At 34.8% G+C, this 144,179-nt stretch overlaps 1 pseudogene; it reads right to left on the reverse strand.

The window, feature by feature from the left end:
* Nucleotides 1–10,671: 10,671 nt before the first annotated feature.
* LOC101698665 (hydroxymethylglutaryl-CoA synthase, cytoplasmic pseudogene) lies at nt 10,672–115,142 on the reverse strand (annotated as a pseudogene).
* Between the last annotated feature and the right edge of the window lie 29,037 nt (nt 115,143–144,179).

Below are 144,179 nucleotides of genomic sequence, written 5' to 3' on the forward strand. Positions count from 1 at the left end.
CTTTCTTTCTTTCTTTCTTTCTTTCTTTCTTTCTTCCTCCCTTCCTTCCCTCCCTCCCTCCCTCCCTTCTTTCTTTCTTTCTTTCTTTCTTTCTTTCTTTCTTTCTTTCTTTCTTTCTTTCTTTCTTTCTTTCTTTCTTTCTTTCTTTCTTTTGTCTCTTACTACTTTCAGCCAAAAACCAGTTGTTCTGATGGTCATACTATAAAAATCTGATGACTAGAGTGATGAGCTTCCCTGTTCCTAGAGAGTAAGACTTCTTCCAGCAACTTCAAAGGAAAAGAATGTGATTTGCTTGGAAAGTCTGTTAATCATAGCCAGGAATATGTCCCATTTATATCCCTCCCTGAGAGCTTGGATTGGAGTCAACTTTTCCAAAGTACATGTAGAGTTCTACAGAAAGAAGAGTGAATAAACAATCAAAGTCTGAAATCAACTCAGAAGTGGCAAGGAAGGAAGAATTTTAAGTGATCAACTAACACAGGTCTAGTACAATTGATGTAGCAAGGTGCCAACAACTGAATTTCCTTATTATTCATAGAAAGGAATTCTCAAAATTAATTCTCTACCACTGTTAGAATTTTTATATGCCAATTTTTTGACAAGTTTAATATTTTTAGTTATCAAGGAGAGAAACCTAGGGATACTTGGAATCAATAATTGCATAAATTCTGAAAAAATTATTGAGTCTTAGCCACAGTGAATTTGTTGTTCTTTGTTTCATTACACCCATGCATGGACATTTTTAGGATTGTGTGTCACAGGAGAAACATTAGAGATGTCCTGGGAACATGTAACCAAAATACAGATTCCTGGGCCCAATCAGCACTACTGCATTAAAAATTCTAAACACAAGAGCCAAGTAATATTTTAAATAATCAACCCCTTGAGATTCTTTTTATACTACAACTTTGGAATTACTGATTTGGAGATTTAAATAACAGTAAACTCTACTAATTTGCTCAGAAAATTAGGGAATATATTAAGCTGATTGAGAAGACCTCATTCCTTTCTACTGTAGGTGTAATATACCTATTTCAGCTCATTAAAAGGTTTTCCCCCTCCCACGCTTCTTTAAAAATATTGGTAAGAAAACATTTTTATATAACATAGCCTTGTCATTTTTTTCTTACTTCATAATGCTTTTTTATGGCCATGGAGAACAATTATAGTAAAATTGTCCTTCCATTGCAAATCATCTATGAAACCTGCTTAAGTACTGCCAAGTGTGGATTTATGGATCGCTTAGTCATTTGCTGTGGTTTCTGTAAAGCAGCATAGATTTGACCATATCTGATTGCTACAATATCTCAAACCACAAACTGCTTTATATATTTTGCAATGGGATATCTTCATGATTTGTCAAACAGCTTAAGAGTTTTGTTAGTTTTATAACATCTTCATATATTTATTATGTCACTCATTACAGTTCTGAATAAATCTGCCCATAACAATAAGGGAAGATATTTTGCACTTACCAGGTATTTGAGGGCATAATATTACCTTTTATAAATATTTCAATTACATACAAGTATGCACAGATTCAGAGATGTACATATACTACTTTGAGAAGTTCTCACATGGACACGTTTTGAGAAAAATGTGCCTGAGCAATAGATTTTGACCACGTGTCCTACTAGAACATGAGTCCTCCCCTTCCTTTTTTTTCAAGTACCATAACACATTCACTACAATGTGAGAATCATTTTCAGAATTATTGGAACTTTCCTCACAGCCTTACAAATTTTATAAAATAATCTTCATTTTGTTGATTGAAAAATAAACTAAGCAAGGCAGTAACTTTTCTAGGACTATAGAGCCATTTATTGACAGCTGCAGATTATAACTAACTATTCTAATTCAGAAATGTTTTAGGTTTACAGAAAATAGCAAGAGCATCAGCCCTGTGTACCTCATATGCCATATCCCCTTGGTTAACTTTGCTATAGTTCATTTAATACAACTAATATACCATTAAGCTAATTATTACCAACTAGTACCTGTAAGTTGTGTTTTCTTAGTTTTATTTCACGTATTTTATGTGTTCCAGAATCTAGCCCTTGCAATCAATACAATTTTACAAGGACAGTTCTTGGTTTATCTAGATTTATGTACCTTACTCAGGTAACTTCCTTGTTATTTATGTAACTTTCCTTATTATCGATGACCTTCATAGATTTGAGAGTTATTCTCAAATATTTTGAATAACTAGTTAGGATTATAATTATTTATTCCATAATTGGGATTTTTCTGATGGTTTTATCATGATTAGTAGGACTGCATATTATTGGAAGACCAAGGACCATTCTAATCATACTGTATCAAGAGAAAGAGAGAGAGAGAGAAAGAGAGAGAGAGAAAGAGAGAGAGAGGAGAGAGGTAGTAAAGGCATACATATATATGCTAATAATTTGGCTCCACATTTTGTCTAGAATTTTTACTTCATTCTAGCTTGCTCCATTTGCTTATGTCTAATGCCCCATCCAAAAGGAAGAAATCTGCCCCTTGCTATCTGCACGTGCTTGTTTGTTCAAATGTAATATACATTTCCAAATTTTAACCTGTACCGTTATGAGTATCAGCACTGACCCTTACAATGCTTAAATGCAGTCCTTTTCTATGGTCTTACATTTTCTAATTCTTTCCAAATTTACTTAGGTTGGCTGCTTTTCTCTCAGCATCTTTAGTTAGATGTGTCATATGTTTATAGCAGAGATAGACTCTGTTATCAAGATCTGGATTTCTTTCCAAGATCCTCCAATTTCTTACTCATTTAAAAAACTGACTTCATACACTATGATCTACTATTTATTACACAAGATCCTCACAAATTTGACAAATGTGTAGGGTCATGTATCTACTGGGTTAGCATCATAGAAAATTGGTTTACAGCCCTAAAATATCTCCAGTGTCTTACCTCTTCAATTATCTCCCTAGCTCTGGACCATCGATCTGTTTTTCATCTCTCAAATATTCCCCTTGCTATACATTATATAAAAGACACACACTGCATTTTCCACTTGACTTCTTTCATTTAGCAGGGTGTGTTCATGTTTCATTCATATTTTTGCATGAGTGATAGGTCATTTGTTTTATTTCTGAATACTTTTCCATTGTATAGATGCAACCCAATCTGTTTTTCTATTTATCTATTGAAAGATTTCTTGGTTTTCTACAGATTTTTACTATTATAACTGAAGCTACCAAAAATTCTTGTGGACAGTTTTGTGTGGACCTAAGCTTCCACATCATTTGGTTAAAATACAGTATTATGATTGCTGGATTGCTCTGTGAAGTAATGTTTATAAAAATCACTGCAGATCCATCATTGAAAGTCACTGTATATTTTATTCTACCAGAATAAATGAGAGTTATGATTGTTTGGCATCCTTGCTAATAATTGGTATTATGACTTTTGGTTTGCTTCTTTTAATTGTTTTTTAGTCATAGTAGAATATGTGAAGTGAAATCTCAGTGTCGATTTATTTGTATTTTATAATGTTCAGAGAATTTTGAGCAGCTTTTCATATGTTCCATTACCATTTATACATTTCTTTTGTGATGTGTTTTTTCTTCAATCTCTTGCTCATCTTTAAATTGTTTTGTTTTTCTGCAGTTGAGTTTAAAGAATTCAATGACTATTCCAAATGGCCGTCCTTTGTTAGGTTATAATTTACATATATTTTCTTCAGATGTATAAATTGTCTTATCCTCTTAGCAGAAACTTTTGCTGATGTAAATATTCACTTTTAACTAAAGACACTCTCTGTCATGGATTTTCTTTCATTATTACAAATAAAAATTTGCCAGTAACAACAAAGTTACAGAAATTTTCTAATATGTTCCTACAGCAATCATAGTTTTCAGTTATACATTCAAGTCTGTGATCCATTTTAGTTACTTTTTTTGTAAATCATGAAGTGTGGATCTAGATCTTCCTTCATTTTTTCCTTCCTTCCATCCTTTCATTACTGTATACTTCTCCAGCATCATTTGCTGGAAGACTATTTTTCCTTCATTGGTTTCCCTTGGTGCCTCTGTAAAACATCAGTAGCTTCTTTCTTTCTCCATTTATGAACATGTATATATTGTGACAACACCACAAGTGTTTGACAATACCATAGGGTTGCTTTATATTAGCTCTAATATCAGGTCACATGAATGTTCTTGAATTTTCCCTTCTTTTTTATGAACTATGTTGACTTTCTATGTCCTTTGCCTTTCCATATAAATTTTAGATGCAATTTGTCAATGTCAGGAAAAATCTTGCTGAGATCTTGATAAAAACTGTGTTGCATCTTTATCTAAAACTACAAAGTATTAGCATTTGAACAAAATTGTTTTATAGTGCATGAATGTGGAAGATCTCTCAATTAATTTACCTCTTGTTAGGCTTTCATAAGTGCTTTATTTTTCTGTATAAGTCTAAAATACATGTATTTCTACCATCTTTAATTTTTACATGTGATGCTAGTTTAAACTGTATATATATTTTAGGTCCATGGCTTGAATAAAAGAAAGCAATTAAGTTTTGCTTGTGTCTTTGAGTTATAGGATTTTGTTACAATAACTTATTATTTAAGTTTAGGTTCTATATATGTTTTATGTCATTTGTAAATAAAACCTTAACTTCTTCCCTTCTAATCTGTATGTCTGTAATTTTAAAAATATATTTTACTAATCCACTGAGAGAGGAGACCACCCCTCCATATGAAATTGCACTACTATGGGTTAACAATGTTATTAGGCAACTATGGGTTAACTATGTAACTGTGCTCCTTGTGGAATGTACCTGTGTAGCCATGACAATTTCTGAAATCTGCCACCAAAGGAGAGTAATGGGCTACGAAAGTCCTGCCAGAGCTCTTTGCTCTCCCCCACACTTGCTGTTCTGCCTTGTGTAAATCCTGCTTTCTATATTTCCAGGGAAACTCCAATGAATGTAAGTTTCATAACTAAAAGAGGTATATAAAAAACAAACTTCTATTCAGCACTCTCAATACTGACAGGGATCATTCACTGAACCACCAGCATTAAAAGCCACTTTTACTTCTATCTTCATGTTAAGAATGGTCTGTCTGGGGTCCTCACAGTTTCCTGCTTCATTTGTTACATTGGCCAGGAACCTCTGGGGCCTGGCACAGTCACTCATGGCTGATTGCCTTCCCTATGGGAAGAGGGGAGCTTAGCTGGGACAATGAGCTCCTGCTGAGCACATGCCAGCAGAATATTTGCTGTCAGGTGGGGGTTTCCTGGTATACCTCAGCTGGCAGGGTTTCCCTGCTGAGATACCTCAGCTGGCAGCCTGAGGAGTGCTCACACAGAGAGAACCAAATGGCATTTGGCAGATGTCTGAATCATGGTAAGGTTGAAGGGCTAGTTCTGAGGAGGAGATCCAAGGAGAAGTCTCAAAAGAGACTTCTGATCACCCTCTGTGTTCCTGTACTAGCTACCCAAGTGCAGTAAAATTGGAACACTTTAGGCTGCCAGAAGGCAGGTTTGACTACTGCCGTTGGCAAGTGGGAGTATTGTTTGGTTGAATCTGTGAGTGCTTATGTGTGATGGACATCGCATTACTGACTTCAGTCAGAGTGCACAGGGCCAAAGCAAGTGTGGAGTCCACAACCATGGTTCCAGGGCCATCCTCATATGGCTTAGAGCAGCCCTGCACACTGTGATGACAGCCAGGATCACTGGTCTACCAATGCTGAGGGGCCTGAAATATCTCTGAGAGGACACTTGTCAGTGACTGACAAAGTGGTTGATGTTTCGTTTGTTGTCCATTTCTGTGGGAGCAAAAATACTCCATTAGAGATCATGATCAAAAACTTTAAGAAGAGATTTACTGGAGGTTATGATCAAAAACTTACTCCAGGGAAACTCAAATCCCTTTATGAAGCAGAAAGGCCATTCTTTCAGGTTGGATGGGCCCCACAAGGCTCATTAAAAAAAAAAAAAACAAACCTTAGTCCAGAAAGTGTGACATTATCAGGTTGTGACAAAAAGTCCTAGACACACAGATCCATTTCTTTATGGGGACTTAGTGTTATAGCTAGCATATTGTCCACTTCTTTGGCTGAGGGAACTCCTTTCCTGAGTTCTGGTCACCATAATGGCCCATCCAAAACTCCTATAAAACTCTGCCCATTTTTGAGGGAGATCCAGATGATTGGGCCTTAGATGTATTGAGCCTCCTGCTCCTGGACCAGCCTCCACCTAATGGGCAACAGATGCCAGCCCCAGGTCCAGGACCCTCAACATATCCAGAATCAGGCTCCTCTGGCTCTCAAATCACCCATGCACCAGCCAAAGCCTCAGATGCCCCCATTCTGACTCCACCATATACCTGGTCTGACCTCTGATTTGGCCCCAATTTCTAGTGCCTACTGTATCCCCTGCTTCTTCTGTGAGGCCTCATTGGACTTAAACTCCCCAGACCTAATTAATACTGGAACAGCTATAAGACTGTTGACATCAAGGGTGCCACAGGACAACCTAAGGCATAAGCCTTTTTCCAGCTGTGGATTTGTAAAATAGGGGAACACTCTACAGAGAAAAAGGATTACTTACAATGCTTGACAAAGAGATTAAGTACCTCCAAAATGCACTAAGGCTCTTGAAAACTGTGTGGACTCCAAGGAGATCACAGTTGTCCATGGCAGGAGACATTAAAAAATGTAACAAATACATAGATAATGAGAGAGCCAATCAAGAGGTAAAGGCCACAAGTTCAGGGTACTAGTGTACTATATAAAATATTTTGTCTAAATGGACTATAGAATATGTAGTCCTGTGTTTTGCTTCTTTCACTTAGCTTCATGATTGCAAGTTCTATCAATGAATTCACTCTCAAGTTACATATATTTTGAGGAAGGTAGCTTATGCACTTCTTTCAACAAGTCTGTGTTGTTTTGACTACCCAAAAATATTGATTAAAATGTACTTCATACCATTAGTGGTTAGATGTTGTTAATAAATCACAGGGACGTCCAGGAAACATAAATGACATTCACATCAAAAATTTAGTGGTTTTGCACAAAATTAGATGCTTATTTTTCAAAGGAGAATCGGGAGAAAGAAACAATACTTTTGACATTTGTTTTGAATAAGAGTATATATGAAACACTGGTGAGTTTTATTCTAATTATATGCTGTTTTATTAATGGTGTCTCATTTAGGGAAACACAGTTAAGTTCAGAAGGATGGGAGAAAAAATGAAAAGCCTTTTGACCAAAAAGAAAAAAAAATTAATATGTAATCAAACCTTCTGTGTACTGGTCAAATTAAGCATATTATTAATGTCTCCCATGGTGATATAGAAGTATTATAAAATGATTTAGAATACTGGATTCTCTCTTGCAAAGAGAACAAAACTCTGTGAGAGTGAAATGTAAATTATATCATTTTTGTTCTACTGTGATTACAAATTGTTCGCTAAGAATCTTCTGAAAACTCTACTAGATATACTGTAACATTTTAGCATTTATAAAAATATAAATAGATAAATAGTTTTATAAAATATTAATTTTAAGCATATTAATGACAATTCTATGAAAGCAGAACTTAGTTCTACAAAAATCTCAGGCTCAATAATTTAAAAATATATCTATATGTGGAAACAATCTGTATCTAGAGATTAGAGTTTTCATCTTATTCATTAATAAAACATGATTACATGCTAACTGAGTTTTCTTACACTGACCAAAGACTGTGTTCTACATCACATGTTTAAGTTCATTTCCACATAGTAAAGATTTTATTAGATTTTCCTATCCTTCTGTGTCCTGGGTGCATCTCAATTGCTGAAAACAAGTGCTTGTGTTTTTGTTGACAACTTCAGTGCATTAGCATAAAAACTCATGATGACTCCAGACAATCCTGATGCCCAATAGTTTCAGAAAGTACAAATGAAAGTTGTTAATTAAGCTTCTTCTGAAAACTGAACAAGACTGCTCCTCCTCCAGTTGATCTGTATGCCTTCTTTATATCGATTTAAAAAGAATTTGAGAAAGATGTTATTTAAAGTGAATATTACTTTGGCTTCACCAACAGTTCACAATGAATGGTACAACTCAGACTGGTGATGTTTGAGATTCCCACATTGTTAAGGTCTAAAATCTCTGACTCTCCCTGTTTTTACCTCTACCACTTCATTTAAACTAATTCAGAAAAGTGAAAAATAACTTTAAAAATGTCAAATGAAAAATTTCTATTAGGTCTGTGTATTTCAGAAACTTAAAAATATTCAACACAGCCAACTACTTTCTACTTCATAAATACAGGGAATTTTGTGTTTCAATTTCATAAAAATTTTTTAGTCTTCTATATTCACTGGATAATCTTTCCCTGTTTAATTCAATTATACTTTCTGCACAATTTTTTGAATAATTCATTAGGGTTGTTCTATAGTATTGTTATATAAGTATAATATAACCTATATATTAGTGAACATTCAGGTTTTGTCTATCATGAATGGCATATCCTTGTAGATTGAGGGGAGGAAACAGGTGCAGGAATTTCTGTTACATACACACATACTTATAGCTTTGCATATTAGAAATTGAAGCAGGGATTTCCATATATTTACTTAAGTAAATACTATCAAATAATTTTCCATAATGATTGGGCAAATATATACCATCAACATTGCATAAGAATTCTAGTTCTCAGGCTGAGGGTGTTGCTCAGTGGTGAATTACTTGTCTAGCTTGCATAAGAACCCAAAACTGCAAAGACAAAATGAAGGAATTCACTTTCTCCACATCTTTGCCAAAATTTGTTATCAGTTTACATAATTTTAGCTACTGTGTTGCATAAGAAATAGTTTCTCATTGTGATTTCATTTACCTGTCTCTCAGAGGATGTATAAAGACAAGCATTTTTTGTATGGTTTTTGTCGTTGTTGTTACTTAAGCCTTTTCTGAAAACTGAATAAGACTAGTTCTCCAGTTGATCGGTATGCCTTCTTGACATTGATTTAAAAAGTCTATAAGAATTATGTTATTTAAAGTGAAAAAAAATAAAGAAGAATAAAAAATAAAGTGAATGTTACTTTGCTTCATATTGTCTAAGAGTGATTATATCATCTCAAATTTATTTCCTATACAAAATTTTGGGTCAGTATATCGCTGGTGTCAGCTAAGCCTAGAATTGATTTGGGATGATGATTAATTAGGGATTTGATTTCATTGAAAACCCTGATTATTCAAATGTTCTGTAACTGTTTTGTTAATTGTTTGTCAATCTTCTCTTTGAAGGGAGTCATGCTTCCATTTAAATGTTTGTATTGTTCAATATTATCTTCAATAGACATATGATATATACTTGTTTATTTTACCCCTACATTGTATATCTATGCCTAACCTCTTTTTCATTCTTTAGACATGTCAAAGATGTACTTATTTTCTTTGATCTTTTGAGAATAAAATCTTATTACAGTCAACACATTTATTTTTAGTTTTCTACTTTAATATTCCTCTTATCTTTGTTGTTAAAACCAACTTATTTTCTTAGAAATTAAATGACTAGTAATTTTCTATGTAAAGGTTTCCTTAGTTTTGATCTGATATTTTTTGTTTTGTTTTAGAAACCTGTTTTTTATTTCTCTAAAACTTTATTTCAAAGTTATTCACCTTACTGATGATAAAGTGTATAGTTAATATTCTGTGCCAGTATTACCAGCTTGCCCATTGTCAGCAATGGACTTTGAGAAAACCATTTCTTGGCATCCAAACATTAAATTACTTTTTTCAAAACATACTGAACTCCCAACACTTGCAAAAGTATTACATGCACCATTTTCCCACCATTCTTCTTACATTAATCTACATCAGTGGATGTTAAAATGAAGTCATTTTAACAAATGACTATACATATCAAAATACTACAATTAATATTAGATGAGTATCTTACAAACACTACATTACATATAAACTTGCAATCTGAAACATTACATTTCATACTTGTGAATGATTATTTGAGATAACTGAAACTTCACAGAATTTAACAGCAAAGTTTTAAAACATTTAGTTCTGTACATTAGTTTCAACTCTCTCTATTTTACAATCTATAAGGCTCGTGTCATAGTTCGGCACCAAAAACATCTATAAAACTTCCCAACCAATCTTCTTATTCATTCCATATGACAGTTATTTTATTTTTTGTTTTTTAAGGTTGAAAGTCTAAGAAACGCTTTATAAATCCTACTTCCAGACCTTGAAGTGGAATACTCTTTTTGGCTAGTCAGATTATGTAAAAACTTGAGTTGTTCTTTCTTAGTTTCATTGGACACACACATACAAACAAAAACCATAAAACAATAAACAAAAGAAAAGAACTGTTACAGCATGAATTTAAGTTGTCAGTCTAAAAATTATTTAACACTGAAGCAAAAGTAACCTAATAATCCCCTGCCCCATCCTTGCTTTTTATATTTTTTAAAGGGAGTCAAAAAATGTTTCCAGTATCTTTAAAATAAGGTGCAAAGAAGGACAGCAACAACAAGCTTCTCCATACCTCCAATAACATCACGGCTGTAAGCATGGCAATCCACTATGAACTGATCAGGAGCAATCAATTCCTACACCTATATCCACAGCTCTCAAACGAATCACGTTTTCTATTCAGAAGCCTGCTCAATGCTAGCATCTCTCTGTTTGGAGGTCAGTACAGTAACTTGTCACTGCCAGCCAGGACATTAAGCAGTATTCCACAGTCCAGACCCATTGTTACTGTCCTATTTTTGCTTTTTCAGATGTATAATCTTAGAAAAACCGTATGTTTGTCTTACCATTTTCAAACAAGGATTGTTCATAACACATTTTAAGACCCCATTTCCTAACCGAGCAAAGTTTTTCAAAAACCACATGTACTTTCATTAATCTTGTTTGTTCAAAGTATAAAATTCTTATATCTTTAAAAAAGAAATTTAAATTGAAGACTAGTACCTCTGCTTTCTTCTGACAGAAGCACATGATTTGCATCATATTTAAAAACTAGACTTCATGCTTATGAATGTCCATAGAGGTATAAAGTTTAGCACTGGCTAGACCACAAAAGGAAGCATGTTAGCAAATTGAGCAAAGACTTTTCCAAGAACAGAAATAATTTCATAGGTTCTTTGTCAGTCACATAAAATTTAAGCAACATGTAATCCTTTAAAATTGTCCCCAGGCATCCCATTCCTCCAAAACTTCCAATACCCCCATCCCTACCCCACTGTGAAGTCTTGCACCTCACAAAGTATTTTAATGTTCCACATTACTAATGACAGCTGTTTCGGGTTCTGTTCCTGTTGCGGGAAGTCTTGGCACTTTCTTAGCAGGGCTTGGGATATGCTCAGTTGCTGTGTTTGAATGAACAAGTCCTTCTCCCTCATCCAAAGTGTCATCACTTGGATAGGGGTGTTGAGCATAAGTTCTTCTGTGCTTTTCATCCACTCTAACTAGGTACCATGTCCCTTCAAACAGTGAATCTACTGAATTCTGGGGAATATAGTTGACCAAGTGATGAGTGGCCTCTCTGAGCTTCATGCTTTCAGCAAAGACATCAGGTGCCACACAAGTTCTCAAGTCAAGCCGTGATTTCAGATCACATAAACTAGCTGTTATTTTATCAAGAGCAGACCTTGGTATGGCATTTTGCATGACTCTAAGAGAATACAGGGTGGCAGCCCAACCAGAACCATAAGAGAATACTCCAGTCCTCTTTCTTGCCAATTGCTGAGGTGAGTACTGTGCCAAAACAGAAGCAAGGGAACCATATACTGAAGATGTATACATATTTCCATTTTGATTTGATACAAGCAAAGAAGCCTTTGTTTTCCAATTAAAGAGTTCAGAACTGGCCTTCATAAATGCCTTTTCCACGTCTCTGTCAAAGTAAGTATCTTCTAATTTAACATCCCCAAAGGCTTCCAGTCCACTATAGATAGTATTTTTATCTCTGTTCTGGTCATTAAGGAAGTCATTCAGCATCATCCAAGCTAGAGATTTCTGAACCAGTTTACAATGAAGCCAAAAATCATTCAAGGTAAAATCTTTATCATTTCCCTCATTCTGCAGGGGTCTAACGCACTGAGGTAGCACTGTATAGAGAGTTTTCCATCTACTATAGGATATTCAGAGAGCATATCAGGCTTGTAAAAGTCATAGGCATGCTGCATATGTTTTCCACAAAGCCCTTGGTCAAAAATTAAAGGAGCATTTGGCCCAATTAGCAGAGCCACAGCTCGAGCTCCACCAGTAGGTCTAGCATTTCCTGTGGCATATATAGCAATATCTCCTGCAACTACCAGAGCATACCGTCCATTCCAAGAGCTAGACTCAATTCAGTTAACAGCATTGAAGACAGTAGCCATGCCTCCATAGCATGCGTTACTCTTATCTGTTCCTTCTATGTCTGTATTCCCAGATTCCTCGATCAGCTGCATCAAATTACTCTTCACAGACTTTGATTTGTTGATGATTGTCTCTATTCCAACCTCAAGCCACCCAATGCAGTCATAGGAAAGATTATGTCTTTCCATCAGATTCTGAACCACAGTCAGGCAAAGAGAGTTGATGTCCTCTGGATCTGAGCAGAAGCCCATCTTCGCCTGGCCCAAGCCAATGGTATATTTTCCAGCATCAATACCATCATATTTTTCCAACTGCATTTGATCAACATATTGAGAAGGAAAATAGATCTCAAGGGCAACAATTCCCACATCTTTTGGCCAAAAAGCTTCTGCATTCAAAGGAAGTGTCCCAGGGATGGTGAAAGAGCTGCAGGAAGGGCAGGGAAATGCAGTCTCCAGGTCTGTCACTGCTTCCTCCTTCTGGAACCAGACATTACTGGGAAGTGACCAAGGGAAAAGAGCAAGCTTCAAAAAGACAGGGTGCTGAGCCTTCCCTCCCAGGGCAGCATTATAGCCACCGGTCCACCTGACTCCGGGGCCTCCGGGAGCCGGTGGGAGACTAGAAACTTGTTTTTAACCCTGCACATTTTTTTTCTACACATCACTTAAACTGCATTCATCATAGTTTTCTTTATTGTATATTCTTTCTCATTCAGTTATAAAGAATTTCTGGTTTTTATTGATTTTTTCCTTATCTCGTGTATTATTTAGGAAAATACTAGTATCCATTGTTTCTATTGACAAGCCAACTACCAGTTTTATAAATACATATTAGAGGGAATGTTTTTGAGGTTGTTTTATTTTCTCTAGTCACCCATGTAAATATATTTTCTTTTCAGTTTTGTTTTCCATATGTGTACATAATTTCAAGTTTCTTTGTCTTTCTTGCATCAATTTTGAAAATCTTTGATTTGACTGACTTAAAACCATAGTTCTAGAGGAAATAAATTATGGGCAACTTTACTATAAAGTTGGAGTAGGAAGAGTTTGGGAATAAAAAATACTTCTGAGTTACAGATGTGTTAGATCTATTTATTATGTCTTGAATATATTCTAGAACTTTGTGGGTTTTTTACTTTTATTTTCTTAATCCTGTTTTGGTTTGAACACTAATCTTTTAGCTAAGTATTCCTCTCTTTCATGCTTTATTATTTGATGCCCTAACAATTGAGAGATTATTTTCCTTATCTTATTTTTATAGCTTTTAAATATTCATCTGAATTTTTTTATAATTTTGTTATCTGATAAAATTATACTGTTATCTAATTTATTGAAAGAATTACTGACAAATGTTTGAAAGTCATATTCTTATTAGTTTAATAATTGACTTATAGTCTATCTTTTGTCAAATTTGTTTTCTTTTTTTGAATTATATTGTACCATTTTAGATTCTTGGTTGCTGTTAATCAGAGGCAGAACATTGTGAATTAAATGTTTTTGAAATAATTTAAGATATTGGATACTGTAGAAAAAATTTACTTTCAGTAAGCAGCTAAAGTGAGGACAGTTGTTCAAGGTATAATCTGAGAATGAGAACAAAATGTTTTTAGGAAAGATGATCTAGACTTTCCAGGCTGGAATTCAGAACATTTGTCTCTATTTTTGTTTTTCATATACAATCAAAAGCCCTGGTTGAATTGAGCACTGTTATCTGTTTTCATCTAAACTTGTCATTCCTTAGTACCACATTTAGAATCAATAAGATCTAGATACAAAGGAGAAGAAATACTTTCACTGTTTTCAGAATATGCACTTTCATATATAGAAAAGTCCATACAGTCAATGAAAAGAAAGCATAACTTATTTAATGAGTTGCCAGAAAATCAGGCCAATTTTCAAAACATCAGTTGCAGTACTATAATGAGTTTTCCAGGCAAACTGCCACCCTCAAATCTGAAGAGACAGGCAAATCCAGACTTACATCTGTGATCTGGTTACTTGTAGAGAAAGCTCCCTGAGGAATAAACAGGTAGGAAGAGTTAAAATTGTAATTTCAATAAGGAGCTCAAGCCTGAGGGAGTTCTGGCAAGAGAGCTGACCCTCTTGGCAGCTGTATCTTGGGGTGGCCTCACATTTTTGCAGGTGGACTTTACTTCAGGGAGCTCACAAGGTGCTTGGGGAAAAGACCTGAGTGAGGAAATGTTCCTAGAAAGCCAGGGTCAGCCTGGAGGAGATGTGTGCTACTCTGCATTGTGTGGCAGTCTCAGCTCTTGTATCCACCCTGAGGAGGTCTGTGGAGAGGCCCAGTGGCAGGAATCAGAGTCAGAAAGTGATTTTCATCAAACATGTTTATTGAAGGACAAACAAAGAACACTCCAGGGAAGGTTAACTTTTATAAGTAAGGATAGCAACTGCACTTGAGAGTTTTAAGCAGAGAGAATGAACCACGGCAAATGTCAGGAAAGAAAATACATCCTGAAGACAGGACAGTGGGCCTGGCTCAGACATGGCTACTCCAGTGAAGTCCCACATTGACTTTTCTTTAGTTTCCCTAGAATTTGGAGAGTGGTTGGGAGTAATAGTAAATAATGGGGTTTCTTTGTGTAAGTCTGTACCATTACATCATGAGGGAGATCATTTGAACTCATAATGGGATTAGTTGGAACCTGCATGATGTCCAGAGCCCAAGAGAGGACAGTCCTAAACCACAATGCAAATATATGTAAATGAGACCTAACTGGGTCCACAGGGCCATCACAGTTTAACATGGGGATTGTGCTTCAAGACATGATTGTGGAATTAAAATATGTAAGCCTAGATAGCTGAGGGAACTTGCAAGTGGGAATGAAGTGCTCTTCTCAGGAAGCCTAGGAACTGCAAGCACAGGAAATCTAGACATAACCTTAGAATTTTCACTTAGGCCTCTGCTACTGGTTTCCTGGTAGCCAGCTATTCTATCAAATCCTTTGAGGAAGGAGGAAGGCAAGAGTGATCTATATGAAGTAAGATCAGAGCTTCCTCATAACAAAGACCAACATCCCAGGCAGGGAAAGCAGCTCCTGGAGCCATGTCCCACAGTAATGAGAATATGAATTCCTCTCCCTGCACATCCTACTTCACCTAAGCAATGAGAGAACCTACCCATGAAGAAACACTCGAAATGTTCAGAAGCTAAAGACACAGTCTCACCAAAGGATTCAGCTAATCAAAACACAATAGGACACTTCCCCTTGCCCTGTTGCTTACCTCCATACCAACTGAGCTTTATTACAGTAACAGTGGATCATAGTTTAAAGACTTCTGAGGGATTGACTTTTTTCAAGGATTACCAAAAGACACCAAAAGTCCAGAGAGGAAGCAAGATTAAGCACAATGGAAGAATTTTAAGCCTGAAAAAACATGTTATGGAAAGCTATAAAACTCCCAAACCCCAATCAGATTAATATGAAATTTCATAATAAAAACCTGATCTCAACTCATCATGCTGGTTGATAGTTCAAATATTGCAAGGCATCCTAAAGGGAAGACAAAGCACAATATAAAGGGATAAAAGCAAAGATTAGAATCAGACTCATGTATCACATAGACATGTAATTATCTGCTACAGAATTTAAAAATTGCTAGAATTAATGAATTAAGCATTCTAATAGAAAAAGCTAATAAGATGCAAGACCAGATAATCAGAGAGAAATTCTTAGAAGTAATTGAGGAAATACTAGAAATAAAAATCAGTACAGAAATAACAATTTCCTTGATGGCTTAACCAGTAGAGTGGGCATAACAAAGAAAAAAATTAATAAAGTTGGAGACAGATCAATAATATCTTTCCAAACTGAAATACAAGGAAAATTTTAAAAACGGAAATTAAAATAACAAAAGCACACAAGAATTATGGAAAATCTTCAAATGCTATAGCACACATATACTTGGAATTCCAAATAGAGTAAATGGTAAACATTAGAGAAAACATTTGATGTAATGATGGCTAAGACTTTTCCAAAAATTGACACACGTGAAAACACAGGTGCAGGAAATTCAGAGATCAATAGTCAAAGTAAGTACCAAAAAGAGTACACATATTACATAACTCCATTGTTAAAATCAGAGACAAAAAGTGTATTTTTAATTATGGCAGATAGAAGTTTGACTACTTTCAATATTGACTTTATATTTTCCAGTAATTTGGTTATGATATACTTTGATTTGTTTGTTTTCATATTAATTCTGCCCAGAGAACAGTGAACTTATTGGATTTCTTAGTCCTCAAGTTTTCATCAATTTTTTTTTTTTTTTTGTACCAGGGATCAGACTCAGGAACTTGCACTTGCAAGGCACGTGGTGGAACCACTGAACTAAATCCTCGACCCTCATCAAATTTGATACGTGTTGATATCTCCTTAAAATTTTCTTCTTTTTCTTCTCCATTTCCTTCTTTCTCTTTCTTTGTTATTGTCTTCCTTTCTCTTCTCTACTCTCTCTGCTTTTCTTGTTCTCCTTTCTCTGTCTTGATAATAAGAGTTTTGCTGATAAATTCTTAAGTAAAAAACTACAGTGGATGGAACATATTACATCCTTTATCTATAGAGCATAAGTTCCGAGGAACCCTGAAACTTCAGATGAGGTAAAACTCTATATACTCTATACTTTCTCATATACATAAATATATACAAATTATTTATAAATTAGGCACAGATTTTAACAACAATAACTAATGATAAAATATAACAATATACTATAGTAAAAGCCATGTGAATGTGTTCTATCTTGAGTCAAAAAAATTTAGCATTCTTGGATTAGAGTTGACACCAATAACTGAAACTGTACAAAAAGAAACCACACAAAGTGAAATCAGGAATAAAAGGAACTATTATAAATATTAAATCAGTATAGATAAAATGGACAAATGGCTAATTGTGCAGTATCATCCTAACTAATGATTAGTAAACTTTGCGGGAAAAAAAACATGTCAATGTAAGCTAAATTTCATGTGAAAAAATTACAGATGAAGCAAAATTACATAATCTTATAGGTGAATGATAGTCTAAATAAAAATACGAGGGGAAATTAATTAATTGAATTATTATTACTGGGGAGTTAGAGAGCATTTGTCAAGGTCATTTGGAAGTTGTGAAATGACTACCTATTCTCCAGGAGGATATATCCAGCATATCAAAGCAAAAGTAGAACCAAGCAAATGTTGAATAAAGTAGAATGTGACTAAAAGTTTGGATTAGAAAGACATCCCAGATAGAATTTAGGACAATATGAGCAATTTGATAGGCAAACCCATGTAAACTTTAAACTTTATATAATAACTTTATATGATATAAACTTTATATGATATTAACTAGTACAGTAAAATATTACAGAATATTTTGGTATTATTATTTCAATAATAACAATATGTAAAACTGCATTATTTAAATTTATAAATCATAATAGTAAGTAGAAGAAAATTGTCATGTTACTGACATTAGATGTTTAAAACATCTGTGTATGTATCTTAGAGCATTTTCTAATTTCTCACCATACAACTCTCATAATTTTGTAGAGACCTATTTAGCATTCTTCTATATCTTCTGGAGGAGCATATTATTAGTATGTCTACAATAAAATCTCTCAGGGTATTACATTAAGTTCAGTTTACATAGAGTACATTACAGAGGTCCATTTACCTAGAATAATTAAAATAGATACACTTTGGAGTCTCATATCATGCTGAGTTGAAGAGGTTCAATTTACCACATTTTGAAATTTCTATAAACATAGTGTTGTACATAGCTGTAGTGTAAAGATTTACTCTGCTTTGATTTCATGATTTGGAGCATTAGCCAAATTATTTACATGTATATTTATAGAGTCAAACTCCAAAATGATATAAAAGGAGCAGTGTTACAGCATCAGCTATCCTAGTTACTGCTGTAATAATTGGGAAAGGAAAGTAATGGCTGAAGGACATCCTGGGCTGGGGAATCGGAAGGTTACTGTGTAGTTAGAAGGAAAACTGCCAGGGACAAATGACATTCTTGCTGCTCCAAATACACACTTAAGGGAAGACCCAAGAGCAGGATGTATTACAATTTTAAGTCTCACGATTATATGAGCACTAAAAAAACTTGAACACTTTTCCGCATAATGAAATAAGTCATTTTTAAGATATTTGTGTCCTAAATACTCTTAACCTCTTTTGGGTTTGTGTTTGTCTGTGTAGGAGCCACCCAAAGACAATAAAAATCAGGTGCTGTATATTCAGCTTGTCCTTGTATTAACTCATCCCAAATGTGTCAGTCTCTCAAAGGAGTACTACTCTTCCATAATGAAGGCAGTCTTAAGTCATTCATAGGTAAATGGTTGCAACTTGAAACTATAATGCTAAGTGAAATAAATCAGATGAACAAGCTTAAATATTGCATATTTCTCTTATATTAGAAACCTAAAATATAAACAAAGAGCAAAATAAAAGATAGATATAAGAAATAGAAATGTAAATCATTTTTTAAAACAAAAACCAAGAGTTGGATGGGAGGAGTAAACAAAAAAAATTAAGATGTGTTGTGTACATGTATCAACATCCCATGAGGAGTTTAATCATTATATATTGCAATCATGTACTAAAAATGCAGATGCATTAAAATATTGTATACAATTTTAAAGAGATGTTTATTGTGAGATAGTTTCTGAAGGACAAGGTTGCAGAGGGCAGAGAAGGTGTGAAGCTTTGAACCAGAACCAGCCAGGCATTAGGAAAGGACAGAGACTGAAGGAGGGTTGAGCACAGGAACTGAGACCAAGGAATGACTCAGCCTTTGTAGGGATGGCGGTGAGTGTCCCATGCCTAGTGGAAATGGTCTGGCTCTGGTACATTTGCCAAACTCAGCCTGGCTAGTGGTTGTCCTGATGATGTGAGGCTGCAATGTGAAAAGATGACAAGCTCAAAAGTCATCAGGGGAGGCTGTCCATCAGCTCTGCTCCTCAGAGATGGTGCTCTTGAGAGAAGACCTAGGCAGATAACTCCATGGCCACCATGTGGATTTCCTTCACTCCCTCATATCCTTGTGAGGGGATATTGACATTGTACTGTCAATCACACATCAATCATGAAAATAAATCTCCATCAATATCTGGGCTTTCCTACCTCTTTCATAAAATTCATAGGTATAGAGAGAGTGCAAAGGAATAGAAAAGAGCTACTGTGAAAACAAATGAAACATTTGGAGGAGCTTCAGCTATCACCGATCATTCCATGTCTGAGACTAAGACCATAGATAAAAAGTCAGATAAAACAAAAAAAAAGCTCTCTCTCCTTCATAACCATCCTGCAATTCTGTCCATAAGCCTCTGCTATCAAATTTGCTTCTGCTTTTTATCTGTAACCATGGACACAACCCAAGTTGTGTTTCTGACACATACATGCAAACAGTCCTAGCAAAGCACTGTTCCACAGGAGATTAAATACGTAATTTTCTCTAATTTACTGAGAAAAGTGCTAGAGAATATATTGGGAAAAATACCTCTGCATGATGTGACATGATGTGATACTTCAGTAAAGAGTAAGTGTAGATTAAGTAGCCGATCACTGATTTCTCCTCTTACTTCCTCTGATGTATAAACTTCTCACATGCTTTTTTCTTTCAGTGTGCCCCAGGAATATCAAAGTTAGCATTTCTAAACTTAGAATTTTATTTCCTTTACTCCTTCCCTCATGTTTATTTACTCCTTCCTCATATTTACTCCTTCCCTCCTTCCCAATTCTCCTTAATTAATTAAATGATATTATCCATACAATTGCTCAAGCCAGAATCTTATGATTTACTGGTGATTCCAGCATTCACTTCTCAAAAACTAATCCAACATTAATTCCAAATATCCTGACACTCATTTCTTTACATAATCTCCAAAACCACATCTCTAGTCCTTGCCTCCTTTTGGATCTCATTGCATACTATTTGCCTTCTTCAATATTTTTCTCCTACAAACTTTTTCTGTGAACCAAACATACCTATTACCACCACATTGATTTTCTGCTGCTCCAATGCTTCATCTTAGCTCTTTTGATGGCCAGCCCTTTGTGTCTTTAGTCTGAACTCTGATCTCAAGTACTATGTCCTTATGAACATCTTCCCCAACCTTTCTAAAATGATTCTCCCTTTACACAATTTGTAATATATCACCAGATATCTGGCATTTCAAAAAACTATCTAGAATTAGTGTAGTTAGGTATTTATCTTTGTCTACTTTCTACTCTAAAATGCATAATCCATATAGACAAGGATCTTGCTTTTTTGGCCATTGCTGGATGCCGATTTGTAAACAGAGCCTAGATCACAAGGAAACACTCAATTTCAGTTTACTGAGTAAATCAGTGGTACAATAAATGAAAAAAATCAATAATTATGCCTGGAAGCTGTCTCAAATTCTGTAAGGCAGGGGTATTAAAAGCACTGTTGATTTGGTGTTTCTGTGCCCTTAGGTATGGACAGATTGTACTGTAGGATAGCAACAAATACTAGTAGGTAAGAAATAATTTGCAGTGTTTGCACTTGATGAAGACTGAGCTATGTGAAAGATCCAGATATTAGAACAATACTCAAAGTTGCCACATCACCAGCCCATCTTCTAAATTCAAACTGGAGACATGTTACTCTTCACCAAGAAATATGGAAGCTAGAGAAAAGGACCTGGTCTTTACTGCTGGGTTTGGGCAAGATTTAAGGCCAACTTTACTTGACTAATGAATATATAGTCCCCATCTTATAGTACAGATATTTTGGTTGAAAAATTATCATTGTACCGTCCCAAAACATTTCTTGTCTCACAGGTAGGAGATTCATTGGTCATTTTGTTGGTAGCATACTGGAAGGAGATTTAGGGTTCTAGAGTTTGAGAAATTTGTTCTCTGCATCCTCAGAACATATATACTGAGAGGAAATGTATTGATTAGGTTGGTTTCCATTTCTCAGGGCAATGCTGATAACCAGACATCTCTCCAGGAATAATAACAATGTCCTGTTCATCTCCTGAGATTCAGCCCTTTAGTCCTGTGTTTCCAAGGCCATGTCATAATTTCTATGCTGCCAAAGCTGAACACAAGGGCACCTGCAGCTCAGCCAGATCATTAAACCCACAACAAGCTATATCCTTAGAAGGAATATGGTAGTGAACTTCAGAATCTTCTGGTCTAACTTAGCTTGCCAAGAATAGTCCCAGTTCCTGTCTGATATATTCCAGTTATTTATTAATAGTATGACTAAAGTATCTCAAAAGTACCTGTTTGAATGATGATTACATGGACTCCCTAAGAATAACTCAAATGCAGTATATTTCTATTTTGGAGGATGCACTTAGATACTGGACTAAGGCAACTAAGTTTTTAAAAGAATGCATTAGTTATTAATACAGGTATGTATATTCAGATGTTAATATATAGGCTCCAACAAATTATTTAAACATTTATTAAATTATAAATCACTTAAATTCTGGCCATATAATCCAAAAACCATGGAAGATGATGTCTATGTTACAGTAATGTTTTCATCACCTTCATTAACCACATTAGAAATGGTTGTAATAGAGTACTCCCAGCTTAGATGAAGGGGCTTCTGAGCTGCCTTCCCACAGCTCCCAGCCCAGAAGAAGGGGCTTTGAGGCTTCTGTCCATCCCACCACTCCTGGCCCAGAGGAAGGGTCTTCTAAGCCTCTGTCCCAAAGCTGCCAGCTCAGAGGAGGTGAGCTGCAGGGGTGCCAACAACACCCCCCATCACCTGCTTGAAGGGAGAAGACACATAAATAAGTCTCAAAACCAGACTTCCAGATCAGCTAGAGTAAACCCAAAGGGAAATGAGATGGAACAGTATGATACTCAACCACCTGGACCCCCTGAACTGGCAACAAAAGAGAATCTGGAAAAATTGAAATCAGAAATAATTTCTCAGATAACAGCAGAGATTGTGCTCATAGTGCAACACATGATTAATAAATCTATAGAGGAGCTGAGGAACATGTTGGAACCCCCAAACAGGAAACAAATGGAATCCATAAAACTGAAGCAAACAGATTTCCAGGAGAACAAAAACTCCACTGAAAGTCTACACAGCACAATGAGCCAATGTGAGGACAGAATTTCAGATATAGAAGATAAGATTGCAATTAATGACTAGGAAAAGAAAAATTACTTCAAAATTGTAAGGGAACATGAGAAATCAATGCAGCAGCTGCTATATGATGCAAAGAAGAATAACATAAGACTGATTGGAGACAAAGAAGAAACAGGAGAGAATGCAGACAACACAAAAAAACTATTCACAGAAGTAATAGCAGAAAACTTTCCAAGCAGGGGAAAAGAACTTGACATACAGATAAGTGAGGCATATAGGAATCCAAATAGCTTTGATCAAAAAAAAATCTACACATAGGCATATAATTGTTAAGATTCCAGAAACTCAACAGTAGAACAAAGTTCTACAAGCAGTTAGAGAAAAAGGAACAAATCACGAACAAAGTAAAGCCCATCGATGTTACAGAAGACTTCTCAACACAAACCTTCAAGGCAAGAAGAGCCTGAAGAGACATATTTCAAGCCCTAAAGGAAAATAACATCCAACCCACATTTATGTACCCTGCAAAACTATCTTTCAAAATTAATGGAGACAAAAGACGGTTTCATGACAAAGAGCACCTTAGGAAATTCATGAATAAAAAACCAGCACTCCAGAAAATTTTAGACAGTACCCTAGGAACAGACAAGGAGGGACACAACCCCAGAAAGCAAAGCAGAATGAACCCATCTGGTGCAACAAGAAATTAAATGTAAAGGGAGAGAACCCAACAAAAAGAAAGTCATGACAATGATAAGTCAATATGTTTCAGTTATAGCCATCAATGTTATTGGTCTCAACTCACCAATCAAAAGAAATATACTGGCAGAATGGGTCAAGAAGCAAAATCCAACAATATGCTGCATACAAGAAACACACTTAATTCAAAAAGAAACTCATAGACTGAAAGTTAAAGGGTAGAAAACAATACTCCATGCAATGGGAACATGAAAAAAAGCAGGAGTAGCTATCCTCTTTGCAAATGATGTAGATTTCAAACAAACACTGATTATGAGATACAAAGAAGGACACTACATCCTTGTAAAGGAAACAATCCAACAGGAAGAGATGATAATCATAAATATCTATGCACCAAACACTAATGGGCCCAACTATATAAAAAAATTAACAGATATGAAAAGTCATATATACACTAATACAATTTTAGTGGGGGACCTCAATATCCCACTGTCACAAATAGATAGATCAACTAGTCTAAAAATAAGTCATGAAATACTAGAACTCAATTGAACTCTTGAACAAATGAAATTAAGAGATGTTTACAGAGTGTTCCACCCCACAAAATCAGAATACACATTCATCTCAGCTGCACAAGGGTCATTCTCCAAAATAGACGACATACTCACTGATAGAACATGTTCAAGTAAGTGCAAAGGAATTAAAGTCATCCCCTGTATGCTATCAGACCATAGTGTGATGAAATTGGAGATCCATAGCAAAAGAAACTCAAAAAATTTCATAAACACGTGGAAACTGAACAACACACTTTTGAATAACCAATGGGTCACAGAGAAAATTAATGAAAAAATCAGACAATTCCTTCAATTAATTGTCATGACAATACAACATATCGGAATCTATGCGACACAATGAAACCAATCTTGCAAGGGAAACACATAGCAGTGAATATGCATATTAGGAAAACAGAAAGAGCCCAATTAAATAACCTGATGATGAACCTCAAGCTTTTAGAAAAAGAAGAGCAGGTAAAACCCAAAGCTCACAAAAGGGAGGAAATTATAAAAATCAGGGCAGAAATCAATGAAATGGAGACTAAGAGAATGATACAAAAAATCAATGAAGCCAAGAGTTGGTTCTTCTATAGAATCAACAAAATTGACAAACCCTTAGCCAATCTTATCAGAAAAAGGAAAGAAAAGGCCCAAATCCATGCTGTTAGGAATGAAAAGGGTGAAATTACAACAGACCCAGCAGAAATCCAGAGGATCATCAATACCTACTTCCAGAACCTATACGCCAATAAGATGGAAAACACAGAAGAAATGGACAGACTCCTAGATACATATGAATTACCAAAGTTGAAAGAAGAAGACCTAAAAATTCCAAACAACCCAATATCAACCAATGAAATTGTAAACTTAATTTAAAACTTATCAACTAAGAAAAGCCCAGGCCCTGATGGCTTCATTGCTGAAGTCGATAGGACATTAGGAGTGGAACGACTGCCACTGCTGTTTAAACTCTTCAATGAAATTGAAAGGGAAGAAATACTCTAAATTCATTCCTGGAATCAAGCATCACCTTGATCCCCAAAGCAGAGAAAGACCCAACTGAAAAAGAGAACTATAGGCCAATCTCACTAATGATCATAGATGCAAAAAACCTTAATAAGATACTGGCAAATAGAATACAGAAGATCATTAAGATCATACACCCTGATCAAGTGGGATTCATCCCAGGGATACAGGGATGGTTCATCATACGTAAATCCATCAATGTAATACACTATATCAATAGAGCCAAGGACAAAAACCATATGATTATCTCCATAGATGCAGAAAAAGCATTTGACAAAATCCAACATATATTTCTGACAAAAACCTTGCAAAAAATTGGAATAGATGGTCTCTACCTCAAACTGATAAAAGCCATCTATGAAAAACCAGCAGTCAGTGTCATACTAAATGGTCCAAAACTGAAATCTGACACTCTAAATTCAGGAAGAAGACAAGGATATCCACTATCACCACTGTTGTTCAATATAGTTTTGTAAACATTAGCCATGGCAATTAGACAAGAGAAAGAAATAAAAGGAATAAAGATAGGTAATGAAGAAGTCAAATTGTCATTATTTGCAGATGACATGATACTCTATATAGAAGACCCCAAGAACTCCACCAAAAGTCTTCTAGACTTAATAACCAAATTCAGTCAAGTAGCTGGTTACAAGGTCAACACGCAAAAATCAATAGCTTTCCTCTACATGAACGACAGACTCACTGACAGAGAAATAGGGCAAATAGTTCCTTTCACAGTAGCATCCAAACCTGAAATACCTAGGAATCAACCTAACAAAAGAAATCAAAGACCTTTTCTCTGAAAACTATGGCCCTCTGAAAAGAGAGATTGAGGATGATATCAGAAAATGGACAGACATCCCCTGCTCCTGGGTAGGAAGGATTAATATAGTGAAAATGGCCATACTTCCAAAACTGCTGTATAGATTCAATGCAATTCCAAATGAGATTGCAGAAGCATACTACATGGACCTTGAGAGAACAATCCAAACATTCATTTGGAACAAGAAGAGACTCAGATTAGCAAAAGCAATTCTAGGTAACGGAGACATGGCAGGGGGTATCACATTTCCCAACTTGCAACTATACTTCAAAGCTACTGTGATAAAAACAGCATGGCACTGGCAAAGAAACAGACCTGAGGACCAGTGGAACAGATTAGAAGATGCCAAAATTACACCAGACACACTCAGCTATCTCATCTTTGATAAAGGAGCGCCAAAGACCCTCACTGGAGGAAAGATAGCCTCTTTAATAAATGGTGCTGAAAAAATTGGGTTTCAACTTGGCAAAGCTTAAAACTAGACCTATATCTCTCACCATGTACTAAACTAAAATCTAAATGGATTAAAGGTCTAAATATTAAAAGAGAAACTTTAAATTGGCTGGAGCAGAGGTTAGGCAGAACTCTTGAAGACATTGATCTAGGAAAAGATTTTATGAACAAAACCTCAGTTGCCCATGAACTAGAGCAAATAATCAACAAGTGGGATCTCTTCCCATTAAAAAGCTTCTGCACTGCAAGAGACACCACTTAACACTGCACAGAGACAACCCACAATTTGGGAAAAAATCTTCACCTTCTGTTCCTCAGACAAAAGCCTACTATCTCGAATCTATAAAGAACTTAAAAATATCAGAACTCCCAAATCTAAAGACCCAGTCTGAAAATGGGCATCTGAAATGAACACACAATTCTCATACAAAGAAGTAGAAATAGTGAATAAATACATGAAAAAATGTTCAGCATCACTGGTCATTTGAGAGATGCAAATGAAAACAATGCTGAGATTCCACCTCACCCCAGAAAGAATGGCTGCTATCATGAAATCAATCAATAACAAATGCTGGTGGGGTTGTGTGGAAAGAGGAACCCTGTTCCACTTCTGATGGGAATGTAGACTGGTACAACTACCATGGAAATCAGGATGGAGATACCTCAAAAATGTAGGACTGGAAGTCCCATTTGACCCAGCTATTCCCCTGCTTGGTATCTTCCCCAAAGAATTAAAAGAATCAGACCACAATGATATTTGTGCACCCATGTTCATAGCAGCACAATTTGTAAAAGCTAAAACTTGGAAAGAGCCCAAATGCCCATCAACTGGAGACTGGATAAGGAATATGTGTTTTTTTAAAAAATAAAATGGAGTACTACTTAGCCATAAAAAATCAGAAATTAGAGACATTTATAGCTAAATGGATGCACATTGAGGTGCTATTCTTAAGTGAAATAAATAGGACACGCATGCATAAATACTGAATAGTTTCTCTAGTGTGAGAAACTGAAAGTGTAATTGAGGACTCAAAGGTATAATAGATTATGTGAAATAGGAAGAAAAGGGGCAAAGGGGAAGGGGAAGTTGGAGGGGTAGGGGAAAGGAAAGAAAGGAATGGAATTAATATGAGAAAATGGAAAAATGGAAACAAAGCCTTTGTAAATAGGGAGGGATGGAGGGGTTAAAGGGAGGGCTCGGCAAGGGTGAAAAATAAGAACCAAGAGAGATTATGTAAAGGTGCAAATTTCCAATGATGAATGTCATTATATTGTATACCTAAAATGGACCAATGATTAGAATGAATAATCAATAATGTAAACTAGGAAGAAAAGGCCCAAAGGGGTAGGGATAGTGGAAGGGGCAGGGTAAGGAAAGAAGGAAAAGGAAAAATGATGAGAAATGGAAAAAATGGAAACAAAGTCTTTGTAAATAGGGAAGGGTGGAAGAGGTGAAGGGAGGGTTAGGAATGGGGAAAAAACAAGAACCAAGATGCATCATGTAAAGATACAAGTTCCCAATGAGAAATGTAAATGTGTTGTATACCCAAAATATACCAATAAATGAAAAAAAAGAAAAAAGAAACAGTTGTAATAGAAATAGTTGCATTTTTCTAATGGATGCTATTTTACAATTTCTTTTTATGTATTATTTCATTCTACCATTATAATGACTGTTACCTAAGTAGAGTAGCCACAGTCCTTATTCTGAAAACAAAATTATAGTATTATGGGTCTTTCATTTTGTTTATTTTATATAAAGTAATGCTACAGAAGCCTAGGTAGGCCATCTTTTATTTTTAATAGTTTGCCAGCTGGATTCGGCTACATCCAGAAAGCTACAGCCTCTCACCTCTTCTGCATGCAGACCCTGGTTCATGGATTAGTGTTATTCCTAGCTCCTTTAAGTCTATAAACTTATAACCTTCAAATCGATAAATACACTGTATGCAAGGAGAATAAGGAGTCAATACTTGATCATGGCCTCGTTTTCCACCAAATCTGATCAGTTGAAATATTTTATGTAGATCTATTAATAATAATAATTTGCATCTACAAAAGGGCCTTTATTCTAAGCTCAGAGCCCTTGTTAGTGTAAAGTAGCGATACAATTTTTAGCATTTCAAAATTACATATAGCACTCTGGCATGGTATTCCATTCCTATAATCACAGCACTCAGGAGGCTGAGGCAGGAAATTTGGAAGTTCAAGACCAGCCTAAACTAAATCATGAGACCCTACCTCTAAAAGCAAAAAACAAACAAAAAAACATACAGTATGCATAAATATATAAATTTTATACAAAATATTATATATGTTGACATACACATAACTACAGTTGTATAACTGTGTATAGAGTCTTAGTTATGATACTTTAATTAAATTAAGTGAAAATGCAGATCTGTATGCCAGGAAGAAAAAAATACCTTAAGATTTCAACCATTTTAAAAGCAGGACCATAAGTAATCCCAAACCAGCCAGTTATAGTACTTAGTAACCCAAAATGGGACAAGAAAATGCAGTAAATAAGCTCTAAAGTTAATATGAGGGTTTACCTTTTGAAAACAATTTTGAACACCTTATTTAATTTCATCCATTAAATTCCTTTGTGATAATTTGTGGGACTTTGCCCACTCACATTTAACAGAGAAATCAAAAGAAACCCATTTTTTCTAATTTTACATAGTGCACTTTAATTAATAAAGTACATTCACATATACCATACTATGGCTTTTGAAGTTAATTTAGCATTAGACTTTAATATACAATTTATTTGAAATATCATAATAAGTAAGAAGAAAGTATAGGTTCCCAGGTAACAAGTGAGGGCTAGGGAAAGGGCTCACTGAAAACCCCTTTTAAAAAAAAAAAAAAAAAAAACCTGTCTTTTTTATTTAATTTTTAATTTTTATTAGTACATATTTGCAGTACATAATGATTACATTTGTCTTGCAAAATTGTACATGTACATAATATATCTCAATTCTTATTTTTCTTTTCCCATCTATCTTCTTTAAAAAAAAATTGGCCAGCACCAAATTCATTTATTAATTATACAAATAGTTATTAAGTTGATTATCATAAATTTATATTAACAGCCAGACTAACAGACCAAAAAAAAGGAAAAACATATAGAACACTTAGGACAATTTTAGTAAATCAAGGTATATTTCTAGATACATTGTTGGTACTAGGTTAAAATAACATTTTCTCTATATATTTTTCCTATTGTCTATCTTTTATTTTGCACTTTATTTATATATTGGGTTTCTTATATAAGAGAAACTATGTGATAGTTAACCTTGTGTGCCTGGTTTACTTCACTTAACTTTGTGTTCTAAATGTTTATTCATTCTCTTACAAATGACTTGAATTTATTTTTTTTTGTGACACAGTGGTACTCCCTTTTGCATAAATAGCACATTTTCTTTATCCATTCCTCTGTTGATGGACCTATAGGCCACTTTCAACATTTAGCTTCTACGAATTATGATGCATACATACTGTGATATGAAGCCTTTTACTCTTTTGAGAAGATACCTAGAAGAGGACTAGCTGTGTCAAATTGAATTTCTATTTTCAGTTTTAAAGTAATCTTTATACTGAGTCCCATAGTGATTATACATTTTGCACTCCTACCAACAATGAAAAATGCTTCTTTTTTTCCCTTGAAGCCTCTCTAGTAATTATTATTGTTTGATTTATTGAATACAGCCATTCTTTCTAGATATGAGGTGAAACCTCAGTGTTGTTTTAATTTACATTTCTCCAATGGTCAGTGATGCTGAACATTTTTCTATGTATCTATTGGCTATCTGTATTTTCTCATCTGAGAAGTGTGTGTCCATTTCAGAAGCCCAGTTTTTATTGGGTCTTTAAATTTTGGGAGGGTTCTAATCTTTTAGATTTCTTCATAGACTCTCAATATAACTTCTTTGAGGAGTAGCTGGCAAAATATTTACCATTTCTTATGCTTGCTCTTCACTATTTTGGTGATTTCCTTTGTTGTGCAGAAGCTTTTTAATAAGATCTTCTGATCTCATTGGTTAATTTTTGGTATTGTTTCTTGTGCAACTGGGGTTCTGTTCATAAAGTCTTTGTCTACACCTATGTCTTCAAGAGTTTTAAATATTTTGTCTTCAGCAGATTAAGCTTTTCTATTTTAATAGTTAGAAATTTGATCCATTTTTATTTTAGTCTAATGCATGGTGAGAGATATGGGTCTAGGTTCCAGCTTCAGCAGAAACCATATCCTCTTATCTTTCTTTTCATCCCCTGTGCACTCAGGGGTCCTGAATGCATAAATCCTAGTAATATTTATACAAATTGTCTCCATAGTTTAGTAATTTTATAAGTAAGTCATATGACCATAAACAACTCAAGAAACGAAGGTTTAGTGATAATCCTTTTGTTTGAAAGCATTACTTAAAATGTGGCAATAGAAACCTTGAGCCTTAGATTTATAGTATTTGTCCCTTATAGATGGTAGAGTGACTATAACAGGAAAGTGGTAGAATTATTCTTACAGGATGTTGAAATTTTGATGACATGATAAGAAGTGGAAAATGAGTTTAGAAAATGCAAAATGTAACAGTAGTTGAAAGGAGTAAGAGAAAGTTTGAGTTCTTAGTTATTTGCTCATCATCATGGGCAATTTTATGTCCCAGAACATACATTATCATTTTCATTATTAACACTGTTTACTTGGCAGATAAACACAGTGTTTTGCATATCTGTCTGTCTTTTTCATTAAAATGGCCAGACACAATCCTAAGGCAGTCTCTACTCTGGGGGGCTTTTTGTCCAGTGTGAACTCTCTGGAACACTGACCAGGATTCTCTGCTTGCTAGAGAATCACAGAAGACATTTTTGTCAGAAAGCAAAGTCGAGACTGATTCAGGCAGGCAGCAGTTCTCTCTCAGAAATGACCACCGTTTCTAATGCATCACCCAATCTCCCCACCACATTACCCTTTGCTATCATATTACCTGCAATTATTTGGAGGTTATGTATATGATATTAGATACATTGAATCCCACTAATCCTCAATATCTAGAAAACTCAACAGAAATAGAGGTCTAGTCCAGAAAGTATTCTGAGTAATTGAGGTTTAATTATGGCAAGAAATTTCATTCACCTCATTTACTTGACATATTATTAATATACATAATTGAATTTCTCCCTTTTAATTAGTTGAGATACTTCATAAAATATCATGTCATCTTTGACAATGGAAAATACTGAAAGGTCTTCAGATCATTAACCTGAATATCAGTTCTCATTTTATATAAGAAGATATAGTGAGAATTTTATATAGAAGATACACTGAGAATTGACTCAATATTTGGCTTAAATTTATATCCTTAAAATAAACTTGATTTCCTGTAATTTTCCCTAAATTTCCTGATAAAAGAAGTATAGAGAATTATAGAGTATTTCAAAGTAGCTAAATTGTAATTGTGGTTAAGAAGTCATTGATTTTTTAAAATATATATTTTTATTAACACATACTTCAGATTTACAGTAGGATTATTTTAAACATATTTGCTTTAAAAGTCAAAATGAGTTTTGTTTTGCAAAATTTTTATTTATCTACATTTTATATTCACGTGTTATGTGTAATTAAGTAAAACTTTATGTACTTTCAGACCATTCTCTGACTGAAGAAATTTAAGTTCAGAACATCATTTAAATACTCAAACTTTATGAAAGTTCAGGATACTAAAGGCCCAAGTATTTTGAGAGTTATGCAGGACAACATATAAAATGTTAAATTGTCTAGATCAGTGGTGGTGAACATATGGCATTTGTGTTATATTTTTAAGGTAAAAGATATTGATGTATTAGTTATTTTCTGTTTTCTAAACTAAAAGCTCAGTATTCAGGTTTAATTGTAGTTTGGACCTTTGTGAGAAGTAGATTTTGGGTTTCAGTTTGGGCACTGGGCTCTAAAACGTTGGCTATCATTGGTCTAGGTCATGGTAAAATTTTGCATCCTCAGGGACTGATCATTACAATTTGAATACATTAACATGAATAGAAATAACTATTTATCTAGCATTGTTGATATATGCCAGATGATGTACAGATGTCCAATGGAGATTTCCCTTTACATGATTTGATTCACAGAAATTCAAGTTGCGAAGGGTGATGTCACCAGGAATAAAAAGGAGATCACTTGTCCAACATTTACTAAGAGGTCAGATATTATGAACATAAAGATAAACCAGGAGCTCCAAAAGATAAAGATGAATAATCCTATCCTTCTCCTTGTCAGAGCTTGTGACATAATAAACAAATAAATAATTCGGCACAATAAAACACTAATACAGAATGAATGCTGTTTTCAACAGCACGGTTCTAGGGCAACTGCTCCTTGTACAATACTAACGTGCAATTTATTTAAAAAACCTTCTGTCTCACATATGATATATATTTATACATATATGCTAATATATACATATGTATTAATATATATATCCATAAATTTCATCCTCATAGAAAACCTCTGAGTTTGTTATTCTATTTTACAAATTTTCCAGTTTTAAATACATAAAAACTCCTCTCAAGTTCACCTATCAAGTCAGTAGTATTTAAACTATGGTCCATCTACATGAATGTTCCTCAATATTGCACTATACACCTTCTCTGTCTTTCTTATGCACATCTTGAAGATCCTGTCAGAATTAATATGTCCTCCCCTCTTGTTCTTCCATGGAGCCTCATTGGATAGGATGAACGTGTGGGAATTTGGAGGTGAGGGGATTGCAGGAAGAACAGAGTGTAATGTTTCATTGCTGATATTGTGGCATTCTGGAGTCAGAGAGCAAATAACAGAAAGAAATGTAGCAGCAAATGGAAATGCAGATTATATCACAATGGAGATATTTAATGTATCCCAGGTGGCAATTCCATACTGATCAATTAAATATGTAAGTGGAGAGATGGGATGTAGTGCCAGGTAAGAAAGAGAGAATGCAAACAATAATACAAATTTACATTAAATAATTGGAGTGAAATCGGCAAGGTGTCTGGATAAACTGAGGAGTGCAATGTTATTTTAACTCGAAAGTGTCTATTTCTGATGTGACCAAGAGTCATGTAATGAGTTATTACAGGGTAGAACTTTTATATTGTTTTCCAAAGGATTCAAGCCCAGTATGTCCTGGTGTTCAGCAGCTCCATGGACAATGAGAACATAAGCACTGCTTTCTCCTTTTTCTAAGTAGCAGAGAAGAGGATTGAGTGGCAGAGTCAATCATGTAGGTACGTGCAAGAGCAATAGGTAAGGTACATCTGCAGAATTTTGGCAGCATCTCTACAAAATACCTATGATTTCATTTCCAACACTTCAGAAATCCCTGCAATTCTTCTTTGCCATTTTTCTAAGTATTCATCTATTAAAATAGTTCCAAAATATTAAAATAATTCTAAAAATTTAATCAAAATGTATTTTCTTTAGGGATCAAGAAAATTGAAACTATCATAGATACTCATTAAAACAGTAGATTTATTTAATATTTGTCAACTTTGGTAATTACCATCTCTGCTGCCTCCTTTACCAAAATTTCACAGACAATGTCACATGAACATGGTGTCCATATTAGTCAGGGCCCTCCAGAGAATAGTAGTAATTGAATGTGTCTTTTTATAAGAGGAGATTTATTTAAAGAAGTTGACTAATGCAATGATGGAAGATGGTGAGTTCAAAATATTGGGCTGGTAGAGTAGAAGTCTATTGAAGAAATGATGTGGTGATACAGCTTGAAAGCCATCCCAGCATCAACACAGGTAGGACCAGATGTTGTAGCTCAAATCTGTAGGTCATCTTTGGGCTAAATTCCCTCTTGTGAAGAGGTCAGCCCTTTTCTACCCCTCCCCCGACTGAATAAGGATTGCTGCATTGTGAAGGACAACCTGCTTCACCAAAGTCCTCCAATTTATTAACGTCATCACCAAACACCCTCACAGAAACAACATCCAGAATATTGTTTGATCACATTATCGGTTCCATAACCCAGTCAGGAAGACACATAATATTCACCATCCAAAGTCCATCTCCATCAACATTTCATTCCTACAAACTCCTGAGAGCACACTTCATCTCTTTAAAGAGAAAATGCCAAGGTTAAACTTTTGTCTAATATTACACTGTCAAGGATACAGCTGAAAATACACAATCCCTTCCCCACCACAGTGCACAGTACTTGAGTGATATTTACTCTTCTCCTTGATTTCTTAAATACTGTAATGTAAAATTGAAAATAGGTAAATGCTATGATGTAAAGTCAACACACTTTATGTTATATGAGGGAGGGAAGAAAGATATTTGCTTTACCATGAGCACACACATGTGCATGATAAAATAAATACTCATACAATTACAGACTTCATTTCTGCAATTGGTGGTGTAGTTTGATGTGATATTTATCATTACTTACTTCCACTACTCATTTTTGTACACAGTCTCCCTGATTTTAATAAGCACTGCAGGCACCTCAAGTCGGCAGGTTTCTTTACCTGGAAGTATGGCCCAAACTTTCATTCCTAAAGGATACAAGGCATTAATAGTTCTGTCTGAATTGAGTTGTTGTAGTTTTCAGTTGATGTTAATCACAGCACATGTCAATTCTAACAGACTTCCCCAAAGAACTATTTCTTACCACCATTGTGGAGCAGAAGATCAATGTAACCCTGGTTTTCAGACTCAGTGACCACAGCCAGTATACCAATTCTTTAGTTTGCTTGTTGGTCTAAATCAAATGAAAAAATTACCTGTAAGGTAGTCATGAATTTTAGTTCAGTCGAGTCATTGTCATGTTCTCTTGTGAGAGCTTTTCTCCTTTAGAAGACCTCAAGGTCAACAGAACATAAGGTGGTGAGTATAGAAAGCAAAACTTTTGCCTTATATTGCTTTTGTGTCACTAGGAGAATAGTGAGTGATATAGTTCCCCTTTATGTCCCTTGATCCCTGGTCTCCTAAATTGTGGTTAAGAGAAATACAATCTTTGGTAGTGGCTCTTCCTATACCAATCAGAATAGAGTTTTAAGGACATTAGGTGAGTGACGGAGTTTTAGCTCCAGTTTGTCTCATGGTGGGTCATTGTATCATATCAACTTGTGCTTATATACCTGGTTCCTCAATGTATGATAATGTACAGTGTGATAGGATACATAATTCTAAGCTGGTGGGGTTTTCTCTCTACCCTAAATTTCCACTACAGCTTCTTCTTGTTTACATGGTTTTTGAAGAAGAACTGGAAGAATTCTAAGTTTTGTTTCTCTACATGCTTTGAGTTCTTTGAAAACTAACCAAATTGACACATCATTATTGACCAAGAACCTATTGCATTACCCTACAGAACTGTCTATCAATACTTAAGAAAGAATAAAGACTTCTTCAGACAGAGGAAATCTGTTGATGATAAGTCTGCCCTGCATGAAATTTTTTAAGACTGATATCGATTTAAAAAATCTCAAATCCACATAAAGAAAGGAAGAACAATAGAGAAGTAAGTGAACATTTATGTAATTGTTTAGTTTTTAAATTTTTAATGAATTTACAGGTGACAGATTTATATTCACATAAATGACCATGCAAAGGTGAAATGGATGATACAATGAACAGGAGAGAGGGACTAGATAATTGCATTGTTCATGAAGTTATACAGTGTTATGTAAATGTCCATGAGTGGGCAAAGCAAAGAAAGCTTTTAGAGGAGAGAAATTATTCTGTATCTATGATGTTGTTGTATGTCTTTATATACATATTAAAAATCACAAGAAAAGAAAGGAAACAAAGTCTATGTAAATAGGGAAGGGTGGTAGGGGGGTGAAGGATGCATAGGTAATGGGGGAAAAATAAGAACTAAGATACATCATGTTCAGGTACAAACACCCAATGATAAATGTAAATATATTGTATACCTAAAATGAACCAATTAATATATAAATAATAAACATAAATTAAAAAATAAAACTCACAAGAATTGCAACTCATATGATCTTGGGTGGCAGGTTCATCACTTGTAACAATTCCCAGTCTAGTGGGAGATGTTGATAATGGGGGAGGTAAGCATGTGTGGCAACAGCATGTGCATGGGAAATCTCTGTGCCTTCAAGTCCATTTCACAGTAAACCTAAAAGTCCTGAAAGATCAATACTGAGGCTTCAAAATGCCCAACTTCCAGGATGGTCACCCTGCCACCTGGTGTCAGGTTGGTTACATTTCATTGCTTCCATCGGGATAGGGACATCATTACTAAAATAGATACACAGGATATAGAATTGTTTTCTCAGAACCTAGTGCTTCTGCCAAAACTACCATCTTACTGAATCTCTATTTACCAATATGGTATGTCCTCCACCATTACTTCTAATCAAGGAATTCGAGAGGAAATAAAGTATAGAAATGGGCCCATGCTCATCAATTTCACTTTCTTACTACATTTCTTATCATGCTGAAGCAGCTGCTTTGAGCCGAATGGCTTTGTAAAGACATAGTTATAGCAGCAGCTAGATGACAATGCATTCCAGGCCTAGAGCAAGGTGCTCAAAGAAGAGTGTATTCTATGAATCAATGTCCAAGAGGATGTCTTAATCCCCAGAACATCTGTAGTAGTATTTATCTATCTTAATGCAGTAGCTTCTTTAGAGGTTACATATGCAAAAGTTCCTGTACTCAATACAGTATCAATGTTTAGAGTGTAGCCAGTAAGTGTCAAACTCATGATTCCTAGGTAGTTACTATAAAAGCATCCCCATGTTGGAAACCATGAGGAAACATAAGAAGAATCTGCAATTCATTTGAATCCTAGATCCTGCACATTCAAATCGTAATATTTTGAATTAATCTCTACTTTTAATGGCTTATATACATATATATATATATATAACAGTAATAACAGTGATAAAATAACTCTGAAAAATAGAAATAACAGTTAACGACATGAGTGTTTCTTCAACCCATTGGTTATGAGTCACTGCTACAAAGTTGGATAGTCTGGTCAGAACCTCAGCCTCTATTCCTACCAGTTCCAATATTGAGCAAGTCATACTTTGTAAAGCTCAATTTCACCATGCACAAAACAAGGTGAATACACATTAGCAAGGATTAAGTGAGAACATACAAATAAACTCCTGCAAAAAGCAAAAAAAGATTTTTAGGAAGTCCCATCTCAGCAGTCCAAGTTTCTTAGGCATATTCTATGGAACTATACTTTCTTCACTAGGGAAAGTATATCACAAGATTTGAGTAATTATTTTCTCAAGATATTGTTTAAGAATGTCACAAAAGAATAGCATAACAATGTGAGATATTTTAATCTCTTTTATTTGCCCTTTGTCACAAGATTTTTCCATCTTTTCTGCTTATTATATTTTTATTAGAGCAGAGAATGAAAACATAAATCAATAATGAATCAAATGCTTTTGACTGACAGTATGGCAATCTATCAACATCTAAACTTACCGTTTCCCTAAATTCCTTTCCCCTACTGTCCTTTTTCTTTTCTTTTGTCCTTTCTTTCCTCCATCCTTTTCTTACATACCATTTTTAGTTAGTGTAAAGTATATACCAGGCCTCTTTCAGAGCAACAGATAAAGAAGTGAACTAACTCTGCTTGCTTCTCAGTAAAGTTATACAGGAGATATTTAGACATAAACAGGTAATTCTGGAAGAAATAAAAGTCAATACATATTTTACAAGTAAATAATAATGTCAATACATATTTTACAAGTAAATATATGGAAGCAATTAAATGTGCTAAGTGAAAGGCAGATATAGAGAATATAATGAAAATCAATAGACATCTGAACTGCAATTCTCAGAATGACAGGTGACATCTGTAGCATTTAAGGAAACTTTGTGGGGATTCTTCATTATTTTATTCATTTACAGAAACTGACTTAGTTGAACAGTAAATAAATATGCAATCATGCTATTTTTCCAAAAAGAGAAGTCTTTTGAAGTGAAGAAAATAATGGCTCTTTTATATAGGCTCAGTGTAGGGAACTCAGTGAGGCCTCACCAACGACACTAGAGAGAAGTAACTCTGAGACCCCCACATGCTTTGACTAATATGAGTCCTCGAAGTGTTAGCATATCATATGACAAGGGTTACAGCAACAAAAAATCATGGGGTAATAAGGGGAAGGAAGATCCAGATGAGGGAATCACACAGGGTGTCCTAGAATAACTAATACTTGAACTGGGTTTTAAGAAGCCACTATGAATTACAGAATATAGAATCTGAGGATGGGAAACATGGAGCAGCCAGCTGCACCCATGGAGTTGTGAGAAGGCTCAAAAATATTTTGTGGATTGGTGATAGGAAATAAAGTTAAGAAGGAAGGTTGATTATAAACGGCTTATTTGTTATACTTAGTAGTTTGAATTTTATTAAAATAAAGAGTAGAATGTGTTCTTACTTCAACTTTTAGGGGCTTAAATTCTGAGCAAGTGCATGGTCTATGTCCCCCATGTTGCTGTGTCTGCTCTTTGTATCTTCATAGCTATCAGCCTTCCTCGAGATCTTTTTCTCAACTCTTCTTGGCTGTTTACCTTGCAGGGCAACTGACTCATTTTTTCCAGTGGACTCATATCATCATATCCTATAATTGACTGGTTTGGGTAACATACATGACTATGGACGCAGGTGAATCTTGCTGCTAAATGATATAAAAGAACAGATTTAAGGATAATCTGACACCCAGATATTAGCATTATTTTCTCAGAAAGAGGACATTTGATTATTAGGATCAAAATTAAAACAACACGTTTCTCGCTCAGAAAATACAAGATCCTTTTCTTGCTTCCTCATCATGATAGTCTATAGGGACCACACCTGGATATTATCATCGATGGAGAAAGCAATTTTGACATTTGTTCAAGTCTAAGTGTCAAATGTACATTTTATAAATAAAAAAGCAGCCTGTTTTGTAATGCTAAAACCTGAATGTTTGTTTCAGGCAAGGAATTGTGTATTGCATATATATTATACACATAATGAGATACATGTTTTATAATATTACTAAGTCTGATTCATTTATTACAATGTTTTATTATCATATACAGAATAGAAAATAAACAAATATCTCCTAGTATAATCCACTCTTTATGCAACTGACTGGAATTACTCATGTTGTATACCACCAAAGTTTTCCCTTATCCAGTTCCACAGAAGGTGCATGACCTCAACAATAGCTAATATTTTCCATTCAGCACACTAATCTAATTAAAACTTTTAGATAGGGAGATACCTGTGAGGTGTTAATAATCTCAACTGAAGATATGATAGGAAAGGATTATGAAGAGATAAAGCTTGTACCTTAGATCCAACCATCTCTGAAAAGCCTCATTTATGACTGCATGAGGCTTTGGGGGGATATCTAGACATAGGCCATGACACATATGATTAGAGGAAAGATCGCATGGTGACACAAGGAGACACAACCACCTACAAGCCAAGACTTCCAGCCTCCTGACTTGTTAACTTGTGTTGTTTAAACTACTTACTTTCTAACAGTCTCTTGTGACTGCCTAATAAGCTAGGACAGTCATACCAAAAGAGGCAGAAATTTTATACTTTATATGCAGACATAGAATATTCACCAAGCTATGTCATATCCTAAGCCAAAAATACAATTTTCAAATTAAATAGGATTATGATCCAAAAATATTTGAGAATTGAAACACACACACACACAAGTGCACAGGCATGCACACACATGTACACACACACACCTTTAAGTAACACTTCAGTCAAAAGTTTGAATTGAAAGAAAATGAGAATAAATATCAAAATTCATGTGATGAAGCTATAATAGCTCAAGAAAGGAAATTTATGACTTTGAAAGTTTATATTAATATAGTTTTATGTCATCTAATATTTGAACTGATGAAACTAGGAAAGAAAGATGAAATGAAAATCAGGGCTAATAGAAATAAGGAAAATAGGAATAGCATTAATCAATGAAATTCAAAAAAAATAGTGTATTGCATCAAAGAAAGCAAATGGCAGTACTTCAGAAGATCAATTAAGTTGATAACTTCTGGATGACAATAAAAAGGGAAGACCTAGAATATGAATATCAAAAATTAAAGGTTCTCTTCCTTTCATATTGGTCTGAGACATTCCTTTTCTTCCAAGATGATGAGTCAGGTAGTCAGAATTTGAAAGATCTTGTCACATGTGGTAAATTGCTTTATTAAGCCCACCTCCCCATGGGCACACAGGTGATGAATGTTATTTTTCACTCTCACACATTGAACTCACCAGCAGAGGTCCCCAGGAATTGTGCCAATATAGGAAAACTTTTTATCCTCAGGACTATAAGACTTTCCTCCACCTGAAGTTCAAAGGCTGCTAGAGCGAACATTTAGAGAATGCTTTCTCCTCCCACACAATCATTTGCTGAACCACAGTGTTCTGACTGGTAGAAACCATTCCATTCTCAAGCAGCACTAGTAGGAAGCAGAAATGAGATCAAAACACATCTGTCACAAGAATCAAGAAAATCATAATTTGAATTTAAAAAGATAGCCAGTCAACTGCTACCAACAGAAAGAAGAATCAAAAATAGAAATTAACTAATAAATGTTTTAAAGCATCTCCCATAAAACGGTGCACAAATAAATTCCAAATACCTTTGAAACAAATGTAATAATGGAAAATTTAAACAAAGAACCACATTGTAAAAGAGAGTCAAATGGAAATTATAGAACTGAAAAATATAACAATTGAAATTTTAAAATATTCACTGGGTGGATTCAAAAGTAATGTAGAAATGACAGAGGATAGAATCAGTGAACTAGGTGACAGGCTAGTAGAACTTACCAATCTGAACACAGAGAAAGAAAATGAAAGGCAATGAACAAACTACCAGGAACCTGAGCAATGTTCAATAAAATCCAACATTTATAAATTTGACATGCTGCATATTTAGAAGGAAAAGAGAAATATAAAAGTGAAAAGAGTATTTAAATAAATTTTGTATGAGGTTCCTGTGGCTGCTGTGCATGCCTAACTTTAATGCTTTATGTTTTAGATAACATCCGCTTCATGAAGGGCAATGCAGGTTGCATGGAATTGAGTATCATGTAGCGAAGTGTTCAGAATTTGATTAGGTCCGGTAATAAGCTAAAAGTTGTTGCCTTTTTATTTTATTGTATTTAAAATTTTAAAAGATGATTTATTTGAAGGTGAGGGAAAGGAGGAAAAGAGACATGGCATACAGCTACTCTGAGTGAGTAGGGAGTACTCGGAAGAGAAATACTCCCACTGTTTCCTTTTTAATAGGAGAGCAGTTATCCATACAGGATGATAGGTAATTCAGACTCCTAGCTATGTGTGCTGTGACTCATCTACATGGACCTGCCAAATGTTCCAAATGTCATCTGTATCTGCCACTGACACATTGGACATGGCCCAGAGTGACAGTTTGGGCAGCACCTACATATTTGCAGAGCTGTCTTTGATTCTTGTTTTATTTTTTATTTTTTATTTTTGGAGACAGGGTCTCACTGTGTAATCCAGGGTGGCTTTGAACTCATGACAATCCTCCTGTCTCAGCCTCCTAAGTGCTGGGATTACAGGAGTGTGTCACCACACGCAGCCCCATATTTCTGATTCTCAAGACCACTCAAAACTAATAAAATTTTATTATTCACTGAATAAGTGGAAGGGCACACAAAAGCTATGTTGTCTCCAAATTTGGCAGAATATATGTCTAGAGATTTAAGGAACTAAATATATCCAGAAAGCATAACGCTTCCCGTAATGCAAATTCATGACAAGACATATTATGGTTAGCTTTAAGAAAACTAAAAGTGAAAAAAAATATTCAAATAAACTAGGGGGAAATGATACTACTTGTAAGTGAAGACCAACTCAAATAACAGGAAATTTTTCTTTTTAAACCACATAAACTGTAAGAAGTAACATGATAATGTCATGTAATAAAGGAAGACAAATTGCAAGTTTAAATTTGTATCTGTTCAAATAATTCTTCAGAAATATAATTAATATAAAATATTTTTACAACAAAAGAAAACAAAAAATTGTATCATCAGGAGCATCAGAAATGAAAAAGCAACACTTGAAAGAACAGAAACAGGGAAACTTAAAATGTTAGAGTCTTAAAGAGTATTGCAAGTTATATATGATACTTGATGAAAAACACCACCAACTGATATGGAAGATACTTAAAATTTGAGAAGCTTCTTCATGGAAATCAAGTTCCTACACCTAACTCGAAGAGTGGTTTATAAAAAATAGACTGCTACAAGTCACATAGTATATAACAATTATCTTGAGCAACTACTTTCAAAAGACAAGTAACAAAAACAGATAGAAAAGAAAAGAGAAATAGTAAAATTCAGGATTGTGCATCAGGACTTCAGTTAATCTGTCAGAAGGAATGAGCTTGATAGAAAATAAACAAGGTTGTGGGAGATCACAACAACTCAGCCAACAGAATCTACTGACATATGTGTGTAGCATTTTGATAGGAGGAAACACAGCAGAATACATTTTATTTTCCAAATCCTATGGAACTTTTGTCGAGATGCACCATGTTCTTGACTATAACACAATCAAGCCAATTTAAATAAACTGAAATTTTAAAAGAGCATGTTCTCTTATCCTAAAGGAATGAAACTACAAATCAGTAGGAGAAAAGCAATAGAAAAATTTCTAAACACTTGAAATTAAATGATGCATTGTAAACAATCCAAATGACAAAGACTATGTTCCAAATGAATTTTTTAGAAAATACATAGATATGAATGAAATTGAAATGACAAAATATGAAGATGTGTAATATTCATCTAAAACAGTGTAGATAGGCAATTTATAGCTCTAAATATTTACATTAGAAGGAGGGTGATCTTAAATCTATGACATATGTGTTCATTTTAAGAAACTAGAAAGAAAAGATTACGATAAACTTAAACTAAAATGATGGAAGGAAACAATAAGTATCAGAGCTGAAAAAATGAAAGAGAAATGAGGCAACATGCTAAGGAAAACCAGTGGGAAAAGAATGTTTTTCATATAAATCAATAATATTTGTATTATAAACATCTCTCATGATTACTAACAAGAGTAAATAAAAATAAATATCAAGAATTCAATAATTAAATGGTCAAACATATATTTAACTGTAAAAACTTCCTATGTTTGTATTTTCTTACAGCCACTGGAACAATAAGTGGTATTGCAAACTACTTAAACTTTTAAGTTTAAAAACCTAGGAAAAATTAATGTTCAGTGCAAATAACTGTATAATGATCAATAAGGAATTCATTCACTAAAATTTACAAAAAAGAAATATCAAAGCCCGACTTCTTTCCCTGGAGAATTTTATTTAATATTTTTGAAAAGTTTAATACCAGTTTTACAACATCTACTAAAAATAGAGGAGAAGGCTTTACAACTCATTTTATAAAAATGATATTGCTCATACAAAAAACACTGTAAAATTTTAAAAAGACAAAATATCAAAGCTACAAACAAATATCACTCATAAATTTAGACACAAATACTACATCAAGATATGCCATAAAGAACAAGGAACTAGAGACATTTATAGCTAAATGGATGCATATTGAGGCCACACTATTAAGTGAAATACTTAGGGCACACATGTGTAAATACCAAATAGTTTCTCTAGTGTGAGAAACTGAAAGTGTAAATAAGGATTAAAATGATTAAAATGAATAACTGAAAATTTTATATAGGAAGAAAATGTCCAAATGGGTAGGAGAAGTGGGAGGGGAAGGGAAAAGGAAAGAAGAAATTATGAGAAAAGAAAAAAATGGAAACAAAGTCTATGTAAATAGGGAAGGGTGGAGGGAGTGAAGGGTGCACAGGTAATGGGGAAAATATAAGAACCAAGATACATCATGTACAGGTACAAGCATCCAACGATAAATGTAAACATGTTGTATACCTAAAATGTACCAATAAAAGAATTTAAGCAAAACAATAAAAGATATTAGTGAATGTTATCAAGCAACGTATAAAAATAAGTATATTCCTCAGTAAAATAAAATTTATTTCTATGTTAAGATAGTATACCATTAAAAATCAGCCAACATAATCTAAAATATAAAACCTGAAAAACAATGATGTATCAATTGATGAAAAATTATTTGATAATTTAAATCTCAGTCACAAGAGGCTCACATACAATAAAAATGTAGGAAGAATTATCTTGACCAACGCACTTGCAGAGAAAAGCCAATTGTTAGTTAAATATTTATGGGTGAAAGACTATTTTATATTTTAAAATAGAAAATAAGAAAAATGCCCACAGAATTCTCACTCAACATATTAATGAATTCTCACCACTCTAATAAGAAAAAGTAAATATAAAGCATACATATTTGAAAGGCAGAAACAAATTGTTTTTTTGAAGTGGAAATGAATGATTACCCATGTAGAAATTTCAAGATAAGAAGAGAAAAGAAAGAAAACAAACAGAGGGAGGGGAGACAGAGTCAAAGAAAGAGAGAAAGAGAGAGACAGAGAGAGCAAGAGAAAGGTAGACACCGAGACAGAGAAAGACGGAGACAAACAGAAGGAAAGAGAAAAAGAAACAGAGAGAAGGAAATAAGGAAAAAGGAAGGAAGGAAGAGAAAAATAAAAAATACAACAGGAAGAAGGAAGGAAAAAGAGAGAGAAAGAAGAGCAGAGGGGAGGTGAGAGAAGAGGAGAGAAAAAGGCAAAGGAAAGAAAAGGAGAAAAGCATATTGCTGAAGGGTGAATATGTAACTAAAGCAAGATGACAGGATACAAGATGAACACACGGAAATCAACACACTTACATATACTGAAGATGCTCATGCACCCACCTAAATTAAAATTCCATTATCATTTATAAATGCTCCAAATACAGTAAAATATATGAGTATACTTTTAGCAACTATATACGTAGTATCCATAGGCTGAAGGGATAGAAACTTACATAAATAAAGATATTAGACTAAGAAGACCCATACCCTCACTGATTTTGACAAATGAACAGAATCAATTCAATTTCAACAAATATTACTGAAACAATGTAAAACTGAAAGGCAATAAGGAAATGAATGAATGAATGAATGAACAAATAAATAAGTAAATTTGATCCTAAAGGTAAATTTTCATACAAAATTTAAATCAAAATAGGGTTAATTGTGAAACACGGACCTTTACCAATTTAAAACAAAATAAAACAAATAAACACATAAAAAAACCTTCACCATTAATGCTAAGCAAATACTTTTTAGATTTGGCAGAAAAGCATAAGCCATAAAACAATAAATAATAATTTGTACTCATCAAAATTAACTTTTCATTTATGACAGCCCAAGTGAACTACATACAAAGACAAATTACAGTGTGTGAGAAAACAACATATCTGAAAGAGAACTGGTGTCTACATCATATAAAGAACTCCCCAAAGTGAACACTAAAACTTATCCAAATCGCTGAAAATATTAAGTCCTGGTGAAGATACAGAGCAATTGGAGTTTTATATATTCCTGTTTAACTGTTGAATAGTACAGCTATTTTTAAAGCCAGCTAGACAATTTTTTATCAAAGTTAAAAGATCATTTATCATGTTACCACATTGTTATTTTCAGTTATTTTACTAAAATACCTGTACATAAATAGGTGCTTTATTAAAATTCACCTAAACCTGGAAACAAACATACTCCATTTGATAATTAAGTGAACTGATACAGCTGTACAATGATTGAATACTTATTTAATAAAAAGGGACATTTGAAGAAACACACCAAAACCACAAAAAATCTCAAGTGAATCATTTTGTGCAAAGGAAATCAAACTCAAAAGGCTATATACAGGCTGTCTCCTTTTAATAACACAGTATTCAGCAAAGTTATAATTATCTATGATCATTGGGGAATAGTTTATAGAAAAAAATTAATTACAAAGGAAAACAAGAGACATCATTGCTAGGTTTGTTGTACATTTTGATTGTGTGGTTTCAACACCACTATAAATATTGTTAAAATTCTTAGAATTGCATATGAAAATGATCTTTATTATTTTTAGTTTTATTTAATAAAAGTATAATCAGCATCAGAAAACATTATATGCCTAGGATCCAACCTACCAAAATATAGTACCAACAAATTACAAAATAGTTTTGAATGAAATGAAATAAATGGTGGGATAATATTATGTTCAGAGAGTATAAGAATCAAAATGGTTTTGTCCATTTTCTAAGTCACCCTATAAACTTAATTGAATCCATAACAACATTTCAAGTTTTCTTATTTTAAAATAAATTCTAAAGTTTATTTGGAAAACTAAAATTTATATGGAAAATTTTCCAAATTCATTTGTAAAACTGATTATATCAATTAATAGACATAATCTTTAAAATAAAAAAAAAACTGCTTTCAAAGATTTATATTCCTGGATTTCAGGTCTTACTGTATATCGACAATAAATAAATCATTGTGATTGATATAAAACAAAGAAGTACAATAATGAGAAAAAAATAAAAGCCTGGAAATAGATTCACATACATATAGGGGCAATTTATTGTCAACCAACCTACCAGAGTGATTCGGTAGGGAAAAAATATTTTCACAAAGAATTTTAGAAAAGCTGTGTTTTTAGTGTTTTTATATGAAAATTGACATTTTTCTTTGTCATACACAAGAACTATTCAAGAATGAATCCCATATCTAAAAATAAAAGCTGGAGTCGTGAAGCTTCTGGATACCAAAGTAGAAAAGTATAATTTTGTAATAAGCAAGAATTTGATGACAGAATGCAAAAAAAGTAAACCAAAAACTAAGAAAAAGCTTAATAAGATTTCATTAAAATTAGAAAAGATTTTGCTTATCAAAAGGTACAATGAAAAAAGTGACTAGAGATTTAGGTACAGCACAATTTGTGAGGGTACACTTTTGCACATAGGAGTCCATATGCTCAGCGCCCAGCATGAAAACAAAAATGCTACTAATTTGAAATATTTACCGTATGTATAGAAAAAGTATTTTATCCAGAATATATAAAAATATGTACAGTTAATAATAAATAATAGACATTAAATAACAGATAATAAATATAGTTACATCAACTTCACAGAGTAAAATATACGAATGTTTGAAAAGTATGTACATGAAAAGATAGCATCGGTAATCAGAAAAAAAAGCCACAATTATATTTCACTTTATCTTCTTTAGAATAGATAAAATTTAAATAAAATACTAAAAACAAATATTTCTAAGGTTGTGGAATGTGTGAAATTTTGACTTATTGGGGAAGGAAGCATAAATGGTGCAAATTGTCCAAATAGTTTGAAAAACCAGATTTCTTATAACATTAAACAGAAAGCTATCTTGTGACACAATTTTTACTCTCAGGTATATGTTCAGTAAAAGCGCAAATACAAGGACAGAAAAAAATTAATCTAGGAAGTTCACAAAACATTTAATCATAACAGTCCCAAATTGAAAAAAAAAAGCAACAAAATATTCTCCAGCTAGTGAATGAATGGACAAATTGTAGTCATAATTGAATACACTATTGAAGTTTTAAAATTACATCAAATCTTCAAAGCATATAGATGAATATAAAAATATTACATTAAGGGAAAAAGCCCACCTGATACAAGAAAATACATATGATATAACATTCATATTAGGTTCAATTATGAAGAAAACTAATCTGTAATAATAAATATCATTCATAAAAGAAAGAGGTTGACTATAGACAGGAAAAGGCTACGACAAAACTTTCCAGTTTGATGGAAATATTTCTTTGTTTTTTAGAAATTCCATCAACTTTTAAAAAAATATTTTATGAATGACATATAATAATTGTACAGACTTTTAGGAAAAAAAGAGATGTTTAGATACACATATATTGTCTAACAATCAAACTGAGGTTATTAACATACCTACACCTTGAACATCCTTCCAGTTATTTTAAAATGTTCAATTAATTCATGTTTGTGTCTATCATCCTTCTTTACAAAATAGCATTGGTAACTATTCTTGTTATCTAAATGTAACATTTTGTCCATAGATCATTATGTCTTGTCTACCCTGAACTGTTCCTTCCCCAACTACTGATAAACCTCCCATTCTCTACTTCTGTGATACACACCTTTTAAGAATTACTATATTCTATCTACTATTTTGTGGCTGTGCTACTGCATACAATGGTCAAATCTCATTGTTTATAAAACATCTAAGATGAGCTAGTATTTGTTATAGGTCAATAAAATATATAATGTGGTGAGAAATATGAAGGTAAGGATGAGGAGTTGGAACAAATCTAAGAGAGGTGGTCAACCCAGGTGTAGAGATTGTGGACATCACTGAAACTGTCCCCAACTCACAGGAAAAATATTGGCACAGAACAGAAGCTAAGCCAGACATCTTATTGTAAAGAAACTGAATAGAATAAGAATTGTGCTAGGTGTTATCTGCTTTTTCTTTTTTGTTTGTTTGTTTGTTTGTTTTCTTGACATTTTAAGTTGTTCCAGCAATTTTCACCTATGGCAGAAAAATATGGGAAGGTTCTTATCCTCATTTGAACCGGACTACAGTATACACATGTACACATGAACCTGGAAGATCTTCAAGGCAATGGTTGTCAGTGTATGGTCTCAAGAAATGAAGCATCCATGTCAACTGGCAGGCAGTTAGAATTAAAAACCCTTGACCCAAACTTAGACCTTCTCAATCTGACACTCTGCGTGCCTATTGGGGCATCATACCAATTTTCTCATAAGAGCACATAAATGTGGGTGTATAATGCTCATGTTTATTCTTTAGAATATTTCTATTGATGAAGTATTAATTTTAATTTTATGATTTTTATTATATTAAACTATGAATATGTAACAACAAAGAATATAAAAATTAAGTATTTAATTTTTAATATTTATTGAGTGTTTATTAATAAGGACCCAAAGGTATAATAGATAATTTGAAATAGGAAGCAAAACCATCAACATTTTTTATATCAACTGGCTTTTGGTGTAAAAATTCTAAAAAAAATTAACAGAAATAATTTCCTATATGAACTAGAATGAAAATACCAACAGCACTCTACAAAAAAATGTTTACTTCAATTTTCACAACTAAAGTAGTCTTCACACATGAAAACAACACATTCCATACACATGTATAACTTACACTCATAACACATGTGTTTTGCTTTCATGGCCTTTTTGTAGGACATACTCAACATTTCACCAATCTTGTTGTTTTGTCAGGAGGTTCTTATTTAAATACACAATGTGTAGTTAACAGAAACATAAAATATCAGTAAAATAATGTATTAAATTATTAATCTGTATTGTACACTTAGAATAAGTATTAACATTTTCACATCAGCTGTGTACTTGCTTACAAAACCTAAAAGATAACATCAGAAATAAATTCCTATATGAACTACATTCAGGATGCCAATTAAAATACCAATAGTACTCTGCAACAAAAATAATCTTTTCTTCAATTATCATACCCAAGGCAGTCTTCACACATGACAACTGCATGTTCCATCCACACATCTCACTAATACTGACAGAACATGTGATTAGCTTTCTTTTTCTATGTGGCAGGCTACTCTTGTCACCTCTACTTCTTTTGTTAGGAGCTTTCAATTGTATTGTACAATGTACACCTAGCAGGACAATAAGATATTAATAAATACAATATCAAAAATATAATGAGTGCTTAGAATAGATATCAACATTTTCACATCAGCTGTTTACTTGCTTACAAAACCTAAACGATAATGTCAGAAATAAAAACCTATATGAACTACAAAGTAAATGTAAACAAAAGTCTACCACAAAATAATCTTTGCTTCAGCTGTCACACCCAAGACAGTCTTCACACATGAAAACTGTATGCTCCATTCACAAGTATCACTTACACTAATAACACATATGGTTTTGTTTTCTACTCTTTCTTATAGGGCACAGTTGCTATCTTTTGGTTTTTTATTGTCATAGTATTTCTTTGTGATGCTGCACCTTCCTATTCACCTGTCAGCTCAGCAATGTGCTCTACATTTTTTTTGTGTGTAGTTTCCTGGGAAGAAACATTTGATTTCCTCTACTGTAAATAATCACTTATGAGTTGCAGTTCCAATCCTCTAAGATTTCTCCATAGTATTTTGCATTTGTTATTTCCTTGTAAACTATCAAACTATTTATGCCACACATGCTTACAATCAAGCAAAACACAATCATTGGCCAAAGTTTTGTGTTTCTAGTGACATCATACTTGGTGCATAACTCATCAATAACATTTGTTTTACCTTTGGTTTTGTTGTAGAAAGTTTCCATCTCAGGCTTCCATTTTGTTGAGATTACCCTATCAACATTTCCATCATGGTGCAATGTTGACATGAGCAGTATGAGTTTTTTTTCTTTGCAATTATTAGACCAATGTAAATCTTTCTGAAATCCAAAGGTAGCACTACATAATTCTCTGATTTGAAATTGCAGTGTTTCACTGGGATTTCTACTTTGTTACTCTGTATAGTTCCTCTGCTGGTCAACTTGTGCTCTGTTAGCAAATATAACATCAATTGGAAACTGGTAAACTAATTGTCAAATGTAACATTCCAATTAGTTTGGGAGATGAGAGCAACAAGTCTGTCCATAACATCATTTGGTTTATTATTATATGAATAAGGAAGTAGTGGCTGAGTTCCAGGATAAATTTCTAATTTGAAAACGTAATAAGTCTTCACATCTACAAGTCCATAAATTTTTATGGTATATTTTGACCCATTGCTTTGCATAAATCTTTTACATTCCCACAATTACCATGAGAAATCCCTGATAACTGCAGCAAACCTATGTATGTTTTCAGTTCAGCTCGTGTGGTGTCATAATAAATACATTTTCAAATATGCTACAGAACGTTTTACTTGTATTTCAGTCTTTGTATATTTCACAACATCTTGTACCATTTCATCTGTCACAATTTCCAACATTGAAAGGTAGTGCTGCCATTCTGTCCAATAGGTTTTATCCCTGTCGAGATCATCTCTATATTTTCAGACCTAATTCTAATGTTGGATCATTCTATTTGGCTGTGTGTCCATTTTGCAATATTTCTACTAGTCAAATATGCACTCACATTGCTTATCTCTTTGTCATCTGAATCAAGGAGGTCTGCATTCCCTGTGTCTATATCAGTTGATTCTTGTCCCATTTCACTGTCACAGGAACTTCAGATCACATGGCAAAAGTCAAAGTCATTATTATTTTCATCATCCATATATGAGCAATCTAATGATTCATGTTGACCTCCAAAACTTGCAAATCTGTTTTTATTATGTGCCATTGTACTGTATTGGGCTACTTCTATCAGAAAAATCAAAAGAAAAAATTATTATAAAAACAAATCCTAAATGCATAGAAATTTAGCTATAAGCATTTCATGGGTAAAATTCACCTGCTACTGCCTTGGAGTTCCTGTACATACCTTGCCATTCATCTACCAAGTGGGTGAATGCACAGATAATTTTTTGCTTGCCCCAGGTGCAGCCATTGTGAGTCACACCCACATTCCATTATGATCAAATACATGTTTTTATAACAGAAGAGTGGTGTGAGTGTATTGTACCTCCTGTGATGCTCAGGTAAGCAGAAACAAAATCTTTTAGAGTATTATGTGGGTAAAATTCCCAGTTTGACATTTTTGCATACATGCACACACCTTCCCATTCATAGTACCAAGTGGGTAAACACCAATATTTCTTCCCGTATCCCCCAGGCACAGCTACTGAGACATATAGCCAGTTAGTATTACACTGAAGTGAAAATTTATAGTAGAAAACTATTGGTTGGGTTGTTGTAACCCAATGTTATGTCCATAGGGTTTTAACTTGCACTTTAAACAGAAGCTTTCAAAGCGACTCTGATGTACACTGAATTTTGAGAATCAGTGATCATTTTGGAAAAAGTACTCTGAGAGGGAGCATTGCCAAGGTTGCAAGTGTCAGCCCCTCCCTTCTGGCTTCTTTTCCTCATTCCTTCCTACAAGATTAAGATCTGATTATGTCTGAAGTGGGATTTAAGTGTGTATATTCTACTAAATTCCCATGGGATTCTGCTGGGCTAGACACTACACTTGAGAGAACAGAGATTATGTGATTAGAGATGATAAGTGTCTTTACAGAGCTATATGAGCCCAGGAAATCTTCCTAGAGGAGCCAATGCCTGCATGAACCTTCAAAGAGGTAGGTTTTGAGCCACAAATTTAAGAAGTACTTTTTATTTTATAATAAGAGGATTGAAAGCTTATTTGAACCTACATAATAGGATTTGAAAAGAAGTGAATAATTATGTTAGTGGGAAATTCAATAAGAATAGTACAGAGATATTGTACTCTTATATCAAGGCGCTAGTGGGCAGTAGCAGAAAACAAAGACTGGAGAGGAAATAGGGAGGCCAGATTATCCACAGCCTTATCAGACTGCAGGCTGACAGCCTGCCTTCCAACCACTTGTTTCACAAAATGACTTTAAACTCCCTTGGAATTTGTTGTTCTGTAAATGGATCTTAATCCTACTCCTTACTAATCTCCAAAACTGTCACTCTACTGCTTTGGTCTCATGTGTTTATATCATTATATATTTTCTGATTTCCTTTTACTAGTGAAAATTTCCAATAAAATCTCATTTCTATCGATTTTACTTATCTGAGCAAATTTTATCATTACAACTGCCACTGAGAAATTGCTCTAATTTTCAGATGAGGAATTCGAGGCTCAGAGGGAATAGGTGCTACACCCAAGGTCATATGGTTTGTTAAAGACAGAGCTGACTCCAGGGAAATACTTGTTTTGTTCTTCCATTCTTACAACATTCAGGGCCCTGCTTTCAGCACTGTTTCTGGGAAGCCAATGAAAGAAAGACTACATCATTCTTAGATGCTTCCCAAAACATAACTCTTTTTTTTTTTTTTTGCTTAAATTATTTTATTGGTACATTTTAGATATACAATATGTTTACATTTATCATTGGGTGCTTGGACCTCTAAATGATGTATCTTGGTTCTTATTTTTTCCCCATTACCTGTCCTCCCTTCACCTCCACCACCCTTCCCTATTTACAAAGATTTTGTTTCCATTTTTTCCTTTTCTCATAATTTTTCCTTTTCCTTCTTTCTTTTCCCATTCCACTCCCACTTCCCCTAAACATTTGGACCTTTTCTGTTTCAAAGAATCAATTATTCATTTTAATCATTTTAACCCTTATTCACACTTTCAGTTTCTCACACTAGAGAAACTATTTGGCATTTACACATGTGTGTCCTCTTTATTTCACTCAAGAGTATGGCCTCAGTATGCATCCATTTAGCTATAAATGACTGGTTTCTCATTCTTTATGGCTGAGTAGTACTCCATTCATAAAAAAAAAACCACATCTTCTTTACCAGTTTCCAGTTGATGGGCACTTGGGCTGCTTCCAAGCATTACCTATTACAAACTGTGCAGCTATAAACATGGGTGCAGATATATTGCTGTTGTACGATTCTTTTAATTCTTTTGGGAAGATACCCAGCAGGGGAATAGCTGGGTCAAATGGGATCTCTAGCCCTAGATCTTTGAGGTATCTCCATACTGATTTCCACAGTGGTTGCACCAGTCTGCAAAAAATGGAGAAGGGTCCCTTTCTCCCCACAACCCCACCGGCATTTGTTATTGGTTGATTTCTTGATAGCAGCCATTCTTTCTGGGGTGAGGTGGAATCTCATTGTTGTTTTCATCTGCATCTCTCGAATGACCAGTGAGGTTGAACATTTTTTCATATGTTTATTTGCTGCTTTTACTTCTTTGTGTGAGAAATGTCTGCTCATTTCAGATCCCCATTTTTTTCCCTTAAATTCTTTTATTGGTATATTTCAGGTATACAACATAATTACATTTCAAACTGGGAACTTGTACCTTTATATGATGCATCTTGGTTCTTATTTTTTCCCCATTCCTAGCCCTCCCTTCACCCCCTCCACCCTTCCCTATTTACAAAGACTTTATTTCTATTTTTTCCATTACTCATCACTTTTCCTTTTCCTTCTTTCGTTTCTCCTGCCCCTCCCACTACCCCTATACCTTTGGAACTTTTCTTCCTATTTTGCATTATCAATTATTCATTCTAAACATTGGTACATTTTAGGTATACAATATAATGATATTCATCATTAGAAATTTGCACCTTGACATAATATCTGTTGGTTCCCATCTTTCATGCTTGCCCAGCCCTCTCTTCAACCCCTCCATTCATCCCTATTTACAAAGATTTTGTTCCTATTTTTCCATTTTCTCATATTAATTCCATTTCCTTCTTTCCTTTCCCCTATCCCTTCCACTTCTTTCTCTTTGGCCCCTTTTCTTCCTATTTCACATTACCTATTATACATTTAGTCCTTATTTACACTTTCAGTTTCTCACACCAGAGAAACTATTCGGTATTTTTTTTAATGTATTAAATTTTTTTATTGGTACATTGTAGGTATACAACACAATTACATTTCTCATTGGGAATTGTACGTTTACATAATGCATCTTGGTTCTTATTTTTCCCCGATTCCTAGCCCTCACTTCACACCCTCCACCCTTCCCTATTTACAAAGACTTTATTTCCACTTTTTCCATTTCTCATCATTTTTCCTTTCCCTTCTTTCCTTTCTCCTGCCCCTCCCACTACCCCTACCCCTTTGGACCTTTTCTTCCTATTTTACATTATTGATTATTCATTCTAATCATTGGTACATTTTAGGTATACAATATAATGACATTCATCATTGGAAATTTGCAACTTTACATAGTCTCTCTTGGTTCTTATATTTCACCCTTGCCCAGCCCTCCCTTCAACCACTCCAGTCCTACCTATTTACAAAGATTTTGTTCCTATTTTTCCATTTTCTCATATTAATCCCATTCCCTTCTGTCCTTTCCCCTAGCCCTCCCACTTCCTTCCCCTTTGCCCCTTTCCTTCCTATTTCACATTACCTGTTATACATTTAGTCCTTATTTACACGTTAGTTTCTCACACCAGAGAAACTATTTGGTATTTACACAAGTGTGTCCTATTTATTTCACTTAAGAGTATCACTTCAATGTGCATTCATTTAGCTATAAATGACTCTAATTTCTCATTTTTTATGGCTGAGTAGTACTCCATTTTATAAAAAAAACCCCACACTTTCTTTATCCAGTCTCCAGTTGATGGGCATTTGGGCTGTTTCCAAATTTTAGCTATCACAAACTGTGCTGCTATGAACATGGGCACACATATATCACTGTGGTATGATTCTTTTAATTCTTTGGGGAAGATCCCCAGCAGTGGAATAGCAGGGTCAAATGGGACTTCCAGTCCTAGTTCTTTGAGGTATCTCCATACTGATTTCCACATACAAAATAAAGTTTTATTATCCATAAAATTCAGGCATACACATAAATTTATGTGCAAAATAGATGCCCAATCCAGAAAAGATTAAACTCCTCAGGGGTCTTTGTCATCTGATTGAGCTCATATTTACTCTGTTTCCTCTTCACATTGAGTTTTGCCAGTTATCTTTATCTTTTTGACCTCCAAATGTAATGACCTCATTTCTGCATTGTGGTAGGGGATAATGTCAGGGTTAATGAGAGAGCTGCATCATTGTGTCCAATGTCACAGACCTAATCTTCCAGAAAGATTAAAGTTTAGGGAATCCTACACATTTCTAGTTCTATGGACTTTGATGCACTCAATCTTACAGTGGAAATATTAATCCATATGAAAAATGACACAATGATAAATGTCACAGAACTACTAGCCTGAATCTTGTTCTTGAAGATCCTTTCCCTTCACTTACTGGCTGTCAGACTGAATTTTTTTCTCTTGAAATAAAGATGGTCATTTCAGGCCAGTGGCAATGAGGTGACCCTGTGAAGAAAGAACAGAGTTTCCTTTTCATGGTCTTTCCACGCATATGTTTTTATTCATTAAATATTGAAAATAGTTGGTGCACAGGAAATATTTGCTTACTTGTTTGTTCTTTTGTTTTTCTTAACAAATACATATTGGGAAATTATTTGTATAAATATTTTAGCCATTGGGATGGAAACACTCAAAAGGAAAATAATAAGGTCTTTCTTTATTAGAGCTTAATTTGGGAGTCAGATATTGATTAATTAAATTTATGGATGAATTGAAGTTGCTTAGTACACCGAGGATATATGCAAGTAATTTTAAAACATTTTTTATTCAATATTTAAGAAGTGAATGGGTGTCTGAGTAGAGGTTAAAACACTTTGTCTCCTCATGGGTATTAAAAATAGCAATAAATAAAAGTTGTAAAGATAAGAATGGAACTAAAAAGAAACACATGGTGGTCGTATCACTGTGGTGTGCATACTACTGACCCCCAAACAAGTCCATGTCTTAACCTTTGGCATTTGTGAATATATAACTTTACCTGGTAAAAAGGAACTTTGAAGAAGTCAGAAAAGTCAAGTACTTTAAGAAGGGGAGGTGATCCTGGTCATTTGTGTGAACCCAGTACAATCACATGAATCTTAAGAGTGGACAACTTTTCTTTCACTATCAGAAAAAGAACAACAGAAGCAGCATTATACTGATGGGCATATAATTTCTCAGCCTGCTGAGTGTGAAGGTGGAGGGAAAGGGCCATGAGCTATGGCCTGTGGGAATTCTCAGTGCGAGCTGAAATAAGTGAGCAAACAGAGTCTCTCCAAAACCCTTAAGAAAGAATACACCCCTGCAGAGGCTGCTGTTACCCATTGAAGCTAACAGAAAATACATGTTACATTACAGTCAATTAATTAGTGATCCTTTGTCATAATAGCAGTGGGAAAAGAATGAAGTTACCAGGGAGTGACAAGAAGAGAATGGAATCAGAGCAGCTTCATCCTCACTTGCTACCAATTGTTTTGATTTTTTTCCCTGATAACAGTATATTTTTTTCCTCTTTCCGGAGGCTGTAATTTTGCAGACCTACAATCCCTTTGAAAATATTTGAAGTAAACATAGGAAAAAGATTTGTTGGAACTTTATGTTGCTCATCTCCCCAGAAACAGAATTTCTTTGTGATTACAGGGTTTCATAGGAGGAGGTTTTCATGAGCCCCTGGAAACACTTTTATTTGGAGAGGTAAAGTGTGTGAAAACTGCTCCTTTTCACACCTGCACAATGCTTAAAGGAATTGTCTCTGCTAAAAAATAAAAACAAAGCCTCCTTTTTCTTTGTGTAGTATATGTATTAAACAAGAAAATGCTTTTTTTAAAGTGATGTATTTTAGGGAAGGTATGTCTTCAAAATCATTTCTTTCTTCTATCTACTATACATAGCAGAGGATGCTTACTTTATCTTGTTCGTGCTGTGTTTATTTGCTTAGTATTCATCCACCTATATTTTTTAAAGTATTCCTTAAATACTAAAATATGAGAGTTTATATAATTAACCCCTTAATGAATAAATATGAGATTTAAGGGCTTAACACACTGGAGTTGAAATATCACAGAAGCAAGCAATCCCATAGAATATTAAGTAGTTTAAAAGTGCATTGTTTCAATTAACTTAGTTTTGTTTTACACAGCAAATGTAACTTTGGTCTAACAAAGGAACAATTTGTGAGACTTGCCTACATGAAGGGCATTTTGTAAGAATTTTACATGTGTTATCTGTTGCTAGAACAAAACAATTCTATATCGTTTTTCAGATGAACATCCTTCTGCAAGAATGAATCCATAGTTCATCATCACCAACTAACATCTATGTTGAACAGTTATTTGATTTTCTGAACTAGAATTGGACTGTGATCTGATGTAAGGATGCCTTTTTGAATATAAGCATACTTTCAGACACTTCTGAATATAAATTTGAGGTCACAATATTGTACCTATTCTTTAATGGTATCATAGGGAAAGTAGTCACAGTTTATACCTTTGAATAGAAAGACAAAACTAAAATTTTCTTCCATCTGCTTTCATTCTTGTCCTTTCTCCAATCTCTCCACATCTCTATCCATCTGCTGAATATGAGAATTTCTCTGATAATCTCCTTCCCAGACCCCAGACTCTTACAAATAGGAGCTACTTTATGACAATATTCCCATCCATGTGCTAGAAAATATTGTCTATAGAATATGATGTAAATGAGTTACAGAGTAAAGGCTTTGGACTTATTCTTGGCCAAAGCAAGTTATTTGTAGCAAAGACATTGAGCAGTGATGGCCAGTCCCAGGGAGCTGATCATAGGATTCCTCAGTGAGCTTAGATATCTGGTCCCCTCTCCTGGCTCTCTCTAAAAATTAGTTCCTCAAGGCTAATTTTCTGGTCACACATTAGGCAAACAAATTGCAATAAACCAGTGCTATTTCTTTCTGCTGAATCCAAATGCAAGCTCTGGCATACTCCTGGCTACAAAGTCTCAAACTTTTGAAGGAACCCTTTCTCTACATTTAGGCCTTCTAAAACCCATATGGAATGGGTGAAAATCTAAATGTTTTAATTCTGTTCTCTGTCTACCTATTTTCTCTTTTCATCTTATGATATGAATCAGAAGACAGACTTAGGGTATATGTGTGGGATTTTTATTTATTTTTCATGTCTCCATAAAAATATTCACTCACAATGAGAGAAAAATAAATGCTTCAATTCTACTTTTTTAGTATGTTGGTGGAGGACACACACACACACACAAACACAGTCCTGTGAAATATATACACACTTCAGGAAAAGAAAAATTTGTATAAATATTTTAATGCTAAATTTATTGAGACATCATGAGATTAATACAAGTTACCTTTGACCTCTACAATTACAAGAGGTGCTCAAAGTGGTGGCCATTAGCTTCCAGACATTTATTAGTACTGGGAACTGCTGTCTGTAACCTTGGTCACTAAAACTGCTGAACATGCATTTTCAATTTCTTCTCTTTGGGCCAATAGTGCAATGGGTTTTCTCCAAGGTACAACATCCTCTAGGGTCTCCAATATGAGGGTAACACCGTCTATTCAAAAACCATGCTATTATTCAGAAAAGACATTTGACAACATCCAACATCCATTCATGATAAAAACCCTACAGAAAATTGGAATAGAAGGTCTTTATCTCAACCTGATTAAGGCTATATATGAAAAACCAACAGCCAACATCTTACTAAATGGTGAAAAACTGAAAACTTTCACACTAAAAACAAGAACAAGACAAGGATGCCCACTATCACCACTCTGTTCAATATAGTTCTGGAAATATTAGCTACAGCAATTAGAAAAGAGAAATAAATAAAAGGAATTAAGATAAGAAAGGAAGAAGTTAAGCTGTCATGTCTTTCTCATGATATGATACTCTACATAGAAGACCCAAAAACTCCACCAAAAAACTTCTAGACTTAATTGACAGATTCAGTAGAGTAGCTGGATACAAGGTCAACACTCAAAAAATAATAGCCTTCTTGTACACACATAACAGACTCACCAAGAGAGAAATTAAGGAAACAATTCCTTTTATAATAGCATCCAAAAAAATGAAATATCTAGGAATCAATCTAACAAAGGAAGCAAAAGACCTCTACAATGAAAACTACAGTACTTTGAAAAAAGAGATCGAAGAGGATACTGGAAAATGGAAAGATATTACTTGTTCCTCGGTAGGCAGAACCAATATAGTGAAAATGGCCATAATTTCAAAACTACTATATAGATTCAATGCAATGTCGATTGAAATTCCAAAAATATACTTCACAGATCTAGAGAAATCGATCCAAAAATTCATTTGGAACCAAAAGAAACCTAGAATTGCAAAAGCAATTCTAGGCAACAGAGACATGGCAGGGGGTATCACAATCCCCAACTTGAAACTATGCTACAAAGCTACTGTGATAAAAACAGCATGGTACTGGCAAAGAAACAGACCTGAGGATCAGTGGAGTAGATTAGAAAATGAAGAAACAACTCCAGAAATACTCAACTACCTCAACTTTAACAAAGGAGCCAACAACCATAATTGGAGGAAAGATAGTCTATTTAATAAATGGTGTTGGTAAAACTGGATTTCAACCTGCCAAAGACTAAAACTAGACCCATATCTATCACCATGGACTAAACTAAGGTTGAAGTGGATTAAAGATCTAAATATTAAAACAGAAACACTAAACTTGGTGGAAGATAAGTTAGAACTCTTGAAGGCATTGGCATAGGAAAAGACTTTATGAACAAAACCTCAGTAGCACAGGAACTACCACAAAGAATCAACACCTAGGATCTCATCTTATTAAAAAGCTTCTGCACTGCAAGAGAAACCACCAACAGAGATAACAGACAACCTGCAATGTAAGAAAAAAATTTTAGCCGTTGTACATCAGAAAAAGGACTACTATCTAGAATACATAAAGAACTGAAAAAAATAAGACCCCCCCCAAATTCAAAGACCCAATTCAAAAATGGGCATCTGAAATGAGCAGACATTTCTCAGACAAAGAAGTAAAAGCAGCAAATGAACATATGAAAAAATATTCAACCTCACTCGTCATTTGAGAGAAGCAGATGAAAACAACACTGAGATTCCTCCTCACCCCAGAAAAAATGCCTGCTATCAAGAAATTAACCAATAACTAATGCTGGCAGGGGTGTGGGGAGAAAGAAGCCCTTTTCCATTGCTGGTGGGAGTGCAGGCTGGTGTAACCACTGTGGAAATCAGTATGGAGATACCTCAAAGAACTAGGACTAGAGGTCCCATTTGACCCAGCTATTCCCCTGCTGGGTATCTTCCCAAAAGAATTAAAAGAATCATACAACAGCAATATATGCACACCCATGTATATAGCTGCACAGTTTGTAATAGGTAAAGCTTGGAAGCAGCCCAAGTGCCCATCAATTGGAAACTGGTAAAGAAGATGTGGGTTTTTTTTTTTATGAATGGAGTACTACTCAGCCATAAAGAATGAGAAACCAGTCATTTATAGCTAAATGGATGCATATTGAGGCCATACTCTTGAGTGAAATAAAGAGGACACACATGTGTAAATGCCAAATAGTTTCTCTAGTGTGAGAAACTGAAAGTGTAAATAAGGGTTAAAATGATTAAAATGAATAATTGATAATTTGAAATAGGAAGAAAAGATTCAAAGGGGTAGGGGAAGTGGGAGGGGAAGGGAAGGGGAAAGGAAAGAAGGGAAAGGAAAAATTATGAGAAAAGAAAAAAATGGAAATGATGTCTATGTAAATAGGGAAGGGTGGAGAGGGTGAAGGGCACACAGGTAATGGGGACAAATAAGAATCAAGATACATCATGTACAGGTACAAGCACCCAATGATAAATGCAAATGCATTGTATACCTAAAGTGTACCAATAGAGGAATTTAAGAACAAAAAAAAAAACATGCTATTTTTCTTTTCTTAAAGTGTGTATACATTTTTTTTTTTTCGGTTCCGAGGTTCTAACTCAGAACCTTGTGCTTGTGAGGCAGGCAGCTTAACCACTGAGATCAATCCCTGGCCCCTGTGTATACATTTTTGCCAGACTCTGTGTGTGTGTGTGTGTGTGTGTGTGTGTGTGTATGTGTGTGTGAGTGTGTGTATTTACATACACATATGTGTGCATGTGAAAACACCAATAGAATAATGAGGAGCCATCAAAAATGAGTTTATTCTTTCCATACCATTTCTCCAATGTTCATACTTTCTGCACTTGATGTTCTCTAAGATCCAGCCAAAATACTATTGTCAGTTTAACTCTCAGTGACAAGCAGATATTTCTCCTACAATACTGAGACAGCTCTCTGTGCATAGATTTTTATCTCCTAAAACACATTCTGTCAATATCAGCTCACCTGACTTTCTCAGCAGCAGCACTTCAAGGGGAAAGGGTTGTTCCTTTCTTTGCATGCCTTGCATGTAATTTTGAGGGTGTAACAGGTGCTAAATGAAAGTATACTCCATCTAAGAGTACATAGATATATCTTGCTTTAAAATCCATAATATTATTCTCTCCTTCAACGTATAAAGTTTCAGTTATCTGACTTGGCTTTCAGATACTCATCAACAATATTTTGTGAAGCATCAGAACCTGCTCTATAATCTAGTAAGCATCTTGAAGAAACCACCAGGACTTGGTAGACAAGTTACATTTGCTATATGGCCACACAAGTGCAGGTCTTCTGTCTCTGCAAAATGTGTTTTTTAGATTTTAATAGTAATGTAGTCATATTTTAGCTGTTAGAAAATGCTAAAAAAACAAATATGATTTTAAATCCTTAAAATTTTTGCTGGTACAAATTTGAATTTATAGTTATACCTCAGTTCAGGAATGCTTCTGTTAGCAAATAATTTGGTTCCTGAACAGAATTGTTTGGCAAAATGTTGCTTCCATTCACAAAGTCCGCATCCAGCAAGAAACAGGACCACTGCAGCCATCTTTCTCAGAATCATGAAACAAATTAAATTCATGAACCAAGGCACCACTGCATACACACACACCCGTACACACAGGTCTACGTTTTTCTTTTAAAATAGTTCACCTTTTTCCTACAGAACAAATAATAGATACTTGTTGCAAGACATTTATAAAATGAATGAAATTATATAAGATGAATCACTAATCATATTTACTTACATCTCTAAGAGATAATCATTATTAACGTTTTGCTTTATTTCCCTTAAGATTTAAATATAGATCTGTGGAAAAAAGTTTAAACACAAAATTTACTAGAACATTCTTTTGTAACTGAGTCTGTCAAATAATTAAAATAGAAAAATTTAATCTGCTTTTTGTAAAATAAAACTGGATTTTAGTGATATAACATCTTAGTACTAAAGTTTTTATGGGAAAAAGAAGTGGTTTCATGTTAGTCACTTAAAAATCAAATGCTAAATGCGTTGAAAAATTTTGATAACGCCACTGGTTGGAAGCCCAGGTGAATGGAGTGATTTTACACAGTGGGATTGTGGGTGGAGATTTGAGACTTGAGATTTGGGATGAGGATTGTGTGATTCAATGCTGAAATGGTGCTGGAATGTAGTGAATTGCACAGTTCCTTGGTTCTCTGGGCTTTATATCCAGCTAAGAGCTGAGGAACTAAAAATACCATGCGTACCATCTGTTTTTCAAGCATATGAAAGTATCCCTCCAAAATTAAATACTGTGTGATCTTTATGTTTGATCTTTATTTGTCCCCCATGTTCTAATAAGGATTTGCAACTTTGGGTGTTCATACTTTCTCTTTCATTTTTGTTTCTTTTATCACATCTCTTTGGTATTTTTATACTTGGAAAACTCTAGTTGGATTTCTTGAACTTTTCCTGAAATAATATTAACAAGTCTGAATTTGCAAACCATTTTGTAAATCATCATTATAAGCATCATTATTATTCCATCAGTTCTGGATTTTTAGCATCCTTAAAAAAACAATAACAAACAAATAACAACAACAAAGACTAGACCTCTTTGATTATTTCTAGGCTTACAGAAAAATCCAATAGCAAGCATAGAATTTGCATGTACTTCCTTTTCTCTTCCCCACTTTTCCTATTACTACCACCTCACATCATTGTAGTATATTTATATAAATATGAGGCAATATTGATGCATTACTAGTTTACATTAGAGTCAACTCTGTGTGGTAAAATCTATGGAATTTGACACATGGATATTGAAATTACTACCATTGTGATGTCATGCAGAATATTTCCATTCCCCTGAAAACACCTGTGTTCCACCTATTTATTTTCCCTCTCCTTTCTATCCCAAACCCTTGGCAAGTATTGGACTTTTCACTGTCTCCACAGTTTTACCTTTTCAACAAATGTCACACAGTGAGACTTATACAGTATGGAGTCTTTCAGAGTGGTTTACTTAACAGTAAGCATTTATACTTCCTCCCCCTTTTTTGACAGCTTATTCTAGATTCTCTTTTCATCTTCTCAGTTTCTGAAATAGAATGAATTGTGATTCAATTATCTCAGTAGCAAGTGTTCTCAGTTTTCTGATCATTATATAGCTGTTTTCCGATTTTCCTTTTCATCAAAACTCTCAAAATAAGTTTATCTTCCTTAATATTCAGACATTCTTGTTCCACTTTGAGAATTTTTCTCTTTAGAAAACAAGACAACTCTGTACACCCTAGGTTTTTAAAGTCATTTGTTTCCATTTGATGTCATAGAAATTGGATTAACCTCCTTCCCTCTTAGAAAAGCTGTTTAAAGATTATCAGATGTTAGAGAGACTCTTTGAACTTTCCTAATAAGGTTTAACTCATTGTCTTCTCAAGAGAGGTGACACTTTGCTGGCAATACACAAGGCTACAAGTTTAATTCTGTTGGCAAAACAGTTGTTTTTCTCCAAAGTACCTGTGGATCTCAGCAGCAGCCATAGTGGTCGTTGTTTATCTAATCTGCATTGCAACAAGAAAAGTTTTCCAGGCTTCATGAGTACCAGAAATGAGAACCAGTTCACAGAGTTTAATTAATTAGGTAACACAATATCATTTACCCTATCAGCATCAGAAATGGTCAGAAACAAACAACACCTTGTAAAGCACAAGGTTATAGAAAGACATAGTTTTTTAGAAAGCTTTATCAAGAGACAAACTTCAAAGACCACCTTAAACACAGATATTGCTACACCCAATGGTTTCCCTGGAAAAAAGCTTTTCCAGGCCAAGCACAGAGCCCTGGTGAATCCCTTAAGGTAAAGGTCCAAGTTGATTTACCTGAAACTTTCCTACTTCTTTTCCTTCAATACTGATGCAACTCTCTGCTTTCCTCAGTCATTTCCTCCTAAATAAATCAAGCTTAGAGACAGTGTAAAAATGGCCTTTCAGTATGCTTATCCTGCCATATTGTAGGGCTTGCTGGCTTATTAAACACAGTTTTTTCTTTGCTTCAACAACTTGTCCTCAATTTGCTGGGCCCTTTTGGAGCAGTGAATAAATGTGTTTGGGTTCATTAACACTATTCTTTAGCATGAAATCAAAGCAGATAACTAACTACATAAATAAAACCAGAAGACAGACAAGAAAGAAAATAAGAAAACCAATCTACAAATAGTAGTATTCTTTTCTTCATAACTAAAGTTGATCTATAATCTTGATCAAACTGATCATTTAAAAGGCACTTGCCTCAATGTATGAGCTATCTTCTTAATCTTTGAAAACATGAGGAAACTTTGCTAACATCACTTTACTTGTGAAAAAATTGAAACTCAGGGAGTGTACATCTTCTGCACAAAAGATTAAAAAGAGGGTAGGATTTTATACATTTCATTTTATGTTTCACAGTCTCTTATAAAATCTCTCTTTGATTACATATACTTCCTAAATGGGCTCAGAATGCATGATATATTTCAATTGCTATTTCTTTCTGTGCTTGTCAAAGAGAAATATTCAGCTTTCTACTAAAGGTTAAGGGAAAATAGGCAAAGAGTTAACTCAATTTATTTAATGATTTCATGTTCCACATACTCAATGGTATTTAATTTGTTTTCTAGGATGAAACTCTTGTTATACAAAGGTAGGTAGAATTGATTTTATATATCAAATAGTTGATATTTAAAAATTACATGACTAGCCCACCAACACAGACCAAGTAAGTGGTTCAAAACAATAAATAAACCCAAATTCATCTTCTTTTTTAGTCTTTTTACTACCCTACTCACACCAACAAAATCTATTTCTCAATCTCTCAGGTAAAAATACTGTTAAAATAATTTCTATTCATGCATGGTATGTAATTTTACCTAGAAAGACATTTTGAGATCAAACACTATAACAAGTGTCTTGATATTTATAGAGCACTCTGGATTTCACACACCTTGTTGTAGGAATGCTGAACAGATATATGACAGATGATAGCTGCTCCAAAAAGTTCACCATCCTTCAGGAAATGCAGGCATGGAAATAAATTACTGCAAATGAAATGGGATGAGATAGACTATAAATTGATTTCTAAATTCTGACTTTAGTACTAAAGAAAAAACCATATCTGTAGGTCAAGGTGGGAGAATTGTCTTCATATATTATCTTTGTGCATGTTACGCTTTTAGGGAGAATAACATATGTATTCTAATAACTCACTATTCTGTATAAATTGGAATTTATTGGCTAATTTACTCTAATCTCTTGCCTTTGAAGAGATTACAGATTTCAGCTAAAATGTTTTTCTACCCTGAAACCAGTTGGTTTGAGAGAACAGATTACAGCCTACTTCCTTTGTCTAGGACATGTGCTTTGAAGTCAACCTAAAATTCCAATTCAGTTGGGTCTATCTGCTTTTCCACTGCATTTTATAAATCATGCAATCGTGATTCAGAGGATACTTTTCCATGCTTTTTCTGCATAACCTGGACTTCCACTGGATAGATAACACACAATGTAAAGATAAAGATCCATGAGTTTGGATATTTCACAATTTTATACTAAATCCTCAGTAAATTATTATTTGAAAGATAAACCAATCAATGAAGCAATGAAGCAAACTCTATTTACTAGCCCCTTTTAACTGTGTGTGTGTGTGTGTGTGTGTGTGTGTAAGGTATTTTCATTTATTTTGCTTTTGAATATACTTTTTGAATTTTTCAAAGACTATTAAGTACAGCTATTCTATATTAAAATTCATTGTGTATATTTATTTCATCAGCACTTTATTTGTTCATCCATTCATTTAATATTTATACATATATGTATAGCTAGACTATTCTTTGTGTTTTATCTCTGGCATATGAATGCACTTTAATTTGTATCTTTTTCTTTTTTTGGTCACTCAGCTTTATATTAGTGAAGGTAATCTTAGTTTTTAAATTTTTAACCATAGCAAGTTTAATTTTGGCATACCTAAACTCTAATCCAGGCCACGAGCTTTTCTCTATCTCATACACTTCTCAATCTGATAGACATGTCGTCAAATACACTGTGGTAGGGCAAGAAAGATGTACAGGAATCACACTGATTATCTTCATCTTTTTTGCTCATATGTGGTCAGAGTTAGTTACATATACTAAACCTAAGTTCAAGGGGTTTCTAGAAAATGTAGATGTGCACATGGAATAGGTGATTTCAGTTACTGTGTCCAAATTTATGTTGCCACAGTCTTCCTATGGTATCGTATTATATGGTATGGTATGATATGGTGTGATATGGTATGGTATGGTATGGTTTGGCTTACATGTGAGAAATTTTCTGAAAGAACTAGTGTGATGGCTGGTAAGATTTCCATATTTTTGCATTGTTTAGAGGTGACCCATTATTCTATATGGCTATACAAAAGTATACAACTCATTCTTTTGGTACTTAGCAATGTTAGTTATCTCTTCTGTGTGTATATAGATCACTTACCTTACCTACTAGATCATACAAGTTTGGAGAAACATTTTGCTTTGTATCTGAAGTGTGAGTAGTAAAATAATAGGACAAATTTAGATTTAGAAATAAAACTGGGTTTGTATGCAAGTACATACAATTTTACATAAAGTTTAGAATGGAATGTGTGCACTTTTGATCAGGGTTGATGGTATTTATTGAATATCACAATTTAAGACTCCTTCTTGATATACTATAGTTTTTTTTCCCTTAACCTATTTCATTTAATGCATTTAGAGGGAAAATTTAGCTACAAGAAAAAGCAGGTCAAATTCTACTTAGTTTTTCCTACTTCACAGCTTATTTCTTCAGTGGATGGAAAAGTGGTAGTTTTTTTAGTAGGATTATGATTGTTAGGCAAGCAGTTAGCAGTTCTGAGGGTCCAAAGTAGCATGCTTTACAAGTTACAATTAAATAAAGAAACAAAGACACTATTGTATAACAAATTTATAATTATTTACCAAGGCATATAGCATTACTAATTGTCATAACCTATGACCAAATGATACCAGAAAGGGGAACATTCTTTAAACACTTCCCTGCTTGGCCTGAGCCTGATTTAGATTAGAACTCTGGTAAAATTCTTGGCTAATTTTTTATATGATGAAGGCCCCTGGGGAACATAAAATATCAGAAAAAAACAAAGAAGATATTTTGTAATTTCAAAATGACCTGTAAGAAAATAGTCAGGATTCTGATATTCTCTTCAATCTTAGCTTTCAGTGTACTGTAGTTTTCAATGTACAGACTTTTACTTCATTTGTTAGATTAATTCTAAGTATTTCATTTTTTTGATGCTATTGTGAAAGATGTTGTTTCTCTAATTTATCTCTCAATAAGTTTATTTGTGTACAGGAATGCTATAGATTTTTGAGTGTTGACTTTGTATTCAGCTATGCTACTGAATTTGGTTATTAAATCTATAAGTCTTTTGATGGAGTTTTTGGGATCTTCTATGTAGAATATCATGTCATCTGCAAACAATGATACTTTAACTTCTTCCTTTCCTATCTTTATTCCTTTCATTTCTTTCTCTTATCTTGCTCTGGCTAATGTTTTCAGAGCTATATTGAATAGAAGTGGTGAGAGTGGACATCCTTGTCTTGTTCCTGATTTTAGAGTGAAAGCTTTCATTGTGAGACCATTTAGTATGATGTTGGCTATTGGTTTGTCATAGATGGCTTTCATTAGATTGGGATATAGATAATCTATTCCAATTTTCTGTAGTTTTCATCATGAATAGGTGTTGGATTTTGTAAAATGATTTTTCTGCATCTTTTGAGATGATCATGTGATTTTTGTCCTCAGCTCTGTTGATATGGTGTATTAGATATATTGATTTGAATATGTTGAACCAACCCTGCATCCTTGGGATGAATACTACTTGGCCATGGTGTATAATTGTCTTGATGATTTGCTTCATTCTGTTTTCCAGTACCTTAATAAAGATTATTCTGTCTATATTCATTAGGGAGATTGGTCTGTAGTTTCTATATTTTTGGTTGGATCTTTCTCTTGCTTTGCCATCAGGCTAATACTTGCTTCTGGGAATGAATTTGACAGTATTGCTCCTCTTTTAATTTCATTAAAGAGTTTGAGGTGTTGTGGTATTAGATGTTCTCAAAATTTCTCTGTAGTATTGGAAGTTCTCAGCACTGAATCCATCACCTGGGATTTTCTTTGTTGATAGGTTTTTAATTACATTTTCATTTTTATTGACTGATATTTGGTTTTTTACAATTTTTATATCTTCTTGACTCATCTTTGGTAATTCATATATATCTAGGAATCTGTCCATTTCTTTTGTCTTTTCCATGTTATTAGAATACAGTTTCTCAAAGTAGGTATTGATGATTTTCTGGATTTCTACAGGAAATGTTGTGATTTCAACTTTTTCATTTCTAATTGCATGGGTTTGAGTCTTTTCTGTCCTTTTCCTGATAAGATTGGCTAAGGAGTAATCAATTTTATTTAATCTTTCAAAGAACTAACTCAATTCATTGATTCTTTGTGTTATTTTCTTAGTCTTAATTGCATAAGTTTCTGCTCTGATCTTTAACATTTTCTCCCTTGTATGAGATATGGGCTTCACTTGTTATTTTTTTTCTAGAAGTTTGAGATTCGATATTAGGTTATTTATTTGAGCTTGCCTACAGGTAGGAATAACCAAAATAATAAAAATGGCCATAATCTCAAAATTGTTATACAGATGTAATGCAATCCTAATCAAAACACCAATAGCATACCTAAGAGAACTAGAGAAAAGTTTCCTAAAATTCATTTGGAACCAGGACAGACCTAGAATAGCAAAAGCAATTCTGGGCAAAAGACAAAGCAGTGGCATCAGAGTCCCTGGCTTGAAATTAAACTACAGAGCTCCTATGATAAAAATAGAATGGTTCTGGCAAAGGAACAGACCTGAGAAACAGTGGGACAGATTAGAAGATGCAGAAACAACTCCAAACACACTCAGTCACTTTTCCTTTGACAAAGGGGCCAAATATCTTCACTATAAGAAAGCCTCTTTAATAAATGATGCTAGAAAAACTAGCTGTCTAGATGACAAAGACCAAAACTAGACCCATGTCTCTCACCATGCACTAAACTAAAATAAAAATGGATCAGAAATCTAAATATTAAAACAGAAATGGTAAATCTGCTGGAAGATAGAATAGGTAAAACTCTTGAAGACATAGGTATAGGCAAAGACTCTATGAACAAAACCCTGGTCACACAAGAAATATTACAAGAAATCAACAAGTAGGATCACATTTTATTAAAAATCTTCCACACAGCAAAAGAAATCATCAACAGAGTGAAGAGACAACCCACAGAATGGGAAAAATTATAGCCAGCTGTTCCTCAGACAGAAGACTAATATCTATAATATACAAATAAATGAAAAAAAAACAGACCTCCCAAATTTAAAGACCCAAGCCTAAAATGGGCATCTGAAATGAATACATAGTTCTCAGATGAAGAAGTACAAATGGGAAATAAATATATGAAAAAATGTTCAACATCACTGGTCATTTGAGAGATGCAAATTAAAAAAATGTTGAGAGTCTACCTCACTCTACTAAGAATGACTATTATCAAGAAATCAATCAATAACTAACTGTGCCGCTATAAACATGGGTGTGCATATATCACTGTGGTATGAGTCTTTTAATTCTTTTGCGAAGATACCCAGCAGGGGAATAGCTGGGTCAAACAGGAGCTTTAATCCTAGTTGTTTGAAATATCTTCATATTGATTTCCACAGTGGTTGCACCAGTCTGCACTCCCACCAATGGAGAAGGGTTCCTTTCTCTACACAACCCAGCCAACATTTGTTATTGGTTGATTTCTTGATAGCAGCCATTCTTTGTGGGTTGAGGTGGAAACTCAATGTTATTTCCATCTGCATCTCTTGAATGAAGAGTGAGGTTGAAAATTTTTTCATATGTTTATTTGCTGCTTTTACTTCTTTGTCTGAGAAAGGTCTGTTCATTTCAAAATATTGGTAGGGCTCTGGGAAAAAAGAAACCCTTTTCCACTGTTGGTGGGAGTGTAGACTGGTGCAATTACTGTGGAAATCTGTGTGGCAATCCCTCAAAAAAGTAGGACTAGAGGTTCCATTGACCTAACTATCCTCCCTTCTTGATATCTTCCCAAAATAAAAGCATCATATTACAGTGATATATGCACACCCATGTTTATAGCACCACAGTTCGTAATAGCTAAATCTTGGAAACAGCCCAAATGGCTATTATGAATTGATAAAGAAGATGTAATTTTTTTTATACAGTGGAATACTACTCAGCCATAAGGAAGGTTAAACTGAAGACATTTCTAGATAAATGGATTCAACTTGAGATCATACTCTTTATGAAACAAATCATACATACATGTTTAAATATTGTCTTGCTCTTCTGTGGTGAGAAACTGAAAGTTTAAATAAGGACCAAAATATATAACAGATAATGTAAAAAAGGAAGAATATGTTCAAATAGGAAAGGGAGTTAGCGAAGGGAGGGAGGAAAGAAAGGAAAGGTAAAGGGAAAAATGTAAAAAGAAAGATAAAATGGAAACAAAGCTTTTGTAAATAGGGAAGGGAAAAAGGTTGAAGGGAGGGGAGGGAAATGGAAAAAATACGAGAATCAAGATATATCATGTATAGGTACAAACTCCCTATGATGGGCCAGGGATTTAGCTCAGTGGTGCCACCACCTGCCTCACAACCACAAGGTCCCAAGTTTGATCCCTGGTACTAAATTACCTATGATGATTGTGATCATTATATATATCTAAATTGTACCAATAAATTTAATTAATAAAAAAATGTGATCAAGCAGCAAGGTCCCATGTTGATCCAGCATCATGTTAAACTCAGGGTTTTTCTGGGACTCTCACCTTCTCTGAATAATGAAAAGAGAACCAAGGCACAAGTCTGGCTGAGGATTTTTCAATACCATCTTAGGAGGGATTTTTGCCCTACAAATATTTACACTGTAGAGGGAGAGGGAAGAGCAGATCAGAGGAAAAAAATAAGAAAATTGTCAATTAACATCCTAATTACCATAATTCTCTAAACCCTAGTAGTAACCTGTGTGTGGGGGAAGATATCCAAACCTCAGCTCGGCACTCCCTGCCTCCTTGAAGGCCTAATTCTCTCCAAATCTGCTAGCCAATGAACTCTGCCTGTACTTCACCCCTGCTGCCTGTGCATCTAGACTGAACTTTTTTCATCAAAGCCTCAAAGAACAGAAGAGCAAAGGCATCTTCCTTGAGGCATCAGGACCCAGCTTCCCAGGTACAATGATGATGTTATTACTTTCTTTTTCTTTTACCAAATAATTTGACCATAATAATTTTATAATTTCTTGTTGGGTTTTGGATATGGAAATAAAATTATTTTGTAAGAACAGCTTTTGTTATGACTTCTGATCATCTTCTCTGGAAACTGATACAACTCTTTGAAAATGAAGAGGGAAAAACACGGTTGCATTTTGCAAACATTACTGTAGGAACACCGGTTGCTGTCAACAGTAGCCACCACCTGGTAGGTCTTCACTGACACAAATGATCTCAGTGACACAGGCAGAGTTGACAATTGCATTGTTCCAGTGTCAAATTTAATGCTTGGAGAATTTAGGTAATGCAAGTATGAGTGTCTGTGGTGTTTTCAACCTAGATGAGGTTTGTTGTTGTTTTGTTTTTCTGATGCATTATTCATGCCAATATCATATCACATCTTCACTAGTCTTGAGAAACTATTTTAATTTATCTATGTGGCCAATTTTTGGTAAACATTTTAAATTTATTAATTGCAGTCACCATATTAAATAAAAATTATCCATTCACATGGCTGTCTCCATAAATTCAGAAATTATTTTAATATAATAATATCCATTTATGCAAATTAAAATTTCAAATTTCAAATATTGTCCTATTGTAGTGACTTCTACATATAATTAAATGAAGTTATTTTTTTTCTTTTTTTAAAAAAATGAAGTTAATTTTATGTAGTCTTTGATCTGTTCTTATGAAATACAACTCTATTGAAAAGTTTCTAAAGTATGAATTTATTTAAAATTATCTTAAGAAACAATGGTAATTACTTTTCTTTTTAATAAACCTGATAAGGTATCTATGAATAGTTTAAGAAGATTATAAAATAGATAAGATACTTATAGGTGCAATCTTATAAAAAGCTAGAACTATGTTCTTTTGATTTTTTAAAATCAAAACACATTTTCCTTTTTTCTTTTTCACTGTAAGAAGGCATAAAAATAGATCTTTTTAACTAAATTGCTGATGTATTAACCTCATAGTCAAATTTTGTAGTGGGTAAGTACTTATGTAATTGAATTTTATTATTGAATTTCTTCTCATCAAGGTGCTAAAATCAAATCAAATAAACAGAAAGCAGTATTTTTTAAAAGGGAAAAATAACTTGGTTTTCTATGACACCAAGACAAGTAGTGGTTTGGACAAGTTAAGCAATTTGATAATTTAGTCAATTGAAGAAGTCAAATTAGACAATCAATAATATATTGGCTCTTGAATGAATGTTTTAATGGAAAACTCAAATAAAAATTCCATGTGTGTTCCATGTGTGAAGTAGAGGTTAAGTGGTTGGGAGAACATCAGGGATTTAGCCTGCTCTTGGCCCATGTGCTAATACCTCTTGGTCTCATACCTTGCAAGGTGTAAGTAAACACAGAGGAGAAATGGAAGCATAAAGAAGAGAGACAGTTCTCATGGCTTTTGTTCTCCATTTATGTAAATGATGTTTCTACATTTCTTTTTGCTAACATTTTTTTATTAGTACACATTTGCATTGCATAATGATCATATTCACTGCGGGGGTTTGGTGTGTATACATAACACATTTCAATTCCCATCCCCCCTACTCCCTTTCATTTTGCTTGCATTAAATTCATTTATTTATCTTAAAAGATCTTATAGGGTTAATTATCTTATATACAGAGAGAAAATCATACTAGTATGTCAAAGAACATATAAAATATGTAAGACTTTTAGATACAGTGTCTGCACTGGATTACAATCCTTTTTTTCTTTTTCATTTTTCCTGTGATTTGTCTTTTATTCCATACTTTATTTATATATTGTTTTTCATATAAGAGAAACTATAAAATATTTAAGTTTGTGTGTCTGAGTTACTTCACTTAAAATTATGGTCTCAAGTTATATTCATTTTCTTATAAATGACTCAAGTTTATCCTTTTATGGAAGGGCTATACTCTATTTTGTATAAATACCACCTTTTTATCTATTAAATATTGATGGTCATACTTCCATTGCTGTTGATCATTGTGATTTAAGGTTTTCCTAAGCATTGGATCTCATTCTCAAGTTCTCCTGGCTCTCTTATAGAGTGGAAATTTTCTTAATTATTGAAGTAACAATACAATCTAGTTTTCTTGGGTCAATCCTGTTTTATAACTGTTGTTCTGCCAAAATTATTAATAGCACCTTATGTTCTCTTATATGTGTTCCATATTGTGTTCATGAACTTTAGAACTTTGCTATTGTTCATCCAAATCTGGATCACATGTGATATTCTCATTCTCACTCTCTCTCCCTCTTTCTCTCCCTCTCCCTCTGTCCCTTTGTCTCTTCTAACATGCACATGCATACAGACACACACTGTCATAAGTAACACAAGGATAGTTCAAAAGAATAATAAGAAAAGATAAAAAGATATGTGGATAAGCTTTGAGTAAAAGGTAGATATTATTGAACTGAAAATTCATGTTTGAGTAAAAAAATAATACTTGCTCATTAATATTTCTATAAATGTTATAGAAAATTACCCCACAGTGTTTATATGATAAACTAACATGTATTAAGAGTTGCAAATCTGGAGTCAGAAATGCAAAATTAATCTTGCACAATGAAAGTTAAGATGTCAACAGAAGTGGTTCCAACTGGAGTGGGAATGGTAGAATCAACCTTTCCCTCTTTTAATTCTCCGCACTGCCAGGATTTCCAACTCAGGGCCAAATCCCTATAACCTATATTTCTATTGTTCCATAAAACCCTCTGAACTCTCTTTATAATGATATCTGGAGTATGCTGGCTCACCCAGATCACCCAGTCCACTTTACACTACTCAAACTTTTCACTCATATCTGTAGACACCATTTTCCATGTGAGGTTGCATGTTCAAAAGGTAAAGAATTGAAGATGTAAACATCTGTATGAATCATCATTATTCAGCCTATGAGAGACTTTTTAAAATTCAGAAACCAACATCTTTCCTACATGCAAAAGATATTCACCCTCTCTTAATATCACACATTCAATTTCAATTAAAATCTAGAATCATGGTTCCACCACTCCCAGCCCAGAGGAAGGGGGTTCTAGGCCACCATTCTACTGCTCCCAGCTCATAGGAGGTGAGCCACACAGGCACCAACAGCACCCCCCACCCCCCATGTCGAAATGAGAAGACATGTAAACAAGTCTCAAAACCAAACTTCCAGATCACCTATAGCAACCACAAAGGGAAATGAGAGGGAATACTCTGATACTCAACCACCTGGAACCCCTGAACTGTCAACAAAAGAGGATCTAGAAAAAAATGTAATCAGAAATAATTTCTCATATAAAAGCAGAGATTGTGCTAATAGTGCAAGACATAATTAATAAGGTTTAGTATCTCTAGATAAGAGAGGAGCTGAGGAACATGATGGAATCCCAACATAGGAAATAAATAGAATCCATAAAACAGATGCAAACGGATTTCCAGGAGAACAAAAACTATATTCAAAGTCTACACAGCAGAATGAGACAATGTGAGGACAAAATTTCAGATATAGAAGATAAGATTGCAATTAGTGACCAGGAAAAGAAAAACTGCTTCAAAACTGTAAGGGACCATGAGAAATCAATCCAGCAGCTGCTAGATGATGCAAAGAAGAATAACATAAGACTGATTGGAGTCAACAAAGAAACAGGAGAGAGTGCAGAAGACATAAAAAAACTGTTCACAGAAGTAATGGCAGAAAACTTCCAAAGCAGGGGAAAAGAACTTGATATAGAGATAAGTGAGGCATATAGGACTCCAACTAGACTTAATAAAAAAAATTTATGCATAGGCATATAATTGTTAAGATTCCAGAAACTCAACAGAACAAAGTTCTCCAAACAGTTAGAGAAAAGAAACAAATCACATACAAAGTAAAGTCCATTAGAATCATAGCAGACTTCCCAATGCAAAATCCTCAAGGCAAGAAGAGCTTGGAGTGACATATTCCAAGCCCTAAAGGGAAATAGTTTCAACACAGATTGATGTACCCTGCAAAACTATCTTTCAAAATTGATGATGAAATAAGACACATTCATGACAAAGAGCACCTTAGGAACTTAATGAATATCAAACCAGCACTCCAAAATATTTAGACAATATCCAAAGAGCAGACAATAAGGATCACAACCCCAGGAAGCATAGCAGAATGAAGCCATCGGGCATGACAAGAAATTAAATGTAAAGGGGGAGAATCCCACAAAAAGAAAAAGTCATGACAATGATAAGTCAATATGTATCAATTATAACTATCAATGTTAATGGTCTCAATTCACCAATCAAAAGAAATAGACTGGCAGAGTGGGTCAAGAAGCAAAATCCAACAAAATTCTGTGTACAACAAACACACTTAATTCATTATGAAACTCCTAGACTGAAAGTTAAAGGGTGGAAAACAACACTCCAAGTGATGGGAAAACCAAAAAAAAAAAAGCAGGAGTAGCTATCCTCTTGGAAGATCAAGTAGATTTGAAACCAACACTGATTAAGAGAGACAAAGGACACTGCACCCTTGTAAACCAAACAATCCAAGAGGAAGACATGATAATCATAAATATTTATGCTCCAAACAGTGGTGCATCTAACTGTATAAAACACATACTAATGGACATGAAAAGACATATATGCAGAAATATAATAGTAATGGGGTATCTCAATACCCAACTGTCACAAGTAGATAGAACAACTAGACAAAAAACAAGTATTGAAATAATAGAACTCAATCAAACTCTTGAACAAATGAAGTTAAGAGTTGTTTGCAGAGTATTCCACCCCAGAAAATCAGAATACACTTTCTTTTCAGCTACACACAGGTCATTCTCCAAAATTGACCACATACTCACTCATAGAACATGTTTAAGTAAGTGCAAAGGAATTGAAGTTATCTCGTGTATATTATTAGATCATAATTCAATGAAGTTGGAGATTCATAGCAAAAGAAACTGCAAAAATTTTGTAAACATATGGAAATTGAACAACACACTTCTGAATAACCAATGGGTAACAGAGAAAATTAAAGAAGAAGTCAGACAGTTCCTTCAATTAAATGACAAGGACAATACAACATATCGGAATCTATGCGACACAATGAAAGCAGACTTATGAGGGAAATTCACAGCAGTGAATACACATATGAGGAAAATAGAGTAAGCCCAATTAAACAACCTGATGCTGAATCTCAAGCTTCTAGAAAAAGAAGAGCAGGTGAAACCCAAAGCTCACAAAAGGGAGGAAATTATAAACATCAGAGCAGAAAGCAACTCAATGGAGACTAAGAGAACAATACAAAAAGTTAATGAAGCCAAGAGTTGGTTCTTCAAAAGAATCAACAAAATTGACAAACCTTTAGCCAACCTTGTCAGAAAAAGGAAAGAAAAGGCCCAAATTCATGAAAGTAGGAATGAAAAGGGTGAAATGACAACAGACCCAGCAAAAATCCAGAGGATTATCAATACTTACTTCAAGAACCTATATGTCAATAAGATGGAAAACATAGAAGAAATGGACACATTCCTAGATACATATGAAATACCAAAGTGGAACAAAGAAGACCTAAAAATTCTAAACAACCCAATATCAACCAATGAAATTGAAAACATAATTAAAAACTTACCAGCTAAGAAAAGCCCAGGTCCTGATGGCTTCAATGCTGAATTCTACAAGAAATTTAGATAGGAACTACTGCCACTACTGTTTAAACTCTTCAATGAAATCGAAAGGGAAGCAATACTCCAGAAATCATTCCTGGAAGCAAACATCACCTTGATCCCCCAAACAGAGAAAAATCCAATCAAAGGAGAAAACTATAGACCAATCTAACTAATTAGCATAGATGCAAATAATCCTTAATAAGGTACTGGCAAACAGAATGCAGAAGATCATCAAGAAGATCATACAACCTGACCAAGTGGGATTCATCCCAGGGATGCAAGGATGACTCTACCTACAAAAATCAATCAATGTAATACTCTATATCAATAGACCCAAGGATGAAAATCATATGATTTTCTCCATATATGTAGAAAAATCAATTGTCAAAATCCAACATGCATTTATGATAAAAACCTTACAAAAAATTGGAATAGATGGTCTCTACCTCAAACTGATAGAAGCCATCTATGAAAAACCAAGAGTTAATATCATACTAAATGGTCAAAAACTGAAATTGTTCCCACTAAAATCAGGAACAAGACAAGGATGTCCACTATCACCACTCTTGTTCAATATAGTTCTGGAAACACTAACCATGGCAATTAGACAAGAGAAAGAAATAAAAAGAAAAAAAATAGGAAATGAAGAAGTCAAATTCTCATTATTTGGAGATGACATCATACTCTATATAGAAGACCCCAAGAACTCCGCCAAAAGTCTTCTAGACTTAATAATCAAATTTAGTCAAGTAGCTGGTTACAAGGTCAACACACAAAAATCAATAGCTTTCCTCTACACAAATGACAGACTCACTGAGAGAGAAATAGGGCAAATAATTCCTTTCACAATAGCATCCAAAAAACTGAAATACCTAGGAATCAACCTAATGAAAGAAATCAAAGACCTCTTCTCTGAAAACTATGGCACTCTGAAAAGACAGATTGAAGATGATGTCAGAAAATGGAAAGACATCCCCTGCTCCTGGGTAGGAAGGATCAATATAGAGAAAATGGCCATACCTTCAAAACTGCTATATAGATTCAGTGTAATCCCAATTGAAATCCCAGCAGCATACTTCACGGACCTTGAGAAAACAATCCAAACATTCATTTGAAATAAGAAATGACCCAGAACAGCAAAAGCAATTCTAGGTAACAGAGACATGGCAGGGGGTATCACAGTCCCCAACCTGCAACTCTACTACAAAGCTACTGTGATAAAAACAGCATGGTACTGGCAAAGAAACAGACCTGAGGACCAGTGTAATTGAGTAGAAGATGCAGAAACAACTCCAGGTACACTCAGCCTTCTCATCTTTGATAAAGGAGCCAAACACACTCACTGGAGGAAAGATAGACTCTTTAATAAATGGTGCTGGAAAAATTGGGTTTCAACTTTTCAATGACTAAAACTAAACATATCTTTCACTATGCACTAAACTAAAATCAAAATGGATTAAAGATCTAAGTATTAAAATGGAAACACTGAAATGGCTAGAACAGAAGTTGAGTTGAACTCTTGACAACATTGGTGTAGGAAAAGATTTTATGAACAAAACTTTAGTTGCCTGTGAACTAGCACAAACAATCAACAAGTGGGATCTATTCTTATTAAAAAACTTCTGCACAGCAAGAGAATCCACCAACAGTGTGAAGAGACAACCCACAATGTGGGAAAAAAACTTCACCTGCTCTTCCTCAGACAAAGGCCTACTATCTCGAAACTATAAAGAACTTCAAAAAATCAGACCTCCCAAATCTAAAGACCCAATCTGAAAATGGGTATCTGAAATGAACAGACATTTCTCAGACAAAGAAATAGAAAGAGCAATTAAACATATGAAAAAAAATGTTCAACATCACTGGTCTTTCGAGTGATGCAAATGAAAACAACTCTGAGATTCCACCTCACTGCAGAAAGAATGGTTGCTATCAAGAAATCAACCAGTAACAAGTGCTGGTAGGGCTGTGGGAGAAATAGGAAGCCTGGTCCACTGTTGGTCAGAGTGCAAACTGGTGCAACCACTTTGGAAATCAATATGGAGATACCTCAAAGAACTAGGATTAGAGGTCCCATTTGACTCAGCTATTCCCCTGCTGGGTATCTTCCCAGAAGCATTAAAAGAATTATACAACAGTGATATATGTGCACCCATGTTCATAGCAGCAGAGATTGTAATAGCTAAAATTTGGAAACAGCTCAATTGCCCATGAACTTTAGACTGGATAAAGAAAATGTGATTTTTAAAATAAAATAGAGTACTACTCAGCCATAAAGAATGGTATACAACAGATATTTATAGCTAAATGGATGAACATTGAGGTGATACTCTGAAGTAAAATAAATAGGACACACATGCATTACCAAATAGTTTTTCTGGTGTGAGAAACTGAAATTGTAAGTAAGGATCAAAATGTATAATAGATAATGTGAAATAGGAAGAAAAGTTTGAAAGGGGAAGGGGAATGGGAGGGGTAAGAGAAAGTAAAGAAGGGAAGGAATAAACATAAGAAAATTTTAAAATGGAAACAAAGTCCTTGTAAATGGGGGGGTGGTGGAGGGATAGAAGGGAGGCTTGCAGAATGGGGAAAAAATAAGAACCAAGATACATTATGTAAAGGTGCAAATTTCCAATAATGAATGCCAGTGTATTGTATATCAAAAATATACCAATAAAATTAATTATTTTTTGAAAAGAGAAACGATCAACTGAATGTAGAGCCAATTTACAATTTGCAAAAAGAATTTTATCAGCTCTTTCTCTTACAGAGATCTACTATCTAGAATCTGTAAAGAACTTAAAAAGATCAGACCTCGCAATTCAAAGACCCATTGCAAAAATGGGCATATGAAATGAACAAACATTTCTCAGACAAAGAAATAGAAATAGCAAATAAACATATGAAAAATGTTTTAACATCACTGGTCATTAGAGAAATGCAAATGAAAACAAGGGTGAGATTCCGCCTCCTCCAGAAAGAACAGCTGCTTTCAAAAAATCAACCAATAAAAAATTCTGGCAGGGCTGTTGGGAAAAAGGAACCATGACCCACTGTCGGTGTGGGTATAGACTGGTGCAACCATTGTGGAAATCTGTATGGATTTACCACAAAAAAACTAGAATTAGAGTTCATATTTGACCCAGCTATTCCTCTGCTGGGTATCTTCTCAAAAGAATTAAAAGAATCATACAAAAGTGATATATGAGCATGCTATGTTCATAGCAGCACAGTCTGTAATATCTAAACTTGGAAACAGCCCAATTGCCCATCAACTGGTGCTTGGATAAAGAAAATGTATGTTTTCCAAAAAAATAAAATGAAATATTATTCAGCCATAAAGAATGATAAACTATAGACATTTTTTGCTAAATGGTTGCACATTAAAGCCATACTCTTCAGTGAAATAAATAGGATATCCATGTGTAAATACTGAATAGTTTCTCTGGTGTGAGAAACGGAAAGTGTAAATAAGGATCAAAGTATATTAGTGTGAAATCCAAAGAAAAGTTCCAAAAGGGAAGGGCAAGTGGGAGGAAAGAAGGGAAAGGAATAAATATAAGAAAAGGAAATAATGGAAACAAAGTTTTAGTCAATATTGATGGGTGTAGAGGTTGACAGGAGGGCAGGGGAATGGTGAAAAATAATAATCAATATATATCATGTAAAGGTATAAATTCCCAGTGATGAATGTTATCATATTGTATACCTAAAATGTACCAATGAACTTAATGTATTTAAAAAAACAAATTTACCTAAGATTTTCTTCTAAGAAGTTTTAAATTTTATCTTTTATATTTACTGATGCCTTTTGAATGATCTTTTTGCCTTTGAGTATATTGAGTGCAACTATTTTCCTTGCAAATATCCAGTTTTTCAAGCTAAGGAGACCATTCATAACTGATAAAATGATCATGGTATCCTGGTAGTAAGATAGATGGCTATAGATATAAGGGCTTATTTCTGGACTCTCAATTCTGTTCTATGGGTATGTATGTATATCCCCATGCTGGAAATAAAATATTTTGATTTTTTACTTTGTTCTTCTTTTCCAAGTTTTCTTTAGATATTCAGGGCTTCTTGCATTACTATATTAATTCATAGGTCATCTTTTATTTTCTGCAAAATATCCATTTACATTTTGATATAAATTGCCTTAAATTTGTACTGGATTATATAGCCAGTTTAGCAATATTAAGATTTCAAGTCTATGATCAGAGAATTTCTTTCATTTATTTGATTATTCTTTCAGCAGTGTTCTATAATTTTCAGTGAACAAATCTTTAATCTCTGTAGTTGTATTGATTCCAAGAAATTTTATTGTATTAGATGATATCAAAGATAATTGACTTCTTAATTTCATTTTAAGATTATTTAGTGCAGATGTACAGAAACAAAGATTTTTGCGTGTTATTCTGTATCCTGAAAATTTGTTGAGACTATTTGGGCATTAGTTTTTGTGTTTGTGAATTCTTTTAGAATATCTATGTATATCCATGTCATATGTAAATCAAAACAATTTTGTTTCTACCTTTACAATTTGGATATCTTTCATTTCTTCCACATGATCTGATCCTTGTATTGTTACTAATTTTACAGGAAAAATTTTCAGTCTTTCAACTTTGAATGTGATACTTTTTAACACTAATGGTGTTTCCTTTTATTTATAGTTTTCAGGGTGGAGTTTTATCACAAAAGGGAACTGGATTTGTCCAAAGTTATTTATGTATCTCCTGAGATTGTCGTGTATTTTTTCATTAATGTAGCAAACTGTATTGATTTCCTAATCATGAAGCACATTTGTGTACCTGACATCCATCCATTTAGTCCCAGTGTATAATTCCTTCATTATACAGTTGTCTTTTATTTTTTAGAAGATTTTGAAAAGAACTGATTTTAATTTTTGTTCATTTGGTAGAATTCACCCATGAAAGCATTTGGCCCTAGTGTTTTTGTTACTTTTAGAGTTTTGAAAATTATTACTAACATTATCATTATTATTGTTTGCTCAACCTTTTTGCTTCTTACATATATAGTGAGATTGTCTATGTTTTCTTTGAATATATTTGTTAATAATCGTGTGTCTAGGAATTTTTATATTCCAAAAAGTTTATCTGATAATTATAATGAAATTTTCCAATATAATGCATTTTTAGTTTTGTAAATTTAGATGTCCTTGCTTTTTTGATTGATTCTAGGTTTTTGTATATCTTCTATTTTGTCAGTTCTAGCTAAAGATTTCTCAATTTTGTTGATCTTAATGAAATTATTTTGATTTTTATTGATTTTCCATGTTGTTTTAATACTACTTCATTAGTTTTTGCTTTAGTCTTTATTATTCTCTTCATTTTGGTAGCTTTGGGTGTATTTTTCCCTTTTGACCCTAGTTATGTAATGTTTGCTGAAAGTTACCGATTTGCAATCTTCATTTTTCAAAATTTTATACTAGGCATTTGCTGCTATAAATTTTCCTCTGAGTACTGCTTTTACTGCATCCCGTAAATTTTAATATGTGGTCTTTTTTTCATTAATGACATTCATTAAGCTTTTTTTTCTAAATTCCCTTATATTCTTTTTTATTTTTGAGTGATCCTGCATTGCTCATATTCCATATATTTGAGCGTTTTCTAATTTTCTTTCCATTATTTATTTTAGTTTTTTCCATTATGGCTGCAAAATGTATGGCAAATGATTTTTAAAAACTGATTTATTAAAGCTTGGTTTTTGGCCCAATAATTGTTCTATTATGGAGAATATTCCTTGCTCACTTGATTAGAAGGTACATTCTTTCTGCTGTTGTTAGGTGGAATGTTCTATTTATTTCTGTTAGGTCAAGCTACTTTACATTACTATCTAATTATATTCCAATTCATCCCCAGGTTATATATTGTACTCATTATTAAAAGCAGAGAGTGATATAGTAAAGGAAAGTAAAAATTGCACAAAACTCTTTCAATGTTTTAAACTGACTTTTTGTGATTTAGGACTTTGTTTCTGTGAACTTTGGGGTCTATTTCAAAATTCTAGTTAAGTTTTTTCTATTTATTTTCCTTTTTTTATGTTTTTGTGAAAAAATAGGCATTTGGAGATGAGTACAACCTAATTTTGGTGATTAATCTTTCTGAAGTATTTGTAAAGCATTTTTTCTATTAAAACATGTCTTTCTGCAGAAAGTACTTATTGTCCCAATGTGGGCAGAAGGTTTTTTTTTCCTGTCATTACTTTATAAATGCAGATGTATCACTACAAATAAATATGAATGTTTAAATATACTTTACATCAAAACCAGAAGCCACCAAATTCTAATTAACAAAAGTCATCGTGTTGATTTTTCACACTCATTGTGTCTGTTTATTTTTATAGCAGAAGTGTTTGCTTTATGTGAGAACAGATGTATCTGTGATTATTTGCACTGAAAAACCCAAACATTGGGGTACAGCCATAATTTACAACTGCTGCCCGAGAATTCTCTCAAGTACACAATTAGTGAACAATAACAAGCTCATTACTTCTTATATCTGTAGAGTTAAAGAAACAATTAAAATTGGTGGTGTGAAAACACACACTGCTAAAATCACATACACATAAACACTATTTTTAATTTCCTCAAATGTAAAACATCTGGTATCTTATTAGACACGCTCCTTGGATGAAAGTTTTGCAAATAAATTGACATTGTCTTGATACCCATTCAATCTTCAACATTTACTTTAATTATTATTAGTATTTTAAATGAAAGAAGTGAAAAATCAATGAAGAGGGTACAGATCATGTGGAGAAAACTACTTTTATTTATGATCTAGTGAATTATTGTCCTAATAACTGCTATTTAGTTACCATCCTCTTAATGATAATAAGCCCATTATTTGTGGGCAATTCCTGAAAATTGGGAGTTGACCCTTTAATATCCATTTCTTGCAAATGGCAAATATGCATGTTTATAGCCCTCATCTATATCATTTGCTCCACTTTTAATATAGCAAGTAGAAGCACAAGTCAGCCCGTTACTGATTTCCTGAGACTCAATTGCACTACCTCTGTTCATCAATATATTTGTTTAGGAAAATTTTAATACCACCAAGTTACAAATATTTTGATGATATAGATTTTGCCTGGTGTTAAACTTTACACACATGGAATAATTCAGTTACACTTTTTTAGCTGCTTTGCCTTTTGTCTTTTGTCATCTAAGGGGTACATTTATGGTATTGCAAACAGTTACACTGCTGTATAATATTCTATTACATGAATAGATAATGTATTGCTCATGTTATCCAGTCTTCCTCTAGGTACTGGACATTATAAATAGTGCTGCTGTAAAATGTGTTGTACATATTTTCTGGTAAAATTTGTATACATTTTTTTTGACATGTAGAATTTCTGAGTAGAATTCTTATATAAGTATATGTTTTATATTAGTATATGTATACACATAAGTGTATGTTTTATGGTAGAAGATAAAGCTAGACAGTTTTTCAATGTGGCAACAATTTATATTCTCATCACATATATATGGGATAATCTCAAATGCAATATATCTAAAAGCAAACTTCTTTTGTGTCTCAAAACCCCATCTCTTCTGACATCATCTGCCATTTTAGTAGGGGGAAAATTTGTCTTTTTGTTTACCATAACCAATCTTTATAATCTTCCTTAATTCATTTTTTCTCACTCTACTTTCAATCAATAAACAATACTTTAAAGCTGATTTTTTAAAAAACTAAATACAAAGACAGAAGAATACTTTATAAATAAATGCAAAAATATCTATCTATACTTATATACATATATAGGTTGATGAATTGTATGATATCCACAAAGCAGTCCCCTCCTATCCAATCTAATTTTCTTTTTTTTTAGTCTAATTTTCTGATGTGTTAGCTAACTGAGGTCATGTATGGCCTAAAAATATTAGTATTTATCTTGACTCGAGAGAAATGTAACATTAATTTTTATAATGTATTCTTATGATTGTCTTATTTTCTTATCACACTGTTAATATCTTACTGTGCTTAATTTATAAGTAAACTTTATCTCAGATATGTACAGTCATGGATTTCCATTTATGAAATCCAAAAATTCAAGCCACCATGGATCAAAGACACTGAAAAAATTTATAGCAGTTTTAAACTTGTACAGACTTTCTTTCTTCAGGTTATTCCCTAAACTATAGAGTATAACAACTATTTACATATCATTTGCATTGTATTAGTTATCACAAGTAACCTAGAAATGATTTAAAGTATATAGCAGGATGTGTGTATGATATATGCAAATACTACACTATTTTACATAAAAGACTTGGGTATTTCAGAGTTGGGGTATGTACACAGTATCATGGAACGCATGCCCTGCCAATGCCGAGGGATGACTACATGTATAGGAAAACATACACACACCACCTCCCCCACAAACACAGAGTTGGTCAGCACTATCTACTGTTTTCACATCTATGGAGGGATGGAAAGAAGAGATTCCCATTTTATATTCAGAGAAACCTGTCCATCCAAGCCACAGTGACTTTACTTGGATTTGAATTACCTGTATACTTCCATTCCACCCTTCACAGTGGATTCTGTACTGAGCAGTCAGTGTAATTGCTGTAAAGCGGGAATCTAGACCATGTCTTTATTGGTCTTGAACTCATTCCAAATGAACAGCTCCTGCAATGATCAATAGGTTCACCATGATCTCGTTCTTGTCTCTTTATACTGTCTCATCCTTCCACATTTCCTCAGTCAGCTCTACTCAGCCATACAGACTAATTGCTACTTCTCACATATTTCATGCATGGTTTACTTACTTCTGATTCTTTTCTCATCATATCATTTCCACCTGATGTGCTATCCCAAGTTATCATAATATATTCTCAAATGTCATTTCATTAAAGAGTAATTGTAAGCCTTCTACATCTCCTTGGCATTCTTCTTTCCCCTTTCTTCATTTTTCTGTGCAGCCTTTATTTAAATGGTTATTATCTATCAACATCCTGGAAGTAAAAACTATATAGGCCAAGATGACTTTGTTTTATATGGTTTATTTCCCTGCCACTGGTATGTAGTAAACATCAGGTGCTGTAATGCAGTAGGTCCGTTGAATTAACAAATGAAGTTTTTCATTAAAAAGTGATTTTTGAAAGAGTGGGATGACTGAAAATATCTTTAAGAATTGGAAAATACTTAAAGGACATTTAATTGAAATTCTCCACTTTAAACTAAAATCCACAAGGGAGATATTAAAAAATAGTAAGGATTATAGATGAATTCATTTATGTTAAATAGGTAAAAGATTTTATAGAGACCTAAAACATTTGTCTGTCTAAAAGGGTAATTATTTCCACAAATTAACTAAACATTAATAATATTAATTTCTTGATTACCAATAATTAGCACAATTTCATATGTCAGAATATTCTTTGATTATCCAGTATTTGCCTCATACATAAGAATAATAGCTCAAAATTATGATGATATTGTGAATTCTAAGAGTTTTTACTTATGTATGTATCAGTGCCAAATTATAAGTGGCCAGGGGCTTTGGAAATAGTATGAATATGGCAGTTTATAATCTTAAAAAGTTCTCATTATGACCCACATTTACACACTTCAGTTGTAAAATATTCAGTTTAACTTTGAGATCATTAGGCAAAAATAATTATATATTAAAATATTATTTCTAAAGTTTTATTATTAATACCTATCCATGTTCCATGCTCACCCAACAAAAGTTGGAACTAAATGATTTCAAGTAAGCAATAAAATCTTTGCCCCAGAATTCCTCCTTCATGGATTTTCTAGTCTAGGGAAATGCTTAATTAGAAATGAATTTCTTTAGCCCTTATCAGATAAATACACAATTAAGTTGTGAGCATGATTACATTAAATTCTATTCTGAGCTCAGTTTTCAATCAGAGAAGTAGAGCAGGGTCCCGGTCTCTCATTGTAAGAAAAGGACACCGAGGGAAAGTGTAGGATGTCATGGAGAAAAGAATATTTCAAAGAAAAACAGAAACAAAGTCAAGCTCTTATATCTTATCTGCAGGTATGGTGATGACAGGAGGACTATGACATAATTCATGGTGGGCATTAGGTGCACGGAAATGACTCATACTTAACCCTGCACCTGACGTTTACCAACACTTTGAGCAAGTTACATCATCTCCGGAGCCTCAAATTCTTCATTTGTAGACTGGGGAGAATGATTTACGTTTTGTGCTAACATTCACTAGGAAATGGATTCAAGCTTACTTACCTGGTTTTCATTAAATAGATGGTTATAGATGCCTTAATTATAGATGTTCTTGGAAACAAGTCCCACGGTGTGCTTCATGCTTGGATTTTTTTTTTTTTTTGTACTAAACTCAGGCTGTTCTATATCAAGTAGACACAGCCTTAGTGTGTCATTCATTCTCTTCCTGACGTTTCATGGAATAGTGAAGGATATGGGAGTGAAACCTAATGAATTTGCACATGAAAGTTACTTTGGACTCTGAAGATGAAAGATTTGGTTGAGATTCCAGGTGCAGCTCACCAGTGGGGTGGAAATGGGCAGATCTGAGTGCATTAGCCAGCTCCAGATGAATTTCAAAACAGAGGAGATCATTGAACTTCAAGTACATTTGCAAATGCATTTTCACTTAACTTTTTTGAATCATAGGTAATTTAAAGAAAAATTTAGCTAAGTAGTTCGAGTTCATTTACACTTATATCATCAAAATGCTATTTCCTAAGCACTTTAAGTCATTTCAACTTCTTCCAATATGTTTAAAAGTGTCATGAAAAAGGTATGTTGTATATTTACATAAAAGAGGCTGTTGTATATTTAAAAAGATAACTATGAAAAGACATTCAATTCTTATGATACCTTTGCCATGGTGATTTCTCAAAGCTATTGCAGGTGAAATCTGAACCTGCTGCAAAGTTAAATGTGCATCTCTTCTTTGTGGCTACAAAACAGAAAGAATCCCCTCTTCTTTTATTCAACCTTAAGCATAGGAAAGAAATTTGATTAGGAAACAACAAGGTTCTTTAAGGGAAGAATGTTAGGAAAGGTAAAATTGTATAAGTCAAAAAGAATGATGGGAAGACTTGTAAAATGTTCTTTGTAGTCTGTGTATTTCTATAAACTTCTCTATCATACTCAGGGACTGAGCCTTTTTGCCCAGGCTACAGAATTCACCCTGGATCCTTTGCAAAATGTATGGCCTGAACTCCTTTCCTCCTTCCTTCATTACCTGCTTTTTACTGTGAGAGGTTTTTCCTTCTCCCATAAATAGGAGGAGAGGAATTAAGGAAGAAAAGTCCCCCAGTGTTTTTCCCATTATTGGATTCATGCAACATGGAGCCTCTCACTTCAGTCATGATGTTGTGTGTTCTCCTTGGATAAGAGACTTGGTTGTGGTAGGCTCACAGGTATAAATGTGATATGAACATGTGATATATCATAAGGTGAAGGCTTTGTTGCTAATCGGCTTTGGGAAAGTGATCAGATCATGAAGTTTCTAACTTGGTAATTTGTTAGTTTATTGGGAGGTAACAGAGACAAGAAATGTGCCTAGTTGAAGGGAAGGGATCATGGGTGCATGGCCTTGGAAAATCTGTTTGATCCTAGCCTTTCTCTCTAGCACTCTTTCCTCTCTCTCTCTTCTTCCTGGCTGCCATGAGGTGAGCAGTTCTCCTCTGTCATGCCATCCTCCATCATGCTCTTCCTCATAACATCCCATAATATCACCATTATAATGCATCTACTAGATGCGAGAGGCCAGTCAGAGATTAGATGAGTTTGACTCTGTGATTTTAAGTAAAGCTTATTGTTTTTTTCCTGTTTATGATGACATTGGAAAATTCATAGAACACTGGAATAAGCATGCCTACAGTTTCATTGTTTACTTCTCCCTCTAAAAGCCTGAGTCCTCATCCTTGGTTCCTACTTTAAATTATTCTGTGAGCTTTTGTGTGAAGTCTGGAAGCAGTCTCCGCTGCAAGTCAAACATTTATTGCCTGAAGGTGGGACTGCAAAATATCACCAATAGGTCACCAAGGTCCTGTTTTGAGGTCTGTTGAGTGAGCTCATGCAGTTGTCTCAGAAAAGTTTTGTTGATGAAACCAATACTGTGTTGAAATGATCAGTGAAGGTGGCATTGCTATATTATATATGTGGAACCATGCTATAGGTAGTAGAATAAAAACTGTTTCTAGGGCAGGGGATTTAGATCAGTGGTTCTGCCACCTGCCTCGCAAGCGCAAGGTCCCAAGTTTGATCCTTGGTACCAAAAAGCAACAACAATAAGAAAACTGTTTTTAGGAACCTGTATAAATATTTGATGTTCCTTTCTTTGATGTAAAGACCCTCAAACATCTTGCCACTCCTTCATTGTTTTTGTTCTCTCTCTTATATTTGGATCTATGGAGCTAAAAATTCTTTCAAAACAAAGACATATTTCTCTATCTCTGGGAAATTGCGTTTTCTTTTTTATATGTGCCCTATGGTACCTCTACCAAGAACTACTTCCTTCTGAAGTTCAGCATAAAAGCATGGGCTATTGATATCCTGAGTCATAGGAGCAAGAACCCACAAGAGAGCAATTCAGTTACTGAAAATGCGATTACTCAGTTGTGTCCAGGTGTTACTCAAATTCACTAGAACTTGTATCAGTCTATGTGAAAACCATAAGATTTCAAGTAGTTTTCTCAAAACATACACAACATCAATTTGTAAAGGATATCTCAGTAATTACGTTGATAAAATAAGGTGCTTTTATACAAAGGGATTTGCTCTAATATGAAAAACTGCTGACTGGTTTGCTGGCTGAAGCAGTTCTCACAGGATAACAAGCTTTATAAAGTGTGGAAACTTCTTCTCCCTCTTTGGGTTCTTTTGCTAGTCCACATAACATACTTATGAGCTGGAGACTTTATCAAAGAAAGACAGAATAATGGAAGATGGATCATGAAAGAAATATTTTATTGCTTTAATTTATTTTTAATTTTGCTTTTTAAAAAATTTCAGACAAATAAAAATTATCCTATATTATACACCTGAACTCTCAAAATGTTAATCTTACAAACTTTTGCTTTATTGTGGTTCTCTCTGTCTCCCTCTCTCTCATAGATAGATTAGATTAGATTAGATAGATATCTTCATATGTAAATATAAATGCATTTATAGGTGGTATGAATACATGGATCAATTTGTGTTCTATCCAATTTTTGGAAGAGTAAGTTGCAAATACAATGGTGATTTATTCTTAAATATTTTAAATGTTTTCTCAAACCAGGGCATTCATTCTCTTACATAAAAATAGAACATTAAGAAAATACAGAATTTAACATTGGCAGAATATCCTTATCTAATTTCCAGATTTTATTTAGATTGTATCAAATATTCCATTATTGTATGTTATAACCAAAGGGCATCCCAATTAGTGGGTTTTATTTAGTTGTTGAGTATCTTCCACATTTCTCAATCTGGATGGTTCCTCATTCTATCTTTGGCTATATTGACATGGATATTTTTGAAAAACACAGGTTAATTCACTGCAGTTGTTTATTTTTCTGGTATTTCCTTGCTATTATATTTTGGGTCTGAATTTAGGCAGAAATAGTAAACTTCTCATGGGCTCTTCTCTCATGGCATCCCACACATGGTGTAGAAGTGATCCAACAGTGGTGATGTTTGTTTCTTCCTCCAGATTTAATTCCTATGTCTATCTTTACAAGTAAAAAGTTATTTGTAGGAATATTTTTATGGGATGAAGTAAGTCTTTTTAATCCTAAAATTTTACTTCCTATTTTTAATTTTTAAAATGTTTGTATTCATTTATATTTATTTTAAAAATATTTGTGAGACACATTGAAAATTACAAGCCTAGGTACCTATGTAAACTGGGAGGATTAAATGTTGTTTAGAATTAAAATGTCCCCAAGTCTTGTGGTTTCAATGACAGGGCTTTGGGAAGGTGATAGGATCAGGGGCTGCTATATTAATCAGGGGATTAATCTATTGATGTGTTTCTAGATGAATGTTCTACCAGGAGCTGGGTAACTGAGTGAAGGAAGTGTATCACCCGGGTGTTCCTTTGGAGGTATATCTCTCTGCCTTAGTCTTCCCCTCTCTCCTCTTCCTGGATGCCATTGGTTAAGCAATCTTCTCTTCTATACCCTTCTCCCATGCCATTTCTGTCTTGGAACCAGTTGTCCATGAATGGAACCCTCTGAGGTCATGAGCCTATCACTTCTTGGCCTTTTGGCTGAGATCAAGTTTCAAACCATGAGCCAAATTAAACCTCTCCTCAAGTTGTGAGTGTCAGGTATTTTGGTTGAGTGATGGGACAGTGAGTCAAAAAGATGTCTGTTTCAAAAGCTCTTTGCTTCTTTTTTTCCTCTCTTTTAATGGCCAAATAAAATTCCTCTCTTTTAACAGCCAAACCTTTTGGAATACACCTGGAAATGTCCTCTGTTTGATGTTGCAGATATATTCTTTTTTTTTTTTTTTGAATGCTAGTCTGCCTCATAGAAGTACATATACACAAAACTTCATTCACTCATTCTATTCTGTAAAGAGACATTACTTCATAGTATTTGTAAAGTAGGACCCAGAGTTCTAATGAAGCCTCTAGTAAAGTGTAAGTCAGGTAACACATAAACCCCTCCCTCATATTTCCACCTACTAACAGTTTTCTCTTTTTCAGAAAAACCACTCCCTTTTATGTATTGCATGTTTGTCCTTTAAAAAAAATTATAATAGGCATACAGAACATAACATTTGCCATTGTGACCATTTTTAAATGTATAGTTCAGTGGTATTAAATATATTCATAGTATTCTCCCATACATTTCCATAATTCTTTTCAGATAATAGAATTAAAGATCTACACCATTAAACAATAGCACCCCATTTCTTTTCCCTCCAACACATAGCAATAACCATTTGCTTTTTTATGTTTATGAATTTTAATTCTGCAGGTACCTTATAGTTTTTGTCTTTTTGTGACTGACTTATTTCACTAAGCATATTACCCTCAAATTACAGCCATGTTGTAGCATGTGTCAGAACGCTGTTCCTAATTTGTAAGACTGCATAATATTACTACTACATTTTTTAAAATATTCATTTACTTGGGATGCTTTCGTGTAAATAACTAATTAAAGCTATCCTCCTGGAAACCTGGGTATAGAGCCCTCTGAGAGCTGCTTTCAATTTTTTTAATATATGCCCAGCAATGAAATTTCTGCATCATATGATAATTCTATTTTTTAAATTTTAAAATTATTTTCTAGTCACAGTACCATCTTACATGAATAACAGCAATGTACAAGTATTCTACTTTTCTCACATTCTCAGAAACATTAATTATTTTCTGCTTTTATAAGTAGCCATCCTAATAAATATGAGTTTTTAATCCCTGGCTTTGGTATTCATTAATGATACTTATCTGAATCAATCATTGTTCTGACAGTTACCAAATAGGGATTTTCTAACTCTATCACTCATCATTTTTTAGATTACAGAAAAAGATATAAAATATTTTATTTATTTATTCAATAGCATCCCAATTGTGTCAACATTTATAGTAGATTCTAGGGATACGTAAATAAAATATTTGCACTTTTTTTAGATCAATTAAATAGTATCTACTCAAGTCAGTGTAAATACATACAACAGTGGTACCTCGGTTCACAAATTTGATTCTTCTCACAATTCTGATCACAAACTCAGTTGAACAAAAAGTAAATAAAATTCAGTCGTGAGGTTTAACTTTGACTTTATGGGTAAATTTGATTTGGTTCTCATCCTTTTTGGTCTGTGACCAGAATCATTGTGAGAATTCAGTTCATGAACCGAAGCACCACTGATATCTTTTGACATGAGAATTCAAGTTACACAATTTAACTAAAGTCTTTCAAGATAATGGTAGAAAGTTATCAACATAGTATTACTTTAAACAGAAATACATGAAATAAAATTAGCTTAATTTACTTAATCTATGAGCAATCTTATATATTCTATAAGAATGAGTTATACTTCATTAAAGAAAAAAAGTAAAGTATACATTATTGTCCTATAGCAAAGTATGCATATACATCCATTTACTATGTACCTTCTTTTATCCAAAAGGTTTTTTGTTTTGTTTTGTTTGTTGTTGTTGTTGTTGTTTTGTTTTGTTTTGCTTGGCACTGGAGATCGAACTCGAGTCCGTGTGCTTGTGCAGCAGGCAGCTCTCCAAAAGTTTTTATAAGACTTAATAATTCAGAAAATTAGATACATGGTCCAAATAGGAAAAGGGAATTTTATTTATTTATCACAAGATTATTCTGTTATAGTTTTTAACATCTTAATGCACTAGTATTATTTTTGTAAAGGTAGGTGAATATCAAAATATCTATTGTACAATATGGTAATTTTAGGTAGTAACAGTCTGTTGTATTCTTGAAAAATATTATGATAATATATTTTAAGTACAAAATTATAATATTGTGAGGAAATATATATATAAATTAGCTTATTTAATCATTCATATATATATCTTATAAATATATGTATATATATATATCTTGTAAAAATCAAATTTAATATTCTTTATGAAGGTATTTGTAAACTTCTTAAAAATTACCAAATCAAATCCAGCATGTCCTGATCAATTACAGTGTCATAAAGGAATGTAGTTTCTTTCTAGAAACATAAAATTTACTAACGTAGCCAATAATATCAGCACATTAAAGAATAAACATCATGAGCTAGTTCAGTCCTTCTCAACATGAATATAGACTGCAGTTGAAGAGAATATTGCTTTGCCCTGCAAATCTTCCACATACACCAAGTAGGCCAGGAGCTCTGTCCATTGGAGCAAATCAAAACAGTGAGCCCAAATGCTGCCTGTGGCAGACACCTACTGCCTCACATTGACCCATTCCAAATGGACTGAGGGGCTTTTATAATATCAAAGACTCACTCAGTTCTTCATTTTTTTTCATGTTAAAGTATTAATATACCAGGTATAGTTGTTTGTCCATCAAAAAATATCAACACATATTATTCTTAAAAACAGAACAGTGAAGTTCACTGCCATAAAGTCAGAGAGGAGACAAAGGAGCCACATCTCAGCCCTCTTAGTCACCAATGTTGGAAGATCATTCCAGGTCAGCATAAATACTGGGAAAAGAGACACAAGTGAATGAATGGATAGTTGCAGATATGACATGCAAACATTAAGAATAATTTCATGTGGGCAAGCATGTAAGTGATCTAAGGCAAGGTACTCAGTAAAATATAAATATAAAGAAAATTGCCTAGGCATCAACAATAAATAAAATGGCAGCTGAAGCATGAGGATTTCTGGGAATTTGAGGCCAACTTGGAATACATGAGTTCAAAGCCAGCCTGAATTACATAGCGAAACCCTGTCTCAAAACACCCACAATAAATAGATTAAATAAATAAATAGAATGCAAGAAAAGGGAAAGTATCAATTGTAATAGCAAATTACTTTTAATATAGGTAAGGAAATAATAATTCTTTTTTCCCCTTAAATTCTTTTATTGGTACTTTTTAGGTATACAATACATTTACATTTATCATTGGGAACTCGTACCTTTACATGATGCATCTTGGTTCTTATTTTTTCCCCATTCCCTGCTCTCTCTTGACCCCTCCACCCTTCCCTATTTATAAATGCTTTGATTCCTTTTTTTTTTCAATTTCTCATAATTTTTCCTTTCCCTTCTTTCCTTTCCCCCACCCTTCCCACTTCCCCTACCCCTTTGGACCTTTTCATCGTATTTTGCATTATCAATTATTCATTTTAATCATTGGTACATTTTAGGTATACAATATAATGACATTCATCATTGGACATTTACACCTTTACATAATCTCTCCTGGTTCTTATTTTTCCCCATTCCCTTGGCCTCCTTTCACACCCTCCATTCCTCGCTATTTACAAAGACTTTGTTTCCATTTTTTCATTTTCTCATAGTAATGTCATTCCCTTCTTTCCTTTCCCCTACCCCTCCCACTTCCCCTTCCACTTTTCTCCTTTTCTTCCAATGTCACATTATCAATTATACCTTTCAGACCTTATTTACACTTTCAGTTTCTCACACTAGAGAAACTATTCGATATTTACACGTGTCCTATTTATTTCGCTTAAGAGGATTGCCTCAATGTACATCCATTTAGCTATAAATGTCTCTAATTTCTCATTTTTTATGGATGAGTAGTACACTATTTTATAAAACAAACACATTTTCTTTATCCAGTCTCCAGTTGATGGGCATTTGGGCTGCATCTAAGTTTTAGCTATTACGAATTGTGCTCTATGAACATGGATGCATATATATCACTGTGATATGATACTTTTAATTCTATGGGGAAGATACCCAGGAGGGGAATAGCTGGATTAAATGGGACTTCCAGTCCTAGTTCTTTGAGGTATCTCCATAGTGATTTCCACAGTGGTTGCAACAGTCTACACTCCCACCAGCAGTGGAGCAGGGTTCCTCCTTCCCCACAGCCCCACCAGCATTTGTTATTGGTTGATTTCATGATAGCAGCCATTCTTTCTGGAGTGAGATGGAATCTCAGTGTTGTTTTCATTTGCATCTCTTGAATGACCGGTGATGCTGAACATTTTTTCATGTATTTATTTGCTATTTCTACTTCTTTGTCTGAGAAAAGTCTGTTCATTTCAGATGTCCATTTTTGGATTGGGTCTTTAAATTTGGGAGATCTGAATTTTTTAAGTTCTTTATAGATTTGAGATAGTAGGCCATTGTCTGAGGAAGAGCAGGTGAAGATTTTTTCCCACATTGTGGGTTGTCTCTTCACACTGTTGGTAGTTTCTCTTGCTGTGCAGAAGATTTTTAGTAAGAAAAGATTCCACTTGTTGATCCTTTGTGCTACTTCACATGCAACTGAGGTTTTGTTCATAAAATCTTTTCCTACACTGATATCTTCAAGGGTTCTACCTAACCTCTGTTCCAGCCCATTCAGCATAACTATTTTAACATTTAGATCTTTAATCCATTTTGATTTTAGTTTAGTATATGGTGAAAGATATAGGTCTAGTTTTAATCTTTGACAAGTTGAAACACAATTTTTCCAGCACCATTTATTAAAGAGGCTATCGTTCCTCCAATGAGGATGTTTGGCTCCTTTATCAAAGACGAGATGGCTGAGTGTGTATGGAGTTGTTTCTGCATCTTCTAATCTGTTCCATTGGTCCTCCAGTCTCTTTGCCAGTACCATGCTGTTTTTATCACAGTAGCTTTGCAGTATAGTTTCAAGTTGGGGATTGTGATACCCTCTGCCATGTCTCTGTTACCTAGAATTGCTTTTGGTATTCTGGGTCTCTTCTTGTTCCAAATACATTTTTGGATTGCTTTCTCAAGGTCTATGAAATATGCTGCTGGAATTTCATTTGAGAATGCATTGATTCTATGTAGCAGTTTTGGAAGTATGGTCATTTTCACTATATTGATCCTTCTTACCCAGGAGCAGGAGATGTTTTTCCATTCTCTAATATCATCTTCAACCTCTCTTTTCAGAGTGCTATAGTTTTCAGGGATAATGTCTTTGATTTCTTTCATTAGGTTGATTCCTAGGTATTTCAGTTTTTTTGGATACTATTGTAAAAGGAATCATTTGCGCTATTTCCCCCTCAGTGAGTCTGCTCTTCATGTAGAGGAAAGCTATTGATTTTTATGTGTTGACCTTGTATCCAGCTACACATCTGAATTTGGTTATTAAGTCTAGAAGACTTTTGGAGGGATTCTTGAGGTCTTCCATATAGAGTATCATGTCATCTGCAAATAATGACAATTTGACTTCTTCATTTCCTATCTTTATTCCTCTTATTTCTTTCTCTTATCAATTGCTGTGGCTAATGTTTCCAAAAGTATATTGAAAAAGAGTGGTGATAGTGGACATCCTTGTCCTGTTCCTGATTTTAGTGTGAAAGATTTCAGTTTTTGGCCATTTAGTATTATACTGGCTGTTGGCTTTTCATAGATGGCTTTTATCAGATTGAGGAAGAGACCAACTATTCCAATTTTTTGTGGGATTTATATCATAAATGCCTGTTGGATTTCGTCAAATGCTTTTTCTGCATCTATTGAGATGATCATATTATTTTTGTCCCTGGCTCTATTGATATAGTGTATGACATTGATTGATTTGTGTATGGTGAACCATCCCTGCATCCCTGGGATGAATCCCAATCCCACTTTGTCAGTGTGTATGATCTTCTTGATGATCTTCTGCATTCTATTTGCCAGTATCTTATTAAGGATTTTTACATCTATGTTCATTAGTGGGATTGGCCTCTAGTTCTCTTTTTCAGTTGGGTCTTTCTCTGCTTTAAGGATCAAGGTTAAGCTTTCTTGAGGAATGAATTTGGGTGTATTGCTTTCCTTTCAATCTCATTGAAGAGTTTAAACAATAGTGGCAGTAGTTCATCTCTAAATTTCTTGTAGAATTCAGCAGAGAAGCCATCAGGACCTGGGCTTTTATTTGTTCATAAGTTTTTAATTACATTTTCAATTTCATTGGTTGATACTGGGTTGTTTAGAATTTTTAGGTCTTCTTTGTTCAACTTTGGTATTTCATATGTATCTCGGAATCTGTCCATTTCTTCTGTTTTTTCCATCTTATTGGGGTATAGGTTCTGGAAGTAGGTATTGATGAGCCTCTGGATTTCTGCTGATTCTGTTGTAAGTTCACCCTTTTCATTCTTAATTGCATGGACTTGGGCCTTTTTTTCCTTTTTCTCTTAAGTTTGGCTAAGTGTTTGTCAATGTTGTTGATTCTTTCAGAGAACCGACTCTTGGCTTCATTGATTTTTTTGTATCATTCTCTTAGTCTCCATTGAGTTGCTTTCTGCTCTGATCTTTATAATTTCCTCCCTTGTATGAGCTTTGGTTTTCTCCTGCTCTTCTTTTTCTAGAAGCTTGAGTTTCAGCATCAGATTGTTTAATTCAGCTCACTCTGTTTTCCTAATATGTGTATTCACTGCTATGAATTTTCCTCCTAAGACTGCTTTCATTGTGTCCCATAGAAAATATAGATATATTGCATTGCCATTGTTGTTTAATTGAAAGAACTGTCTGATTTCTTCTTTAATTTCCTCTGTGACCCATTGGTTATTCAGAAGGGTGTTGTTCAATTTCCATGTGTTTATGAAATTTTTCGAGTTTCTTTTGCTATGGATCTCCAAATTTCATTGCACTATGGTCTGATAATATACAGGGGATAACTTCAATTCCTTCGCATTTACACAAACGTTCTATGAGTGAGCATGTGGTCTATTTTGGAGAACAACCCATGTGCAGCTAAAAAGAATTTGTATTCTGATTTTGTTGGGTGGAACACTCTGTAAACATCTGTTAATTTCATTTGTTCAAGAGTTCAATTGAATTCTAGTATTTCATTACTTATTTTTTGTTTATTTGACCTATCTACTTGTGACAGTGGGGTATTGAGGTCCTCCACTACTATTATATTAGGGGATATATGACTTTTCTTGTCTGTTAGAACTTGTTTTATATAGTTGGTTGCACTAGTGTTTGGTGCTTAGATATTTATGATTGTAATCTCTTCCTCTTGGATTGTTCCCTTTACAAGGATGTCGTGTTCTTCTTTGTCTCTCTTAATCAATATTGGCTTGAAATCTACTTGATCTGCCAGGAGGATAGCTACTCCTGCTTTTTTTTCGGGTTTCTGTCACATGGAGTATTGTTTTCCACCCTTTAAGTTTCAGTCTATGAATTTCATTTTGAATTAAGTGTGTTTGTTGTATGCAGCCTTTTGTCAGATTTTGCTTTTTGACCCATTCTGCCAGTCTATTTCTTTTGATTGGTGAATTGAGCCCATTAACATTGATGGTTATAACTCATACATATTGACTTATCATTGTCATGACTTTTTCTGTTTATTGGATTCTCTCCCTTTACATTTAATTTCTTGTCACACCCATTAGGATCATTATGCTATGCTTCCTGTGGTTGTGACCCTCATTCTCTGTTCCTAGGATATTGTCCAAAATTTTTTGGAGTGCTGTTTTGGCATTCATGAAGTTTCTATAGTGCTCTTTGTCATGAAAGTATCTTATTTCTCCATCAATTTTGAAAGATAGTTTTCCAGGGTACATCCATCTGGGTTGGAGGCTGTTTTCCTTTAGTGCTTGGAATACATCATTCCAAGTTTTTCTTGCCTTGAGGGTTTGCAATGAGAAATCTGCCATGATTCTGATGGGCTTTCCTTTGTGTGTGATTTGTTTCTTTTCTCAAAGTGCTTATAGAACTTTGTTCTTCTGTTGGGTTCCTGGAATCTTAACAATTATATGCCTATGTGTAGTTTTTTTTTTTTTTTGATCAAGGCTATTTTGACTCCTATATGCCTCACTTATCTGTATGCCAAGCTCTTTCCCCCTGCTTTGGAAGTTTTCTGCCATTACTTCTGTGAACATTTTTTTTTATGTCATCTGCACTCTCTCCTGTTTCTTCTTTAACTCCAATCAGTCTTATGTTATTCTTCTTTGCATCATCCAGTAGCTGCTGGATTGATTTCTCATGATCCCTTATACTTTTGAAGCAATTTTTCTTTTCCTGGTCACTAATTGCAATCTTATCTTCTATATCTGAAATTCTGTCCTCACATTGGATCTTTCTGCTGTGTAGACTTTCAATGTAGTTTTTGTTCTCCTGGAAATCTGTTTGCATCTGATGTATTCATTCCATTTGTTTCCTATGTTGGGATTCCATCAGTTCCACTACTCCTCTCTAGATTTATTAACCATGTCTTGCACTATGAGCACAATCTCTGCTTTTATGTGAGGAATTATTTCTGATTTCATTTTTTCCAGATCCTCTTTTGTTGCTAGTTCAGGGGGTCCAGTTTGTTGAGTATCAGTATGTTCCACCTCATTTCCTTTTGGCATTGTTGTAGGTGATCTGGAAGTCTGGTTTTGAGACTTGTTTATGTTTCTTCTCATTTGGATTTGCTGGGAGGGTGCTGTTGGTGCCTGAGTGGCTCACCTCCTATGATCTGGGAGTGGTGGAACGGTGGCCTGGCAGCCCATTCCTCTGTGCCGGGAATGGCAGGATGGACCAGGAAATAATAATTCTTAAAACTGTAAATATCAAGCTTTATTCATGGAATTAAAAAAAGGAAATAAATTAAACAATATATAGTCTTAGATTCTCTCTCTTTGTATTCAACAATTTTAAGCAAAACTACTCTGGGTAAGAATTCGGTGTATGGTAAAAATGATGTTTAATTTCAATAATGATAGGATATATGATTAAATATTTCAGGTCAAAATTTCTATGGAATTTATATGTTTACATTTTGAAAACTATAATTCTTAACTTTATCAGGAATTACAAATTTTGAAAAGTAAATAAAGCAATTTTAGAAGAAAAGTCAGTATTTGTGCTGAAATATGCTATTATATGCTGTATAAAATGTATTAACTGTAGCACCATGCAACTGATAAAGCGGAAAAGATAGATTATACATTCAAAAATTGATATAATTAAAAGAGACATTTAAGTTATGACTAATATGCCATTAGAGATTAGTAGTAAAAGAATATATTGTTCTAAAGCAGACTTAGGTCAATATTTTGAAAGAAACAAAAATAGCTTTCCTATGATTTTAACAAAAATAAATTGTTGTTGTAATATGTACTTAAATTTTTAAATAACATTCTAAACCTACTGGAGTAAATTCAAAGCACAAACACACAAATACACACATCTCAACATATTTGTAATATTACAGAGGTTTCTTTTAAGACTGACAATATGTCAGAAAAGAAAAGGGTGATAGATGTATCTATTTATAAATATAGTGCTCCTTCATAATAAATATAGAGAACAAATTAAAGTACAATAGAGTTGTTTTCACTCAGGTTTCATTTTAATCCTTCAATTGTCTGTAAGGTAGGCATTGTTATATCTCCTTTCTGGCTGAAGAACAAGAAATTTTGCCAAATCATGCAAGTTACTCAAGATCAAACAATAGAGTTAACACAATTTGGATTTGATCTCATTTGTCTTAAAAATTTTATCTGCAGTCTTCTTGCCATTTATCAAGATGAAGCAGCATCATTGTCCCTGACAGATTTAAGAATTTTAAAGTACTCCTTCCACTGCATGCTTCCCACTATATTTTAAGTTCCTAAAAGAACTGTGGTGGACATGCTGTTAGCTCTTCTTTGGTAGCTAATTTGACTTACAATGACAAATGCCTTGAGGTGGGGATACACTTAAAAGAAGAAAAAAGTTTGTCTTTTAGCTTGCTTACTGGCATGTTTTGCCTGTTAGAATTTTATTTTCTCTTAATTTTTAATAATTTTAAAATCAATTAATTTCCACCAATGTCATTAGTTACATTTGCAATATATCAAAAGTCATTTAAAAGATCTTATTTTGAATGCATGGAGCAAAGTCCTTTCCCAAAATATAGTTAGAAGGTTTGTGGGCTCTGAGGATATAAATGCCTAGGCTCAAATTCTCTTTTCAATGATTTCTAACTTTGTTACTGTGGACAAATTCCATATTCTCTTCAAACCTCAGTTTCCACATATGAAATGGAGAAAATTCCCACTTTACTAGCTGTTGTCTGGACTTAGTTGAACAATGTGGTGAGAGCACTTAATTTATGATCTAGCACATACTTGTTACTTACAAAAAAATAGGGGAGTAAAAGTCAAAGAGCAGCTCATCACCATGATGGTGATCTGTCTACCTCCATCAAGTACTTCACTTGTATACAGCATAAGTTGGCCCTCCTATGGAATATGATGAGAAAAAGTGATGATCCTGTAGGTAGGGTCCATGCTAGAAACTGGTGATTCACTTAAAAGGGGCATTCAATGAGAGTTTAATGAAGGACAATATATAATGTTCAAAAGAAAAATACAGAAGGAATTGTAAAATATCTCTTGACTGCACAAATTTCTATTACTCTTAAGTATGAAGTGACAAGACAGGCAACTGGAGGAGAGGACTATCCAACAGAGGACCACAAAACCTCCACTCAGCTTGGAGAGAGACAAGGATGATCATGTCCTACTCTTCTCCTTTGATACGGATGAACTAAAATGGAAGTGAGATGGTAGACATCTAGGTTGTTTGAACACTTGGAGGTGAAGTCTTTGGACACTAAAAAAGATATAAAGTGAATCTTAAGAGCCAAATGAAGAATATATAACATACTGGCCCTTGGGAACACTTAGCTAAAAGCATAATGCATGTTAGTATTACAAAGGAGGAAGAAGTGTTGTGCATGTGACTTTCTCCATGCACAATTAGATGGAAGCTTTGAGTAAAATAAGTAGATGCTTTTTAATTACAAGAAGTTGAAAAAATTTAAAAATGAAACCATACATTATTAAAATATAAAGGTAAGTTTTACCAGTAAAGATGAAGAAACAATGAAAAAAAATCATTAGAATACTATTAGAGAATGGGCTGCAGAAAAGATTAGATAGAAGAGGAAAAACTATGACTATGGTCTGTGGATAAAATGAAAGAAAATATACATTTGAGGGGATTTTCAGTCTTGGAAAAAGAATCACAGCAAACATAATTTTGGGGCTGTTTTCCATAGTGTACCTAGGCTGTACCAGTACTATATCCAATTCACCCTCTAGAAACTTTGAAGAACATTTCAATGCTTTTCAACCTAATGAACCCACCTGTCTCTTTTGTTTTAAATTACACTCCAGATCTCCATGCTCTGCTCAATTTTTTCATAATCTCTCAGCATACCATATAATTTACACCTTCATAATATATATTATTCAATCTGTCAAGTTATCTAAAAATGGACTCTAAAGGGCCACAGACTTTGTTTGCTTTGTTCATTCATATATCTTTAGGGCCAATACTATGCTTAGTGTATGTGAGATATTTACTAAGTGTTCTCAAGTAAATAAATGAATGTTTGCATAGCAGCATAACTGAAGCAAGGTCTACTCACCATATCTGGTCCTTTCACATACAAAAAAAATTGGGGCCTTTTTTTCACTGTGACAGAATCTCCATGAGAGAAAATGAATCTTACTTTCTTGTACAGGATTTTCTTACAGTAAAACATGTGGCTATATATGACTAGATTCTCCTGATGAGCAGACACTGACAACCTGGAATAAGTCACATAATATATCTAAATACTTAGAAAAGGAAAGAGTAAATTCTTTTCTTACAAGGTTGAGAAAGACCAAGTAAAATAAGTATTGAATAAGTAACTATGATTAACTTTTATTTGCTTTCCACTTATCTCTGTGCTCTTGCTCCAAAATGGAAAACAGCTCCAAAGAACAACAAAATCCTCTTGCTTTGAATGAGTCAAACATCAAAAACATCCCTGGAGATAACCTGCAACTGAAAAATTTTCTTTTCAGCTTTGCATCTCTGGTATGTGAAAACTTTAGCAAAAGATTAGACATGCAGCCATGGCTTTAGGTACTTATCCAAAATTACCTCCTGAACATTCTGAAATTTTCTAATTGCTAATTGCCAATCAAGGGCTGTCCTGTAAGGCTTGATTCTACCTGGCTCCCTCAAATGTTAGTAGATTTTAACTTAAGGCCAAAAATGCAAAACAGTCACATTTGGTCTTAGATCAGTCTTAACAACTTTCCACTATGTTATGTTTTTAGAAAATATATTTTGGAAGCAAGGAAAATCTGTCCAAGGGTTATAGCACTCTTTCATTAATATTCATTCCATTACTGATGCCAACCTTCAAAATTCATGTTCGTTTTATGCTCTTTTTTATGTAAAACAAACAAGCAAAAAAACTAGTTTTAGGTTAGAAGAAATTCAAATTTATATGCTCAAGAAAAAATATGAACAACTATATTATGTATTAATCTGATGAAATAAGGATACATCAACTTTAAATACACAACCCAAATGATGTTTAACTTCCTCAAATGTTAGGAAAGATATAACTTCTTGTTTATAATCTGGACTTAAATTTTTAAAGTCTTCTTTTGCCAGTCACTGTATGCAAGAGAAACACAGTTCAACCAAAACTTTACCGAAAAAGACATTTTTATGATGTCAAATGTATATTAGCATGGGTAATGTTTGCTTTTTCGGTATCACTGCCTCCAATTTTATTTTTGAGCAGTTAAATAATATATGTATTTTGTTTCTTCTCCACAGAATCCACTTTGAGCAATATAAAATAAAATAAAGCTACCAGTTTGAATGTTTTTAATGCGAAGCACTATTACATATATTATAGCACTTGAGGAAGTGTGGAATGCTCTAGCATTGGCCATTTAGTGTTTTACTATAAATGGGACCAAGAGAAAATGTCAAACCTTAAAATATTTAGTTTGCATTGATTAATTTTATTCATATCACCTAAAAGATGTGGCAGGTAAACAAATGAAATTGTTTAAGCAAGAGTGACCTGAACAAGTAAGAAGTATGTACATACTTGTTTGACTGCTGCTCCTTCTTCCAAATCAGCACCCTACTCCCAAGCAGCAAGAACAATGCTGGTTTTAGAATACACAGATGCCAGAGTTTGTCTGAAATATATGAATGAGTGAAGATAACACATGACTATCACAGACTCCATCTCCTTCTGATTCCTATTCACCACTTCTCAGCCTTAGCTGATGGAAAAAATTTAGGCCCTGGATCTATTTATCTAAGCTTTTGGTTTGGAGGCCTGGAGATCAGTAATGATTATTGAAGACAGTGTCACACAGGGAAGCTTTCATGTCAAGTTTCTTTTCCTGTAGAATGATTCAGATAATCACCTGGAGCTTCAATTAGGTCCCATTTGTTTTTCTGGTGGCACTTTTATTATAAAAGTTTCATATTGAATGCTAAGAAATTTCAGTTCAGGTTGTGTGAAAGCACTATTACATTATAGTTTATTGGGAAGAGACAACCTTCAGATAAATAATAAGAAACATGATTCTTGGGCCGGGGATTTAACTCTGCTGCCTGCCTTGCAAGCACAATGTCACGAGTTCGATCGTGGGTACCAATAAATAAATAAATAAATAAATAAACAAACAAACAAACAAACTAGAGTTCTTCTGCTCTCTTCATATAATGCTTTTGTGTGTTATTTCAGTTTATGTAGTACAAAGAGAGCTGTAGTCTGATTGAGATTTCTGTTTTCAAGGTATAAAATCTCTCATATTTTGCCAACATTAAATACTGGCATTTATTAGAACAACACAACCATAATGCATTTTATTGAACTTCACAAATATTACACTTTTTTATAAATTGAAGGCTTGTGGCAACCTTGAACCTAGTAAGTTTCTAGGCGCCATTTTTCCAATAGCATATGATCATTTGTTATCTCAGTGTCATATTCTGGTAATTTCCAAAATATTTCAAAGTTTTCATGATTAGTAATGTCTATTTTGGCACTCTATGATTGGAAATATTTTTGTCACAGTTGTAATTATCTTCAGTGCCATGTGTTATGATCATATAAGACTATGAACTTAATTGACAATGGATTATTGTATGTTCTGACTGCACTATTTATGCTCCGTCATTCCCTGCACTATGCTCAGGGAATTAATAATGCTACAATAGTTTCTAGGTATTCAAGTGAAAGAAAATTGGAAGTCTCTCACTTTAATTCAAAGTTCAAAATGATTAACGTTAGTGATGAAGGCTTGAAAAAAGATGAGACTGAATGCTAGACCTCTTTGAAAGCTGTTGGAGGTAAGTGTTGGAAGAAAAATTTGAAGCAACAAGGTATAATCAAAAACTATGGTTCACATTTATATTTTTTAAATGTATTACAATAAGAGACACATGGCCATGAATCCCACTCAAAACAAGGCCTCTCATTTCAAACACACTTATCAAATTATGCTTGTCACTTTCTGAAGCAATTCTGTGGGCTTTTTATATGTGTTTTCAATTGTGCATTCATGTCTGGCTCAATATCTTGAGTCAATTCCAAATGTTCACCTTTTATAGTCATTTTGGCTTTACAGAAGAGCCAAAAGTAGATTACTGCCAGATCTGGTGAATTAGGAGGATGCAAGCACACCCCTAAGGTTTTATAAGCCTGCCTTTCTGGTGGATGACACTTAGAAGTAGCATTCGCGGTATTATCAATCACAGCTTCTAAAAACAGGAAAGAGAACTTGAAGAATTCCTTAAGATAGTGACAAAAATGGTAGGCTAAGTGTGTTTGAAGCAAGGGGGTGGTATTTTGAGTCAGGTTAAAAGCAATATATATATATATATATATGTATATATATATATTATGATTTTGAAAAATTCTTAGGCATTCACCATATTTTTCAGTAATACCTTCTAGAAGAGGTTGGTTCATAAGACTTAAATAGTGAAACTACTTCATAACAGCAAAGTGAAGCAATAACTTTTCATGTGGAAACTGCACCAAATTTTCTAGATCTAAATAAGGTAATCAGTGAAGGGGACCACACTAAACAACAGCTACTCAATGTAAGTGAAGTAGTTTTAAACTGGAAGATAGCATGTAGGTCTTTCATAGGTAGAGAGGACAAGTCGTCGCCTGACTTCAAAGGTCAGGTTACACTCAGGGCTAATTCAGCTGGTGACTTTTAAGTTAAAGCCAATATTTACTTATCACTTCAAATATCTTAGAGCCCTTAAGAATTATAACTCAAGCTACTCTGATCATTCTTTACGCATAGAACCAGGAAGACCTTATGACAACACATCTGTTTCAACATGGTTAAATGAATGTTTTAAGCCCACTGTTGACAGTTACTTCTCAGAAAAAAGGATGCTTTTCAAAATATTATTCCTCATTGACAATTTACCTGGTCACTTAAGAGATCTGATTTAGACGTACAATAATTTTAAAGCAGTTTTTGTACCTACTAACACAATATCCTTTTCCAGTTCACAGATCAAATAGTAATTTTGACTTTCAAGTCTCTAGCTGCCATAGATAGTGATTCCTATGATAGATCTGGATAAAGCAAATAGAAAACCTCTGGAAAGGATTCATCATCCTAGATACAATAATAAACTTCATATAAAATAATTATTATTCCTGGAAGGACATAACACCTACAATCAGGAGTTTGGAATTGTTGATTCCAGCTGTCTTGTATGACACCAAAGAGTGCAAGATTTCAGCGGAGAAAGTAACTACAGATGTGTTATAAAGAACAAAAGAACTACCATTCATAATGAAACCTCAAGATGTGACTGAATTGCTAGAGTATCATGATAAATGCATCACAAATGCTTTTTTATGCTTCAGAACATAGTGTGGTTTCTGTAGCTAGAATTTATGCCTGGGGAAGACACCTTGAACATCTTTGAAATAAAAACAAAGTGTTTAGAATATTACATATATTTTGTCGACAGAACATTAGCAGGGTTTGACGTCAGTTTAAAAAAAAATCCGGTAAAATGCTATCACATAACATCACACATGCTACAGAGAATTCCTTCATATGAACTGTATTTATCTCACTGTTCAAATTATTTTCCTCAGATAGCCTCTTTAATAAATAGTGCTGTAAAAATTGGGTTTCAATTTGCCAAAGATTAAAAGTAGACCTATATCTATTACCATGCCCTAAACTAAAATCGACATGGATTAAAGATCTACCTATTAAAACAGAAATGCTGAACCTGCTGGAAGAGAGGCTAGGTAGAACTCTTGAAAACGTTGTAGGAAAAGTTTTTATGAACAAAACCTCATTTACGCATGAACTAGCACAAACAATCAACAAGTGGGTTCTCTTCTTATTAAAAAGCTTCTGCACATCAAGAGAAACCACCAACAGTGTGAAATGACAATCCATAATCTGGGAAAAAATTTTCACCTGCTGTTCCTCAGACAAAGGTCTACTATCAGGAATATATAAAGAACTTTAAAAAAACAGATCTCCCAAATTTAAAGACCCAATCCAAAAATGGGCATCTCAAATGAATAGACATTTCTCACACAAAGAAGTAGAAATAGCAAATAAATACATGAAAAAATGTTCAACATCACTGGTCATTTGAGAGATGCAAATGGAAACAATGCTGAGATTCCACCTCACCACAGAAAGAATGGCTGCTATCATGAAATCAACCAATAACAAATGCTGGTGGGGCTGTGGGGAAAGAGGAACACTGCTCCACTGGTGGTGAGAGTGTACACTGGTGCAACCACTGTGGAAATCAGTATGGAGATACTACAAAGAACTAGGACTGGAAGTCCCATTTGACCCAGCTCTTTCCCTGATCCCTTAAAGAATTAAAAGAATCATACCACAGTGATATATGTGCACCTGTGTTCACAGCAGCACAATTTGCAAGAGCCAAAACTTGGAAGCAGCCCAATTGCCCATCAACTGGAGATTGGATAAACAAAATGTGGGGTTTTTAAAAAATAAAATGGAGTACTATTCAGCCATAAAAAATGAGAAATTAGAGACATTTATAGCTAAATGGATGCACATTGAGCCAATCCTCTTAAGTGAAATAAATAGGGCACACATGTGTAAATTCTGAATAGTTTCTCTAGTGTGAGAAACTGAAAGTGTAAAAAATGACTAAAAGGTATAACAGATAATGTGAAATAGGAAGAAAGGGGGCAAAGGGGAAGGGGAAGTGGGAGGGATGGGGAAAGGAAAGAAGGGAATGGAATTAATATGAGAAAATGAAAAAAATCAAAACAAAGTCTTTGTAAATAGGGAAGGATGGAAGGGTTGAAGGGAGCTCAGGGGAAGGGAGGAAAATAGGAACCAAGAGAGATTATGTAAAGGTGCAAATTTCCAATGATGAATGTCATTATATTGTATACCTAAAATGTACCAATAAAATTAATTTTTAAAAAAGTTTTTTAAAAGTTATTTTCCTCTACTTTTTCCATGCATTGGTAGCAAATATTCCCATATGTAATCCTCATTCAAAACATTTCCAGAAATAGTGTAGATTAAATTAGTCAGTCAATGTAGGAAACTTCTTTATTGTCTTATTTTAAGAAATTTCCATAGCTACCCAAACCTTCAGCAACTTCCATCTTGATTAATCAGCAAACCTCCATGTTAAGGCAAGACCCTCATCAATGAAAAGAGCATGAGACTGGCTTCATGAAGGCTCAGATAATAGTCAGTAATTATTAAAGTAGTGAAGCATTTTAAAATTCAAGTGCACACATTTTAAGGCATAATACTATTGCAAAGTTAATTGATAACAATATACTATAAATAGTATTATAGTTCCAATTAAGAAACCAAAAATTTCAAATGACTTCATCATGACGCATGTTCTATTGTGTGGTCTAGAGTCAAACATGAAATATTTACTTGGTGTTCCTTTATTAGTTAGGGACCCCATACATACACTGTGGAGCCATGATTTCTACAGACTTTGAAGTAGCTCTTTCCCTCTCATGATCTAGATCTGAAAACAATATTCCTCAGCAGACCTTTTCTGAAACATGTAGTAAAATTAAAATATTAAAAAAACTTCTTTACACATATCCCAGACTGCCTTCTATGCTATCTTTTACAGAATGCTTACTTACTAGTATCTCCCTCAGTACTCCTAAGAGAATTGTATGTCCTACAAATAAAGATGCTTTGTCTTGTTCAGTGATCTTTCTGCAACATCCAAAAGTGTTCCTTGTATGCAATATGTGCTGACAATTGAATAACTGAATAACAGGAACCCAAATTGAAAAACAAAATATTTTGAACTCAAGCATCCATTTCTCAGTTTAATTTTAATTACTTCTTTACTTTTTCTCATTTCTCTTTCTTACCCTTTTCTCACTTTGGCAGTGTTTCTTCAGCATTCTTTATTTCTCACTGACTCTCACTGCAAATCACCTCTTGCCTGTGTGGTATTCATTTTTGAACATACCAACTGTACTTAACTCCCCGTTCAAGTTGGCTTCCTCTGTTTTTTCCATGCATTGGTTGAAAATACTGTCATATAGGATCCTGATTCAAAACCTCTCCAGAGAGAAGTATAGACAAAATTAGACTTTCTATGTTTCAATTACCAATTTGAGTCAGGAAATTTTGATACAAGTAGCTTGTCACTTCCTTTCCTATCAAATTCAAAGTAGCCAGAAATGCTATGTAAGACATGATGAGGTGAGGACTCTCACAGAGACCAAGTGATTGCAAGCAGGACAAACAGGTCCAAACAGCATCTAATATGTGAAGAGAAGGAAACCAAGGCCTTACAAAACTAGACAAACATGTAGTACATTATGAGAATAGTTAGTACATGCCAAAGATAATTTCTGAAGCCAGGGTATTTGACTCAATCTCCTCTCAACCATCTTATCACCTAATTATGCTACTAAATGACCCACAAGAAATGGAATGTTTTGTGACCACAAAAGCCTTTCCCCTTTTGATTTGTTGTGTCACTTTACAAAGTAATTTTTTCATTGCAATTAAGATCTTCAATCAGTTGACTTTGAAGTAATCAAAAGAAGATATCTTGGGTGGGTTTGACCTAGACATAATCAAATGATTCTTGAAAAAAAAGTATCTAGCAGTCTGAAAGAATCTCTAGCTATCTTGGAAGAAATGAGTCACCGTGGTTTCCATGGGGAATTGCATCTGATGACGATAATGTGATCTTGGAAGAGGATCCTATGTTTGAAACCAGACACCAGGGCAGGCATTCATCTTGATTAGAGCTCTCAGTTCTAGAATAGATGACAAAGACAAGCTGAGGCCAGACACCTGAACCACAGAAACTATGACATAATAAACTTATGTAAATTTGTCACAATTTTTTTGTAATTTGTTTCACAATAAAGAAAATGAACACATCCTGAAGTCAATGCAATGACTGGGAGTCACAGATAAAATTATCCTTAACTTATTTCTATCCTTTTTAATGGAAGCAGAGTTTTATTAAAGTCAGGAAAATAACTTCTGCAGAGCATACTTAGACCAAATAAAAACAGAAAATGTACACCCTACAGCAGGAGGGTGGGCCACCATGCAAGAGAGAATGTAATGGCAAAAACTCAGTGTGCACACTGAGTTTTGTATCGCCCACTTCTCATGCTGACGTCAGGTCTAGTCCATCCTATTAAAAAAACCTGGTCGAGTTCTTGTGAGAAAAAGCTTTGGGAACAGTTCTTCACATGTTTCCTGGGTTTTTGTAATTAACAGGTGATGTCTACTTGCCCGGCCAGCTTTGTTACACCCTAATCTTTGGTCTTATTTTCCATTGAGACACATATCCCCATAATTTTCTATGGGGTGGTGAGGGAATAGAAATCTGCTTCATCATATAGCTACTTCCTGCTGAAAGGGGCTATAGATTCTACTACTCAGGTTATATTCTGTCCAACTACCTTGGGGTGCTGTGGCTCATTGGCTGAGTTGAAGAAAAAAGCCTGTCAGAAGACAATGAGAAAAGAGTTGCTTACTGTTGAGCTGTCCGTGCAAGGGAGAGATGATAACTTTAATATTATTTTGAGATGTAGAGCCCAACTCTGAAGAGCAGGTCAGATTTCTATTTTTCTTGTGAAGAACAAAGTATGGCCAAGAGGGATGTTAGTTAAATTATTGAGAAGCGGAGAGCCATAGCCTTAGCATAATTACTCACATAATGGATCTAATTAAAAACAGGTGGCTCAATACAGGTGCCATTTAAGCTGTAGTGAATTAGGGTCATTAGTGCCTATACTTCTCTGATCATAGAGCAATACTGGTGTCTTGATTTCTGAAGAGGAGCTTTTAGTCTTCCAGAGGTTTTCAGAAATAGCTTTCTTCTTAGTCCTATGAAAATTCTAGTGACCATTTCCCATGTAGTATTTTTACAGCTTGTCACACCATCCCTTGAGAAAGAACCAGAATGGTTCCTCATAAACTGGAAATAAGGCTATGGTCTTGAGGGACTGCAGGGCTTCCCTTCTTGGTTCCCTATCAGCCTTTTGATTTCTCAAAGACACTTCATACTTATGTCTTTGGGGTCTCTTGCAATGAAAGACAGTGACCTACTTGAGAAGACAAACTACTTCAAAGAACTGTAGAATTTCCTGCATGTGATTTATAGATGTTTAACAATTAATCAGCAAGCCCTTTCTTTCCAGGTCGTTGCATGGGCATTTAGCACCAAAAGGTAGTTTGCTGTCTGCATAGATATTTAACTTTTTGCATTTTCCTGAATAAGAGCTGTGAGCCATGCTCATTGGGCAGAGGTTCCTGGGGAAAGATGTTGGCCTCAACGACCTATTGCAAAGTGACAACTGCATGCTCTTCCTTTTGATCTTCTTGGACAAGGATACTTCTATCAGTGAAACATACTTCAGGGTGTTAGAAGCACAGATCACTAATGTACTGCCTGCTGGCATAGGTCCAGGAGATCATTTGTTCACAAGAGTGGCTAATTATTGGGCCTAGGCAGGATTAAGAGTAGTACAAGTTTTTATAGTAACCTCTGGAGTGTCTAAAACTATGGCCTGATACTTGACAAGCTGTTCTGCAGTAAACCACAAGTAAACTTTGGTCTCAAGAATCACTTCTGACCTGATGGAAAGTCAGGACTTCTAGTTTTTATCCTAATGTTACTTTTTCAGCTTCCTCTGTTACCATAGCTGCTACAGCTATCAGGCGGGGTGGCCATCCAGCAGCCACTCCATCTATCTTTTTGAAAAGTGTGCCACTGTGTAGAGTTATAATCCTAGCCTTTGTTGTCAAGACACCCAAAGAAATTCTTCTCTTTTCTAATATGTAGAGAAGGACAATTGTTTTGAGCCAGGTATTTCCAGTGCATGCCCAGCAAGGGCATGTTTTATTTCTCTAAAGGCATTGTCAGTCACTTTTGTCCATTCTAGGGTCACAGAATCAGGATCATTGACTGCTTCATATAAAGTCTTTTCTATTAGTTCAAAATTTGGCAACCAAGACTGGCAGAAGCTGGAAATTCCCAGGAAGGAGCAAAGCTGTTGTTTGGTGGCAGGAGGCCCAAGAATACAGATAGCCTAGATCTTGTCCCCAGACAGCTTTTGTTCCCTGGGTATAATAATGTGTCACAAATATTTAACATTCTAGAGAAGTATCTGAGGCTTTCCTTGGAGACTTTATATCCTTTCTTAGTTAGAAAATTAAGAGTTTGTATTATATTATGGTTAGGCTCCAAATTAGAATATCATTTACATACTATAGGATAGTTTCCGTTTTAAACTCTAAGCAAATTAGAATACCTTCTACGTATTGTAGGATGGTTCCTTGTTTAAATTCTACGTTCCTTAAGTCTTTCTCTAGTGCCTGAGGAAAAAAGGTAAGCACTACCTCTAAACCCCTGTGTGAGAACTATCCAATTATACTGCTTTATTCTCTTGAACTTGGATTTTTCCCTGCAAAGGGAAAACAAAACTGAAAATCTAGGTGAAGGAGAACAGAAAAATGTGCATCTTTGAGATCTAGGACTGAGAACTAATTATTGTGCCCTGGAATTTGGAGAATTGTATATGGATCTGCCACCAGTGGGTGGGTTGGGATTACAGTGTCATTAATGAGGCAGAGGCCTTGTACCATCTTATATTTTCCTGAGGGTTTACTGCAGGGAAAGTGAGAATATTGCAAGGAAACTGGCAAGGCTACAGAGGCTGTGTTCTAGAAATTTGTCTGTGAGGGGCTAGAGGCTTTTATGAGCCTCATCTTTCCATATTGCTTTCAGTTTGGAAATGGCTGGATTTTTTTTTTTTTAAGATTTATAACTACTGAGGGCCGGGGATTTAGCTTAGTGGTTCTGCCACCTGCCTCGAAAGCGCAAGGTCCCGAGTTCAATCCCCAGTACAAAAAAAAAAAAAAAAAAATTTATAACTACTGGAAAACCTAAATTTGCACTCCCAGTTATTCCACTGTACCATGCAGCAGGATCCACATGTAGGTTAATTAGGTCAGGGAGACCAGGTGTAGTCCTGTTTTGGGCTTTGCAGGAATTTGAGACTCGTCCTCAATTTTGTCAGCAAATTTCTTTCTATAAAGGTAGTAGGACACTGGGTGATAATTAAAACATGATGGTTGAACATTTGAGCTTCAAATTGACATACCAGAGAAGGAGTAAAGAATATCTGACTAGGAGTCCTCTGGACTTCAGCTATACCTATAGATGTAGAGGAAGGTTTTCCAGAGAGGGAAGTCAAAACACAATGAAGTAACTGAATTGCCTCATCCATGATGTCCAGGTATGATTCCTCACAGGAGATGATGAGGATGTCTGCAGATGAGGGTTTTGGCTCGAATAGCCCCTCTCTGGGAGCAGAGACAATCAATTTTCTAGTGTCATGGGTCAGGCACATTGGCTGCCTGACATTGGGCAAAGGGTCCAGCCCATAACTTGGTGCAGTCATGTGCCCAGTCTCCAGTTTTCTTGCACTTAAAAAAGACCTTTATTGTCCTTGCAATTTCCCTTGTGTATTTTGAGTAAGTGAAAATTATTACCTATTGTGACAGCTATAATTCTAGCCGTTCTGTTTTGACTCTCCTCTATATCCAGATTGTTGAACATAGAAAAGAGTGTGTCCAGAAATTGAGTCATAAGTGTTTGGGGATCCATATGAAGCTTTTATTATCTATGCTATTATTTGGGGCTGATTGCCAGATGAAATGAATATCTTAGCAGTGCCTCTCCCTCCCTGGAAGATGGATATATGTTTATATTCCAGCTTGGTTCTGTTGAAGAGAGAATATCCTCTCAGTGTGGTTTCCTTCCCTTCTTAAAGCACATTGCTCTTTTTCATAGTCCTTAGCCTCTTGTAGAACTTTTTGTCTTTCATCTGGGATACAGCAAGTGGCCAAGATGAATTGAACATCTCACCATGATAAGTCAAATGTGACAGTCAAAGTCTGAAACCCTTCTTCAAACTTACAAGGATCCTCTAGAAGTCAGGCTGGCCATTCTTCTCATTGTTGGATATCAGCCACTTAAAAGGAGTCCCGAACACAAGTTGTCTGCTCCATGGACCTCTGTCAGGGGCAGGACAAGTTGTTAGTCAGAGTAAGAAGCACCACTCAGAGCTCATCCTTCAGGGCCTAAAGCTGTCTGTGTGAAACCATGGGACTTAAGGTTATCAAGGAGCATGATGAAGGTGCTGAGGAATACTGACTTCCTCTTGGACCCCAGACTTTTGTAGAGTTCCTGAGTCACTTGGAGGGGATGGAGCAGATTTACTGGCCTGAGAATTATTAGGAGGGTGTCGAGGAGACCTCCCAGTGTGTTTGTCTTCATTAAACAGAAGAGAGAGATGGGTATGGATGAGAGGACAGGCTCATCAAAGATCACTCTCTCTTCCTCAAGGGACACTCTAAAAACCATAGTCCCTCTGCTTGTCCTGGAATAAAGGAGCACAAAAGCCTGAACATGGGGGAGTTCACCCCACTCTCTATGTTTTAAGCATAAATGATTTAAATGAAAAATAGAATCATAACTTAAACTGCCATCCTGTACCCATCTCTTGCCATTTCCTGGTTTAATCTTATTTTACTGTGGTAAGAACACTTAACGTTGACACCTACTCCCTGTTCTGTATTTAACTACAGGCTTTCAAAAAAGTCCCTTGTACTCTGAGAAAAACTCTTTTCACCTACAGAAATGAGAGCTTTGGATCTTATTTATATTGTTCCTTTCCAGCTATTACCTTGCAGTTTGACAAATATGATAATGGACACATCCAATATTCAATACTGAAAATTGAGCTGCATCGAGCAACATTTTGGCCAGTACCCTAAAATTCATATTGTCTATTACACAATTCAGAGTTCCCTGTCTCTTCTTCTGCATTTATTCTCCACCTTAAAACAAGTCTTTAGATATATTACGGTAAATAAGCTTGGTTTTGAAGGTCCTAGTGTGAAGCTTTACAAATGAGGCAGAAAGATAGCACTTCTCTTTGTGAAATGTAAATGATTTTATTAATAACTTAAAAACTCATTGAAGAAATCAAATTGGGATCAATTAAAAGGAATAAATTGAATAAACTACATCTAAGAAGTATAAATGGGATAAATATTTTATGATCATCTTTTCAATTAAATTATTCTTGGTCAAAATTTATATGCCAGAAGTATTTATGCTTACTTACTAAATTACTATTTAACTTAGTATCTTAGCTTGGAGATGAATGTTCCTTCTCTTCCCTCTATGGCCCTTTTTTCCTAGATTCTAGTACACATGAAAACAAGTACAATATGGCACAACTGCTAACAAGGCTCCTGGTCACACAAGAAATCTAAATATTATATACTGCAAATGTGTACCAAAAATGGTAAAATTTTTAAACTTGGGAAGAAACGAGGCATCTGGTAAGATGAGTTAGATCACAAGGAGAAGGAATTACTATAGGGTGAATATGCTAAGAAGAGGGATGTCATTTCCAAAGCACTAATTTGCTGGTAGAAAAAACAATACAGCAAACTAAGATACCCCTGTGTACTTCTCAGAGATATTATTCTAATTACAGTGTAAAGATTTAAAATGAAAGGTAGAGAGTAATGGAAGGAAATCAGTTAAAACAACGTTCAATAGATATTGATGAAGGTGATGGTAAATTAAATGAATTAAACTAACAATATAGAGGGTGGGAACAAACAGGTAAATCAAAAAGCACCAGAGGTCCAAATGACAGACTTTGAGATAGATTAGCTAAGGAAGTGATAGATAAAGTCAAGGTGATGCTTAGGTTTTATCTTGAAAATAAAAGGAAAACAAAGACAAAATATCAAAAAAGAGAGCCTGGTTTGTGATATCGAGAGATGAGTTTAACTTGTTGATTTAAAAAAATATATGATTGCGTGTGGAACTCAGGTTTGAGTATACAAAATGAAAAAAATTTGTCTAAAATCTGGATTTATACTGACTTGAATTTTTTTAAATTGTCAGTATTTCATGGAAAACTAAACTTAAAGGAGTTGATTAGATTCTACAGGGAAAATGAGATAGAAAAATAAAGACTGTTGAGGCCAGGATCCAACATTTTATGAATGAGCAGAGGAAGAAAATCCTATCAAGACCTAAGTGAAAGCAAAATTAAAATGATGTCATATCCTAAATTAAGAGAAGGAACTGAGTCAAAAAAGAGAAAAAGGTGAAAGTTTAAAATACTGCTGAATGTTAAATAAAGTTAACAGCATTGTTGCATTTGGCATCACATTTACTTACACATTTTGCTGTTATAAATGTTTTTATAATAAACAAACATAATTTCCTCTCAATAACTCTTTGAGTAATGTGACCAAGGTTCTCAGCTACTACCTAAATTGTTTTGTCTCTATTTTGTGGACATAGCTAGTGGCATACTCAAATCTCCTGTCTAGTTGGCTGAGGTCATGTGTCTGAGATCTGACAAAAATATAATCAAGTCCCAGACAAAACTTATAAAAGCATTTTAAAATGAATTTGTAGTATTAAGGAATCTATCTGTCACTGAGATTAGTTTCAACAGAAGTTCAAAGATGGTTGAAACGAGAGAAAAACTGGAGTATTTTAGCTTGGGCTGATATAACAAATTATATGCACTGGATGGCTTACTACATTATTTATTTCTCACAGCTCTGGAATCTCAGGAATCCAAGATCAGTGATCAGGTAGATCTGATATCTGGTGAAGACTCAGTTTCTGGTCTCTAAAGATGGCTGCTATCCCACTATATGCTGCCAGGGCCTTTCCTCAGTGCAAGCCAGCCCTCTGGTGTCTCTTATAGGAACAGGAATCCCATCATAAAGACTTTACCCTCATGATCCACTTAACCCAATTCCCTCCAAAACTCCCCAACCCACCTTCTAACACCATCATGAAAAGGGTATAGCTTTAATAAAGGACAAGACATAAGACAAAGAAGAATAGAATATTTGGCATACAAACATTCAGTCCATAATATAAACAAATATAGACTGTTTCTGATTGGCAAGCAATTAGTGATGAGTTTTTAACCTATGAAGACTTTTTCTTTGATTGTGTATTATTTTGATTATGACAAAAACCATACACATTTATCATTTTAACCCATTGTAGGTATACACTTCAGTGATAAGTATTGGGAAAATGCTGTCCAACATATCTCTAGAAATGTTTTTGTTGTGCAGTGGTGAACTTGATACCCATTAAGCATTAATTCCTCCTTGGCCCATCTCCCTAGGCCTTGGGAAACATTTCTTACTTTTTTATGCTTTTTAGCGAATTAGAGGCTTCATAGGAGTGGAATTTTATAGAATTTATCTTTTTATGACTGGTTTATTTCATTTAGAACAAAGTTCATCAGGTCCATTCATATTTTCCCATGTGAAAAGATTTCCTCCTCTTTGAAGGGTCCTTAATATCCCAGCATATGTATGTACCATAGGTTAAGCAATTGCATTATGATTGGCATTCATCAATATCTGCATATTTAATGTACATTATTTAATGAGCTTGCAGATAAGTATATATCTGCTACACCATCAGGAAAATAGGTTCCATAAACATAGTCATCACCTCTAGAAATTTCCTTTCCTATTTGGCATTATTATTATTGAAATAACCACATAAGATCTACTCTCTTAGCAAATGCTGAAGTGCAGTATGCTGTGTTCATAAGTACAGGCACTGTGCTGTGCAGTGCATCTGTAGGACTTTACTCATCTTGTGTACCTGACTAGCACCTTCCTGTCAAGCATCTAGTTTAACTTTTTCTGAGTTTTTGGAATCAACATGCAGTTTTATTACTATTGAAATGGACTACAGATTTCTTGGTAGGAGTATCTTTCCTGTTTCCTTATATCTCCTTTTATACCTGGGCAATTTCCTTAAATTCATGAGTCTCTGAAAAATTTTTTTTGGCTCTGTAACTTGATTTAAAACATATCTAAAACTCAGGGACATTTTTGAGTTGCCAAAAAATCTATATAAGGCACCACATCACTAAATTGTCAATCTGTTTCTAGATTTTAATTGGAAAATCAAATTTCAGAACCACATTAAACTCCAGAAACATTTCAACATGTGATATATTGGTCACTAGAAGCCACAAAAAATAAACCATACATTTTCTGTATTTATAATTTTTTTATTTTTATTTTTAAAATATGTATATTTATTGGTATATTTTAGGTATAAAATACATTTACATTTATCATTGGGTGTTTGTACCAGAACATGATGCATCTTAGTTTTTATTTTTTCTCCCATTACCTGTGCAACCTTCACCCCCTCCAGCCTTCCCTATCTACACAGAGTTTGATTCCATTTTTTTGTCATAATTTTTTTCTTTCCCTTCTTCCCTTTCTCCTTTCCCTTCCACCATCCCCAAACCCTTGGACCTTTTCTTATTTCAAATTATCAATTATTTATTGTAATCATTTTCATCCTTATTTACACTTTCAATTTCTCACACTAGAGAAACTATTCCGTATTTACACGTGTGTCCTATTTATTTCACTTAAGAGTATGGCCTCAATATGCATCCATTTAGCTATAAATGTCTCTAGTTTCTCATTATTTATGGCTGAAGAAAAACACATCTTCTTTATCCAGTTTCCAGTCGATGGGCATTAGGGCTGTTTCCAAGATTTAGCTATTACAAATTGTGCCGTTATAAACAGGTGCACATATATCACTGTGGTATGATTCTTTTAATTCTTTGGGGAAGATTCCCAGTAGGGGAATAGCTGGGTCAAATGGGACCTGTAGTCCTAGTTCTTTGAGGTATCTCCACACTGATTTCCACAGTGGTTGCACCAATCTACACTCCCACCAACAATTGAGAAGGGTTCCTTTCTCTCCACACCCCCGCCAGCATTTGTTATTGGTTGATTTCTTGATAGCAACCATTCTTTTTGGGATGAGGTGGAATCTCAGGGTTGTTTTCATCTGCATCTTTAGAATGACCATTGATGTTGAACATTTTTTCATATATTTACTTGCTGTTTTTTCTTGTTTGTCTGAGAAATGTCTGTTCATTTTGGTTGCCTATTTTTGAATTGGGTCTTTGAATTTGAGAGGTCTGATTTTTTTCAGGTCTTTATATAGTCTTGATAGTATACCTTTGTCTGAGTTACAGCTGCTAAATATTTCTTCCCACATTGTAGGTTGTCTCTTAGCTCTGTTGGTAGTTTCTCGTGCAGAGCAGAAGCTTTTTAATAAGATGAAGTCCCAGTTGTTGATTCTTTGTGCTAGCTCTCATGCTACTGAAGATTTGTTCATAAAGTCTTTTCCTATGCCAATGTCATCAAGAGTTCTACCTAACTTATCTTCCAGCAAGTTTGGTGTTTCTGACTTAATATTTAGATCTTTAATCCACTTCGATCTTAGTTTAGTGCATGGTGATAGGGATGGGTCTAGTTTTAATTTCTGACAGGTTGAAATCCAGTTTTTCCAATATCATTTATTAAATAGGCTATCTTTCCTCCAATGAGTGTGGTTGGCTCCTTTGTCAAAGATGAGGTGGCTGAGTATGTCTGGAGTTGTTTCTCCATCTACTAATCTATTACACTGATCTTTGGGTCTGTTTCTTTGCTAGTAGCATGCTGTTTTTATCACAGTAGCTTTGTAGTATAGTTTCAAGATGGGGATTGGGATGCCCCCAGCCATGTCTCTGTTGCCTAGAATTGCTTTTGCTATTCCAGGTTTCTTCTGGTTCCAAATGAATTTTTGGATTGTTTTCTCTAGTTCTCTGAAGTATATTGTTGGAATTTCAATTGGCATTGCATTGAATCTATATAGTAGTTTTGGAAGTATGGCCATTTTCACTATATTGGTTCTTCCTACCCAGGAACAAGGGATATCTTTCCATTTTCTTATATCCTCTTCAATCTCCTTCTTCAGAGTGCTGTAGTTTTCAGTGTAGAAGTCTTTTGCTCCCTTTGTTAGGTTGATTCCTAGATATTTCATTTTTTTAGATGCTATTGTAAAAGGAATTGTTTCCTGAATTTGTCTCTCAATGGGTCCGCTATTTACATATAAAAAGGCTATTGTTGTTTGAATGTTAACCGTGTATCCAGCTACTCTACAGAATCTGTCAATTAGGTCTAGAAGACTTTTGACCTAGTGTTTTGGGTCTTCTATGTAGAGTATCATATCTTCAGCAAAAAATGACAGTTTAACTTCTTCCTTTCCTATCTTTATTCCTTTTATTTCTTTCTCTTGTCTAATTGCTATGGCTAATGTTTCCAGAACAATATTGAACAGGAGTGGTGATAGTGGGCATCCTTGTCTTGTTCCTGATTTTAGTGTGAAAGTTTTCAGGTTTTGACCATTTAGGATGATGTTGGTTGTTGGTTTTTCATAGATAGCTTTAATCAGATTGAGATAAAGACCTCCTATTCCAATTTTCTGTAGCATTTTTATCATGAATGGGTGCTGGATTTTGTCAAATGCTTTTTCTGCATCTATTGAGATGATCATGTGGTTTTTGTCCTTGATTCTGTTAATATAGTGTATTACATTTATTGATTTACAGATGTTGAAACATCCTTTCATCCCTGGGATAAATCCAACTTGGTCAGGGTGTATTATTTTCTTGATGACATTCTGTATTCTGTTTTCCAGTATCTTGTTGAGGATTTTTGCATCTATATTCATTAGGGAGATTGGTCTGTAGTTCTCTTTTTGGGTTGGGTCTTTCCCTGGTTTTGGAATCAAAGTAACACTTGCTTCCAGGAATGAATTTCGAAGCCTTGCTTCCCTTTCAATTTCCTTGATGAGTTTAAATAGTAGTGGTGATAGTTTTTCTTTAAATGTCTTGTAGAATTCAGCAGTGAAGCCATCAGGACCTTTTTTTGTTGGTAAGTTTTTAATTACATTTTCAATTTCATTCATTGTAATTGGAGTGTTTAGAATTTCTATATCTTCTTCATTTAATTTTGGCAATTCATATGTATCTAGAAATCTGTCCATTTCTTCTGTGTTTTCCATTTTATTAGAGTACAGGTTCTGAAAGTAGGTATTGATGATTCTCTGGATTTCTGCTGGATTTGTTATGGCTTCACCTTTTTCATTCTTAATTGCATGGATTTGAGCCTTTTCTTTCCTTTTTTTTGATAAGGTTGGCTAAAGGTTTATCAATTTTATTTATTCTTTCAAAATACCAACTCTTTGATTCATTGATTTTTTTGTATCATTCTCTTAGTCTCCATTGCATTGATTTCTGCTTGGATCTTTATCATTTCCTTTCTTGTACAAGCTTTGGGTTTGTTATGCTTTCCTTTTTCTAGGAACTTGAGGTTCTGCATTAAGTTATTTAACTGAGTTCTCTCTGTTGTCCTAATATGGGCATTCACTGCTGTGAATTTCCCACATAGAACTGCTTTCATTGTGTGCCACAGATTCCTGTATGTTGTACTGGCATTATCAGTTACTTGTAGAAACTGTCTAATTTCTTCTTTAATTTCCTCTGTGACCTATTGGTTGTTCAGGAAGGTGTTGTTCAATTTCCATGTGTTTGTGGGTGTTTTGCGGTTTCTTATTTTATTGATCTCCAATTGTATTGCACTATGGTCTGATAATATACAGGGGATAACTTTGATTCTTTTACATTTACTTAGATATGTCCTATGAGCTAGTATGTGATGTATTTTGGAGAATGACCCATGTGCAGATGAAAAGAATGGGTATTCTGATTTTGTGGGGTGGAATACTCTGTAAACATCTATTAAGTCCATTTGTTCAATAGCTTCATTTAGTTCTAGAATTTCATTGTTAATTTTTTTCCTAGTTGATCTGTCTATTTTTGATAGAGGGGTGTTGAGGTCCCCCACTACAATTGTATTAGTGCTTATTTGGTTTTTCATGTCCATTAATATTTGTTTTGTATAGTTGGGGGCATTTGTATTTGGTGCATATATATTTAGGATTGTCATCTCTTCCTCTTTGATTGTTCCTTTCACAAGGATGTAGTGACCATCTTTGTCTCCCTTAATTAGTTTTGGTTTTAAATCTATTTTGTCTGCAAATAAGATTGCTACTCCTGCTTTTCTCTGGGTTCCTGTTGCATGGAGAACTCTTTTCCATCCTTTTACTTTCAGTCTATGGATTTCCTTTTGAGTTAGGTGTGTTTCTTATATACAGCATATTGCTGGGTTTTGCTTCTTAATCCATTCTGCCAGTCCATTTCTTTTGATTGGTGGATTGAGGCCATTAACATTGATAGTTATAATTGACAGATATTGACTCATCCTTGTCATGATGTTTTATTGTTGTTGGCTCTTTTCTTATTTTCCCCCCTTTCACTTTAGTGTCTACCTTTCATGGTGTCTTGTCTCTGCTGGGTCTCATGGAATTGTGACCTTCAATTTCTTTTTCTAGGGTATTGCTTAAAATTGTTTGGAGTGCTGGTTTGGTGTTCATGAAATTTCTCAGGTGTTCTTTGTCATGGAAGTATCTAATTTCCCCATTGATTTTGAAAGATAATTTTGCCGGATACGACAGTCTAGGTTGGAAGTTTTTTTTTTCTTTTAGGCCTTGAAATACTTCACTCCAGGCTCTCCTTGATTTTAGGGTTTGTGTTGAGAAATCTGCCATGATTCTGATAGGCTTTCCTTTGTAGGTGATTTGTTTTTTTTCTCTAACTGCCTGTAGAATTTTGTTCTTCTCTTGGGTTTCTGGGATCTTGACTATTATGTGTCTAGGTGTAGATTTTTTTTGGTCATGGCTGGATAGAGTTCTATATGCCTCATTTATCTGTACGTCCAACTCTTTACCTCTGTCTGGGAATTTATTTACTATTATTTCTGTGAACAGTTTTATTTATGTCTATTGTTCTTTCTCCTGATTTTTCATGGACTCCTATGAGTCTTATGTTATTCTTCTTTGCATCATCTAGCAGCTGTTGGATTGATTTCTCATGGTCCCTTACTATCTTTAGAAAGTTTCTGTTTTCATGGTCCTTAACCTCAAACCTGTCTTGTATATCTGATATTCTGTCTTCAGATTCTCTTAGTCTGCTCTGCATGCTTTCAATGGAGTTTTTAATCTCCTGAATATCTGTTTGAATCTGTTCCATGGATTCCATTTCTTTCTTATGTTGAGCGATCATGTATTCCATTTCTTTCTAACACTGGGCATTCATGGCTCCCAGCATGTTTCTGATCTCATCTGTTTTCTTATCTGTTTCTGTTCTAGAGCTTCTAATCATGTCCTTCTCTCTGCTCACCATGTCCTTATTTATCTGGGAGATTATTTCTGTTTTGAAATTTTCTAGAGCCTCATGCATCTGCTTTGTTACTTCCTGTGCTTTCAGTTCAGGGTGTCCAAGTGGTTGCTTATCAGAGTTTTCCACCTCATTTGCCCCAGAATTTCCTTTTTGTGGCGTGGAAGCCTACATTTGTGCCTTGCTTAAGTGTCTTCTCATTTTTGTTTTTGGTACTGTCCTTGATTTAATTCCTGGGTTGATATTTCAAGATTGCTTAATGTAGGTATCTTTGTTGCTTGTGTTTAAAAATCCCTTGTGGAATGATTGCTTTTCAGAGGTGTCTTCTAGATATGGCTTGTGTTTGAGTTTTGAGACTCTAATGACTCTGAAGCAATTATATTTTTCTTATACCAGGAAGGAAAACTAATTAGACCAATCACAACACGTTAGCCCAAATGATATAATCAGCCATAACATAGCATCAAGCACAGCTTAGAAAATGACAGTTTGTGGTAGTTATTCATCTATCACTTTTAACTATGTGAGTTAAATTAAAACCAAAGACCAACCCAATGTAAGTTTACAATGAATAAACTCTTCAACATAGCATCTTTCTGCTTCAGGGTGGGGAACTAAATGGAGTTGGGGAGGGAGGGACAGGTAGAAAGAACAGGTAAGATTAGCAGTGAGGCCAGAAGACACAGAAAGATCACACAAACTCTAAGAAGTTGTTAAAGGCAAGAGAAAATGGCAGAATGAAAGAACAAAGATGTGACTAGAACCACCTAACAGCAACAGGGAGGCTAGATACCAAATTTACTTTCCTTTAAACCTAATGATAATCAAGAGAAGGAAAAAGAGAAGAAAAGAACAGTAGGGGAGAAATCCAACTTCAGTGCAGAAAGGAACAAATGGGGAGATGAGGGGCAATGTGGGACAGTGAGAGAATGAGAGAGAGAGAAAAGATAAAAGAAAGAAAAGAAAGAAAAGCAAAACTTTGAAGAGTAGAAAAAAAGTAAAAATTAAGAATTAAAAATAAGAAAAACATTTTTTTTTCTTTTTTGCAAATAGCAGTAGAAATTATGGGCCTCCTTCAGGGTATGTCTCTGTTGTCACAGTAGGCAATGTAGGAATCTGTGCATACACAAGTCAATGAGTCTCAGCAAGCCAGCAGCAGGCCAAGTACAGTGGTCTGATGTGCCTTTATTGTAGAGGTTCTCTTTCCTTTTCTGTTGAGCTTAGGTTTTCTTCCAGAAGCCTGAGAAGCCCTCTTTCTGTTACTAACTTCTGCTCTATCTTGTGGCACTCAGGACAAGGGTCTTTATAGTCTCCTGTGCCTCTGTAGTGTGGGATGAGATAGTAAAAAAGCCAGAAGGTAGGCGGTGCACGGGATTGGGGGGGGAGCATGGGACTGAGCCTTGGAGCACGGCTTAGCGGGCCTCACTGTGCCATGGCTATGGCCCCGGACTGCTGCAGGAACCCCAAGCTGTTTGCCTTGTCTCACCAGGGCAGGTCGCTGGTCGCAGGTCGCTGCACCTTTGAGAGCATCGGGTGGGGGTGGGCTGCAAGATATAATTTTCTTAATATATTAGATAAATACATACAATGTTAGTGGTCTTACAGCAATTATCTAGTGCTTATTAAGTAAAGTTTGTAGAATACCTACTGCATAAAAACCCTGCTATGGAAAGTAGAGAAATAACAGTGAACAAAATTTCCAAATTTGACTTCATCGATTTATGTGCGAGCACTGTTCGCTGTTTTACACATAGCATCATGGTCCCTCCATTGCCCTCTGGTTATTTCATATGAGTGTGAGGAGGTTTAGAAAATTTCTGTACCTTATTTAATGCCACTGTCAAAGTGATAGAGTTATGATTCCATCACAATCTACTTTAATTTCACTGTTAGCATTGTTCGTGTGGCATCCATTATTTTAATTCAAAAGTTAATTGAAAGATACATCGTTTTCCAGATTAGTTGACAAAATTCATGACTGATAAACACTCTCATTACCCTGCAACTATTGCTTTCTTGTTTCAGTGGCTAATTGTACCAATTGCTAAATTTAATTCTGCCTCTGCAATGGTCTGAATATTTTTGTCCCTTCAAATTTCACATGTTGAAATTCTATCCTCCATGGGATGATGATATGAGGTGCAGACTTTGGAAGGTAATTAGCCTTAAATGAAGTCACGATGGTGAAGCCCTTTGAATGTGATTACTAAAGACCCCAGAGAGGACTTCATTCCTCTTTCTACCATGTGAAGATAAAATAAAGTTAGCAGTCTGCAATATGGAAGATTGGTCCTCACCCAACCCAACTTTCTTGGTTATTTTCTTCTTTTCTTTTTTTGGGGGGGAGGGGGTTATAGATGTTTTATTCCATGCAGTCTTGGGGGAATGGCTGAACATTGTAGGACTTTAGCAATAATGAGAGACACAGCCAAACAATGCAGATGGGATATGAAGAGAAACAGATAGCACAAGGAACTTCTCTGGAAATGAAAGCTGAAAATAACATTGAGAAATAGCACTGAGAAAGCCTAATGCTTCCATGTAGAATGCAGCCTCCTCAGGATTAGCCCTCTTCTTTCTAACAGTAGAGGCACCTTCTCTCACATCCAATTTTCTTCTGTGACATTGTGTTTTTTGAAGTTCATCCTCAGAGTGTTCATGGATACACATTATACCCTAGGTTCTTTATTTAATTTTTATCTTTCTAATTTTATTGATTGATTGAAGACAGGGAAAGTAGTGCTATGTAGATCAGGCTGGCCTTAAACTCACTATAGTAGACCAAGCTGGCCTCAAACTACTTTTTTTTTTTTTTTTTTTTTTTTTACAATTTTTATATATCCTTCTAGTAGTATATTTTATGTATACAATATAATGACATTCATCATTGGAGATATGCACCTTTACATACTCTCTTGGTCCTTATTTTTTCCACCTTCTGCTGCCCTCCCTTCAACCCCTCCATCCCCACCTATTTACAACCCCTTTGCCCCTTTTCTTACTATTTCACATTATCTATTATACCTTTTACTCCTTATTTACACTTTCAGTTTCTCACACTAGAGAAACTATTCGGTATTTACACATGTGGGTCCTGTTTATTTCACTTAAGTGTATCTCCTCAATATGCAGCCATTTAGCAATAAATGTCTCTAATTTCTCATTTTTTATGGCTGAGTTATACTCCATTTTATAAAAAAACCCACATTTTCTTTATCCAGTCTCCAGTTGATGGGCATTTGGGCTGTTTCCAAGTTTTAGCTATCACAAACTGTGCTGCTATGAACATAGGTGCACATATATCACTGTGGTATGATTCTTTTAATTCTTTGGGGAAGATCCCTAGCAGTGGAATAGCAGGGTCTAATGGGACTTCCAATCCTAGTTCTTTGAGGTATGTCCATACTGACGTCCACAGTGGTTGCAGCAGTCTACACTCCCACCAGCAGTGGAGCAGGGTTCCTCTTTTCCCACAGCTCTGCCAGCATTTGTTATTGGTTGATTTCATGATAGCAGCCATACTTTCTGGAGTGAGGTGGAATCTCAGTGTTATTTTCATTTTTATCTCTCGAATGACCAGTGATGTTGAACAGTTTTTCATATGTTTATTTGTCATGTCTATTTCTTTGTGTGAGAAATATGTGTTCATTTCAGATGCCCATTTTTGGATTGGGTCTTTAAATTTGGGAGGCCTGATTTTTTTAAGTTCTTTATAGATTCTTGATAGTAGACCTTTGTCTGAGGGACTGCTGGTGAAAAATTTTTCCCACATTGTGGGTTATCTCTTCACACTGATGGTAGTTTCTCTTGCAGGGCAGAAGCTTTTTAGTAAAAAGAGATCCCACCTGTTGATTGTTTGCGCTAGTTCACAGGCAACTGAGATTTTGTTCATAAAGTCTTTTCCTACCCCAATATCTTCAAGAGTTCTACCTAACTTCTGTTCCAGCCGGTTCAGGGTTTCTGTTTTATAATTATATCTTTAATTCATTTTGATTTTAGTTTAGTACATGGTGAGAGATATAGGTCTAGTTTTAGTCTTTGACAAGTTGAAACCCATTTCCTCCAGCGAGGGTGTTTGGCTCCTTTGTCAAAAATGAGGTGGCTGAGTGTGTCTGGAGTTATTCCTGCATCTTCTAATCTATTCCACTGGTTTTCAGGGCTGTTTCTTTGCCAGTACCACAGTGTTTTTATCACAGTAGCTTTGTAGTATAGTTTCAATTTGGGGATTTCAATATCCTATGCCATGTCTCTGTTACCTAGAATTGCTTTTGCTATTCTGGGTCTCTTCTTGTTCCAAATGAATATTTGGATTGTTTTCTCAAGGTCTATGAAATATGCTGCTGCAATTTCAATTTGGATTGCATTGAATCTATATAGCAATTTTGGAAGTATAACCATTTTCACTATGTTGATCTTTCCTACCCAGGAGCTGGGGATGTTTTTCCATTTTCTGGTATCCCCTTCAACATCTTTTCCAAAGTACTATAGTTTTCAGAGAAGAGGTCTTTGATTTTTGTTGTTGTTGTTGTTAGGTTGATTCCTAGGTACTTCAGCTTTTTGGATGCTATTGTGAAAGGAATTGTGTGCCCTATTTCTCTCTCAGTGAGTCTGCTGTTAGTGTAGAGGAAAGCTATTGATTTTTGCGCTTTGACTTTGTATCCAGCTCCTGTACTGAATTTGGTTATTAAGTCTAGAAGACTTTTGGTGGAGTTCTTGGGGCCTTCTATATAGAGTATCATGTCATCTGCAAATAATGACAATTTGACTTCTTCATTTCCTATCTTTATCACATTTATTTCTTTCTCTTGTCTAATTGCCATGGCTAATGTTTCCAAAACTATATTGGACAACAATGGTGATAGTGGACATCCTTGTCTTGCTCCTGATTTTAGTGTGAAGGATTTCAGTTTTTGACCATTTAGTATGATATTGGCTGTTAGTTTTTCATAGATGGTTTTTATCAGATTGAGGTAGAGACCATCTAATCTGATTTTTCATAGGGTTTTTACCATAAATGTGTGTTGGATTTTGTCAAATGCTTTTTCTGCATCTATGGAGATGTTCATATGGTTTTTTTCCCTGGCTCTATTGATATAGTGTATTACATTGATTGATTTGTGTATGTTGAACCATCCCTGCATCCCTGGGATGAATCCTCCTTAGTCAAGGTGTATGACCTTCTTGATGATCTTCTGCATTCTGTTTGCCAATATCTTATTAAGGATTTTTGCATCTATGTTCTTTAGTGAGATTGGCCTATAGTTCTCTTTTTCAGTTGAGTCTCTTTCTGCTTTGGGGATTAAGGTGATGTTTGCTTCCAGAAATGGTTTCTGGAGTATTGATTCTCTTTCAATTTCATTGAAGATTTTAAAAAATAGTGGCTGTAGTTCCTCTCTAAATGTCTTACAGAATTCAGTGATGAAGCCATCAGGGCCTGGGCTTTTATTGATTGGTAATATTTTAATTATGTTTTCAATTTCATTGATTAATATTGGGTTGTTTAGAATTTTTAGTTCTTCTTCATTCAACTTTGGAAATTCATATGTGTCAAGGAATCTGTCCATTTCTTCTGCATTTTCCAACTTATTGGTGAATAGGTTCTGGAAGTAGGTATTGATGAGCCTCTGGATTTCTGCTGGGTCTGATGTAATTTCACCCTTTTCATTCCTGAATGCATGGATTTGGGCCTTTTCTTTCCTTTTTCTGATAAGGTTGGCTAAGGGTTTGTCAATTTTGTTGATTCTTTCGAAGAACCAACTCTTGGCTTCATTGATTTTTTGTACTGTTTTCTTAGACTCCATTGCATTGATTTCTGCCCTGATCTTTATAATTTCCTCCCTTGTATGAGTTTTGGGTTTTTCCTGTTCTTCTCGTTCTAGAAGATTGAGGTTCAGTATCAGGTTGTTTAACTGGGCTTGCTCTGTTTTCCTAATGTGGTTATTCACTGCTATGAATTTCCCTCATAACACTGCTTTCATTGTGTCCCGTAGATTCCGATATGTTTTATTGTCATTGTCATTTATTTGAAGGAACTATCTGATTTCTTCATTTCCTCTGTGACCCATTGGTTATTCAGAAGTGTGTTGTTCAATTTCCATATGTTTATGAAATTTTTGCAGTTTCTTTTGCTATTGATCTCCAATTTCATTGCACTATGGTCTGATAATATCCAGGGGATAACTTCAATTCCTTTGCACTTACCTAAATGTGTTCTATGAGCAAGTATGTGGTCTATTTTGGAGAATGACCCATGTGCAGCTGAAAAGAATCTGTATTCTGATTTTTGTGTGGTGAAATACTCTGTAAACATCTGTTAAAATCATATGTGCAAGAGTTTGATTGAGTTCTAGTATTTCATTGCTTGTTTTTTGTCTAGTTGATCTATTTGTGACAATGGGGTATTGAGGACCCCCCCCACTATTGCATTAGTGCTTATATGGTTTTTCATGTCCATTAGCATTTGTTTGATATAGTTGGGCACACTAGTGTTTGGTGCATAGATATTTATGATTGTCATCTCTTCCTCTTGGATTGTTCCCTTTACAAGAATATGGTGTCCTTCTTTGTCTCTCTTAATGAGTGTGGGTTTGAAATCCACTTGTTCTGCAAAAAGGATAGCTACTCTTGCTTTTTTGTGTGTGTTCCTGTCACATGGAATGTTGTTTTCCACACTTTAACTTTCAGTCTATGAGCTTCTCTTTGAATTAAATGTGTTTCTTGTATGCAGCATATTGTTGGATCTTGCTTCTTGACCCATTCTGTCATCTATTTTTTTTGATTAGTGAGTTGAGACCATTAACATTGATGGTCATAACTGACACATATTGAGTTATCATTGTCATGACTTTTTATTTTTGTTGGATCCTCCCCCTTTGCCTTTAATTTCTTGTCATGCCTAATGGATTCATTCTGCTGGGCTTCCTTGGGTGTGATCCTCCTTGTCTTTTCCTACGATTTTGTCTAATATTTTTGGAGTGCTGTCTTGGTATTCATGACGTTCCTTAGGTGCTCTTTGTCATGAAAGTATCTTATTTCACCATCAATTTTGAAAGATAGTTTTGCAGGGTACATCAATCTGGGTTGGAGGTTGTTTTCCTTTAGGGCTTGAAACACATCATTCCAAGTTCTTCTTGCCTTCAGGGTTTGCACTGAGAAATCTGCTGAGATTCTGATGGGCTTTCCTTTGTACGTGATTTGTTTCTTTTCTCTACTTGTAGAATTTTGTTCTTCTGTTCTATTTCTCCAATCTTAACAACTATATGCCTATGTGTAGATTTTCTTTGATCAAGGCTAGTTGGAATCCTACATGCCTCATTTATCTGTATGTCAAATTCTTTTCCCCTCATTGGGAAGTTTTCTGCCATCACTTCTGTAATCAGTTTTTTTTATGTCATCTGCACTCTCTCCTGTTTCTTCCTTGACACCCATCAGTCTTATGTTATTTTTCTTCGCATCATCTAGCAGCTGCTGGATTGATTTCTCATGGTCCCTTAAAATTGTAAAGAATTTTTTTCTTTTCCTGGTCACTAATTGCAATCTTATCTTCTATATCTGAAATTCTGCCTTCACATTGGCTCATTCTGCTGCATAGACTTTCAGTGAAATTTTTTATCTCCTGGAAATCTGTTTGCATCTGTTTTATGAATTCAATTTGTTTCCTATGTTGGCATTCCATCATGTTCCTCAGATCCTCTGGTTTTTTTAATCTGTGTCTTCCCTAGATTTTTTAATCATGTCTTGCACTATGGGCACAATCTTTCCTGTTATGTGAGAAATTATTTCTGATTTCATTTTTTCCCAGATCCTCTTTTGTTGCTAGTTCAGGGAGTCCAGGTGGTTGAGTATCAGAGTGTTCCATCTCCTTTCCCTTTTGGGGTTGCTGTAGCTGATCTGGAAGTCTGGTTCTGTGGCTTGTTTACCTGTCTTCTCATTTTGACAGAGGACAGGTGTTCCTGGCACCTGGGCAGCTCACCTCCTCTGTGCTGTGAGCCACAGCATATCTACTCAGAAACCTCCTCCTGCCTGGAAGCCATGGTGTGCCTATCTGGAAGTCTCCTCTGGGCTCTCTTTGTTATTTTTCTCATTGCTGAGACAAAACTCCCAACACCCACAAGTTAAGGAGGAAAGAGTTTATTTTGTTTAAACTTTGTAGAAGTTTCACTCTAAGGTAGGGTGACATGCAGAGGAGCATCACAGAGGAGAAACAATTCATGGTAAAGCAGGTAAGAGACAGCAATCCAGCAAGCAACAGCAGCAAGTCTATCTTCTTTCTGTCCCTTAATATTACATCCTTGTTATAAGCCTACTGATTGATGCCACCTATACACAGGGTGAAAATTCCGTTATGTACATCCTTAATCCAAATATTACACTTTTAATCCATATTTACACACCCTTATCCAGTCTCTTTTGAAACTCCTCAGCTATGACTGCATGAGGCTTTGAGGGGACATCTAGATAAAGGTCATAACACTAAGCACCTGATCTGGGATTTTCAACCTCCAAATAAATGTCTGCTTTTTCTGAGCCACTTATTACTTTTTTTAGAGTAGCCTGAACTGACAGGAAGTATCTACATTGTTGTTTGCAGTTTCTCCACAGAATATATTGTTTTTTGTACTTTATACAACTTCTTGAAAATTTTTGTTCACCTATACACTGGGAATTACTATTTTTAAAATTAAGGAATCCAAATTTACACTCTGACCACATTCCTAAATTTCAAACACATGTGTAGAAAGGCTTACTGGAGATCACTGTTTAGATCAGCTGGAGACAATTCAAAATTACATTATAAAGTTAAATGTCTTATAAGATCTCATTAGTCCCCCCAACACACACACACACACACACACACACACATTTACACTATTGTACTTTCTTATTCTCCAAGGGGATGGACTCACTCTCTCTTATTCAACACTATATATATGGGCACCTCCTTCACTCCTCCTGTATCTTATTATAATTTCAATATTATTACTAATACTATGACTTAAATATACTCACTGTCTCTAGCCCTGTTACAACCTCATATTTAATCTACTCTGAACTACTTGGCTATGGGACAAAGGCCTCACTCAAGGCTATTGGTAGATTTAACTTTTATTTGGAGGATTATTAGTTTACCATTGTTTCCCTGAAATCTTTGGTCTCTGATGCTGTATCAGAGCTTGGCCTTACCACTCTGACTGCAGTCAGATGGATGAGGCTCTTGTATGCTGCCAAGTGGGCAGAAGGAGTTTGGCCAACTGCAGTTGATAAATGTACCATGGATCCTGGTGCAGTTCATTCTTAATGTGGTCTGTTGTGTTCAGTCACCAAAAACATCTTAATTAATGGACTCAAAGTGGAAGAAAACAATGCATCTACTAATTTACTGATAATAAATAAAGACATATTGAACATGCTATAATGAGTCTAATATTTATAAGACATTTACATGAATAGGTAAAATTTTATAAAGTGACTCAATTCTCAAATTTGCAGTGGAATAGTTCTGAGCAGCAGGTTAGAAATGTAATGAAAATCCCAGAGATGAGACCCTTGAAACAACAGATATGAATTCTTTTATTTTGTTTAATTTTGCAATATTTGTTCTAAGCTTTAATTTTTTCATATAGATGAGAAATAGATGGTAGATTAGATAGTTTGGTTTTTTTCAAATAGACATTAAAATAACAGTAGCTTTCATACTTGAAGGAAAGTCATAATTATTTAGTTGCACGGGTATTATTGCAACATTGATTGCTTAATTAATTCTCTACATTTTTCTACATAACAAACCTGGATGGAACAAGTTAGAGAAAACAAAGCCTAAATATTTATAATTATTTTTATCCTATGTTGTTTACCTGGAGCCCTATATCTGGTACTGTGTATTTTGTTTATTGGAGATAAGGTCCTTTTTTTCTGGACTTCTCGGGTACAAATGAGCTTTTCAGTTATAAAAAATTAGATGAATGGGATTGGCAGGATGTTATAGTTTATGTCTAGATGTCCCCCCAAACCCTCATGCAGTTAGAGGTGGCTATATCTAGAGTGTGTGACTATTTCATTGTGTGATACTAGGATTAAGGGTAGGTGATTACTAAATCAGTCCACTGATTGGTTTGACACTGACTTAATACTGTACCCTAGATAGAATATAAAAGAGGCAGAAAAAAGCTGCTAAGGTACTTTGGTTGCTTTTGCTGTCTTCTGCCTAGCACAAACTATTTCTCCTCTGTGATGCCCCTCTGCCAAGCTACCCTTCTTTGGAGCCAACAGATTATGGACTGAAACCTCTGCAAGTTGCGAGTTAAATAAACCTTTCCTCCCTTAGCTTTGGGAGTCAGACATTTTATCTCAGCAATAGGAGAAAAGTAACTAAGACACAGGAAAATGGCCCCACTCTTACCAAAGTTATCTACATTCTAATCCTGTAAATATTGTTAAGATACATGGTAAAGGAGAGGTTGACGATGCGAGTAAATTAACAGACCTGGAGCTAGGAAGCTCAATTCCTGGGCTCCACATGCCAAAGAATATGTGTGGCCTCCAGGATCTGAGTGCATCCCCCAGCTAATAGCTCTGGAAAGGAAATTTAATCCTGCAGACGACCTCAATGGATTTTCCCCCAGAATCCTCACTGAGGAAGGAAGCCTGCTCACACCTTGAGTTCCTCCTATGGAGTAGAGGCAGCTGAACAGGCCTTTGTGTGGTTTGATTCACAGAAATAAAATATAATAGACATTGCTTTTAATCAATAAATTATGAAAGTTTGTTACCACACTTATAGGGAACTAATACACTGAATCAAAGAAATGAGCAGATAAAAGGAAACTTAGCTACAGAAGTGCCACTCACTTTCCCGTATCAGGGTCAGAAAATTATAGACCATTCAAGAGGATGAAGATCATTGCTTGCTTTCCTAACAATTAGCTATGCTCACTGTTGTTTCTGTTTGATTTTATTTTCTGTTCTGTCATTTATAAATGTTCAAATATATGTTCAAACATTTAGGTCTTTTTAATGACAAAAGTATTATGCACTTTGAAAAAGATCCAACGATATAGAAATGTACAGATTAAAAGATAAAATCTATTATCTACAATTTCAATTTACAAAGTAGCAAGCTCTCCCAGATTTTCTTTTTCATATGTATATTTACATTTTTAAAAACCCTTTTAAGGGATAATATATTTTCATAATTAAATATTTACAAGAAATTATGAAACAAAATCCCTCCAATATCTGTCCCTCTGTGACCAGATGCTTCTCACCTGCATTAGTCCACTTTTTGTTACAGTAAGAAATACCCATGGCTGAGGTACTCATTTATTTGAAAAAAAATCACTTTTATTTTGGCTCATGGTTTCTGAGCCCCAAGATTGAGGCACTGCATCTAGCATTGGGGTTCTTCCTGGTAGAGTACTGAAATGGCACAGAACAACACATGGCAACAATAGAGAGCACACATGTACCTCCCAGCCTGTGCTCCTCTTACAAAGCGGTCCTGTGGCTCTACTGTAGTGGCCTCATCAGTCAGATTAGATTTCTACCCCATTAATACTAAACAATGGGAATTAGAATTGAGCACAGGAAGCCTTAGGGGACTCTAAACCTATACCAAATCATAGCACCACCACAAGTGGGTAATCACACATTTAATCCCAATCCCTCTAGAAATTTTATAATCTGTAAGTAAATACTAATATATATTTACTTTCTTATTTTTACTCAATTGCTCATATATTGTGCACATCATTCTATATTTCCCTTTTTAAAATACTTAAAATATATATTTTAGAAATTTTCCATATTATTACAAGAGGTCTTTTTTTTTTTTTTTTTTGATACCAGGGATAAAACTCGGGACCTTGCACTTGCGAGGCATGCACTGGCACCACTGACCTGAATCCCCAGCTCATACATGAAGTTTCTAATTCAAGCAACATACCTGAATATGCATAATATTCAGAACACTTTCTGGCTATGTGGAAGGTTACAAATTAATGTATAGATTTTTTAATCAATACTCATCTCATCTGGTAAATAGATAGAACTACAGTATAACAGAGTTCTTAAGTCCCACAAAGGAAATACAGTCACCAAGTAGAGTAGAATTTGTTGGGTGCAGGAGTTTATTTTCCAATTGGTAGTTTTTGTGTGAATGCACAGTGGAAACAAAATTTTATGAGGGTGAGGAAAATGTATGAAATCTTTGAGATATGTGATAAACCAAACAAGCTTATGTCTCTTCAAAATTCAAATATAAAAAACATAAATTCAATTGGAGATGGGGCCTTTGTGAGGCCATGGTGGTAGAGGTCTTACAATGAAGTTAGTGCCATGATAATAAGATGAAACCTGAGGGTTTTCTCCATTCCTCCCTGCCCCCCTCCTTCCCTCTCTTTCTCCCCCGCTTTCTTCTTTCTCTTCCTCTCTTTTTCTTTTTTCTCTCCCTCTCCCTCTCTCTTTCTTTCTCTCCTTATGAGGAGCAAGTTAAAGGAGCAGTCTTCAATCCTGACAGAGTGTCCAAACCTGGAAACCAGTCTGCTTGCTGTAGGCAACTTGACTTTGGATGTCCAGACCTGTGAGAAGTAAATGTATGTTTAAATGGCACCCCAGCCTACAATCACATCGTAGAAGACCATTTCAGTCAGGGTGTGGAAAATGAATATGAATGAGAGAAAACAATGGTCATTGTGGCTGGAGCACAAATGCAGGGAGGAGAGTGAAGGAGGTAAGAGTTGAAAGGAGAGGAAGGGCCAGCTCATGGGGGTTGTGTCCTCCAGAATAAGGAATATGTATTTCAAAATACATGAGATAAAAATCCAAGAGCCATCTTAGTGTAAATATAATGCACATAAAGGAGTTGTCATTGGATCTGCCTCATGGTTGGTGTCAAAAATGATGAGAATTATTATTAATCACAGATAGTAGGGTTGAGATTGAGTCTTTCCAATGGATTATTTCCACAAGACCTTGATGAAAAGGATTGATTATGCAAATTTATTTGGTAGGGAGACCTAAATGAACTTTGGTATCTGCTTAATTCATCACTTTATAGTTCTTTTTTTTAAATTTCCAAGCTCGGATGATGAACTGTCTCAGTCATCTAAATATTAGGTAGAGGAAAAAATGATAGCAGTCGTATATCTTATTGGGATCACACAGTCATACTGGAAGAGATACTCTATTGATAAGGAATCAAACATATCTTTAAATAATGCCATGGTTTGGATAAATATTTCTCAAAGGCCAGTATATTAAAGGCTTGATCCCCAGGCTATAGGGCCAGGGGAGTTGGTGGAATCTTTGAGACATGAAGCCTAGTTAGATGTCTTCCAATTATGTGGAAGTGTGCTCTTGAGGGAGCCAATGGGTCCCTAGCTCTCCCGTCTTGTATAACTTCCTTTCCACCATAAACTGAGCAACTTCCTCTGCCACATACTACTACCAGAATCATACTACCTCCCCACAGACTCAAAGCAAACATGAACTAAAATCCCTGAAGCCATGAGCCAAAATAAATCTTTCTTCCTTGTAATTTAATTACCTCAAGTACTTTGGCACAACAATGGAAAGCGGACTAACACAGAAAATGAACAGAATACTATGATTTGGATGAATGCCCCCCAAAGGCTCATGTGTTAAAGGTTTAATCCTCAGCCCATGGTGCTATTAGTTGATGGAACTCTTAAGAGCTGGGGCCTAGAGGGAACAAGTGAGGTTTGAAAGTGTGCCCATGATGGATACATGGACACCCTGTTCCACTCCTGTTTCTCTCTTTGCTTTCTAGCCACCAGGAAGTGAATAACTTTACTTCACCATATGTTCCCCACCATGATGTACTGCATTGCCACAGGCCCCAAGTCAGTGGTGCCAATAGATTATAGAGTGAAATGTCCAAACTTGTGAAGCAAAATAAAATTCTTCTCCTTATAATTTTATTAACTCAAGTATTTTGTCAGAAATACAGAAAGCTACCTGACATGCAGAAATTGATAGAGAAGAAGAGTGGGTTGTAAGTGCAAACTGTTAGGAGATAGAATCAGACACAGGACAGGGGTAGACCACATAGTGTCCTATAGGAAATTGTAAAGAATCTGGGTTTTTGAATGAGATGAGAATCAAGTGAAGGTTTTAATTTCATCAGTGAAATAACCTGACTTAAAGAGCTCAGCCTGGTTTCTCTGTGGGAGGACAGGAGGACAGCAGGAGGGCAGTTAAGAAGCTGCCATCATCACCCAGGAGAAAGATGACGACTACAACATGGACCAAGGTGGTAGATGTGGCATGCTTCTACTTGATTAGGTTTTGGAACTATGCCAGAGAAAAATTCAAAAGCGTTTCCTAACATATTAGCTGTGATGTGAGACCAAAAATTAACTCCAGAAAAAGATCAATGAAAATGTCCTTCTCCTCAAAATCCATGACCACAGTCTAATCATGAAAAATGCTCACACACACACACACACACACACACACACAGCAACTTTCTGTGAAGTGATATTCCAGAAAACATCTCACTGTTATCCTCAAATGTGTCAAGGTCATCAAAACAAAGTGACAATCATACTCAGGAAGACTATAAAAATATATCACAACTAAAATGTCCTAGTCCTGGTTGCTATAACAAAAGTAGAGTAAACTGGGTGACTTAAACAACAAACATTTATTTCTCATCATTGTAGTCAGACATGTATAAGGTCAAGGTGTCGTAGATTCAATGTCTGGTGGTGGCTTTTTTCCTGGTTCATAAATAGCATCTTGTTCCTGCATTTTCACAAGGTGCAGAGAGTGACCTCTGATTTCTTCTCTGCTGATGGGGTACTAATCCTATTGCAGGGGCTCTGTCCTCATGACCTTATCCAACCCTTCCAAAGGCCTCACCTTCAAATCCCACTACGTTTGAGGCTCACCATGTGAATTCTTGGAAGCAGACATTTGATTCATATTATAAATTTAATAATATATTCTGAACAAAATCCTAGATGAAAAAACTTAGTTAAAAACTAAATCATTCTAAAATACAGGGACTGATGTATAAAAATATTAAATATTAGTTCATTTATTATTACCAATTTATCACACTAATATAAAATGTTGCTAAAATGTGGAAAGTGGATACTAGTTATATGGAGACTCTCTGTACTACCTTCCCATTTTATTTGGTATATCTGAGAACTAAAATCTACGTGTAAAACTGAAAGCATAGGCAAGCACGCTTTAACTTTCGTTTTGAGCAGCTAGGAAAGTGAAATTAACACTTCCTGAAGTGAAAAGAGAGTGGATGGAGGCTATCCAAAGAAAAAAGTCTGATCTGCTTTTCCATTCTTCCCTGGAATACCCTCACTCCATCTTTTAAAAAACATAGACACAGGATCTACTCCTTCATGACTGACTCAGGCAATAAAGGCTAACTTAAAGTGAGTTTGAGTTTCCCAGGAAGGCTTGCTAGGAGTGGCACTTGAGGAAGACTTTGTGAACAGGGAGAAAAGAACAGCAGGATAAAATCTTTCACCTTAATTCTTTCCTTTGTAATTCCACATTGTTATTTCATGTATTTCCTTGTCTATTTAGTTGATGTCTGTTGCCATTTTGCAAAGTTGTTTTGATTAACTTTTGCCCTTTATCCATGTTCATTTGTTTTCATTTTTCTCTAAGCATGTATATTATTAAGTAGTAGATAGCCCTTTGGGGACACATTAATTTTCTTAAGAATCCTTTCCCATGCTATGCTGGTGTCCTTTATCTCCTGGTTCCATTTGACTGCAGTCAGCACTTTCTCCTTTCTCATGAAACCTCTCTGATGAATTGCATAGCTCTCATTGTTATTATTACAAATAGGAGATGCAGCTCCCTGCCATCCGCAATAACTGTGCTTCCAGACACACATTAGCAGCATTTAAAATGATAACCCCTTCACAACACTCTGAATAATTCCTTTAAATCACTGAAGAAGAAACAGACTCTAAGGTCACTGATTTTCAACCAGCCTTTCTTCAGGTAGCATGGAAATAAATACTTTATAAACCGGGGTGTATACACATGTAACATATATTCTGATCGGTTTTTATTCACTTTTAGGAATTAGCCAATTTCTTTTATAGTAACTATTTTGAAATAATGGGAAAAGTAAGCAGTTGAACATTATTCCTTTCATAGGGCTTAAATATCCCTTTTCGGCATCTCAGTATTTTTACCCTATTAATAATGCAAATGACAAAGAATATAATTTTCCTGTTTGGCAGCTATGTGTGTGTGTATTTATTAGTTTTTTTTGTTACTGTACTGATATACATGAGAGAAGATATTTTAGAAGTAACAGAGGTTATTTAGAGTCATGGATTTTACACAAAGTTGAAACCTTGCATTAGGTGATGGCCTTTTTGGAGGCAGTCCCAGGGCAGCACAAGTGTCACATGGCAGGGGAAAGGAAGCCATATGTGTGTCTCCTTTGCTCTCTTTTTGAAGCCACTAGCGCTCAGTTATAGGTTCTACCCTGATGACCTTGTCAAGTATCACCTCCTAAAGGATTGTTAAACACAATAGCTGGATGAATTTTCCACTGTATTCATACCTCACCATGGGGATGCAATTTCAACATGCGATGCTTTGGGGATCCAAATGTAGCAGTATCATTCACAAATTTCTGTTTTCTCTTCCTGCTAAATGATTTTACCTAATAAATAGGGCCAGTGATTCAAGTATGAGAAAGTGCTGCAATGAGTAAGGATGGTCAAGGTGTAGTTGCTGTTTACACTTATCTAGTTTCTTCCCTCTTTTCTAAATATCAACCAATGTTTAGCATGCCTACAGGTTACTAAACAGCAAGATTGTATCTTTTGGTCATGTCTAACAATACAGAACTGGTAACAGTTATAAGTATACATTTTATGGCTGCCTTCTGACATAACTAAGCTCAAATATAATGGAAAAATACTGTATACAGCTGAGGGACTTTCCCTACCTCATCTGACCTATTGCCGCGGATGTCTGCTAGTAGACAGGGTTGAACCATAAATGCTGCAGGGGCCCCCTGATGTAGAGCACTGTTCATCCTTGTCCACTGAGTCAGAGGTAAAAATGCAATTAAGTACACCCAAAGAAGCAAAGTCTCAGAGCTTGATCTTTGGGTATCCATTTGTATGAAAAGGGAACTGGAAGGGCATTTGTTTATAACAAGCTGGGCAGGTGTATTTGTGATCTTCCCCAGTAGAACCCAAGTAGCTCCAGATATTAATATAACATCTAGTTGAGTGAAGGAATTCCGATCTCAAAGGTGGAGTCTCATAACATAATGATCTCACGTGAACAAAAGGAAACATATTACATCGTGAATTACTTCCCAGACATTTTTCTCCTATACACTCTTTCAACCATTCAATAGAAATAAATGCAAAAGTTTCCACAAGGGGCATCGCTAAAGTCCAGTACAATCTCTTGAGGGAAAGACATTCAAAAGCCTTTGGAGGCAAGGAGAATCAATGCTTTAAGACATGAAAAGGAAGATTCTATTGTGTAAGTGAAAGATATGGAAGCATATGTATGTGACATGAATTTGAATGCTAGCTGTCTTATGGAGGGGAGTAGTAAAACAATTTTAAGTAGAGCTTGCTCTAAGTTATTCAGCACTCTTTGGAATCAATTTTCATGACCAATATCCAAGTACCTGAGAGATAGGCCTGAATAATAAGATAAATAATACCAAATGAGACATAGCTAATAGGCCTATTTGAGAAACTAAGTGCATTTGCTAGTCCATAACCCAAAATGGCTAGAGAGAATTTTCTCTTTTTGAATAGAATAACAGAGCTCATCTAAGCACAAAAGGAGTATCCATGCCACAAGCCAAAAATAGTGACACAAACGTGGGGCAGAACCATATGCCTAAATATCCATGTGGCAAGAGATTTCAGGACAGAGACTCAACAGCTATGTCTGGAAAGAATAGAGAAAAATATTTGGTTGTCCTTAGAAACACATGAAGTCCAACCATGGCAGTCATGAAATTGGAATCTGAGGCTATCAGAGTGCTCTGAACTGAGAGCCAAACCAGGGAAATTATATCTTATTTCCAATATTATAGTTTTAGTTTGCACTATAGGTTGCTGTGACTAGAGAAACAGATTATTTAAAACTTTGAGGAAATCCAAGTGGTCACTCCTGAGCTCTTCACTGCTGAGTGTTGAAAATGAAGCCAAAGGCTTAGTCACTCCCATCCCTTACATCCTTGATCTTAGGTAGTTGAATCATGAGGTGTGTGTGGCTAACCTAGTTCTGAATTCTGCCTCAGTTACTTAATAGCCTTGCTCTCTTGCAAAACACAGTTAGCCTTATAAATTTCATGCTTCCAAAGTAGGGAAAATATCTTATGATATACATTGATATTTAAGAAGTGTTTGTGTCCTCCTAAATTTTGTACATTGAAATCTTATCCTCCAAGGTCAGAGCATCAGGGGCATGTAGAGGTGATTACACCATGAGTTCCCTCATGGTGGAGCTTGGTGCCCTTGTAAAAGAGACTTCATAAAGCCAGCTGGCCCTCTTTCCCACATGAAGTCACTCAGCAAGAAGGTCCTACTAGTTCCAAATGTGCTCTTATTATCTTGATCTTGGACTTCTCTGGCTTCAGAACTGTGAGAAATAAATTGGTTGTTCATAAGTTTGTTACTACAGTTAAAATGAACTAACACAGAAATATATGCGCATACATATAAAAATATCAAATACAAATGGCTTGTTGTCTAGTCCTTTCTGGAAGTTTATGGTCATGGTTGGTTTTCTTTAGTGAGAAGAGTATGGCAGGACTGATTATGCAGGCCCACCATGAGCATCTTGCCAGCTCCCCTGTGGCTCCCAAAGTAGCACAACAGTCTAGAGTCTAGAGTCTACTTTCCTGGAAGCTGCCCCGCTAGACTGTAAACCCACTGAGAAAATCAATGGAGTCCTGGCCATCTTTATGTATCTTTTGTCTGGCATAGATCTTGGAACTCACTAAGGACTAAGGAAATAGGCCACATATAAGCAAGCAAGGTCCCATGACAATTTTATTTATGAAGATTACAAATATCATATAAAAATAATATATCCTTTATGTACTGAATCTTAAATAATCCAGATATCTTTGGACAAAATTCATCAAGAATAGCATACTTTTCATATCAGAGTTTTTCACATCCTTATTATTGCCAGTTTGAGCTGCTGACCTTATGGGACTCTCTCACTTACCATATGGGACTCGAAACTGGGGTCTACATAGTTCATATAACTTCCACC

This window comes from Heterocephalus glaber, unplaced genomic scaffold (genome assembly GCF_053883595.1).
Source record: "Heterocephalus glaber isolate CG9 unplaced genomic scaffold, H.glaber_assembly_v1.0 deba00000347, whole genome shotgun sequence".
NCBI classification, from domain to species: Eukaryota; Metazoa; Chordata; class Mammalia; order Rodentia; family Bathyergidae; genus Heterocephalus; species Heterocephalus glaber.